The 144,179-nt window shown below is 44.1% G+C and overlaps 1 protein-coding gene across 1 annotated transcript; it reads right to left on the bottom strand.

Annotated features, from left to right (window-relative positions):
* Positions 1-940: 940 nt before the first annotated feature.
* On the bottom strand, positions 941-75,033 carry TWIST2 (twist family bHLH transcription factor 2). Its single transcript, XM_084643812.1, has 2 exons — positions 74,310-75,033; positions 941-1,656 (listed from the first exon to the last, which is right to left on the bottom strand). The coding sequence occupies exon 1, from the start codon at positions 74,828-74,830 to the stop codon at positions 74,348-74,350; it is 483 nt and encodes a 160-aa protein (XP_084499938.1). The 5' UTR covers positions 74,831-75,033; the 3' UTR covers positions 941-1,656; positions 74,310-74,347.
* Positions 75,034-144,179: the final 69,146 nt, after the last annotated feature.

Consider the following 144,179-nt stretch of genomic DNA (forward strand, 5'->3'; position numbering starts at 1 on the left):
CTGTACAATAATTTAACGTCACAATATTGCTTTTGCAAAAACCACTAACAACTGTGAGCTGATACTGAATTGGAAAATTTGTGACCGACTTGATGAACTAAGCCTCCCTGTAAGCAGCTTAGCTTTGGAGTCAACCTGCTACTTACAGAGATGATTACGACATTCACTGGCAAAACACCACTACTGCCTTAGCCTTCCCAAACACACATAGTTCATGAAGACTTCCAAGGTCTGGGAGATAATCCACTGCTCTGGCAGTTAACAGACCTAGTTTATCTACTGATATGCTTTGTGACCCAGGGCAATTCACTTATCTGTATGTGTTCTGTGTAAGCTCTTTGGGGCAGGGACTTTCACCCACTAAGTACAGCCCCTAGCTGACAGAATCCTCTAGGTACTACCATCATATAGATAGTACACAATAAAAAAAGAAGTGCTCATTTTTAGCGAAAGTAATTCAGAAATAGATACACTGTTAAGTGGCATTATATTTTATTTAAGAAAGAATTTGACTTTAATAAAAGTTGCATCAAAGGTATGATTTAAAATCAGTTTAGTTAAACTAGTGCAAACCCCTGGGAGGACACTCTAAAACTGGTTTAAATTTGGCTTATATCCATTTAGCTTAAGTCAGTTAGTAACCAAATATAAGACAGGCTGAAATCAATTAAACATAGAGGTTTGTGCTGGTTTAATTGATTCCAAGGTCAGACAGCACCATTAGATAATCTAATCTGACCTACATAACACAAGACATAGAATTTCACTGTATTACCACTGTAGTAAGCCCTATAACCTGTGAAACTGATTTTAGTGACTGGTGTGGCAGTTTAAATGTAGACAAGGTGAAAGTAACAAATAAAGAACTTAGTGTCCTTTTTGCTTAAGTGTTGGACGGTGAAATCACAAAGTAAATCAAATACCTCCGGTAGCTGCAGGACATCTTTATTTTTAGTGGCAAGAGAAGCAGTATACACAGCCACATTGCAGTCTCTTAGCTTGTTAAAAAATATCTCAATAAATAAAACAAATAAGCAACATATACACTGGAACAGAAAATGAAACATTAACAAAGGGTTGAGCTGTAACAAATCATGGAGCAATTGGAAGAGGTGATGGGTGTATGGAGAGCAGAATCTGTAATCCAGACTTTACTTGAAACAAATCATGCAGGATTTGGGGAGGCCATGATGGTTTTTTTCTGAGCGCCTTGGTCCAGTTTTGATGTTATTGTACAAGAAATCATTTTGAGTTAAAAATATACATTTTTAAAAAAAGAATACAGCAAAGGGAAGATAAAATCCAACCCGAAAGATTTCTCATAAATGTATTCCTGAATTAAGATGTTCAGAAAAAAATAAAATAAAACCAAACACACCCACAAACAAAAACCCAACGACACTACACAATCAACATGGTTTTCTTTTCCTTTCTTTTCTTTCATTCTGGGGCAGTCTCTTGGGGAGAAATGTTGCAAAATTTCAGCCCATTCGCTTCGGTGCTGTTTTTCCACTCAGTCTAAGTGCTCTGCAAGAGTTCAGAGCTAGGGAGGTCTAGAGGGTTCTTTTGGACCAGTTTACTTGAGGTTATTAAGGTTTCAGAGGCTACAAACTTGGATATGTCCCAATTCCACTTCAGTCTCAGACACTGGACAGTCTAGAATAAAAGAGAGAAAAAACAAACATATCATACTGGACATCTTCCTATGCCTGTTCTCTGATAAGCCCTTTTCTCTTACAAATCAAGGCAATGATTCAGGAAAACAAGGCCTAAATCTATTCTTTTTCAGGATTATACTTAAACCTAAACTGACACACCCTTAATGTTTACTCCCCACCCCACCAGCAGTCTTTTAGGCCTCCATCCATTTTAAAAACAAGTCCATTGATTTCTACATAGGCTTAAAGTGAAGCATGTATTACAGTGCTATCCTGAACAGAGCTGCTTTCATGAATCCAGATTCAAACCACCACAAGCACCCACAGAGGTATGGAAAGCCTTCCAGGTGAGATAGACTTCCTGACATTCAGGGACGGGAACTTTAGGATTAGTTCAGAATTATTTAGCTTAGTGAGGACACAAACAAGAGCTAACATGGTAGAAATAGATGCAGTGATGAATGGTGTAGAGAATGTCATTCAGATGCTCCTGTTTACCTTCTCTCATAACACAACACCCGGAGCCACCTAGAGACATGAAATGATAATACATCTTAAAACTACTGAGAGGAAAAATGTTGGCAGTGGAACTCCATCACAGGAGATTTTAAAGGCCAAGAGTTTAGCAGGAGTCAAAAAGAAGGTTAGATGTTTCCATGAATGATGATAATATGATGCGATACTCAGGTGTGCTAATTAGGGTGCATTTTATGCTGGATATAAACTTGCCATAGAGTCATAGAAGATTAGGGTTGGAAGGGACCTCAGGAGGTCATCTAGTCCAACCCCCTGCTCAAAGCAGGACCAATCCCAACTAAACCATCCCAGCCAGGGCTTTGTCAAGCTGGGCCTTAAAAACCTCTAAGGATGGCGTTTCCACCACCTCTCTAGGGAACCCATTCCAGTGCTTCACCACCCTCCCAGTGAAATAGTGTTTCCTAATATCGAACCTAGACCTCCCCCACTGCAACTTGAGACCATTACTCCTTGTTCTGTCATCTGCCACCACTGAGAACAGCCGAGCTCCATCCTCTTTGGAACCCCCCTTCAGGTAGTTGAAGGCTGCTATCAAATTCCCTCAGTTCCCTCAGCCTCTCCGCATCATTTTTGTGCTCCGACCCCCTAATCATTTTGTTGCCTTCCACTGGACTCTCTCCAATTTGTCGACATCCTTTCTGCAGTGGGGGGCCCAAAACTGGACGCAATACTCCAGATGTGGCCTCACAAGTGCCAAATAGAGGGGAATAATCACTTCCCTTGATCTGCTGGCAATGCTCCTACTAATGCAGCCCAATATGCTGCTAGCCTTCTTGGCAACAAGGGCACACTGCTGATTCATATCCAGCTTCTCATCCACTGTAACCCCCAGGTCCTTTTCTGCAGAACTGCTGCTTAGCCAGTCAGTCCCCAGCCTGTAGTAGTGCATGGGATTCTTCTGTCCTAAGTGCAGGACTCTGCACTTGTCCTTGTTGAACCTCATCAGATTTCTTTTAGCCCAATCCTCCAATTTGTCTAGGTCACTCTGGACCCTATCCCTACTTCCCAGCGTATCTACCTTTCCCTCCAGCTTAGTGTCATCCATGAACTTGCTGAGGGTGCAATCCATTAATGAAGATGTTGAACAAAACCGGTCCCAGGACCAACATCTGGGACCGACCCCCGGGGCTTGATACCAGCTGCCAACTAGACATTGAGCCTGTTGATCAGTACCCATTGAACCCGACAATCTAGCCAGCTTTCTATCCACCTTATAGTCCATTCATCCAATCCATACTTTTTAAACTTTCTGGCAAGAATACCGTAGGAGACCGTATCAAAAGCTTTGCTAAAGTCAAGATATATCACATCCACCGTTTTCCCCATAGCTGAGGATCTGAGCATGGCAATGCAGTTACTTACAAGCAGGGCTAGTGTTATGCTCATAGAACACTGGGCCATTTTATCAACTCCCTAAGAAAAGCGCTATGGAATTTTATCATCTGCTAAGAGAAGGACAGAGGGGATCTCAGGTTAATGCCCTTGATAATTGCAGCCCCTTTGTAAGTACCGTGCTGTGCAGCAGAACCAGCACTAGATACGAGCTAGGGCTGTGTGAAAGTTTTACACCAAAATTTGAAAACCTCCATGGCTGGGGGTGTTGATGTGAATCTGAAGCTCCAAGCCACTGTCTGGAGTTTATGAACCCATGACAACCAAGCCATCTGATCTGGGTTAACTAAAAACCCTGTGAACCCTAATGGACGAGTTCCTCTCAGCTGTCACGTGACCCCAAGTTGTGGCGCAGAACTTGAACCACAGCCTTCTGGCCCAGAAGCAAGATTTCTGCTACATGAATGTCCGTGACACCAACATGCACCTGTCAGGATTTATTCCCAGCACATTTAACTCAACCCAAACCCAAACCCTAACCCTTTAATTCCTTAGAAACCTTTTCCAAACAAAGAACTACCCAGGATAGTTTTGCCTGAGAAAGAGACTCAGTGACCCATACCTATTTGAATTACATGTTTAAAGTGAGTGTCACATTATATATTGCATTATGAAATCAAGCCAATGGTGCCTGTGTGTCAGTGTTACACATATAGTACCTGGCACATCATCATTTTTTTTTCTTTTGCTATGCGGGCTAGTCAAGGTATAGTTATTTTACTGTACAGAGGCAAAATGCCCTCACTTTATCTTGTGCTGATGGTTGCATATTTGGAATGTTAAAGTACAGATGGAATTTTCCCTGTCCCCATTCCCTCACCAGCCTGGAGAATTCAAAGTACCAGAAACCCTGCATGGGACCTGTTAATCAAACAACATGTGAAGATATGATGCTCTGCTCAGGAGAACTTGCCTATTTTATGTTACATTTTAAAGCAAAATAATGTAAAACTGCCTTTGACTTTCACGGGAGTGGGGGTAGGCCAATGCCAAGCACCCACTCACAGTGACTACCTGTTCTCCCTGTACAATGAAGCTGCCCCTGTTGCAAATACACACAGTTACTCCCCACCCTTTGGGGGCAGTAGTCTGGGTGCGAGCCTCAGGCTTCCATGCACTTAGAAAAACAAGGCCACTGATTTCTACGCCACAGCAGGCTGCACAGCTTAAATCTAGTCTGCAGCTCTACAGCCTCTCCAGAGTGTCTTGCGGGATGGCAGCGAAAGGCTTAAATCCAGAGATGGAAGCAGCCCTCTCATCATGCAGCCTGTGCAGACCTGGGTCTGGGTCCATGCGTCATGTTCCTGGGGAAGCTGTAGGGCCGATCAGTAATGCGCTGACTGTGTTGTTTAACCTTCACCATTCCAGCCTGTCAGCAAATTTCAGCTAGATGTCCCTGGGCAAATCCAAAGAGCCAGGGCTCTAGGGCCTTTTAAAACACACAGTTAAGCTCATCATTTCAATCCATCTGTGGCCCTTCAGCCTAGCTCCATGGGTCCATCCAACCCACGCCCCGCACAATGTCTCCTAAACACCCTTTCGGCTCAGGTGGTTAAATCTCACCAAGGAGTATTGAGCTCATCTCGCTTCAGCACGACTGGACAACAGGGGCTCTTGTGCCAACAGACTCCTTCCTGCGCAGGAAGAATAATGAACATGCTGCTGTTCATTTGCCCAGCCACGGCTTCTCAGACTAGTGAGGCAAGCACTGTAAGCCACGACTGCCCAGGGGACACCCCGCTTAATTTTTTGGCTTTTCATGGAAGACACTGTATCTCCCCTGCGAGGGCTGACTCAGCTCACATATCAAAAATGATATATAATTATTTCCTCTCTCTAAGGAAAGCTTCCATTTAGCCTTTTTAAAAAAGTTATTAATTATCTAATTACACCCACATTCTGTAGAAGAGTTCAGGACTTGACTGACTGCCCAGGGCCACTTAGAAAAGCTTACATGTTGGGTGTGCCCTGACAGAAGTGGCTTGCGTGTGTGAATGTGTGCCAACAGAAGACAGACAAGGCTTTCTTTTGCACTTGTGTTGCTACAGCCCCATTGGTTGGAGAGGGTGGGGGGAATAACAAAGCAGAGGAAGGAGAAAGACACCATGGGATAGTCCTTTGCTTGGGGTGGAGCAAATGTTAAACACTGCACTTCCTTAAATCCCTGTGTCACGTGTCCAGGGAAAATGCTATGGTACTATGTCTAGATGTCATGCAGCACTTAGCATCAGTAGGTCTCAAAGGGCTTTACAAAGGAGGTCTGTATCTTTAATCTCGTTTTACACATAGGGAAACTGAGGCATGGGGAGGGGAAGGTGTCAGGGAGCCCAAGATTAGCCATATACTGGGTGTAGAGATGAAAGGGGTTCAGGCTGATAATGGGAAGGTATAGGCAGCCATACTCTGCTTTCCTGCACAGCATTTGGTGTAGGGGTGGCTGGGGGTGTGGCCAGAATGCTCTCCATTCCAGTTAGTTTGGGCAGTTCAATTTAGCAAGATAGAGGCCATGGGGCTGCTCTAAATTACACCAGGGATTTAAGTCCCCAGCAAGCCCAATATTAGGTGGGTGTAGAGCCACCACTGACCCTGGGTGCCTGTGCTGTGCCTCCTGTATGGTGTAGCACAGAATCTGGCCTGAGGCTGGATAAATCTTGGGAATGGAAGTGAACTGGATCCTGGGGAGTCCTGGGATCTCAGCTGGCTGTCCAGAATTACAGCACGTTGCATCAGTGGATCTCACAGCACTTTAATTGAACATTAATGAACTAAGCCTCTCAACACACCTCTCAGGTAGGTAAGCATTAGACCTGTCTCCCATATGGGGAAACTGAGGCACAAAGGGTGGTGGGGGAAAATGGGCATGTGACAAGCTACCTTGAAGGTCGATTTTGGGGGGCATTGTGCCTCACTTGCTGGCCCTTCACAGACTGGGAATGGAGTGTAGGGCCTGCCGTTCCCTTCTCTCAACAATAATAGAGGAGAGTGTGCACAGGGCTACCAGGCCTCCCCCTTCAGGAGGTGGCTGGAGTGCATTGGGAGAACGGAATTGTGGCAAGGAGGTTGAGGAAAAGGGGTTAGGACCAAGGGTATAGAGCAAGGGACTGGGACTCAAGGTACATGGGTTTAATTCCAGGCTGGGCCACTGGCCTGCTGGGTCACCTGAGACAAGTCACTTCCCTGACCCGTGCCTCAGTTTCCCCATCTGTAAAATGGGGATCATGATGCTGACCTCCTTTGTAAAACCCTTTGAGAGCGCTATGGAAGAAAAGTGCTCTGTAAGAGCTAGGATATCTTATCACGCATCAGGCTGGATGATACAACTATACAGTCTGTCGGAAAGCAGATCCCCCAAGACACAGTTTTGTTTGAATCTGAGTACTGGGGTGCCACCCCTGCCGTAACCCTGGTATCGGCTTTAATTTACAAGATCTTTCCCTTGACAGAGTGACTTCTAATTGGAAAAGGTGAAGAGAAGGGTTACTGGGATGATCCGAGGAATGGAGAACCTACCTTACGAGAGGAGACTCAAAGAGCTTGGCTTGTTTAGTCTAACCAAACAAAGGCTGAGGGGAGATATGCTTGCTCTCTATAAATAAATCAGGGGGATAAATACCGGGGAGGAAGAGGAGTTATTTAAGTTAAGGGTCAGTGAGGACGCAAGAACAAATTGATATAAACTGGCCATCAACAAGTTTAGGTTTGAAATCAGATGAAGGTTTCTAACCATCAGAGGCGTAAAGTTCTGGAACAGCCACCCAAGGTGAGCAGTGGGGCCAAAAAAACAACAGCCCCTAACTGGCTTCAAGACTGAGCTTGATAAGTTTATGGAGGGGAAGGTATGATGAGATTGCCTACAATATATGTGGCCCATCTATGACTGCTATTTGCAAATATCTCCATTGGCCAGTGATGGGACACTAGATGGGGAGGGCTCCGAGTTACTGCAGAGAATTCTTTCCAGGTGTGTGGCTGGTGGGTCTCGCCCACATGCTCAGGCTCTAACTGATTGCCATATTTGGGGTTGGGAAGGAATTTTCCCCCAGGTCAGATTGGCAGAAATGCTGTGGATTTTTGCCTTCCTCTTCAGCATGGGACACGGGTTCCTTGCTGGTTTGAACTAGAATAAATGGTGGAACTCTACACTATGATTTGAGGACTTCAGTAACTCAGCCAGAGGTGAGGGGCCTATCACAGGAGTGGCTGGGTGAGGTTCTGTGGCCTGCAATATGCAGGAGGTCAGACTAGATGATCATGATTGTCCCTTCTTGCCTTACAGTGTGCAAGACTGTGTAGGCAGACTGGCCTACCTGGCAAACAGCGGCTAGGGTGGGCTCTAGGTATAGGATTTGGTTTCACAGGGCACGGAGTACTTTGGAAAGGGATGAGAGAGAAACTGGACTGATAACGCAGTGACTGTGTGGGCAGATGTGGCAGTTGCTATGCACTTAGCCGTGGCTCACGCACAGGCTATGATAAGAACCATCTTTGTATGGATCACAGGAATAGCCCCTGCTCTTTTCAATACGTGCTGTGAGACCCAGACTTTCACCTGGGGTCAAGTGAAAGGCAACTCTGAGAGATTGCATCTCCCCTCAGCTCTGCATTGGAGTGGCTGCCTTTTTGAATATGCCAGTGGGGAACTTGACCACACAGTCTTCTGGCCCATGGCTACTTATAGAGTGACTGTGGCCCAGATCCTCAAAGGTATTTAGGTGCCTAACTCCCATGGGAGTTAAAGTGCTATACAAACAGGATTCCTCTGGGCCCTATCCCCATGGGAGTTAGGCACCTAAATACCTTTGAGGCTCTGGGCCTGTGACACTGCAGATTATATGGTATGGGTGAGAGGACTTTAAAGCAAAGCCAGGCAGTGCTGGGCCTCGCCATAAGGACAGGATTCACTGCTGGCATAAGTAAGAGCGGCTCAACTGAGGAAGCGGAGCTGTACCCTTACACCAGGGTGGACTATGGCTGTAAAGCAGACAGCTGTGTGGAACCACTAGCTTTCACTCTGGCTCCAGTTAGCTCTCCTCACTGTGGTGTCTGAGCAACTCCCAATGAACTTCACTCTCATCTCAGTGAGGTAGTGAATATTGTTCCCCATTTACAGATGCGGGGCATGGAAGTACAGGGTAGATTAAGTGACTTGCCCAACGTCCCACAAAAAGTCTGTGAGGGAACCAGGAATTGAATATGTAGCTTTTGAATCCCATTCCAGTGCCTTTATATTCATGAACCCATCCCTTGCTTATATAGCTCCATGAGTCCTTGGGACTCTGAGCCATGGTGGAAAGGAGGGAATTCAGCCCTCTGAGTAAAATTACAAAGTTGCTACTGATAGAACGATGGCTACTTCCACCGTGAACCTGCCTTTTAAATTGAAACGATACCTGCTCCCCCCATGGAATCTGATTTGCATTTTCATTAGCATTTCAACAGGAAAATGTTTTAAAAATGTGATTTCCGACCCCCATCCTTCCCACAGCCCCTTGTTTGTTGTTGGGGCGGAAATGTTTTCCACAAGGAGCACCTGGTCAGCATTAGCTACCTATTAATGCTTGCCTTGAAACTTTCCTGGGGGTCTAATTTCAAAGGAATAGGGCAAAACCAGTGTGTCGTTCAGAAGAGTGTGCATTTTCGCATGCCTCCAGTGTTATTTATTTATTTGAGACATAAAAGTAACAAAATAGCCCTACTCTCAGGTGCCTGTATCTTCTCTTATATCCTAGACTAAAATGTCATTTTATCTGATGGGTTGGTGATGCTTCCAGAAATAATGATCAATACCACAAGGGAGCAGGTCTGGCTGGCAGCAATAGACCCATATATTCACTGCAATTGTTGTCTCTTTATTCAGAAGTACCTGCAATGTTTTGGTACTGTGTGATATTTTGTTTGTTTGCATGGGTACAAACTCTAGGCAGTATCTAAATGTAAGAAAATAAATCAGTCAGAAGAGGGGAGAGAGATTTACTAGGGATATTCTCAGCTTCCAAACAAAGTGCACCACAACTGACAAAAAGCATTTGTCTGTGATACAGTATATGATGCAGCTACACATTCAAGATATATTTAGTAAGGCCATGGGACTTATATTTAGTAAGGCCGAGGTAACTCCCATGGGGGGTAGGGCCCAGAGGAATCCTGTTTATGTAGCGCTTTAACTTCCAAAAATATTACAGTACCAAAGACACTGGAGGAAGAGGCAGTGATAAACCTTTGTGATAATGCTGTACTTTTCTGTTGTACTGTTACATGCTAAACTCTTTTGAGAAGCTGCTCATCAATATCAAAATGGGAACTCCTGAGTGCTGAGCTATTTTGAAAATCTGGTGCATGGAGACTGGGCTGAGGGGTAGGGAGGGAGACAGGACTAGGAGAAAGACAGGCTGGAGGGAATGGGTAGAAGAAGTCAGGCTTAGGGGAAAGAGGAACAGAAGAACCTGTAGCTACTAGAGCACACTGCCCTCAAGACCTGGAATGGAACCACGATTTCTGAGTCTCACCATTCCTCCACCGTCAATAACACTGTCTGAAACCCACTGGCAAAGTGTGTGTGTCATGGCCCTACAGTGGCTGGTCCCTATAACAATAATAATAATACCTAGTTTTTATATAGTGCTTTTCATTCACAGACCTCACACTGCTTTATGAAGGAGTTTTGTTATTCAGAAGATGACAACCTATTACTGCTGTCAGTTACTTAATTGGTTCAAGGGGCAGAGGCCTGTGCTGGAATCTAAAGAGTCCAACCCTGCTGATGACCCATGTGGGTGTTAATGTGATTCCACATGAGGGAATTTCTGTATTTTCAGTTTGCTTTTTAAATTACCTAGGAAATTATATACAAAAAATACATTAAAGGAACATTAGGGAGGTTGAAAAATTAAGCACTCAAAAGTTAGGAAATACCAGAATTTTTGCTTGTGAAACCTTAATTGAGCCCTTTGTGGGTACGCAGTATGATACAATCTTTCGTTACATGATCACATGCTATTTTTTTCTCCACTGGAGTCCTGTCTCATTCAGTGCACGGGATGGACCTGCTCAGGAGGTGAATCCGAGTTTTGTCTGTCAGCCCCCAACCTCATGTGCTGCTGTAGTTGGAAGGTGTACAGTGAGTGAGGAAGGGGATTACAGGAAAAGGAAGCATGGTTTTGTGGTTAAGGCGGTTGAAAGCTGCCCTGGAGAACTGGATTCTACCTCTGCCACTGAGTTGCTGGGTGTGGCTGGATAAGTTGCTTAAACCAAATTTTTAACAGGTGGCCACTAACTGTGTTTCTCATTTTCTGGGTATCCAACTTCAGACTCTGTGGGGCTTATTTGCAGATGTGCTGAGCACTCACAGCTACAAGTTAAGTCAATGGGAGCTGTGAATTGGACACACAAATTGCTATGTAATGCTAAGTGTTCTGAAAAAACAGGTCCTAAATGTCTCAAATCGGCATCCAAAATTAGTGGATACTTTTGACCTTCGTCTCTCTGGGTCTGTCTACAATGCAATTAAAAAGTCATGGCTGGCCTGTGCCAGCTGACTCGGGCTCATGGGACTTGGGCTTGCGGGGCTCTTTCATTGCACTGTAGACTGCTGGGCTTGGGCTGGAGCCTGCTGGGCTCTAGGACCCTGTGAAGTGGGAAAGTCCCAGACATAGGCATTGACTCTGAGGTGCTCTCAGGCTGGAGCACCCTTGGAAAAAAATAGCACCCACCAGCCACCCACCAATCAGCTGTTTGTCAGTGGGCAGGGGCTGCTGGGGGGAGGAGGCAGAGCGGGGCTGGGCCAGGAAGAGGTGGATTGAGGGGAGGGTCTGGGGGGAGGGGGAAGAACGGAACAGGAAGAGGCTGAGTGAGGGAGGGGCCTTGCAGGAAGGGGAGGAGTGGGGGCAGGGTCTCAGGGTGGAGCAGGGGTGGCGCACCCAACAGGAAAAATGAAAGGCAGTGGCTGTGGTCCCAGAGCTCAGAGTGCAGCCTGAGACCAGAAATCTACACTGCAATGAAACAGCCCTGCAGCCCAAGTCCCATGAGCCTGAGTCAGCTGGCATGGGCCAGCAGCAGATTTTTAATTGCAGTGTAGACATACCCTCGGTGTCTCAGTTCCCCATCTGTAAAATGGGGATAATGTTAACTGGTCATCTCCCCAGGGTGTTGTAATATAAATTCATTCATGCTTGTGAACCACTCAGATACTACAGTGAGGAGCATAGAAAAGCACATAGGGAAAGTAATAATTCTGTCTTCAGAGCAGGGTTTGAATAGTATGCAGTAAATAAGGCCTAGGGCGGAACACTGAACAATGAGGATAAAACACAATATTGAATGGGTGCTCATTCTGAGCACTGTCCACCATGGGCACTGAAAGAGGCAGGGGTGTTGTGGGAAAACAGTATGTGATCATGTAATTAAAGACTGCCTTATACTGCAAATACACTCGGGGGCTGAATTAAGGATGGGCAAGCCCCCTTAATCCTGGTATTTCCTACCCTTTTTGCCCTCAACACTTTTTAACAGTTTTTGTGTGTAGCAGAACTATAGGCTGGTATAATCTGTGAAACGCTATAGGGCCAAATTGTCAACTGGTGTAAATCGGCATAGTCAAGATTCAGAGTCTTGAGTATTTTCAGCATTTTCTATAGGACTTTGTTTAATTCCTATAGACTCTTACTGGTGTCATCGAGTTACACCAACTTTTCTGTGTTTTCTCCCACACCTTTCACCTACCTCTACAAGGCACTGCTACACATTTATTATCCTTTTATCCTGAGAAAGGCACTCTTCAAAGCCTGTCAAGGGATTCAGCTGGTGGCTGCTTTTGAGGTACTCATCTGCTCCCTTCCTGAGTGCATCGCTTACACAGCTTCCCTAACTCCTACTAGCCCAGGGAAAACCAGCAGACACTGATCTTATGTGTGGCAAATGCAGAGTAACAAGAACTGGTATCAGCTGACTACTGTTTCAGCATAGCCTCTCTGAAATAGCAGTACAAGTGTGTATTGCCTTCAGAAACTCCGAACAGTTTGCTGCTTCATGGTGCTTACCAAGTTCATTGTAAACCGATCCATCCAGCTATTTAACTTAGGGTTTTATGCTGCTGCTTATCACCGTGTTATCTAAGCATCTTCCATGTCAAATCAATAGCAATAGAGAAGTCCTAGTGGATGGCTTGGAATCACTGGCAAATCTTCCTTTTCAGGGTCAAAACTTTGCTTGTGCAGGGTCTGAATGAGCTCTCCCCTGACATCTAGTAATGAGTGGGGGAAGAGGACTTCAGGAGCCAACCTTGTTTGCATGGACATACCCACCTTGCCTAGGTGCTCAGCATGATGGGAATGCTTTGCCCAAATGATCGTTTTTGGCTGGTGTTGGATCACAAGTCACTTTGTTATTAGGGGCAGAGGTAATAAAGGGTTGTTATCCTTGTTGTGTGAATCAGTGGCAGCACAACTGTGCTGGGCAGGCCTGCACTTAGGGGCTCACCCTCACTTAAATTGCACTTGCTAGGCAGGGGCTGGGGTGCCAAAGCCCAGTGACGTTGAGAGAGAGGTATTTGTGTTTGGGATGCCATGAAAGGTTGCAGATGTGATTTGTTGTTTACTGTCTCTGTCATATAATAGTAGAGCTGATTAAGACTCAACTGAGAGTTTTCTGTTGCAGGTTAGTAGGGCTGATATTACTGAGAACCAGGTTTAAGCCTTAGACCTGCTTTGGGGCAGTGTCTCTGATAGTAAAGACTGTCTAGTGTGCCCTAGGAGTGGGGCTCCCCCACTAAGGGCTGAAATTGCTGAGAGCTGTGTTCAGGGGTGGGGTCTCAAGACATCCTAGAGGAGGTGGAGAAGCTGATGGCGAAGTGAGTGCCTGTACAGCAGAGTGAGGAAGGTGCCTTTCCTGCCCCAGCCAGGGTGGGAGATGAACTCATGGAGATGCACCTGTGAACTCTGGGTCTTCACTGACTAAGGGCAACAACTGTGAATGAGGTGTGGTGGAGGGAGAAGAGGGGGGCTTGTTAAAGGAACTTTTGGTTGTTGGTTTGTGGCAAAAGGACACTGTCTAATGTACTCTGGGGTGAGTGTTTTTATGTGATTTTATGCTTATGAATCCTGCTTGTGATGTTTTCCCAAGTTAATGCCGGGTTCCTTTCTCCCTTTGTATTAAATGGTTCTTTTCTACACTCAGACTCTGTGCTTGCGAGAAGGGAAGTATTGCTTCTCAGAGGTGCCCAGGAGGTGGTGTGTAATTCTCCCAGGTTACTGAGTGGAGGCTTGAGCTGGTTCTGTGTTGCATTGTTGATATTAAACCCAGCCCTTGCTGTCGACTCCAACTGATGGAAGGGTTACACTAAGATGTTTTAATAGAAGGATGAATGGTTAAAATGCAGGGTGAGGTTAAAGTGCAGAGTGGGCAGTTTGCAGATCTCAGTACTCTTTGATTTCCTTTCTTGATCTTGGGCAAATTGCTTAGGCCCAGACCCTCAGAGGTACTTAGGAGCTTTATTCCCATTTCGGTAATGGGAGTCAGGTGCCTAAATAGCTTTTGAGAATTTGGGCCTTAGCATCTCTGGACCTCCGTTATAATACTTCTCTGGCTCTCTCAGCAATTTGAAAGGCTTAATGATCAGAAGGTATTTTGTGATCTGCTGCTGGGAGACACTATAAAAGGACACTGTATGGGCACTGAAAGGCTCTATTATATTTTCTAAGGTGAGAAGGGACCACTAGATCATGCAATCTAACCTTCTGGCCACCAGTATCACCCAGCACCCACCCACTGAACCCAGTCAACATACAGGATACAATTATGGTAAATCTACAGCCTGCAATGCTTCATTTAAAGCGCTACCAAAAACAGCTTCTCGTCACTGCTAGTAGGTTGTAGCTTGTGCCACACAAGACTATTCTGAAGTTCCCCTTTCACTTGGTGCCTCTTAATACTTTGTAGTACATCAGTGGAACCTGACTTACAATGTGGCCGCAACAGCAGACACTTGGTAAAAGGAAATTTGCCCAAAGCCCCATGGTGCTTGCTGTACAGGGTGAAGTTGGCATTGGTTGAAATCAAACTGTGAAGACCTGGAATTAATACGAATAGTTTAACACTGTGCTTTTTATTTCTTTAGGCATTTCAGAAAATGCTTCGTTACTTGTGGGGCCAGGTCTCTAGCTGGCGTAATCAGCCTCAGTAGTGTTATAATGATTTCTACAAGCTGAAGCTCGAAGCCCAGATCTGCAAAGGTAGTTAGGCCCTTCAATGGTGCCTAGTTTATTGAGATAATTTCCCATCAAGGCTCACACTTTGCGTCTCTGAATGAAGGCGAGAGGAGATCACCTTCCGTCAGAGAATCAGTCAGACAGGAAGGGAAAGTAAGTGATAGCATGGCACTATTACAACAGCCTTGCTTCTTCCACTCCTCCTCCCTGCTAACACCTTACCCGCTGAAATCAGAGGGGCTGCTGGGGCAGGGAGGTACTACTGTGCAAATTAATGCAGCAGGATCAGGCCTTTACTGAGATGTAACTTGGTTGCATGGGACTAGATTTGTGGCAAAGCCCTGAGCGCAGGGCAGCGCATAGCTTTGCCAGGAGAGAATTGTACCTCCTTGCTCCAGGCAGAAGGGGTGGTAATTTACTGGTCTCTATCAGCAGTAAATTACTGTGTGCAGTGTTGTAGTAGCCTTGTCAGTCCTGGGATATTAGAGAGACAAGGTGGGTGAGGTAATATCTTGTATTGGACCAACGTCTGTTGGTGCGAGAGACAAGCTTTCAAGCCACACAGAGGTCTTCAGGTCTGGGGAAGATCTGTGATGCTCAGAGTACCTTTCCCAGACCTGACAACCCCTCCACACCTCTGTAGCCTGAGCTAAACAGGCAGGCTCTGGACTATGCGCTGTAATAGCCTCATCTCCCCTGTGGAAGGAGGCCTCAGAACACCAGGAGCCATGGGTTACAGTGACACCACAGACTCCCTTTGTTTCCCTTCTACCCCTTCAGTTTGAGAGGATAGCAGATATGCAGCTCCCACTTACCCCTGTGTTCCTGGATCTGAGCTCTGGGTAGCCCCTGAGGGATCTTATTCCCCCTTACTTACACTCGTATGGCATTGTGCAGTCCAGGGAAAACACTAACTTTTGACTTGCATACAGCCTCCCTAAGGCCTGGATCCTGCAAAGAGACAGCACCCGTAGGTCCGTGGTTGTGAGCTAGCCTTCTCCCCCTTCGTCAGTCAGCGCTATAGCTTTTGTTTTCCGAGTGGGAGCGGCTCTCAGGCCTCATGCTGCCTAAGTGACAGCCCCTGGGAGAGGAGGAGCAACAGGCAACAAACTGGGGCACCTCTGCTTTGTATTTCTCTGAACCAGCTGCTCACAACTGCAGCAGGTGTTATTGATTTTTGCAGCCACCGAGAAGTTTATCGTCTGTTTCCTCCCCCTGCCCTTAATCTTGGGGAAGTAAAATACTATGCAGGTTAGAGGAAGAAACCCCCTGTGCTTCACCATTGGTGAGAGAAGCCAGAGAGGAGTTCCCATTCTGTCTAGCGGCAGCCCTGTGACTGGGAGCAATGGAAATCAGAGCATTTACCTTTGAGGCTACTCTGAAGGGATGTGGTTTCTGACCAAACATCCTTCATTGCCAGATTGTATTTGACTTAAAACAATAACAGAGTTCCCATTACATACATTGCAGAGCATATTTTGAACCGAACTGCATCTGCTGCTGTCTATATGGGAGCGGTCACAGAAATCCACAGGTGCAGAAAGTCTATGCTTCCTTTAAGGGTTAAACAGAGAGGTGGCAAAGTTTGCAGATGATACTAAACTGCTCAAGATAGTTAAGACCAAAGCAGACTGTGAAGAACTTCAAAAAGATCTCACAAAACTAAGTGATTGGGCAACAAAATGGCAAATGAAATTTAATGTGGATAAATGTAAAGTAATGCACTTTGGAAAAAATAACTCCAAATTATATATGCAGTATGTTGGGGGCTAATTGAGTTACAACTAATCAGGAGAAAGATGTTGGAGTCATCGTGGACAGTTCTCTGAAGACGTCCACGCAGTGTGCAGCGGCAGTCAAAAAAGCAAACAGGATGTTAGGAATCATTTAAAAAGGGATAGAGAATAAGACAGAGAATATCTTATTGCCCTTATATAAATCCATGGTATGCCCACATCTTGAATACTGCGTACAGATGTGGTCCCCTCATCTCAAAAAAGATATGTTGGCATTGGAAAAGGTTCAGAAAAGGGCAACTAAAATGATTAGGGGTTTGGAACGGGTCCCATATGAGGAGAGATTAAAGAGGCTAGGACTTTTCAGCTTGGAAAAGAGGAGACTAAGGGGGGAGATGATAGAGGTATATAAAATCATGAGTGGTGTGGAGAAAGTGAATAAGGAAAAGTTACTTACTTGTTCCCATAATATAAGAACTAGGGGCCACCAAATGAAATTAATGGGTAGCAGATTTAAAACAAATAAAAGGAAGTTCTTCTTCACTCAGCGCACAGTCAACCTGTGGAACTCCTTGCCTGAGGAGGTTGTGAAGGCTAGGACTATAACAGGGTTTCAAAGAGAACTGGATAAATTCATGGAGGTTAAGTCCATGAATGGCTATTAGCCAGGATGGGTAAGGAATGGTGTCCCTAGCCTCTGTTTGTCAGAGGGTGGAGATGGATGGCACGAGAGAGATCACTAGATCATTACCTGTTAGGTTCACTCCCTCTGGGGCACCTGGCATTGGCACTGTCGGTAGACAGGATACTGGGCTGGATGGACCTTTGGTCTGACCCAGTATGGCCTTTCTTATGTTCTTAAGGTGTTGCTGCAGATTTTGCTGCATCCTGCAGAATCTAAGCTGTTGTTTTGTGTTTCCCTCCTTTGTACGTTTCCCTTCTCAGACCGCCTCTGCTCTTGAAGTCTCCTGATGCTATTCATTTTAGTGGTATCTTTACTTCAAAGCTAATTTTTGACTAACTCTGGGGCTTGGAACAGAGAGCTATATTTTCAGCCGCTAGTCTAACTTTTGAGTGACAGAGCTGCCTGTTGATTAGATTCATAGAATCATAGAATATCAGGGTTGGAAGGGACCCCAGAAGGTCATCTAGTCCAACCCCCTGCTCAAAGCAGGACCAATTCCCAGTTAAATCATCCCAGCCAGGGCTTTGTCAAGCCTGACCTTAAAAACCTCTAAGGAAGGAGATTCTGCATCCCACAAAAGCACCACCCAAAAAAATAAATAAAAAAAAATCAATACTATTCATATGAATGTTTTCCGTTTGCCCTAAAACCATCTTCCTCCCCCTGAAACAAAACACATGTGGAAGAAATTAATATTAAAAAAAATAAATGGCAAGGGGGAAAAAAAGAGAGAGAGCCACAATCAGTCAGAATCAAATCTCCCCAGCCCACAGTGAAAACCCATAAATAAAAGGGAAACAAAAATCCCAAAGGGAAAAAAGCAGGAGAAACCCAAGACAACAAGGTGGTCAGATTATCTTTGTAATTATCATCATAGTCCCTAGAGGGTCCCATTGTGCCAGGTGCTATAGAAACAGGATTTCCCAGGGCCCCACCCCCATGCTATCTCCCTGGTATGGGATTTGCTGAGAGCTACTTGCTCAGGCAGTAGCATGAGGTCCATTTTGCCACCCTGGAAAAGCAGCAAGGCCACTTCCACTCATGAGCAGCAAGGGGCCACTCCTCTGCTAGACACACTCCAGAGCAGTGGGTCCTGGAGGTAACATCTTGGTGAAATGAATGAGGAAGTTCAGTTGTGTCTCAGGCTCTCAGCAGACTCAGGCAGGCAGCACTGCAGCAGCTATGCTCAGGTAACATTTTTGGGCATTAACTATGAGAGCTAGAGACTTAGGCCCAGATTCTCAAAGGTATTTAGGTGCCTAGCTGTGAATAGAGAAGTGTTATTGACCCTTTTCCACAATGCTAAAATGAAATTAACAGGCAGCAGGTTTAATACAAACAAGAGGCAATACTTTTTTCACACAACGCACAATTAACCTTGGGCCTTAGGCACAGGCCGATAGAGCCTATCCCTTAAGCTATTCCTGCTCCCAGGTGCTGCTGTCTCCCCCAAAGCACCATGTAGGGGCATGAGAAGGGCCAGTGGCTCTCCCCATCCTGCAATAGCATGAAGAAGAGCATTGCTGCCAGAAGAGAGGGGCAGTTCAGGGCACAAGAGAGCACCAGGTCCAGGAACCATTAGGAATATAAGAGCGAAGTCCCACAGCACTAACCACAGACCATTACAGAACTAATGTCCCACCTTCTAGGGACTGGACTGAGATGATGTGTGACTGGGGGATGCTCCCCAGCTTCACAGGGCACCCATGGCTGCTGTTCTATGCTGCACTGGCCAGACCCCAAGCTAGCATACTGCCCACCTCACAGCCACCCAGCAGAGACTCCATCTGCTCCCTCCTGCTGCCTGCATGGATACTGGACATGCAGCCCCGCTCTCCTCCCCACACCTGGACTCGCAGTACAGGTAATGATGCATGGCTATCTGGAGGCTGGGGCCATCTTATCTTCATGGCCTGACTGCCCAGGGCTCAGTCAGAATGGAGATCTAAGGGGTGAGGGCAAAATCCTCCCTTCAGATCTATGTGGAAATAACTCAGTTTTTGTTAACTGGTCCCCTCTGTCACCCTTGCCTGTATAACCCGTGTACATTACGTATGTCCGATCCACAGGGGATATACAGCTGTCACTGCTGGACTGAACCTCTTCAGCTCAAGCTGTAGCAACTCTAGCTTGATCTCTGGGGGTCTCCAGTTCCTTCCCTGCTGGTGGACAGCACATAAGTGTGTGTATGGGGGGTGATTCAAGTGATTGGGTGCCTCAGATATCCAGGATGAGCTTTCTGTGGCTAACCCAGAGGCTATTTGTCCCACAGCTCTCACATTGGCTTTTTAGTTGTAGCTGCATGTACTTGTACCTCTGGAAACCCCTGGGTCAGTCCTTGGCGTGGTGGCCAAAATGGCGGGCAGCAAACCTGGTGGCTGTGGCGATGGTTGCTTTAGCTAGGCATATTGTACAGTGCAGGGTTGCACAAGAGTTTCCATCCTAACTCTGTGCCTTCATCTGCTTATCATCGTTTGGTGAGACGTGCTATCTTTGGGCTGGAATGTTCCATGCCTGAAGGTGATTTGTTTTTGTTTTTAAAGTCTGAGCCAGCTGTTTTTGAGCACGAGGGGAGTGGAAAGCACACTTTATCCTCAAATGTTCCTTCCAACCATGTTTTGAACATCCTTAGGGCTGCCATGGCTGGGAACTGAAAGCTGCAACTGAGTAAGAAAATAGCCCATTCTGAGGCGCAGGGTATGACCTAGTATGGGAGGAAATTGATTTTGTTTTGACCTCCTTATGAACCTTCCACAGTCCTGCTTCTGAACGGGCCCAGTAGCTCTTTTTCATTAAGACTCTGAAGGGTGCACACAAAGAGGGCAGTATGTGGTGCTATTTTGTATCTGAGCTGGCACTGCCATAGCCAGTCAAACACTGCTGCTGTGACTTAGAAGGGCCATTGGAGGCTGGGGGAATGGGTTTCTCAACACCCGGTAAGGTGAGTTGGGAGCTGAGAAAGAGTTTCTGTCGGCAGCTGCTAAAATGAGCCAGAGTGGGACTCACTCCTATGCCCTTTAGAATGTGGTGGGTGAGGCTGGCTGTGGGTGCATGGTAGGTGTGCACTCATCTCTGTAACATGGGACTAGGCAAAGTGTGTACAGCCCCCGTGGTTTCTGGAAGCTGGGAAGAGATGAAGGAGGAAGTTTACAGGAGAAACACTTCATTAGAACAGGGCTATCCCTACACAGCAACTGGGAGGGCTCAAGATGGCATGCTATTGTTTGCAGGCTAGTGTGAGTCTCTCTACCGAGGCTTTGAGGCTCTTTTCCAGCTGCATTCTCTAAGAGCCCCACAACTGGGGATGCCCATCCTGCCTTCCTCAGCTGCAGAGCACCTCATGTTTTCAGAGAAGAGAATCTCCCCGGTGGAGCTTCTTAAGGTCCCAGGTCAGCGAAGGTCTTACACACATACCTAACATTCAGTATGTGCATAGTCCCACTGATGTGCTTAAAATTAAGCAGGTGCTTAGCTGCCTTGCTGAATCCAGCCTTAAATCTCCCGCAGAGGGTTCCCTCCTTCCAAAGGGTGCGTGAGTGGTGTTCTGGTGACGTTGAGGCAAACAGATCTGGACTGGAATCTCATGCTACTTGCTGGGTTTAGGGTACGTTCCAAGTTTCCTCACAGGATGGGAAAAGCATTTCCCACCTACCTCTATCCAAAATGTTTGCATAGCTCCTGATACACAAACACAATATATATGTGTGTGTGTGCGTGCTGGGATATGTACACAATGCTATCCACACAGGGCACACTCCGTTAGCTGTCTCAGCATTTACTAGCTGCCTGCCTCATGCTTTCAGAGTTCTTTGTGTTCAGGTTAGCCTCGAAGAGCAGTGTTTCTTAATTCTCATGAAAGAGTCAAGGTAGGTAGTATATAACAAATCCGCGTGTGCAGACAACAGACACACTTACTGTATAAATCACATGTGCATCTGAGATCTGGAAACATTTGTCCTGCTGCTCCCAAACCACTGGTCTCTACAGAAAACTCCCATATCTCATAGCAGTAGCAACTATTGAACCCCATTGCGGGCTAGCCACTAGAAGGCAATATCACACTGGCATGTGCATAGTAAAGGCAGTATGTTATAGTAGGAGAAAACGAATGAGGAACAAATTTAGGGTAGCCATATGCATTTAACCCCTGGAGCATTTCAGAAAGGGAATGTCTACTGTTTGTTGGTAGCTCTCTGGGTTACGCACAGCATGAAGGGGGAATGAGAGAATGATGAGGAGCAAAAAATTGATATCTCCCTTGTGTCCTTGCACATGTGTATTTTGCAGGCAAGCAGATAATTTTGTGTATAGGCAAACTTGTTATTCAGATTACAGTTATATCCAATGGCCCCATCACTCTAGGCACTGTGCAGACACATAGTGAGAGACAGTCACTGCCCCAAAAAGCTTATGGTCTCGACAGATAAAGGTGGAAGGGGAAACTGAGGCACAGAAGGATCACACAGGGGAGCCAGGAACAGAATCCAGGTCTTCTGATTTCTAGGTAGTTCCCTGTTCCCTGGACCAAGAAGAGGTAATTATATATAATACCTAGCTTCTATATAGCATTTTCATCAGTAGATCTCAAAGCACTTTACAAAGGAGGTCCATTTTACAGATGGGGAAACTGAGGCACTGGGAGATGAAGTGACCTGCCAATGGTCACCAAGCAAACCAGTAGCAGAGATGGGCATAGACCCCAGGTCTACTGAATGGTGGCCCAGTGCTCTTTCCACCAGATTACACTGCCTCCTGTGTGCATGCGTGTACACAATTATCCAGTTTTCATGCCCATTTTCCCTTACTCATTTGCCCACATGCGCATTATGTTGCAGGCGCAATTTGGGCACCTGCTTATTTAAAAATGTGGTCCTAGCTGGACAGAAAGTAGCTGAGCAGCAGCTCCAAAAGCAGAGCCACTTTTTCTACGCTTGCCTAAAGGCCCAGCGTTTGCCTGCGAGGCTGCAGGCGTGAGGAAGTAAGTGGAGAAAGGAATTCAGATAATCATAAAAATGAGGAAAAAAGAGACCAAATCAGATCCAATGCCATGAGTGAAGATAGACTGAAAACAGATACCCCTTGCTCATGTTTTTCTGCCTCCATTGGTATGAACCCTTATCAACCGTCCACTACTGAAGTCTTGCAGATGAAAAAAAGCAAGCCACAAGTATGTGCCTCTTACAGCTGGGAAACCATTAAAAACATATACCCTTCCAGCCTCTGATTCCCGCACAGTGATCCCTTTGCACTATCACCAGATTCTCCCCTGCTCCCTTGGTCTGCTCCAAACATTCTTTGCAGACAAGAATAAATCCTATAATCTTAATTTACCTCAGGCATTTCAGATCTTGGAGGATTTATCTGCCCCCGTTCAGGGGCAATGGAAAAATCTCCTCAGCGTGTGTCATCAGGCTCTCCTGCAGGCTGCGCTCTCATTAATGGGACCAGATAATGTACGACTCAGAGGCAGCTTACAGTCAGGGACAGAAGAGTCCACTCCCCCTGCGCTAGATGTAAGCCCCATGGTTCTCCCCCCACCCATACCTGCTTCCGCTCCTGTTCACTGTCAAGAAAAGCTGATTTCAGTTAAATGTTGCCCACTGGGGCGGGAGGTGGGCTCACCCAGGCCTAACTGGGGGGGAGGGATAGCTCAGTGGTTTGAGCATTGGCCTGCTAAACCCAGGATTGTGAGTTCAATCCTTGAGGGGGCCATTTAGGGATCTGGGGCAAACACTGGGGACTGGTCCTGCTTTGAGCAGGGGGTTGGACTAGATGACATTCTGAGGACCCTTCCAACTCTGATATTTTATGATTCTGTGAACTGCCCTGGAAAAACAGGAATGACAAATAGCCCTTTTAAAAACCCCAACTCCTTTGCCCATGGAAAAATCATGATTCTTCCTCAGCCCACCGCTCATCTTAGAGCAGTGACTTGTGGCAGCACTTCCTATGGGAAACACACCCCCAGCCAGAAAGGTCACCCTGAGCCAATTTTGTTTCTGCTGGGTCTTTTAGCAGTGAGCATTTCCCCTCTCCTTCATCCAGGGTCTGTCTCTTCTTGCTGTTCTTTTTCTGCCTTTCCCCGTTCCTTTGCTTCTTCCCCTCTTTGACTTGTTTGGTCTGGTTTACCTTTGCAGCCAGGCCCCTTTCGCACCCCTCTTGCAGTGTAAAGTGGGCACAGATGACATGGAGACTTGCTTTAAGGTTCCTTCATGGAGCAGAATAAATGGGATCTTAGTGTTAATAGAAATCAGGGCCTGTGAATCCTAAGTATTAGATATACACATATGCCCAGAGGTGAAAGTAAGCCGGTCCGGTACAGTGTACCAGCAAGAGCCAGTAAGTCATGACGGACCAGACCGGCTTCCCCAGGCTGGCGCTTTAAAGGGTCCGGGGCTCCAGCTGCTGCGGGGAGCCCCGGGCCCTTTAAAGCATCACCCGAGACCTGCTGCTGGAGCCCTGGGGTAGTGGCGGCAGGGCTCCGGTGGTGATTTAAAGGGCCTGGAGGGCCGCTGTGGTAGCGGCGGCCAGAGCCTGGGGCCCTTTAAATCACCCCTGAGCCCTGGGGCTCCCAGCTGCCTCTGCAGCTGGGAGCTCCGGTGGTGATTTAAAGGTCCCGGGGCTCCCAGCCGCAGCCAGAACCCTGGGGACTTTAAATCTTGATTTAAAGGGCCCGGGTATTTAAAGGTCCCGCCTCTTCCGTTTGAGGCCACGCCCCCTGCTCAGGACTCCAGAGAACTGGTAAGTCCTTTAAGTTGCTTTCAACCCTGCATATGCCTCAGTCTATGGCACAAAAGCCCAACTTAGCGGTGGCCGCATTACCGGCATGGCTTTGCTGTTAGTGTGGGGCAGGTTGGCCCTAACAAATGCTGAAAGGAGAGGTGGTGAAACCCTGCTTAAGGCTGTCTGAAGTACCATGGGGCCAGGTAAGTTCACACCACCCCTTACCAATGGATGTGTCTTTGTGATGGCCCCTATCTTGGCTGACACACCAGGGGCCACCACAGCTGACAAAGCACAAGCTGCTACTGCTTGAGTTAAAGCACAGTAACACACTCACAACTGCAGAGTGGGCATAGAGGGTAGCAAACGCTCACCGGTGGGTTACCCCTTAATGATACAAGTGAAACCTCCAGCTTTCGCTGAAGGTAATGGAAGGCTCTCTGGGCTCCAGCCCTGTTGTTTTCTGGTGTGGGGTGGGTGGGGAATTTCCCATGCCACTCTGTAGCAGTACAAGCTCTTAATTGAGAGCAGGGAGCGGCTATCATCATAGTTGGAGGCCATTGTAACCCACACACCTCCTGGGTGTGGTGTTGTGTCCCAGTTAGTGGCACCGAGACCTCTTAGAGAGAGAGAGAGAAAATGAGTCTGCTCTACAGCCTTAGCTAAGACCCAGGTGGCTTTTAGCTCATGTGGGAGAGGCTCATGAGCTAAGCTCCAAAGGTCCCCAGTTCGATCCCGCCTGACCGAGATCTGTCGGTGTTACACCATGACAGCAAAGAACACAAGCTAAGCTTTAGGGTGTTTGTAGGTTTTCCCGTACACCTATATGAATTTCCAAACACTGCCCGATCAAATGAGATTCTTTATCACCTCTGCACACAGAGTAGTTTTTGTTTTGCAATCTGAAGGCTCACACCCCCTTCTCCTGCAAATCCCAGGCTGTGCATTTACATACACATTTTAGGCCCTGCTCCTGCAAATACTTACACACATGGTCAGCTCCATGCATGTCAGGAATCCCACTCAAGTTAGTGGTCTGCTGACAGTGCAAAAGTCAAGCACATGTTTAAGTGACTGAATGATCAGGGCTCTAAAAATTGCAAAATGCATGGAAGCCAAAAGAGCAAATCTCCCCTGTGTTAAAAGCTGATATCAAATAGAGGGACAGCTCCCTACCTGATGCTTGGTCAGTATGGCTGGGGAGAGCTCTGCTGATTTCCACTGAGGATGAGGTAATTTCTGTGAGCCTGATGGAGGTCTCTGGATATTCTTGAGAGATGGGATTTACCCTTGTGGCTCATAAACTTCTGAAAACCTTTTATTTAGCCTTTAGTTTGGACCACATATGAACCAAATATCCACAATTCCCGGGGCAGAAGCCCACAGATTTCCGTTCCCACAATCCTTTACCCCACTCTATTTCAAATTAAACAAGCTGAACGCTGTCCTTCACTAGCTACATACGCAGACTACTTTTCAACCATCCCCAGGGAAGGGCCCTTAATATGTTTACCCCAAGGAACTGCCTGGCCTCATAGGTATAGGTGCGAGAAAGCCTTTTGCTTTAAATAGAAAAAGAAATGAACAGAGGATTCTTCAGCCCCCTACCTTCTCTGCTTGCACGGGAAAGGGGGTCTGTTGCACGCAAAGGGAAAACGTTTTAGTGGGAGCCCCTTGTTAAAATATTGGCAGCACATCACTGAAAGCAAGGCTAGAAATTGCCAAAAGGCGGAAACTGCTAATCAGAAGTTGGAGCAGGAAAAAGCAGGGCCGTTTCCGAACTCTAGAGGACCATCTGAATTTGCTCCCCAGCTGTACCCACCCACCTTGTTCTTGAGCAGCATTCCTAAGAATCAAAACTCAAAGAACAACACCCAAGTCTTCTGGCAACAGAAACTGCTTACAATGCTAGAGGCCATGGACAGTAAGTATGCAGTGACTCCCTGATGCACACAAGATTGGAATAAGAGCAACGCAGAGTTGAGAAAGGGATGGACATTGCTGTTTAACGTAATTTGCAGCAAATCATACTATATATGCAGCTGCAGCTCATCCATGCAATTGGATTTCTTTCTTTTTTTCTTTTTTTTTTTGTGTGGATTCTCTTTTTTATGGACGTGTTTCTTTAAAAACAAACAGACAAAACTAACAACAACATGGCCATGGCTTTGTGACGCTTTATGCAGAAGGGTGAATAAGGGTATGTACTAGTGGGAAGGTGGGGGGGGGTGGGGAAAATGGAAAGTAAGATTGCAATTTTGAGTAGCTACAGGAAAATTTGTAAATCAGAGCAGTAAGACTGATAGGGAAAGGTGGGTGAGCAAGAAAGAGGGTGGAATATACATATACACCTCCATGCACACACAGAGTTATATCCATGCACACACAGAGTCATATTCATGCATCGTTAAGGAATGACACTGACATTAACAAAGTATGTGCCAAACATGAGCTCAGTCATTTCGCTTATAGGTTGCATCCATGCCTCCCTCCCTGTCCTTTTCTTTATCTAATTTTCTTTATTTTTCACATGGCTCCTGCTTCATTGTAGGATCAGGGCAATAGACCAAAAGCAATCTGGGGCAGGCACCTGCCTTCTTTTCTGCCTGAGTTGCACCCAGCACATTTTGTGGACTTAAAATCATAATAAATAATTGTAATTCAGGGCAATGTGACATCTAAAATTAGATGAGGAGAGCTAGCTTGTCACATGTGGATCAACAATGGATTGAGCCGTGGTATGTGAAATGCTCACCATGAAATCTATGTGCAACACATCTAGTTCGGTTATAGAGTCAAAACTCAGACTAAGTTGTCTCAAAAGACCATAAGAATGGCCACACTGAGTCAGACCAATTAACAAATCCTGTCTCAGTGGCCAGTGCCAGATGCTTTAGAGGGAATGAACAGAACAGGGCAGTTATCGAGTGATCCGTCCCCTGTCATCTGCTGGCAGTCAGAGGTTTAGGGACACCCAGAGCATGGGGTTGTGTCCATGACCATCTCGGCTAATAGCCATTGATGGACCTATCCTCCATCAACTTATCTCATTCTTCTTTTATCCCAGTTATACATATCCTCTGGCAACGAGTTCCAAAGATTGACTGTGGTGTTGTGTAAAGTGCTTCCTTTTGTTTGTTTCAAACCTGCTGCTTATTAATTTCATTGGGTGACCCCTGGTTCTTGTATTATGTGGTGGGGTAAATAATACTCCCTTATGCACTTTCTCAACACCATTCATGACTTTATAGATCTCTATCATATCTCCCCCTTAGTGTCTGTTTTCTAAGATGAAGAGCCCCAGTCTTTTTAATCTCTCCTCATATGGAAGCTGTTCCATACCCCTAATCATTTTTGCTGCCCTCCTCTGAATTTTTTTCAGTTCTAATATATCTTTTTTGAGATGGGGCAACTAGAACTACACACAGTATTCAAGGTGTGGGTGAACCACAGATTTATGCAGTGACATCATGACATTTTCTGACATCTATCCCTTTCCTAATGGTGCTTAACATTCTGTTTGCTTTTTTGACTGGCACTGCACACTGTGTGGATGTTTTCAGAGAACTATCCATGATGATATCAGTCTCTTTCTTGAGTAGTAACAGCTAATTTAGACCCCATCATTTTGTATGTACAGTTGGGATTGTGTTTTCCAGTGTGCATTATCTTCCACCTATCAACTCCGAATTTCATTTGTCATTTTGTTGCCCAGTCACCCAGTTTAGTGAGATCCCTTTGTAACTCTTCACACTCATCTTTGGACTTCACTATCTTGAGTAATTTTCCATTGTTGTAGCTGTGTTGGTCCCAAACTTCACAATCACTGAGATCCAGTGGATATAGTATACTTGGACTTTCAGAAAGCCTTTGACAAAGTTCCACACCAAATGCTCTTAAGCAAAGTAAGCTGTCATGGGATGAGAGGGATGTTTCTGTCATGGCTCAGTAACTGGTTAAAAGACAGGAAACAGAGGGTAGTAATAAAAGGTCCTTTTTCACAACGGAGAGAGGTAAATAGTAGGATCCTCCAAGGATCTGTACTGGGACTAGTATTGTCCAACTTATTCATAAAAGATCTAAAAAAGTGGGTAAACACCGAGGTGGCAAAATTTGCAGATGATATAAAATTACTCGAGAGACAATGTGGGTGAGCTAACATCTTTTATTGGACCAACTTCTGTTGGTGAGAGAGGAGGTGAAAAACACACTTTGGCACAAAGATTGCTGATAGGGGCTCTAATAAAGAGCTGAAGGCCACCTGTCATGCCCCACGAACTCTGCACACTTTCACAGATTTGAAGGCCAGAAGGAACCACTGTGATAATCTAGTCTGCCCTCCTGTATAACACAGGCCAGAGAGCTTGCGCCAAATATTTCCTAGAGCAGAGCTTTTAGAAACTACACTACAATGGTGAAATCTTAATATACAGAACCAGGGGATTAGCCATGGGCCAGAATAGACACATTGGACCAGAACTTTGTGTCTTATAAGGGGCAGAACCAAACCCTTACAATAGGAAACTCTCAAAGCTGGGAATTTACAATCCAGATCCAACTCCAGATCCAGGCTTTTCCAAATGTCTGGCTATTCACATTTGGCCATTTATTGAGGTAGGCTGAGATTTGGAATGTGGTTTTGGTCTGGGGCCATCTCTAGGGAAGAACGCAGCCCAGCTTTGTGAAATTAACAGGTACTCTGGTGCCAGTGACTGCAATACAAATGGTTTGTGTGTCTATACCATTTCTGAGTCACACAGAGTATATGGTAAGTTTGAGCCATCTCTTATTTGCCCAGTAAGGGCGAAGACTTTGCAGGGAAATATCCTGCTGCGGTAGATTGTTTCTCTGAGAAAAGGACTATTTTTCAGGAAGATCTCATATTGTTTGAACATCTTGACCAAAAATTACCGTTCCTGTCTGCGTTTCCCACTCTTCAGCATTTTTTCAGCCTGTATCTGTGGCTTTGCAGACAGGGGGTTGAAACTGCAGACAGTGTTGGCTGGTGGGTTGGGCAGGAGTCAGGAGACTTGGGTTCTACACTGATCTTGGGCAAATCATTTCTCAGCTCTTCTTCCCCATCCTGCTCTCTGTTTAGATTGTAAGCTCTTCTGGGCAGGGACTGGTTCTCACCCTGTGTATGTCCAGTGCTTAGCACAATGGGGCACCAGTCTTGGTATTACCAAAATACAAGTAATTAATCACCTTAATTTAGTTTACAGATTAACCTAAAAACTCACCATGTCATATGCCTCAGTGGATGTCACCAATACAAGAGGTGATGACTAGCATAGCTACATTTAACGCCGAAGGCATGTCTATACACGCAGCACATCTGGTGAAGATGCTCTAGGCCCCGATGGGAGAGAGCTCCCCCATTGGCATAAGAAACCCACCTCTGTGAGTGGCAGAAGCTATGTCGGTGGGAGAAACTAAACTTAAATCTAGCTCCTGGTTTACAGAAGGGGACACCCGTTAAAAAGCAGTGACAGTAGGCGGGGAATTTGTGGCGTTTCATGCCTTCCCATCACTTTTCCATAGGTACATTTTCCTATGAACTATGGGTACCATCTTACAGATGATATTATTGCCGACCAAATAGCAGCCAAAACACCTATATGCCAGATGTGCACAGCTCTATATATGCTGCTGATCAATCTTCAGACTACACCACAATCCATCTGATTGATTTAAGAATGGGGGGAGGACCCATCAGAGTGAGACACAGCATCATAATCATTTTGTTCTTTTCTATTCATCTCCTCTCCACGCATCATGGCAGTTTTTATCTCCTTCAGTCTGTGCGATGGTAAGGGTGGGGCCTGCTGTTGAAGAAAAGGGAATGCCACCTGTGCTTAGGCATTTTTTGGGCTAACTTATTTGAGACACCAAACACATAACTCCCTCTTCATTTCTTTTAGGTCCCAGGCAGATTAGGCTAGTAGATTATTCAGATATTTTAGTGGTACCCAAGTAGGTCCAGTATTTAAGCCATTTCTAATAAGAACTAAACTGCATCTCATCCCACACAGAAAGTGGGGCCTTCATGCCAAAACTGAATATCTGAGAAAATAAGAGACAGATCACAATTCCTTTTACATCCATGTGATGGAGTGATGCTGTTGTAGAGGGAAAGAGTGCTGATTGGCCAGATGGGCTGTCAATCACCGTGAAATTCCCTGCCTTCTAGCCTGGAAAGGGAGTTGCAGGAAGAAGTTTCAGCTGGTGGAAACTGGGCCTGTCGGCGTTGTGATAGGTAAAGTGTTTCTTTTAAAAATTATTATTATTTATTAACATCTTGGTATTTTTTAAACCCCTGTGAACTGAGTCTTGCTGCTGTATTAGATAGCCTTGCTGCTGCAGTCTGGCCCCAGTGGCATATGTATTTATTTGGGTTAATTAGGGTAGTGCATAACCAACAAATCATATCGTTGTCATCCTCTTCCCTCAAACCCCCAGCCACTGCTGCATGGTTTTGACCTTAAATTGTTGTCAGGTCAGGTTTCGCCTTATGCTATTGGAGGCAAAGGCCATTTCTACCACTTGGCTTTTGGAAGGTGCCCAGCACATATTATTTAGCTCTCAGAAAGATGTGATTATATCAAGACTAATCCGTGAAAACCCACTTGAGCTGCAAATCAGCCTTGAGATCACGATTTCTCACATTTATTTATTTGTGAGTCAGCAGCTTCCAAAAATCCCATGAAGAATCCCACTGAAGCCAGTAGTAGCAGAAATAATAAAACTCTCCAGCTCTTATACAGGGCTTTTCATTAATAGATCTTAAAGCACTTTACAAAGCAGCTCAATATCCTATCCCCATTGTCCAGATGGGGAAATTGAGGCACATAAAAGCGAAAGGACTTGTCTAAATTAGCAGGTCCAGATAACTTGCATCTGAGAGTGTAAAAAGAGCTGGCTATGTAGATTGCTCAACCATTAATGTTGACTTTCAATAAGTCTTAGAGCAAAGACTGGAAGAAAAGTTAATATTATACCAGTTTTTTAAAAGGGTGAACGGGTGACCTGACTAATTATAGACCTGTGAGTCTGACATCAGTCCCAAGCAAGATGATGGAGTGGCTCAGATGGGACTTGATTAATAAAAAACTAAAGGTGGGTAATATAATTAATGCAAATAAACATGGATTTATGGAAAATAGTTTGACAGGCTCTATCGTGATATTTTTTGATTAGATTACATGTTTGGTTGATAAAGGTAATAGTGTTGATGAAATAGATGTAGACTACTCTGAGTGTTTGCCTTGATACCACACAACACTTTGATTACTAAATGAGAATGATATCAAATGAGCATGGCACACCTTAAATGGACTGAAAACTGTCTAACTGATCGGTCTCAAAATGTAACTGTAAACGGAGAATCATCATCAAGCAGGTTTGTTTCCAAAAAGGTCCCGTAGGTATCTGTTCTTGATCCTACTCTATTTAAGATCTTTATCAATAACCAGGAAGAAAACATAAAATCATCAGTGATAAAGATTGTAGACGATACAAAAATTGGGGAGTGGTAAATAATGAAGAGGACGGGTCACTGATTCACAGCGATCTAGATCATTTGGTAAGCTGGGCACAAGCAAACAATATTAATAATTGGTAATATGGCTAAATGTAAATGTATATATGTGGGAACAAAGAATGTAGGCTGTACTTAGAGGATGGGGGATTCTATCCTGGGAAGCAGTGACACTGAGAGAGATTTTGTGGGGAAGGTGATTAATCAGCCAAACATGAGCTTCCTGTGTGATGCTGTGGCCAAAAGAACTAGTGAGATCCCGGGATGCAGAAACAAGGGAATCTTGAATAAGAGAAGAGAGGTTAATTTACCTCTGTATTTGGCATTGGTGCGACCACGGTTGGAGTATTGTGTCCAGTTCTGGTGCCCACAATTCAAGACAGATGTTAAGAAATTGGAGAGGTGCATCAGAGTGATTAAAGGATTAGAAAACGTGCCTTACAGTGATAGAGTCAAGGAGCTCAATCTATTTGGCTTAACAAAGAGAAGGTTAAGGGGTGACTTGTTTTGTCTATAAGTACCTACATGGTAAACAAATATTTAATAATGGGCTCTTCCGTCAAGCAGAGAAAGGGCTAACCCAGAACCATGGCTGGAGGTTGAAGCTAGCCAAATTCAGACTGGAAATAAGGTATACATTTTTAATGGTGAAAGTAATTAGCCACTGGAACAGCTTATCAAGGGTCGTCGTGGATTCTTCATTGAAAATTTTTCCATCAAGATTGGATGTTTTTCTCAAACATCTACTCTAGGAACTATTTTGGGAAAGGTCTCTGGCCTGTACTTTACAGTAGATCAGACTAGATGATCACAGTGATCCTTTCCTGCCTTAATATTTATGGATAAGGTCACCCAGCAGGCCAATGGCACAGTCAAGAATAGAACTCACAACTTCTGACTCCTAGTGCTGTGTGCTATCCACTAGGCCAGAGGTGGGCAAACTACGGCCCGTGGGCCACATCTGGCCCGCGGGACTGTCCTGCCCGGCCCCTGAGCTCCTGTCCCTGAAGGCTAGCTCCCGGCTCCTCCCCTGCTGTCCCCCCTCCCCCACAGCCTCAGCGCATTGTGCTGCGGGCGCTCTGGCCTGCCGCTTCGGCCGGGCAGTGCAGCGGTGTGGCCTTGAGCTCCTGCCGCTCTGCGCGGCGTGGTAAGGGGGCGGGGAGGGCTTGGATAAGGGGCAAGGGGATCTGGGGGGCAGTCAGTGGACAGGGAGCAGGGGGCGGTTGGATGGGGTGGAGGTTCAAGGGGGACGGTCAAGGGAGCAGTTGGGGCGAGGGTGTGGATAGGGGTCGGGGCAGTCAGGGGACTGGGAGCAGGGGGTTGAATAAGGGGTGGCGTCCCAGGGGGGCGGTTAGGGGCAGGGGTCCCGGGAGGGGGCGGTCAGGGGACAAGGAGCGGGGGGGGTGTTGGATGGTTCAGGGGTTCTGAGGGGGCAGTCAGGCGGAGGGAAGTGAGAGGGGGTGGATAGGTGGCAGGGTCCACGCTGTTTGAGGAGGCACAGCCTTCTCTACCCGGCCCTCCTTAAAGTTTCGCAACCCCAATGTGGCCCTCGGGCCAAAAAGTTTGCCCAACCCGCACTAGGCCATACTGCCTCCCATTAGGTGCAATAGTTCATGCTAATGGAGCTTGAGGCAGGATTTGGGCCTAATTTAATAACGAGTAACAGTGTGAAAGAACTTATTTAAGTCAGATGCTACAGATAATGTTATTCATGAGCCCATCTGATTACTCATACAAAGGTGGCTTTTCCATCATACAGTTCAACTGCTACAATTAATATAGGCAAGTGGAGAGGAAGGATAAATGAAAGACAGCAATTGTCTCTCTCTAATGAGTAAGTTATACATGGTTTTGCTTAACATAAAGGTCCAGATTGTCAGCTGAGGTAAATTAGCATAGTTCCAGTGACTTCATAGAATCAGAATATCAGGGTTGGAAGGGACCTCAGGAGGTCATCTCGTCCAACACCCTGCTCAAAGCAGGACCAATCCCCAACTAAATCATCCCAGCCAGGGCTTTGTCAAGTCTGACCTTAAAAACTTCTAAGGAAGGAGATTCCACCACCTCCCTAGGTAACCCATTCCTCCTAGTGAAAAAGTTTTTCCTAATATCCAACCTAAACCTCCCCCACTGCAACTTGAGACCATTACTTAAATGGAGCTCCTCCTTTTTGCACAACTGGGAATTTTATATCAAATTGTTCTTAAAAATACATAACTCTATTTTAACCCTATAAATACCTAAACCTATAAATACCTAAATCCTATAAAAACCTAATACCTAAACCCTATAAAACCCTAAATACCTAATACCTAAAATAAATAAAATAAATACCTAATACCTAAATAAATACTTAATACCTAAACCCTATAAAAACCTAAATATATAACCCTATTTTATTTCCTTATCAGTGTTACTAGTAATAACTCAGATGATAGAAAAGAAAAGAATCTTTACAATCTAATTTGTTCCTTGTTCTTTTGGCCCTTCTCTCTGCAGGGGCCATGAGAATTAAACTAGCTAGCTTTCACTCTTGTTTGTAGTCCATTTCTAGCACACTTCACTTTCAGGTTCTTATGTACTAATACAGTCCTGCAATGTTTGTGTTGAAGTCAAGGCGGGGAATGCTTAATTATTGGAAACATTACTGTTCATCTTGTATGTTTCAGGCCAAATTTAATGCCTTCCACATCTTGCCCATCAACTTGTATCACAAAGGATAATATTAAGGCATCCATTCTGACTAACAGCCCAAATTTTGATCTGGACACACATGAAAAGGCCATTTGGCCTAACAGATTTCTTCCCTTTTAAGATCTCTCATTGCCCTTTTCCTTCAGTGTTAGTGTATCTTCCATCTCTGTCTCCCCACACCTGCTTTAAAAAGGGCTAGCTGTCTCTGAAACTCATGAGGGGGAGGGATAGCTTTCTCTGTTGTGTTCTAACGTTCTTGTTGGCAACAGGATGAGAAGCAACATACATTGTGAAGACTCTCTGTTTGCTCATCAACTCTTGTGAGTTTCATAGTAGTTGGTGTTTTTCTTAAAGCCTCAGCTGCTGGAGTCAAGTGAATCACACCCTTGAATTTTTAAGAAAGTAAGTTTCTCATGGTTGAAGAGAATAGCATGGAAGTGTGACCCGCCTCTCCCCCTCCGGATCCTACAAGCACAAAAACCAGAAAGCAAATGAAAAGGACCCAACATTTTTTTGCTTAGTTTTTAAATTTCATGATTTTTAAGACAACCAAGATTTAAAAAAAATTGGGGCTGGCAATCCTGGATCTCTGCAGCTCTAAAAGTCTCTGCCCTAGTACTCCACTAACCAGAGGGGCTATTGGTGTGTGCACAGTGAATTAGAAAGGGACAGCATTGTCCTTATATGCACAGCACAACTGAAAGTCTAAAAGAATTTCCATGTGTAATGAGCTCTATGTTTTCAAATTTGTAACTTTGTTTTAAAATCTTTTTCTTTTTTTCAAACTCAGCAGAGCGTGTGTTGCTTATATAGTACGTGTCAAGTTTGAAGTTGCAAAGCTTGATTGGTGTGGAGACAGTAAATAAGGAAGTGTTATTTCCTCCTTCTCATAACACCACAAGTGGGGTTACCAAATAAAATGAATAGGCAGCAGGTTTAAAACAAATAAAAGGACGTATTTTTCACACAACGTTCAGTCAACCTGTGGAACTCTTTGCCAGAGGATGTTCTGAAGGCCAAGACTATAACAAGGTTCAAAAAAGAACTAGATAAGTTAATGGAGGCTAGGTCCATCAATGGCTATTAGCCAGGATAGGCAGGGATGGTGTCCCTAGCCTCTGTTTGTCAGAAGCTTGGAATGGGTGACAGGGGATGGATCACTTGATGATTACCTGTTCTGTTCATTCCCTCTGGGGCACCTGGCACTGGCCACTGTCGGAAGACAGGATACTGGGCTAGATGGACCTTTGGTCTGACCCAGTAAGGCCGTTCTTTTGTTTTTATTGCAGTTGTCTATTTGATTTTGTATTCACTCTGCATTTCATGCTTCCACGCTGAGGTTACCACAATCAGCCCTCATAAATCATAGAATCATAGACTATCAGGGTTGGAAGGGACCACAGGAGGTCATCTAGTCCAACCCCCTGCTCAAAGCAGGACCAATCCCCGATTTTTGCCCCTGATCCCTGAATGGCCCCCTCAAGGATTGAACTCACAACCCTGGATTTAGCAGGCCAAGACTCAAAGCACTGAGCTATCCCTCCCCCCAATAAAGGGTGGATTTGGCCCTCATTTTCTTCTGCCCTAACTGTTGGGTAATCATATACACCTTGGCAAAGTGGGTGGGTAGAAAATGATTCCCTATCAGCCTGGTAGCTACATTCCAATCACTTTTCACAAGGACCTGGCTGTGGAGGACCAAGATGTTCTTTAGTGCCTAGTTCACATCACCATGTTCCCCTGTGAGCTACCAGCAGGTACAAATGAAAATGCTGGGTCTCTTGCACCTGTGTTCTCCTTCCCTCCTGGTACAATGTACACAGTTTGCGACGTTGTTCTCCTCAATAAAGACGTGGCTTTGTTTTAATTAGCATCCACCCACCACATCTACTGCTGTAATGCAAAAAGACTTAAAAAGAAGGTGACTTACGTTGTCCCTGTATCCTCTCAATGACCCTCTGAACGATTCCCAGAGGGGCGCTCTCAGCTTTTCCGACAGCACTTGCTATTTCCTTCCCTCTCCAAGTTATCTATGTGATGACCCGCAAGTTCAGAAGCTTCAAAGTGTGCTGGGTCTGTGTGGCAATCTCCTCTCTCAACCAATTAGGAAAGTATGACTCACTGACTACTGCAGCTTATAAACGTGGGGCCATCTAGGGATATGTCACATTCTCTCTGGGGCGCCATGGATGGTGCTATGTATTTGTTGTTTCATCGATGCTGAATTCGTGTCTACAACCTCTTTATGAGCCTCATTCTCATATACACTAAAGCCCCTTTAAGGGGCCCTGAAGTGGGTATTTATCCCTATTCTTAGACCCTTTTGCACTGCCAGAGAGTGGTGTGAAGGGGCCTTAATGCAAATGAGAATCAAGTCTTTTAATTTCCAATGGCATCGGTTCACAGTAGATGGGGCTGCACCTTTTTTATACATAAAATGGGAGGATGTAGCTTTGTATGATTTTGAAGAGCCATTCTGATCCATTGCAGAAAACAGGGGAGGGATGGGGGAAGCAATTTTTACAGGAAGAAAACAGTTATGAAAAGCTGTTCTCCCCAGGAAATGCTGAAATCTTACCAGGGTGAAGTCCCTAAAAGACCTGAGGTCTAATTCTCATTGCACTAAGGTCCCTTTAAACTGCAAGAGCAGACTAAAGGGGACTTCATGTAAACGAGAATTGGACCCCTGACTTTTTGCTCAGAGGGCTACATGTCTCCATACCTCTGTTTTCTGGCAGAGACAGGAACCTTCCCCCTTCGTCAAATCTGTGAGTAATAGCACAGAGAGAAGTTGTAGTTTGGCCCAGCTCCTCTTTACATGAGGCAATGTTTTAAGAATGTGGCCCTTCTTGACCACACCCTGCTTTCTTATATCAGAAATTTGACTTGTTAGCCCTAAACCAATGTATTTGTTACACACCAGCAGGTGTGGCCTTTTTGATAACCACAGACCCTCTGAGTAACTCTAGTGATTCATTTCAGAGGAGCAGCCGTGTTAGTCTGTATCCTCAAAAAGAACAGGAGGACTTGTGGCTCCTTAGAGACTAACCAATTTATTAGAGCAGAAGCTTTCGTAGCCCACGAAAGCGTATGCTCTAATAAATTTGTTAGTCTCTAAGGTGCCACAAGTATTCCTGTTCTTTTTTCTGATGATTCAGTGGCTATGTTACTCATCTGTTGGAACTTCAGAACCTCCTACCCGGCGTCTTGCTGGTGTTAATTGCCACAGCTCCGGTGGAGTCAATGGACCAGATCCCAAGGGGTGTAAATCTGCATAGCTCCAATGGCACTAGTACAAGGTACGCCCGTTTAGAATCTGGCCTGCTGTTTTTCTATCAATAACGTCCAATTCAGCATCACTACAGTAGGATCCACAGGGCTGTATTGTGTTACCCTTGGGCACAATGAAAATACCTTACACGCCGAGTCATCCCATCAACAGGATGAGCTGTGGAGAAAGTTACTACTCAGTGTAAGGATAAGACAATCTGGCTCATGGGTAGCTGCCCGATTCCCGTGAATTACCTCCAAATCTTCAAATATTGTACTGTTTGTCCTATGTGGCTCTCTTTAAAATTCATATTGTGCGAGCAAAGCAGTTTTAATACACTATGCAAATGGTGGTAGTGACTGCCTGGTTAAAGAATACTTTACAGACAGTTATAGTCAAACGACCTGAGACTAGAAAACCAATGAGGACTTTTTACAGAGTATTTAGAATTTGGATTCATAGATCTTAAGGGCTGGTCTTCACTACAGGGAGATTGATGCTGCTACAATCGATGCAGCAGGGGTCGATTTAGGTCTAGTGAAGACCCGCTAAATCGACGGCAGAGCGCTCTCCGGTCAAGCCTGTTACTCCACCTCTCCGAGAAGAGTAAGGGAAGTCGACTGGAGAGCGTCTCCCATTGACGCAATGCAGTGAAGACACCGGGGTAAGTCGACCTAAGCTACGTCAACTCCAGCTACGTTATTCCTGTAGCTGGAGTAGCGTAACTCAGGTCGACTTACCCCGGTAGTGAAGACAAGCCCTAAGGCCAGAAAGGACCGTTATGATCGAGTCTAACATCCTGCATAATGCAGACCAAAGATCCTGTTACATATATTCCATATGTGTATATCTGTTACATATCTTAGCAACAGAGTTCAAATGACCCAAGATAAAACATTGTCTCTGGATGTGACTAAGATTATATTACTCATTATGTGTAAAACACAAATACATAGACTGAGATCAGGGCCCTGTTTTACTAGGCACTGTGCACATATATATATAATAGGAGGCAGTCCCTGCCCCCCAAGAGCTTACAGTCTAAATAGATAAGATATACTAAAGATGGAAGGGGATACAGGGGTGAAAGAACTTGCAAAAAGTCACGCAGCAGGTCAATGACTGAGCCAGTAATTATGTCCAGAGATCATGAGTCTCAGGCCAGTGTCCTGGCATTATACTACACGGTCACCCAATTTATTTTGATAATTCAGCCTTTTCTAATTTTGGCTGTGATTCTACCAAAAGTTATGCATGCAATTAAATTCATGTCCTCACTACCCTTATTTACATATTGTATTAAAATTCATTCATGTGAACTGATCTGTTGACTGTGTGGATCTATATATATAACAAGGGAACAAATAGATTGCATTGTATAACAAAGGAGTAAAATCCATCTTGGGGTCCTAGTCACTTATAAAACATTTGATCTTTGTTCTTATGGCTTATGATGTCACCATTGTGCCTCAATAGAATTATTTCCTGATCATTAACAATAGCTATCAATTACTGTCCACGTGCTAGATAAATAGGAAACATACTTTCCCCAAGGAGTCGTAAGCAATGATTCCAATCTTTTCTTAAGTTTCATATTGTGATTGGCTGGCCATCCGACCGATTTTTTTTCCTGGAGCTGTGAACAGGGAGGGCTAGAATAGGCAGATGGTGGGAGAGCAGGAAGACTAACCATATTGCCCGATATATTTTGAAACATAAGCTTCTAACTTCAGTTTCTCATGATAACACTCAGCCATAGTCTCTTTTTATTCTGCAGGTGCCACTCCCATTAACTTCAAAGGGGTTTTTTTTTTTTTGTAATAGAAAGACAGCATGTAAATGATAGGCTAGGATTTGCGACAAAAAACAAAGATGCTATAAACAGTTATTCTTGGGTACTGAGGGTAGGACAAAAAATAAGTGGTTTAGTTAGTTGGAAGCGACATTTAGGTTAGGCATTAGGAAAAACTAATAACTATAAGGGTTGTGAAGTACTGGAGTAGGTTACTGAAGGATGTTATGGAATCACTGTCACTGAAGGTTTTTAAGAACAGGCTAGACAACAGCTGTCAAGATGGCGTAGGGATACTTAATACATCCTCAGTGCAGCGGGCTAGATTAGATGACCTATTGAGTTCACTGCCAGCCCTACATTTCTGTGACAAACCAATCCGATTCTCATGACAATACTAAGGGATTTACTTTGCCCTAGAAAGGTACACTTAATTTTCATCAACTTTAATGAATTACATATGAGCACCAAAGTCTGGCTGTAACATCCTTACACTATACTCTGATTGCTGTCTAGGGGCCCTCCGTGAATGCCAGGCTTTAAAAGGCTCCTTTTGTGGGTTTATTTTCTGAGAATAAGCTCAACTGATGACTTCTAGATTTCTTCGTATTTCAGTTTGCACCACCTCTCTGGAATGTCAGACGACATGAGAAGTAAAATGCTGAGGAGATATTTTCTCTTAAAATCAAGAAATAAATGGATACGTATAGACTAAGCAGGGAGAGAGCATTGGCCTGGTTTGAGCATTGGCCTGCTAAACCCAGGGTTGTGAGTTCAATCCTTGAGGGGGCCATTTAGGGATCTGGGGCAAAAATTGGGGATTGGTCCTGCTTTGAGCAGGGGGTTGGAGTAGATGACCTCCTGAGGTCCCTTCCAACCCTGATATTGTAGGATACTATGATAAGGTAAATTCCACATGAAGAGTTCAGTCATTTGGGTAAAAGAAAACTCATGGGCCAGCAAAGAACTTAAGCACATGCTTGACTCATCCCTATCCAGTTAAGCACTTAAACACGTGATTAATAAATAATATGCCTCAAAGCATGTGCTTTGCTGAATAAGGAGGGACTGCTGAAAGGGAGCTTAGAAGTCCAGCTTCATGTAACATATGTGCAATACATTTGTGAAAGCTCTGGAAAATTGGTTTCCATGGTCTTTTCCAGGATGTCACACTGTAAAAGCCAGACATAGATTTTCTTGCTTCTGGTCTTTAGATTTTTTTGTACTGAATGAGTTAAATCGACACTTTGAACCAAATTACTATTGGGATGACTAAATTCAACACCAGCTGGTTTGTCTTGTTTAGGATTGCCATCTGCAAGCTAGACATGTTTGAACCTTTGAGTCTGAACCCTGCTATGCTCCCGCTGAGCTATTTGTCCATATTGCTGTCAACTCTACAGTATCCCATACCTCTTCTACCCCCCCCCCCTTTTTTTTTTGTGCTCCTTCTGTCTGAATCTCCATTCTGGTCCATGCAATTATTCAGCTGACTTACAAGTACTTTCAAATGTTCTCAGACCATGTTCTTGGTTATCATCTTTCTAAACTCGTGCTCTTGCTGATCCGGGACTCCACTCAAGTTACCACTTGTGTGGTTCCCAGTCCTGTCTGCCTTTCTGAGAGATGCTGAACAGCCTCTATTCTGGACACAGACTGCTCATCTTACATGCAGTTTACACATGTAAAATATAAATGTAAGCCACTTATATATACATTGCCATTCCCCCAAGTTAAAGTCAAAACATTTAAATGTTTGGGTGTATACATTACATATATGCTTGTGTGACGTATGGATATAATGTGTACACAATTACATATGTTTGTCTACGGCTATGGACATATGGACATTTTTTTGCCTCTGTTTTCACTAACAAGGTCAGCTCCCAGACTGCTGCGCTGGGCATCACAAAATGGGGAAGAGATGGCCAGCCCTCTATGGAGATAGAGGTGGTTAGGGACTATTTAGAAAAGCTGGACGTGCACAAGTCCATGGGGCCGGACGAGTTGCATCCGAGAGTGCTGAAGGAATTGGCGGCTGTGATTGCAGAGCCATTGGCCATTATCTTTGAAAACTCGTGGCGAACCGGGGAAGTCCCGGACGACTGGAAAAAGGCTAATGTAGTGCCAATCTTTAAAAAAGGGAAGAAGGAGGATCCTGGGAACTACAGGCCAGTCAGCCTCACCTCAGTCCCTGGAAAAATCATGGAGCAGGTCCTCAAAGAATCAATCCTGAAGCACTTGCATGAGAGGAAAGTGATCAGGAACAGCCAGCATGGATTCACCAAGGGAAGGTCATGCCTGACTAATCTAATCGCCTTTTATGATGAGATTACTGGTTCTGTGGATGAAGGGAAAGCAGTGGATGTATTGTTTCTTGACTTTAGCAAAGCTTTTGACACGGTCTCCCACAGTATTCTTGTCAGCAAGTTAAGGAAGTATGGGCTGGATGAATGCACTATAAGGTGGGTAGAAAGCTGGCTAGATTGTCGGGCTCAACGGGTAGTGATCAATGGCTCCGTGTCTAGTTGGCAGCCGGTATCAAGTGGAGTGCCCCAAGGGTCGGTCCTGGGGCCGGTTTTGTTCAATATCTTCATAAATGATCTGGAGGATGGTGTGGATTGCACTCTCAGCAAATTTGCGGATGATACTAAACTGGGAGGAGTGGTAGATACACTGGAGGGCAGGGATAGGATACAGAAGGACCTAGACAAATTGGAGGATTGGGCCAAAAGAAATCTGATGAGGTTCAATAAGGATAAGTGCAGGGTCCTGCACTTAGGACGGAAGAACCCAATGCACAGCTACAGACTAGGGACCGAATGGCTAGGCAGCAGTTCTGCGGAAAAGGACCTAGGGGTGACAGTGGACGAGAAGCTGGATATGAGTCAGCAGTGTGCCCTTGTTGCCAAGAAGGCCAATGGCATTTTGGGATGTATAAGTAGGGGCATAGCGAGCAGATCGAGGGACGTGATCGTTCCCCTCTATTCGACATTGGTGAGGCCTCATCTGGAGTACTGTGTCCAGTTTTGGGCCCCACACTACAAGAAGGATGTGGATAAATTGGAGAGAGTCCAGCGAAGGGCAACAAAAATGATTAGGGGTCTAGAACACATGACTTATGAGGAGAGGCTGAGGGAGCTGGGATTGTTTAGCCTGCAGAAGAGAAGAATGAGGGGGGATTTGATAGCTGCTTTCAACTACCTGAAAGGGGGTTCCAAAGAGGGTGGCTCTAGACTGTTCTCAATGGTAGCAGATGACAGAACGAGGAGTAATGGTCTCAAGTTGCAGTGGGGGAGGTTTAGATTGGATATTCGGAAAAACTTTTTCACTAAGAGGGTGGTGAAACACTGGAATGCGTTACCTAGGGAGGTGGTAGAATCTCCTTCCTTAGAGGTTTTTAAGGTCAGGCTTGACAAAGCCCTGGCTGGGATGATTTAACTGGGAATTGGTCCTGCTTCGAGCAGGGGGTTGGACTAGATGACCTTCAGGGGTCCCTTCCAACCCTGATATTCTATGATTCTATATGCTTAGCCATGTGTAGCATATAAAATACACATTGTGGATGTAATTAAAAAGTTTTCCTTTATTCTTCTACATTTGTACCAGTAAATAAAACCAGTACCAGATCTGAACAGGTATTCCAGTTCTAGCTGTCAGAACTGGCAATATCTTACGTAGCACTAAAAAGATAAAAGGAAATTTTCCAGTTGCCCCTCTGTGAGTGTGCATGTAGGCAAAATGTCTGTACAGATGTACATGCATACACGTAAGTATATGTATATGTTTGAGAGAGTACATACACACATATCACCATACATGTAATACAGCTAGGGTGACCAGATAGCAAGTGTGAAAAACTGGGGCAGAGGGTGGGGGGTAATAGGAGCCTTATAAGAAAAAGCCCCAAATATTGGGACTGTCCCTATAAAATTGGGACATCTGGTAACCCTAAATATAGCATGTGTCTGTATACATGTACCTATCTGTTCAGCTGCAGGTGAACAGACTGTAATGATAACAGGCAGGTCTAGTGAGGTGAGCTAGGTGTAAGCAGTAAAAAGTTTATTATGCTGCTTCTTCACACCCGGATGGAAGCGATTTACTCACTGCCCATTATCACCTTAAAGAGAGAGTTTCCACTTAGTAGAGATGAGAACTCCTCTAACGTCCTTTAACATGGCACACCCCTTAGATTCCGTTAATGCTCAGATGACACCCACGTGTTAAGCTCTCCACCAGCCTGTGCTCTCCGGGGTGTCCACAGCTCAGCTGAAATGGGAATAAGCCAGTGGTTTTACCAAGTGCTGAGGCTAGTTCTCGTGACTCAGGTATGTAAAAATTCCAAGAAAAATAGAAACCCTCCTGTCTCATACATTGAGCTGCAGGTGGAGAAGTGCAAAGGTGTCTGTAAGTCACATTTATTTCCCTCTCCCCTGCTCCTGGGGCTGTCCTACTGCCAGTCTAGACCCTGGCTCAATGGTGGAGCCAGGACTAGGGGTCCTGAATCAGAGCCCACAGCTCCATCTTTGATCACTGTATGAGACAATGAATTCTCTGCTGGGTGGATGTGCTGGTGCTCTGGCAGCTTTGCAGAGGGGGCAGATGCAAAACTGCCCCCTGTGCACTAGAAGTTCGGGGCTCTATGGATTATAGTGGGTAACCTTTGCTGCACACACAGTGGCACGGCTAGAGTTGCCACGTTAGGTCTGTGTGTAAATCCACAGTATCTAACCTGTGGACCCTCGATCATGTTCCTTCAGGGTAGCCATGACAAGAAGAAAATGCGTGTTTGGTTATGGATTGAAAATGTCCTCCCCAGGTTGCCGTGTGATGCTTAAACCAAAGTGTTTAATCAGCCTCATCGCTAAGCGGCCGTGAGTGCTGCCTTCTCAGCTGCCTCCCACTGCTACCCCTGTGGCTCTAGCTCTGGAGGGAGCCAGGAGTCCGGCGCAGAACGGCTGCTGTTCCTTTCCTGCTGCGGCTGCTCAGTAGCTAGCCTACTGGTCACCTGCTGCATTGCAGGGGCGGGAGGGAGAGTACTTCTGGAGCCTGCGTGGCTGCCAGGCTGCGGGAGCCATGGGAGATCTTGACCGATGAGGCACTTAGCAAAGAACAGCTCCTCCCTCCCATACAGCCACCCCTGGCAGCACAGGAGATTGGAAGAAGCAGAGAAGCTGAAAACCGAAAACCAGGCAGGGCTCCCTTGTTCTTTGCCCAGCCCATCCTTTTTGATGCAGGTTACAGCAGCCTGGAGATTGCTCTAGCCTGCTTCCGCTGGCTCTGGTCCTCCTGGGGAGAGAAGCACAGCACACTGCAGTCTTCTGTCTCCCTGTCCTCCCAGGTCCCCTGCTCTACACCCAGCACCACCCTTTTGCTCCCTTTGCACCACCTGACTGTAGTTTACAGTGTTGATTGTGGCTTCCTGACCAGAGCTACCCTTTAGACAGAGAAGTTCTGAGACCACTGCTCTAGTTCAAGTCTCGCTCTCGATAACAGTGGGAGTAAGGGTGGCAGTTTTGGGCTCTAAAGCTCTGGCTTCAGTAAGGCATTCCTTATGTGTTATGTTTATTCTAAGTGGGACTTAGAATAAACTTAGTCAGTAGATTGAGTTGAAAACTTTCTATTAATGTTATTCCAACAGAAAATGACTCTTTCAATGACAATTTATGCAAAAAATTTTCATTTTTGTCAAAACTTGAATTTCTTATGTATTTGACAAATGAAAACCAACATTATCCTGTTTTAAACCTGAAATCTTTGGTGGGAAAGAAATCATTTCCTGAACAGCTCATTCAGGTATTTGCACAGGTGGTTAGCTGCATTTATCACTTCCACACTCAAAAAGCTCCAGTAAGGGCTTATCTACATGGGAACCTTCAGGAAAATGAATCCCAATTAACTGAAGGTGTGAATTTAAAGTGGATTAGTTAAAATGTATTATATCTCTTTGTGTACTCTTATTCACAATTAAAGTGGTCTTAATTTTGTTTAGTTTAAATCACTTTCAAAATGAATTAAAGTAAACTGAACTGAGGCCACCTTAATTCTGAATAAGAGAATCCACTGGGGATTTAATGGGATTTAACTAATCCACTTTAAAAGTTTGCTGAGTGGGTCACTTAGACAAGCTGTGCTTCCAGGGATTGTTGTTCCACATAACAGCTCTCCATGATAACAAATTATACTGACCCTTTTAGGAACCTTCATTTCAAACAGCCTCAAAGTACAAGTGAGTCTTTAGTGCAGCCTGACTAACAGGAAAATGGGGTCAGGCCCAGGGGCTGATTCTTGAAGAAAAGGCTCTTACTTCAACGGTGGAGAAATCAGCAGAGAAAGTGTAGGCAAGTTAGCTAGCAGGTGACAAAGATGCCAGACATTCAGATAGGAATGATAAACACCCTCAACCAAAGCACAATGATTGGCTGAAGCTTTAGCCTCTGAAATATATTTGGAGTTTCAATCTACTTGAACTGCAGAAGAGCCCCCCTTTTGCCCGTAGGAACTCACAGAAAGTTCATGGAACTCAGCTCCCGCCACACACATGACAATGATCGTGCATTCTCCCATGCCATGCTCAGCGTCAAGACAGGTGATCTGCAAGAGCTGGTGAAGATTTCAGATCACACTCTTCCCCCATTTATGCATGTGTGTGTGTGAGCATGCACAAACCCAGTCTACAGCCATTTAATCCCTATATAGCCCGCAGAACAAAGCAGGTTGTGTCTTTTCTGGTGGGGGGGGGGAGGTTTCAGTGGACAGCACAAAGTGGGCCTTCAGAAAGTCCCCTCAGGAGGTCACACAGCTGAAATAATAACCAATGAATTTTTTAAAAATGGAAATTTTGATTATTAAATGGTCTTTTTCCCTGTTTGGTTTGCTGAGAGGAGGGGGGAAAGCTCAGATGGGACACTGAGGGGTGTTTCCAAAAACTAGAGCAGCTGCCCTTCTTCTTTCTATAAGGAACAGTCCTGCTCTTAAGCTAAAGTCCAGGGAGGGCAGCCTCAGAACTCAGCGGTAGTGGGAACTGTTGCAGAATAGGGAAATTAGTTGAGGGACTCTCTTGGCACTTCGCTGCATAACTGGCAGCAATCTTTCTTCTCTTGGACTCAAAGCTGTCTCTCCGCTTGGCTCCCACCACTTTATCTTACTCTTTTATCCTACTGGATGCTCTTATATGCAGGCACTGCAGTTTAAGCAGGAGGGACATAACTATGGGCCAGATCCTCAGCTTCTGTAAATCGGCACAGCTCCACTGATGCTAGTTTACATCATGTGGGACTTTGCTCATTGACTCCAGGGGCACTGTGCCGATCTACTGGGGGTCCAGCTACATATGTTTATTGATCATATCGCCATATGGGCAAATCCAGTCTCCTCCTCAATGGGTGTGAAGGCTCCCTGGGCAGCCTGGTTAAAGATCTGTCTCTGAAGCTGCACCAGAATAAGAGACTTGCAGAGCAGTGTCTTCAACAGTACATCAGGTGGGAGCTCTGTTCCTTTTCAGGGAAGCCTCAGGAAAGTTCATACAGCCATTCTTGCAGAGCTGCTTTGACATTGGCTGGGGGAGGGGAAGGGGAGTTGCAGAGGAAGTGGCTGTCTGTGCAGCCATGCTCCCAGGGAGCTGGAGAGGGCAGAAGGCCACAGGGTGGGTGCAGAAGCAAAGAGATTGGCTCATTCCACAAAGGGAGCCCGCTACCTAGATGACTGAGCAAGCCGAGCAGAACTCCTGTGGGTCCCGCTGAACATGGGGGTGATCCGGTGTGTGGATAAAAATCTCATCTGCTTGTTGCAATAAAAGCGATAGGGTAGGGGTTACAGTCTGAAATAAACTCACGTGCAGAGGTTTGCAGCAGAGTAAAGTTTCAAAGCTCCATGGTGGAGATGCCCAGGAAAGACACCTGCCATTTGTCCATGGACTTCCCACGCTCAGCTGGCAATATGGCCTGGCTCTTCAGGTCTGTGCTGTGAGATGGGGCATTATGGCCTCAATAGGAATTGGCCAGGACAGCTAAAATTGTCATCTCTCCCATGAGCTGTCATAAAACCCACTAGTAAATCTGCTGACTAGCCTGGGAGCTGAAAAAAGGCTGCTTAATATACCTTAGCGCTTGTGAGAAAAGGAAGAAGCCTAACCTGGGACTTGAGAGACCCAGGTTCAAGTCCTCCACCTGCTTCTTGTGACTTTGGTTTGCCTTTGCCTCATTTCCCTCTCTGTAAAATGGGGGTTAATAGCCCAGTTCTACCATAAAGGGGTGCTGTGAAAACAAATGCATCAAAGATGGTGGGGCGTACAGATCTCACAGTTATGGGAGTTATTTGTCTTCTCTTGTGGGCAAATAACATCTGAGTCCAGAATGCATGCACTAAGCTGGCATTTGTCTTGTTGAGTCCACAGAGAGACCCAGCCAGAAAAACTCAAGATTGTCAAAAAACCTCAATTGCGAGTCTGTGGGGGGGAATTAATAAGGTGTTCAAAAAACCTCAGCCACCGGATGGGATTTAGCCAGAAAAGCTTAACAACTGCTAGGAAACAATTGGGTACATATGAGCCAGTTCAAAACAAAGTCTGATCTTCTCCCAACAGTCAAATTCAACCTTGTTTAAAGGGAACAGTTTGGTTAAGCCTTTTTTATTTTTGGTGAATGTCCTGCTTTTCTGGGTTACAGTCAAATATTAGAAGTTGAAATGGTGAAATATGGTGATTAAAGTTGGTGTTGAATACCTTCAGTCAGATCAGAAGTAGTAAGTGTCTGAAATGTTGGGAGAGCATCTTTGAGCCCTATTGTGTCTGAAGGAGCCTCGGAAATGCATCTGGGCTGGTATTTTTTCTAAGGGTACAGGAGTTAGGAAACCAAGGGAGTTCCTTCACAAATTCTTGCCCTGGACTTCAGTGGTCCCTCTTTGAACTGGACCTCCAAACTTCATACAAATCAGAACAGAAAAAAATATATGTTCCATTGAGCATGGGTGGAACTGTTTCTTCAGGAAGCTAGTGGCATGTATGTGAGGCTGCTCAGAAGGAGATCAGGTACACAGTGCTAAATGGAAATAGTTTTATCTTGGTTCCAATCACTCACTTGTTTTTTCCTTCTGTGGACTTTTTCTTTCATCCGTTCTCATAAGCAACTTTTTTGCCCCATGGATGTGTGAGGTACGTCCTCCCCAAGGATGCCCATTCAAAGAAATATTCACAGTGCAGTATGAACCTTCCCAAAACTCCCTGGGTGCCAGATTTTGTAACAAACTTAAAACGCGGACTAACTTTACTAAAGGCTGCAAAGCTAGTGAGGCTGGACTGAGCTAGCTGGGTTGATACGGGGATTCTGAGAGAAAAGCAGGTGAAACTTGGTTTCAACAAAGCTTTGTTTTGAGTTTGGAGGTGTTTGTGTCCTTACGTTTGCTCCTAGTCTGCAGTGATTTTTCTGGAACACTCTGTATGTCCCTCTTCTTCTCTCTCACTCTACTCGTGTGTATCTCCTGGTGCACATCCATGTTGGTTTTTGGAAACCTCTCATTTCCAGTTGTATTGCAGGGCTAGATGGGCAGGATTTCTGGACTTAGTCTCTGTTGCATTCGATGGCTGCCCAGCTTTCTTCTCCTCGGCCTGCTTGGAGGCTGCCCAGAGTGCTCACTGACATTTACAATTTGTTTGCACATACTTGACCAAAGCTTTTTTTTTATTGAACTCTGTCTCTAGAGGGCAGGGAAAGCTACATAGTTTGGTTTCCTTAGCAATATCAGTCTACAGTCTTACTGTGATAAACCCACCAAGAACTCCCCTTGGGAACCCACCCTATCTGTGAGGCTTTGCACTGCAGACACTCCAGTACTTTCAGCCAGAGGTGCTGGAACTGGGAGTGCTGGGGGTGCTGCAGCACCCGCTGGCTTGAAGTGGTTTCCATTATATCCAGGGTTTACAATTTGGTTCAATGGCTCTCAGCACCCCCCACGATACAAATTGGTTCAGCACCACTGCTTTCAGCTGAGCAGGACTGGGTGAGACTCTGCTCAGAGACTGTCAAAGCTCCCCCTTAACTGGTCAGCAGGTTCACTGTGAAGCAACACAAACCATTCTCCCAAGGGCAGGAGAGAACAGGATCACAAACTGAAGCTGGGTCTCTCCTGGCAGTATAGACAGAGCTATGCCCATGACCTTGTAGCAAGGCTCTATCATTTTGGGTTTTAAACTACACTTCCAAGTCACACCATATACTCTCATGTTTGCCTATATCTGCTTATGTTGATGTACCCTGTGTGCCATATAAAGAATTGGAATTAAAATGTGCAAATATACTTTGGGTCTCTGTGAGCGTATTATAACTGCAGCATTGGTGATCATTCTCTTTGAGGTTGTCTAAAAAAATCTCCATTCCGGCTCCTTATTTTCAGTTCCTTATAACTTTCCAGAACTTGCACCACTCAAGATGAAATTTTCCATGCCTGATCTCTGCCCAAGGTGATATATTTTTGGAAAGATTGAATGAAAATAGCTCAGCCACTTTAGGATCTGGGGCAGGGGGAATAAATAACCTAATACATAACCCATTAAAAATAATCTTGCCAGCAAAAAAGCTCAACGGCCAGAGGAGCTGGGAGCAGAAGGTTGAAACGCTGATAGGCAGATAGTCCTCACTGAGGAGAAATGCCATTGATGGTTCTTGTTCCAATTGGCTTTGATTTGGCTGATGTAGGAGACTTTGAAAAATCATACTGAACGCACAGGAGTGTGAGCCAGATCTCAGCTGGTGAAAGTGGGTGTTGCTCCACTGAAGTCAAAGGAGTAATGCAGATTTACACCAGTTGAGGATCTGGCTCTATATTTAGTCATAAATATATAACTTGTTTTGTCAAACAAAAATTCCCCAAATTTTTGGTTTTCAAAACTGATTTTCAGTACAATTTTTCAAACACCAACATTTTTTTACCAAAGCCTGACATTTTTAACCAAAAAATCCCGACCTTTTTCACTTTCCATTTTTTGATTTATCATGGCAAAAATAGAACATTTGAACCCCAGTGAAGATTTTGTCAGGAATATTTTTGCTTTGGTTGAAAAACCATTTTTCGTTGGAAACAAATTGGTGAAAATATTATAGCCAGCTCCACTTTGTAAGCTGAGGGTCCCCATCTAGGAGAGGTAGATGAAGACAGATCATATGCACTTTTGGTCCTTACATCCTCCTCCTCTGATTTTAATTGCCTGTCTCTTGCTCACATTATGCCTTGACTCAGCTCTGGTCCATATGAACAAGGATTTTGCGGGTGTGTGTGTCAGTGAAACATTTATAGTATCAGTAATTGCTTTTTTCAAAAGCGCGAGGGTCTGCTGGAGAAATTTACCACACTTTACCCCAAAGTAGTCAATATAGACGGGGATTTTTAAAGGTGTCTATGGGAGCAAGGTGCCCAAATCCAATTGGCTTCCAATGATTTTCAGTGGGAGTCAGGTGTCTAATGCCCCTAAGCATCCTTGCAAATCCCAGCCATGATATCTGGTTTGGATACTGCAGAAAGGCACATCTTTCCTAAGAGCCATCATACATTAGGATGGTCCTCACCATAGTTAGGATGAATGCAGTGTCCCACTTCTGTTATGTGTATTCTATCTCCTGCAAATACCAGGTGGGAAGTAATAGTTTAGTATGTGATCTATAGCAAGGGACAAAACATAACATAACCTAAGGTGTGACATACAAACATACAGACAGAGATCTGAAAAATACTACCAGTCTGGAGGACCAATGCCAATAGACACTTTTAATACTAGACCTCCACATCATTCTCCCTTGTCTTCCCCTCACATTGTCTCAGTAAAGAATGATCTGCTGTGTCATTATTTAGTCAGTGTTATCAGTGCTCTCCATTTTATCACAAGCCTCACATTTAGTGTTTTTCTTCAAGCCCCAGGTCCTGGAATCAGGTGATAATGTGAGAATTTGAGCTTTCTTTTTAAAGAAATTTCTGCCCCTTATGATTGTTCAGAAAAGCATGAAGATATGAACTCTAAAGGTTTCAACAGCAGAAGGCAAAATAAAAAGAACCTCAAATGTATGATTTAAAAAAAAATCTCATGAGACTCTAGAGCCTGACTCATGAGTTTTCAATGCTTCGGGTTGACAATAGCACACATGTAACTGGCAGAGCTTATGGCAGGGGTATTAAAAGTTTAAGAAACCAGACAAGACTGAGACTGTTGTAAGCCACAATATTAAAAAAAAAAAAAAATCCATGAGCAGGCTGTGAAATGGGCATTCAAAGATAAAATAACGTGTACCTCAGAAGTACTTGTAAATTTTGCATTTATTTGGGGACAAAACCTTACAGTTGTCTCTTTTTGCATGTTCAAGTGCTTGTTTGCCAGCACAAATGGAGGGGCTAATAGCCATAATTTTGCCAGCCAGTTTAGAAAATGTGGCCGAAGATGCATTTTGCTAGAAGCTAGAATGATTATTTAAACTTATTGGTTAGGGTACTATTGCAGTGACTGTTCAGCCTCCGATGTCAGCTGCATATTTGTGTTTCACTCATAACACTGAATTATTACTCGTACTTTGAGCCCCGATTCAGCAAGGTAGTTAAGCACTTGTGTAACTGCAAGCATGTGAATAGTCCCGTTCATTTGAATAGGCTTGTAGCATGGTAAGTGGAACTGGAGAAAGAGTATCAGGTTTCATGGGGGACCTAGATTGATGTGACACCGTGTGGGTGGGGGGGGTCCAAATGTAAACTGGGGCGAAGGTTTTTTGGATGAACACAGGCCTCTTACCATGTAACACTAGCTGCTATGCATGGTGAATAAAGATCTCTTTCCTACAACTCTACCTGTTTGCTCCATCACATATTGTCAATGAAACGGGTCTCATCTTTAACTGTAACCTAAAGTAAATATTTGATCTATACCTAAATATTCTCACAGAATATACATATTGTGTTCTGAAATCTGGTCAGTTTCACTGGTTTAAATAGATATGCAACTGCATATTTTATGCAATGTAATGGTGGAATGTATTTGGCCAATTTTAAGGGAACTAGACATTTTCTTAACACACTGATCTGAATGCCAATGCACAGTAAAATCATCAGAAATTTTAAGCTCATCTAACTCTTTGGGACACTTTACACAGGCTTTTTAGCGAAATTCTGTTTCAGTGTGAGACCTCAGATGGCTCTGGTTGTGCCCTGAGATCTGCAGATGCTGACCTTCTTATAAACTCCCACTCCTTGACTCAAATCCCAGTGAAGCCAGTCCTTCTGTTGCTACACCCCGTGCACTTTGAAGAGAGACAGATTGCACAACATCTCTCTTGAAAACAAGGTTGGTATATTTCAAATGTCTTCATAATTTGAAGTGGTTTTAATAGCAAAGATGAGTGACAAAGAGAATACCCAGGCTTGTGTATATCTTTAATGTAGAGACATATATACACCCCACATGCGTGTGGATCCTAGTTCATGTGCATGTTGCAAAGTTAGTACAGTGACACTGTAGATCTATGTCGTGCATGTTAGCAATGACACGGACGCTATTCCTGAGTTACGCCATTTATCCAGGATTCGCTTTCCGTCTTGTGCTTCCAGTGTGTAAAACATGTAACTGAAGTGAATTAGTAAATTACTTGGGGCTAGATGTACCATTTGCTTATAGTTCATAATGGAGGGAGCTGGTGTGGAATTGAAGATCCTAGGTGCAGTGAGTCACTCCTCCATTTTGTAGTGGGTGTGTAAAAAGGGCAGAGCTGTAGCCCGGTTCCAAACCCTTTGGATATGCTATGCACTCCCATGATAGTAAGGGCAGAGGATTCTCTGTGCTCTGCCATGCACAGGGGCCGCAATGATGCCTGGTTCTTACATAGTCTTCTTATGCAACGCCCTTGTACACATGCACAAGGGCCGCTTTGCTAAAGTTTACTGGTTTGAGATGCAAAGTACTATGTGTAATTGTTGTTGCCAAGGCTGGGCCTATGCACCAGCATAGCAAGCAGCAGCTGGGTCCCCACTTGATGGAGACTCTGATCTGGTTTGTGTCTGATACAGTGGTTAATGAAACAGACTCTATCAGCCCATCGAGGAATTCCCCCCTCAGTGTGTAACTCTGCAATGTGACCAAGGGTTTGTTAAATGGAAACCACATCTCCAGAGCCGGACCCCTTGCCGGTGAGACTTTTGCTATCGACTCCAGTGGGAGCAGGCCCAGGACCATCTTTACTTTTGTCATTACACTGTAAATGACAAACACTTTGCCCCATGCAATCCATCTTCCCGTTTGTTTGGAAAGCCATTGCTCATGCTGTTTGTTGTACTGAGCTCGTTGGATCGGTTCCCAGAGATCAGCACAGCCTACAATCCTCATTTTCTTCGCTATCTGCTTTGTTAATTTGTGTGTCTGTCTTTTGCCTTTCATGTTTGCTTGTTTTTTTCCTCTCTAGGTCACCCCTTTTGGGTCTTTTTTTACTAGCTGCTCGGCAGTGCTTTCAGATTCTTGCTTTTCGGATTCAAACCTTTGTTTTAGGAACTAGAATACAAAAAGTAAATGACTGTAAAACCTTCATTCAGCATTCGCTGCCCAAGTAAGTTTCTAAACCAACAATAACTCTTATTAGAGTGACTCACATTGAGCTGTTTAACCTCCTCGTTCACTTTTGTCTCTCTCCAAATTTGAAATGCACATCTGTAATTTAGATTTATGAAATGAAAAGCTGTTAAATGCATCTAAACAGATGCAGCTATATTAGTTGGAGACTAAAATACATAAAGAGAGCAATTGTTTATTTGGAGCCAGAGGGTCAAATCCCGACCAGCTTTAAAAAGCAACTTAAAACATTAGACAAATGTAAGTTTGGCATCCAAAAAGCATAGCTAGTAGAGGGGAAGGATGGTTTTCTGGGTCAGACCTAGGCGAGCTGGGTTCAGCTCTGTAGAGATGCTTTGTGTGAACTTGTCACTTAATCTCTCTGTGTTTGTCCTGCCCCAAAGATCTTACAAACTGGAAAGACAAAAGATGGGACAAAGGAAGTGTTATCCTTCCTCTTTTACAGATAGGGAAACTGAGGCCTAGAGGTTAAGAGTCTTGACCAATGTCTTGTTTGACATCCAAGCCAGGAGACTTTTCAGAGCAATGCCTTACACACAATATTAGCCTTCTTCAGATAACTGTACCAACTACAGAGCTAGGTGGAAGCTGGTCCTGACCAGAAAGCAGCAGTGGGGAGTGTGCAGCACTGCAGCAGGAAGTAACCACCAGGTCACCAGGATGGGAAAAGCAGACAATGGATGATATGTACAAAGCAGAAGAACATTGGACACAAACCTGCATGCTACAGCTGATAACAGCTGGATGGCAAGAGTAAAGCCAGCAAAAAATCCCTGAGTGGCCCTCAGGGGATTCAAACAAACACACAGCAGACGCAGCACTGCCTAGCAGCCTGAAGCATCATAGCCGAGACATGACCGTAGGCACCATAGCTATTTTTCTGACTGCCATTTTCCAAGATGCTCCCTCATTTTTCAAGCCATGTAGTGCTCTGGGTCTAGTGGCCTGTGCCAAAGTGATGTGAGCGAATTGCCTCCCCTGGTAGTTTGGCCAGCTAGCCACGTTCGTTCATTTGAGCCAGTGATACGCATGGCAATTTATGCCTGTCACCTTACCCCACTTTTCCATCCCAGGGGTCTGTTTTGAAAAGCTGCCTTCTGAAGCGCAGTTCTATTCTGAACAGTGCCTCTATTGTGCGGTTCCAAGCACCTTTCCGTGATCTCACAAGAACCTTGCCTGGACGGTCAAAACATTTTAAAGCGGGTTTTCAACTAAACACCATTTTTTCATTTTCTTCCAAATCGTGTGAGTTTTTTCAAATGAAAAATGAAGTACATTTCTGAAATGTTCATTTTGTATTGGAAGAAGAAATGATTCCATAATTTTTCAATAAAAAGAAAAAAAAGTAATTTCTTTTAAAAGATTGCCCAGAAAATACTTCCCATTTCTCCAACAGCTGTACTTAGTTTACAGTTGTGAGGGTAATATCTCTGTTTGCCAGCCCTGCACACTTTATATGGACTCAGATTCAAGCTGGGTTCTTCCCGCCTCACTCATCACCAGTAATCAAGACTCTGCAGACCATCAAGATGCCCATGGCTGGAGATGGGGCATTGGATGGGGAGGGCTGGGTCTCTGAGGTGGCAATGAGCATTTTACCTCTTTGGTGCTTGACTGTCTAGTTCTTGCTCATATGTGCGGGATGTAACTGATCGCCATATGTGGGGTTGAGAAGGAATTTTCCCAGGTCAGATTGGCAGTGACCTTGGGGATTTTTCACCTTCATCTGCAGTGTGGGGATGTGGGTCACTTGCTAGGTTTATCTCACTTAATCATTTTTCTGCCGTTGTGGGGCCTCGAGCACTGGTGCACCTTGATCCCGCCCCCCCACATTCGCCATCTGTGGCACATCATAGTCTAGACTCCTGAGGGGAGGGCTGTAATACTTTGGCCTCATTATGGTTGCTGGGTTCATGGGCAGGTGCTGGGTGGCCTGTGCTATACAGGAGGTCAGATTAGATGATCTAGTGGTCTCTTCTGGCCTGAAACTCTATGAAATGCTCAGTCTAGATTTCACAGCCACTCTCATACAGATAGAAGTGAAGGCAATAAGGGCTGCATAGATTTACCCAGAGGAGAATTTGGCTTTTCGATTGTTACAACAGGTGATGAGATATGAGAGGAAAAGAACCCAGCTTGACTCTCAGCCCAGATTGAATTTGCTGGGCTGACAGTGTGGTTGGACAAAGCATTTTTTTCTCTGTGGAAAATGATGACAAAATTAAAATTAATTTTGGCAGGAAATTAAAGATGGAAAAATTCCAGAAGGAAATCAGACATTTTGATTCTGAAATGTCACTGCAGTGTCTTATGGGAGTTGTATTTTGGGTGCCTCGTGGCCCCGTTCTCCTCTATGGGCGGGGCTGCCTGGCCAGAATACATCTCTAGTGATGCACCATAATGTCCCCTCTTGGTGAGCTGCCCCACTGCATCATGGGAGTGATGTGGCTGCAGCATTTCCAAATTGAAACCTCCTGTTTTCCAGCCAAAATTCAGTTTTCAGGTGCTCAGTGTTTGAAAGAAAAGTCAGTTTTCCGAGGACAGTGGAACATTTTAATTTAGTCAAAAACCCAATTTTCTACTTCAACCCAGTTTTGGCAAAAAAAAATTGACTCATCCTGCTGACAGGTTGTGGATACCCTGAGAGCCCTGCAGCCCTTGAGAGTTGGGAGCTCACTATTGACACCTGTTGGTGAACAGAGAAAAGCAACCCAGAGCTGCTTGAGAACGCTATATGGACAGGGGATTTAGTGGGCAGGGAGCTCTCTGCTGCCATCTGTTGGTGAGCCAGAGTAAATGACTGAATAGGCCAAGCCTTGATTGCATTTCAGTTACTTGACAGTTTGGGGTGTTTTGATTACAATATGGCGAAGTTTTGAGTTTGGGGGCACAAAGATGCAGTTGACCCTGTTGAGAAATGAGGGGATAAGAGATCTACAAAAATGCGTCTTTGGTCACCTGACTGAGACTGCTTTTGGGCACAGTTGGGTCAGAGAGCTAGTATCTTTGAGGATCCTAAATATCACTGACCTCTCTCTGCAGAGCTGAGCCTGCTACAAAACAGTGGGTAGTGCAGAGTTGAGGTAGCTTCAAAGTGACAAATGGTGCCAAGCTGAGGTGACTTAGACTTCAGCTGCAGAGAGGACTACCCTGGAATTAAAGCTAAAATCACCTCAGCTGGGTCTTGTGGTGGAATCCCAGGACCAGCCAGCATCCTTTGACCCCACAAACTCTGGGCAACAAACTGTGAGTGGAGGGGAGTGAAGGAGCTAGAATACATCAGCCACTTATAACTACCAGAGGATAAGTGAGGCTGGGACTCCTGGGGTGGGGGAAAAGTCTTATCTAGTATTATTAGTTTATTAATTGCTGGCTTTCCCAAGTTTATTCTGTTGCCCCTCTCCCAAATCAAGTTCAGTGTTAACCCCCTGAGCTCACTGCCTGTGAGTAGGGAAGCACTGCCTTTCAAGGACTTGCGAGGAGCATACGCAGTTTCCCAGGTTTCTGGGTGGGGTCTCAAGCGGTGATGTTTAAGTCTTTAGAAGGAACTCCTAGAAAATTGATGACACTAGACAGGAGGGTTACTTGCAACTGAGCGTGTTAAGACAGACAAAATATGGCACACCCAAAGGGGGTTGTATTTCCAGAGCAGAAGCACATTTCAGCATCTGTCATTCACACGCACAAGTCTCAGGGTTGCGATAGGAATGGATACCGTGAGAGGATGCACTGCACTGCGTTGTATGCACCATTACTACTTTACGTGTCAGGGGCACAGAAAGGAGCATTTTCCTTCTTTTTTGCTTAAAAATTTAAAAGGAATGAGGATCTGTTGTCTAGGGTGGAAGAAAATGTGACTAATCTCAGGAACAAACTACAGAGCTAAAATTCTTTCACCAGGCTCCAGGCTATCAGTATCCAGCTATACTGTAAAGGAGCTTGAGACCTGTCTTTTGAGGTGTTCACTATGAGAGTATAGCTTATTTCTTGTGGTCATCTGATCTGCTTAATTACTACAGCACATCACAAGTGCAGATGTTCACAAACAAGATATGTTTGCTTCTGTATAATCTGCATCTCTGCTTTTATTTGTAATTTGTATTTCATTTTTTAATACCTGACCTTTTAGATAATTTTACCTTAGTCATGTGACATGGCTTGAAACCATTTTTATAACCCTCTGTTAGTGTACTGGCATGCTTCAAAATTAGGGCACACTTTTGTTATTAGATTCTTGTTAGTCCCATAGGGCCCAGTTCTCATCTTACTTCTGCCAGGCTTACACTGGTTTGGCGTTTGGTGGAATTACTTCTGTTGTACACTGGTGAAACTTACACCAGGAGGGCAGGCTGTAAGAATTTGTCTCAATTAAGCACCGGCACTGATTGTGTTCAGAGGAAATTGTTGGGAAGGTTGACTTCTGGTTGCTATCCAAGCACAGAGGAGGAGAGTCTGTTATTTTCCATTGTAGGCAGAACCCCATGTCATCTATGATTTTGTGGCTGTGGCATTTGCAATAGAATTCTCGTCTTGCCATAGACTTGTGCTACTAAATCTATGTTTTAATCTAAAAAGCAAACAAACAGAAGTTCTTTCTAGCCCTTCTGGCTTGCAAATAAAACTTTTCAGACTTGAATTGTTGTAGTGCTGCCTTCCTGAGTTTACAGGTAGCTTCCAATCATATCTCTGAGAAGTATAAACTTCCCCCCACTCATCTCAATTCCACCACCCCAAAATAAAGAACATAGGAGGCTACTGGACTGATTGCCTTTGCTGCAGGATGTAGGCACCTGGCTGCAGAATTTAGGTTCAGCTTGCTCTGCAGTAAAGGAGGTCTTGATCACAGAGCTAAGCAACGTATTTCTGGTGGGGACAGTGCACTTTGCCCTCTAGTGGTAGGTGTGGCACAAAAACTGAGACAGCATATAGTGTGGAGCCGCAAAGACAGACCGTGTGTACTCTCTGCTGTTGTTTTCTGTATTCTCTTTAAGGACGTGGTGGTGTTGGGATATTTGGCCACCTTTAAATGGTGAGCATGTGAGGCTGTAGAATATTAACCTGCTGGAAAATGAGGGAATATTGTTTAATTATATTTGTGCATCAGTGGGAGGATAGTCAAGAAAACCCCTTTCAGACTCTCAGAGAGGAGATCAAGTTACCACCTATCCCATAAACAGACCTGGCCTGTTCCCACTGGCATTTGGAACAGGCATCCTTGACAGAGCTGGACAACAAATTTACATTGATAGGTTTATTTTGAGGAAAATTGTTTTTTCAACAATTGGTTGAAATTTTTTTTTCTTTTCAGTGAAACACTAATCTGGACAATATTCCAGTGCAAGGAAAGGGAGAGAGAAACGAAATGAAAATGGATGTTTTTTCCTGAAAAATGTTTCAATTTTCAGTTTTTGTTTTGTCTAAAAAATGAGAAAATTTGAACAAAACAAAATGTTTCCTTTTGTTCAAAATTGTTTGCAGAAAATAAATAGCATTTGCCAACCAGCTCTACTAACTATTGTCTGGAACCGACACTAATGTTTCAAGAGACAAGCCTGTGAGCTATCCAGAGCTTTTCAGTCTTGAAAGCTTGAGAGCTTGTCTCTTTCACCAACAGAAGTTCATTCAATAAAAGCTATGATCTCACCCACCTTGTCTCTCTAGGATCCTGGCACCAACATGGCTAGAACAACACTGCAGACAACTAATGTTTCAGGAGTTCTCTCTTGCTCTGCTCCTTCACTGAACCCAATCCAGCTGAACTTCCTTCTGCTTGATAGGTCTTTCTCCTTAGCTATGCATTTTGAATTTTGATTTCTTCCCTAATAGTTTTAACATTTTTATAAGCCACCAAAAATGGTTCAGTAGATACAGTGAAATAAAGGGCCAGAATCTCTTCTGTTATAAATTGACAAAGCATTACTGAAGTCAGTGGAACGCATCCTTTTTCCATCGGGGGGAATTTGGGCCTAGAAGGTATGCTGTAGACTCTTTGCCTGTGGGCTGTTGTAAGAGTGCAGGAACTCCAGGTAGAGCATGTTCTAACAATTGGGAGACCTTGTTATTTATGTATGTTAGTAGGATGCTAAAAAAGGCACCTCGATGCAGCGCAGTGTAAATTACTTCCCCCTCCCACCCCCCCGCCGGATTAGAAACCAGACCTAAAATGTTTGAGATTGGCGGGGGGGAAGAGAGGGGGGAAATGTCTAAGAGGTCACCCATCATTTTCTTCTGAGCTCATTGTATAAAGTATTAATGCTCACATAGCTGTTAGGGTGTGACTGTTTCTTTAAGGTCACTCCCAGAGGGAGGACTAGTACAAGCAATGTGGCAGTTATGGCACCTTCGACTTGCTTTTAACATGCATCTCAATGGTCACACGACTTGTTAGTGAAGAAGGAACAGCTGTCCAGGCCTTGGCAGTGAGATTTTTACACTTTTCTTGTTGTCAACTAGGTATCCCCCCCCTTTTTTTCCCCCCAATGTAAGCGTTTTCTGTTTGGGATTCAGGGGATGTCCCCTCTTTCCCGTCTGATTCAGCTTCCATTGGGAGCCAGGCAGGCTAATTTGCTTTGCATGGTGGGAGCTTCAGCACAAAGTCGGCAAAGTGCCTAACAGTGAATTCCAGTCATTACACAGCCCCTTTTCCTAGGTCAGCGCAAGCAGTGTTGAGATTAGATGGAGCTTTTGTTCTCATATTAAGATTGAGAGTTTAAATGCTGCCTATAGTTTTTGGTGCCCAATTCCCATACCAATGAAAAATGGGTGTGCAAATCCCTTAGGTACCTTTCAAGGTCTAAATAATTTAGGACCCTAAGAGTGATAGGATTACACTTGTTTCCCATTCGTTAGATGGGTTCCCTCTGTGGTGTGCTGTAGATACAGGTGGTTAGTGCAGCCTATGCAAGAGGTGAACTAGCTAGAAAAGGAGAGCATCCTTTGGGGCACCCCCTCTCTCACCTCTGCTGGCCAGCAGATTGATTGAATTAACTCTCTCATTGTGCTAAGTGGTTTAAAGCACCAACAGGCTGTGGATGTGGCAGGTGCTCTATTAGCAGCTGGATGTCAGGATGCTACAGGGGAATAAAAATTCTCTCTACAGTGTTTTATGACACTCTCAGACCAACCCCAGATAGGGAGTGCACAGCAGAGACAAGGTAAATGACTTGCCCAAAGACAAACAGCAAGTGAGTGGCAAACCTGGGACTAGACCCTAGCGGTTTTGACTGCTGTTCCCCATTACACACCACCACTTCTCACTTCACTATAACTAGGCTTGGCAGAATTTTGACAGGTAATATCAATTTTTCTTTTTAAGAGTAATTAACCATTGGAACAGTTTACCAAGGGTCATGGTGGATTCTTCATTACTGACAATTTCTAAATCAAGATTGGATGTTTTTCTAAAAGATATGCTCTAGGAATTATTGTGGGCAAATCTCTGGCCTGTGCTATACAGGAGGGAAGACTAGATCATCACAATGTTCCTTCTGGCCTTGGAATCTATGAGCTATCACCTATAAACCAAGCTGGTGTGGGCTTGAGAGGGGGAGAATGATCCTTACATTCCCTCCCTCCCCCATTCTCACTAAGGAAGCCATGAAGTTTAATCAGGAGAGTGGAAAATCCAAGCAACGGGACCTTAGTTGTGATCTCCTTTTGCTACTGACTGACATTGGACTTCTTGGATCTCAATAAGCCCAGCTAGAAAATTCAGCTGAAGAACAATACTTCATTAAAAAAGCACATCTGAGGTTAGGGACCTTGGGCTTACAAATTGCAAGTTGTTATTAATAACAATAATAGATGAAAACAACGAGGAGTCCGGTGGCACCTTAAAGACTAATGGATTTATTTGGGCATAGTCCAAATATGTTAGTTTTTAAGGTGCCACCGGGCTCCTTGTTGTTTTTGTGGATACAGACTAACACGGCTACCCCTCTGATAATAGATATTTTCACAGTGCTGCAGACAGAGAAAAGCAGACTTTTGAGGGCATGTGAATAAGAAATGCTAGATTTGGGGATATTAGATTGCAGTTATTTACACTAGAGCAGCTCCCAGAGGGCCCCAGAGTGCTAGCTGCTGTACAAACATATGTGAAGATAGAATCTCTCCCCTGAAGATCTTACAAGCTTATGTTTGGTGGCTGTCAAACAGAATGTATTGGAATGGCATATCGGAAATAACTGCAAAGACAATGGTTCTGAAATCTTTCAGTGGTGTATGCCATTGATCAACATGCCTGAAATAACAGGTAAAAGGGGAGACTGATCAGTCGAGTGGTGGTGTAAAGAAATAGGTCTCCTCTCTAAAAATGGAGGTTTTAATCTGATTTAATTAAAACTATATCTCATAAAGCATTTTTCTGTGTAGTAGAGGATAAAATGGAAGAATTTGAAAAGATATGGAATCCATTTGGGTAGATACAACTGTATGACAGCTGAGTTGTGCTGTGGGTTAGTTTAAAATATTGGGAAATAGGCACACACTGGACAATAGCACGCACAAAGGGAGGGAGCCAGCATGGACAGGGAATTACTAATTACTTGGTAAATATACCATCTGTTATACTTAATTTAAAACATGGAGAAAATGAGTCATGACGTTTTAAACTATAATAAACACTGTTCAGTACTGATATTTGAAAATAATCAACCGATGTCAATAAAAGAAAAATAAATTAAAGCCATGTATTTTTAAAAATTCAGGCAATATTTCAGTTCTTACATAGTTTACAGTGAAGTGTTAAACAGGTAAAATTTTCAAAAATGCCTCCGTCCCATTGTCAAAAGGAATTTAAGAAGCTAAGGGTTATATTTCAACCCTAAGGGACTTAGGCACTGTTGAAAATTTTATTCTGTCTCATTGAAAGTCAGTGGGTCTTAGGCACATAAGTACCTAAGCCACTTTTGCAAATGGAACTTACACACCTAATTCAATTTTGAAAATTCTACCCCATGTCATTTATCCTCTGTGCACAGTTCAGGGAAATACTTAAACCTAAGAGAGCGGGCATCTATTTGCATTTATCCTATGGGACAAAATGATTGTTTTGCGACATTCTCTGCCATGATGTTTGCATTCTATTGCATCAGTGCAGGATGGTGTATGGGTGCCACAGCATCCAGGTGCCCTCCTAGTTCATCAGGCTGTTGCATCGCTCAGAACCAATCTGTGTCCCTTTCAAAATACAGCCTTGTGCATTGAGTTTTCTAATAAGGGTGACTGATCATGAGGAAAATATCCCTTGAACTCACTTTCACTTGTGACCTAAACTGGAGCTTGAGCCAGGTCGCTACAGTTCAAAGACCAGTGTTTTGAACTACAGCACCACCTAGCCCTCCCTCATTCAAAGCATAAGTGTAATCTGATTTCTCCTCTGCTTGAAATGCGCTCAGAAAGTGCAGCCGCACACAGGTCCTCCAGTTCCTTTGAACAATAAAACATTCTGGATATGTGAAAGTTCCATGCATGGTAGAAGTCCTGGTATTATTTAGTGTCAGTAGTAATAATAAAAGAATCTTAGATTTAAATAGCCCTTTTCATTGCACATGATGTGAAAACTGCAAAATATTCATAAAACCCCACTGAGAAAGTTGGAAGCTCTGGGTGCAGGCAGACTGCAGTATTGAACCTAAAATATGTTACTCTAAAAAGTAGAGGGATTAAGATGGACTGACGGTATTAGATGTTTCCTTACCTCATCAGACAAAACAATATAAATGGTCATCTTAAAGGATGACAACTCAAATCTACAGTAACAGTATTTAATGTGATGTATGGTGTCTTGATTTTGATCTATTTTTATACAACGTTTTTGTGTTATGTACTGGAAGCTTTTTGAGATTTTTTTTTCATAGTGGTATACGCTGGCATCATAAATACCACGGCTGCTGCTACAGCATATGACCAAAATTTCAATTGGGTAGAAATATTATATCATTGGTCTGATCTTCATCAGTTGTTTGCATGTGTGTTTGGCATGCTGACAAATTGTTAGGTTAATGCTGTACTGGAAGAAGTTCGGCTCTGCAGTGTGTTTGGTCGGGAGAGGATGAGAGGTTTGCAAGAACTTGCAAGCCCAATGAAATGAACAGAAATACCTGCAATGACTTCCGTAGGTTTCAGGCTAGGTCCATAATGAATGTGTCATGGTAGGGGTGTGTATGTGCATGTGCGTGTGTAAGAGTGAGAGGGGGTTAACACTATTTTAACATGCTGAAGCCTGGTGTACCCACAGTTTTTGTACAGATATGACACTATCGTCTAGGAGTCTAATTTTCTTTTTTGCCCACCACAATAGTTATACCGATACGTTCCCATTGTGGTCACAGTCATCATACCATTATCAGCGTGAATTGTATGGGTATGTCTTATATACAGGGATAAGCTATACTGGTATAAGGCACATTTATACTATATAACTGTGTCCCCTCTGGGGTGGTTTGTACAGCTTTAACTGTACTGTTACAGTGGTACAATGTTTGAGTGTAGAAAAGACTTGAGTGTGTACCTCCTATGCTGCCACTAAGTATGCCTTGATGATCGTTATTATTTCTATTGTGTCAGCACCTAGGGGGCGCCAGTCACAGACCACGTCCCCACTGTGCTACGCACCATACAAACATGAGTCTGATCTCCCAACCCTGATCTTGTCATGCCCTATCAAATCAGAGTCTCTCGTCAAGTGGCAGCGTTTAGTCTAGAAAGTCGTTGCACCTCCAGAAACAAACAGGCTGTCCTGTGGCATGACCATTCGGAGTGGGACTGTCTGACCTGAGACTGACTGGGGCCTGCAGCCATGGCTGCTGCAGTATAAATATTAGGTAATAATAACGGCCCCGATTCGGGAAAGCACTTAAGCATGTGCTCCAAGTTAAGCATGTACGTGAGCGACCTCACTGAATAGGGATGCTTTTCTTTATCTGGCCAATGTTTCATTGGGATCTCAAAGGGGTATACCGTGCAATGCAGCAGCACAGAGAACCAGCAGTGAAATGCTTAAAGGACAGATATTAGAAGATATTTAGACACCTACTGGAATTTTTAAAAATGCATAGGCAAGTTAGGCACCTAATTGCCGTAGATTTCAATAGGAGTTAGTTGCCTAATAAATTTAGGCACTATTGACATTCCCACCAGCTGCCTCTCTTCATCTTTAGACAGCTAAACACTTTTAAAAATCTGACCCTAAATTATTAGTAGATAGGCAGCAGCTTCTGAATTGAAACTTTTCTTTTGGGTTCATGCCTGCGTTCAGGATTCGTTATCAAAACTGCCGCTTGCTTTGCTGATAGTTTTACATCCAGTCAGGTACAATGGATCCTAAAGAATGCCACAATCCCTGGAGAAATAATTTGCTGCTGAGATTCAATCCTGATGTAATTATTGCACAGTCTGAATTAGTGCATTGGATTTAAAACAGAATGAATGTTCCAGAAGAAGAGCTGGGATCCGGTAACAATGTTCCAGATGCTAGTCTTTATATCGTCATAAATTTGGTGCATTGTTTGGAGCCTGATTCTGCCTCTCTTACTCAGGTTACGTAGTGCCTTGTACCTTGAGTAACTGTAACCCCGCTGCTTTTAATGAGGCTTCTTGAGGATGAAGGTTTGAGGAAGAATGGCAGAATGTGGCCCTTAATGTCTAGAGAGCTTAAAGACTAGTTGATGCCTGACGGTGAACATTGGGTTTAGAGAGAAGTCTGCTTAGCTGTCATTCTATTATAGTTCTTTCCCCCTTTTTTATTGCCAAAAGAGGTTTTTTGTTTTAAGAGCTTATTTTGCTCTTTAAACTCAGTATATGACATCACAATTGGTTGCTGTAGAAAAGGTTATGATGTCACAAACCAAAGCACATGACCAATAGGTAAGGAGAAGGCAGCAGGAGTTGATTCATTGTTAAGTGACAAAGATTTGTAATATCATTAGTATCACAAATGAGAGGCAGAAAAATGTGTCCTTGAGGCAGGATATTAAAAAAATGCAAACATTTGTGTTTCAAGGGGCAAGTCACAGATCTGCTTACTAGCATATCTATTGTAAGGTTTTCTACAGCACTGATAGCCAAAGGATCTAAACAATTCCTGCACTGTACACGCCACAATGCAGTTATTATCCAAGTTGTTATATAGCTTCAATTGCAGAGTTGTTCCATGTCAGCTGGCACACAAACAGCAGGCATACTGGGAACAGGGACATTTATTGACTTAGTACACAATTGTTAAGAGTTGATGCAAAGAATAGCGATGTTATGTGATATCTACATGCCCCTAGGAAGGCTTGCGTTTGTAGTGCTGTATATACAGCTGCATAGTTGAATACGTTTTTCTTAAGTCTGTCTCATGAGTCTGCTAAGACCATTCTTTCTTTTTTAATTGATCATGATATTTTCTAACCTGATCTGTGAATTTTTTTTTAATTAATCCACAGTTCTCCTCTTTTACTTATGCATATCTTTGGTGTAGAAATTTGTTTTGTGGTCTGTAATAGAGTGATATATTCCCTCACTGCCATTTATACCTTGACTTAAGGTCACTCTTGGGAGGTATGTGGGGTGTACGTGAAGGGGATGGGAGTGAAAGGGAGAGACGACTGCCTCCCAGAAGGTGGTACTACAGAATGTGTTTTTAGTCAACAGGCTGTTGGAGTCACTTGTGAGCTGTGATATAGCAGTGGTTAGAGTGTTGGGCTTTGAAGCCAGACACAGGAAAAGTTGTGTTCATATGTGTGCGTGCGTGTGCTGAATGATTGGCCTGCTGTCCAACACAGTTTGGGAGTGTTTGAGTACAGTTCAGTCCCAATCCTGCCAGCTAGTGCATGTGGCCAGAGCATTGGAGCAGTGATCCAGCCCCAGGGATTAGCTTGCCAGACTCGGATCTTGGTGATGTCTGGTGTGTAAAAAGCAACATGCAATAACTTTCCGTTGGCACCCTCTGTGTTATGGCAGGGAGATGGTGGGATGTGTATCTGGATGAGGAGCACCCTTTGGCAGTGTGAAATGTCTCCTTTCCATTTCTCTCCATTAAATTCCCTCACTCTCCAGAATTTTCCATGATGGGTCAGCTGACTTGTAACAGGGGTACTGTTAAAGAGTTGATCCCTCTGTCTGTCCTGGCTATGCAATTAGGTTTGTTTGTATTTTAAACACAAACATGATTTTTAAAGTATATCCAAATAGCTTAAAGCAAAAGATCACATAAATTATGGCATACAGAATTTTGGTGGTCAGATTGATCAGAAATTTAATTTCACATTTTAGAGCATATGTTTGGCAGGTCTTGTATCTCTTAAGGAAATGCTAAACTTGTTTGGGGGGGTGGTGGTTATCAAGACAAAATTATCTTATTAAGAATTCAATTAAAGCTTGCACAGGCTGACTGGAACTAGTCCAGTAAATATAAATCAAACTGAACTAGTAGACATCTGCCCGCTTTTTATTTTCCAAGCTGTAGTTTAAAGGCAGAGAAGAAGAGGACATGGAGGTGGGGCTGTCGCTCATTTCTAGCTGTACGTATGCAGAAGTAGCCAATGGGCAATTTTCTTTTTGTTTTCTGATCACTTCTGCATACCCTGCCGAACCAGATCTGCATGGCCGCTCTCTTTACATAACTTATTGAGTTAAACACATTGGATATCAGGGTGCTGCTGGCATTTAAACTTACCAAATTAAAACAGAACATGCAAAAAGACCCCTGTAGAAGCAGAAATGCAATTCTAAATTGTAGTCTTATGTTTTCATGTTTACAAAATAACTCCCCAAAAGGAAGAACTCCAGTAACTTTTTCTTTTGAGAGCAACAGAACTGCAGTCAAACTACCTGCTGCCTTTTCCTTTCCACAGACTCTCAGTTAGACTATATAACAGGGTCATTGCACACTGCAAGTTATTTTGATCTAGCATCTTTTCTAGAAATAACACAGACATTTTCTATCGAGAACGCTTTACCGAGCAAGGTACAAATGCTCTGCTTCCTCTAGGCTGTGTGACGTTGTTGTGTTGAAAAACATGCGTTGTCCTTTGGGGAGTTGATTTGCAACAGCATTACAACAGATACAGTCTGGCCGCTTGACTGGACTAGATGAAAATTATTAAACAAAAAAGTCCTTGCTCTCAGAAGCATATCTCCAAAGTTTCAAAATATAGGCTCTGACTTCTAAAGGAAAGTCAACATTAGTTGGGCCTATAGTTCCCTTAAGCTCCTTTGAAAATCCCAGGTATATATCGGTAAGTAATACTTACCAGCAATATGATTATTATGATTGTTTCATATTTGCACTGCAGTATTGCCAAGAAGCCTTAATCAGGGATTAGAGCCGCATTTTGGTAGGCATGGTACATGTATCTGAATCCATTGCCGCACAGGATATAACACTTCTTTTGGGCTCTAACCACTCTTACATGGATGCAAATCCACATTTCAAAGGATTGATCTGACTTTTCCTAGTGTCAGTGTGATCAGGAATAGGCTCTATTTACAAGGCAAAATTTTGGAGTCAGCAGACTCTAAGCTGGTGATTTGCATGGAAGTTCAAGGGGCTTGTGCTATTTTCCAAAAGAAAGCCCTGATCTAATATAAAGGAGGGGAGATGTACGTTGAAGAGCGATTTTATCCTGCAATTGTAACTGCTCAAGCAGTTCCTTGTGGAACCTAATTGAAGCCTGATTGCAGGATTGGGGCAATCATCAGAATAAAGTGAGAAGCAGAGCATATGTCACCATGAAAACGAAAAAAGCCCATTAGAATCTAATGCAGTGAAGAGTCACAAAATTTGGGTGCCTAAGGTTGGCTCCCTGATTTGTTCGTTAGAGCTTTCAAAAACCTGACTGACCGGTCTGTTATGATCATTTTATCCAATTTGTTTGACAGGGTTTTGGGGGGAAAGTTGAGGGTACATGTGTGGGGGTGTGGGAATCTTAGGGATTGTTGTGCCAGTGTGATTTACTGGCTACCTGAGTTAATTCATAATTTGTAGATATTAGTTTTCACTGCTGAGTGGTCATCACCTTCAGCTGTAAATCCAATTCATTGTTGGGGCGTCTAGAATTGTTTTGGGTGGACTATTTTACTATTTGAATCTAGTATGATAATAATTAGTTACTATGATGATGTTCGTCAGCTGGAGAACATCCCATTATTCCTCACTTCTAAATTTCCTTAAGAAGTAAATCATAAGCGCTGGCATATAGTACTCTCCAGTCACTTAGCGTAATCCGTTGAGATGTTCAGCTCGGTTCTCAGCTGGTGTTTACCGATTATGTCGATTTACACCAGCTAAGAATCTGGCCTGCTGTTCTGGGGTTTTCTTTCTAACAGCCCAGCTGTTTTTTTATGATTAAATTGTGTTTTGCTCTTACTTGGTGCCTATTCAGAAAGTTACAAAAGAATCTATGCTTTCACCAAAAGGCAACTTAATTCCCTGCTTGCTCTAAATGTACTCTGGAGTTCTGTAGTGTTTTCCGACCTCTTCCCCGACTCATCAAAATAGTCCCGCTCGAACTGAGACATACAAACTTTAGATTTGGAGATTTCAAAGCCACACAGAAATGCGTTGCAGAACTACAGCGATAAATGTAACTTTATTGCTGAAAGAAAAGTGACACAATATGTCACCAAAAGAGCTGCAGTTATAGAATCCATCCTTGCCCTGTTGCACAGAAGATGGTGCACCGATGAGCAAGCATGTTTTACTATTTCAGCTATTTCTATATATGTATGAAATAAGCCTAACAAAAGCTAAAGGAAGGAAGATATAGAAAAAGAATATGAGGATGATCTGCAATTCCTTGTTGCAATCTGCACATTTATATTTTTAACAAATAGAAGTCTGTATTCTCTAAATTTGAAGCTATTCAGTGCAGATGACCACCAAATTAGGTCTACTTAGCTAAAGTGTATACATTTATATTTTTCCTCAATGATCCTCCCTTGTGTCTCCTTCATGACAGGACTTTCAAAGCAGAATTGACTTCAATAGGTTGAATAACAAAATGTTTGTCATTGTTCTAAACTGTCCTTCAGTTTCAGGCCAAAATGTCTTTCTAATGTGCTCAGACTTGATATTTTCTACCTTCATATGATCAAGAAATGTACATCAGGAATTCTGAAGCATGAATCATGGGCAATAGAAAATGGTCTTCATGCATGTGCGAATGCATGTGTGAATGTGTGTATGAATATGTATATGTGGGTGTGAATGTATGTATAATACATAGTACATTGGCTTCTTACACCATTTCATGCTTTCTTCAGTATTTTTTCTTGTGTCCTTTATTAGGGTGGTTTGTCTCACATTAGCTTTGGCTGGTTGACTATGTATTTGGTTGATACTGTGTAGCAGATTTATTCTTTCCCAAGAAAAGACACAAACGTAAACAGACCATCTAGAATGCATTTTGCAGGGCTTTAAAATATACCAGCATGTAAAAACTAAACCTATTAATGTAAATACCAACTTTAAAAACTTGCCTGTCAAATAAGTATGTTTACATTTTTAGTGATGCATTTAAAAAAATTGGGCTTTTGAAAAAAGAGCTTTAGTTATACTATCATGATACAATCAGCTAACAACAGTTAACCAGCTCTACACTTTGAGTGGTTTCTGGAAGAAATTGTTTTGTTTCTATAAGGACAAAACAACATAGAGATGCTAACCAATCTACTCACTTTTTCCACTGAAGAAACTCCTAAGTCATAGTCAAATCTTAAGGAACAATCACAAGGATGTTATAAAATACACCCATTTACTAAAATCTTCTTCCAACATGAACAAGGTTGGCAAATACTTTCATAATATAAGCATCAATTCATATAACCTATACAGCCTTTTATAAAACTATAATCCCGCCAAAGTCCTTACTGGTAACTCAAATGTAAAAAGTAATGCTGACCAACAGATCTTACTAACCTTATGATGTGGAACTATATCATCATTAGTACTTGGCTGGTGCTTGCAAGGTTACACTGCTTTAGTTCTGGCTTTTTTTTTTTTTTGTCCTACCGACACCTCTGATCAGGTACTATATTTTCACGCTTCTTACCAAAAGAAATAATGGAAAAGAATCTTTTTTTCTGAAACTGTCTACTGTTTGGAACGTCTCAGACATTCGAGCTTCCAAAAAAATAATTAAGTGGGGTGAGGTGAGGTATGCAGGTGCTAGGTAGTAAACAGCTGGAGTGGTGGTGCGTGTGTCTGTGTTGCCTGAATTCGTATGTTTGTTTAAACATCCTATAGCTTGATATGCTAATTGAAGTGAAAAGTTGTGGCTGTTTCACTTGAAATTACAGGAGTATGTTTTCTTAATTACATGGAACAGAACAGGAAAATCTCTGATTGCTGGATACGTCAGCAAAGGTTATCTCCCTACTGGCATTCTCAAACGCCAGGTGGCATTTCCCCAGTTCCCAGGGCTCTGATTTTCGAATAAAAAAGAGCCTCTGATTTTTCTGTGGGACAGGTTCTATAGCTTCTTCCAAGAGAAATCATTTCTTGCATCCGATGAAGTGAGCTATAGCTCTTGAAAGCTTATGCTCAAATAAATTGGTTAGTCTCTAAGGGTCCACAAGTACTCCTTTTCTTTTTGCAAATACAGACTAACACGGCTGCTACTCTGAAACATTTCTTGCCTGTTTCTTTTCAAACCCCAGGCTAAAGCAAAGAAATTTGGGTAGTATAATTAGTCCCAAGGGCCTGATCCTTCATTCTGTCGCATAGTGACAATCCTCAGAGTTGCAGAATTCCTACAAAATACAGGATCAGGTCCCAAATTTGTTTAGCCATTTCCTATGTTTTTTCTTCCAGCCAAACAACGTAGCTAATTTCTTTTTGTGCATCAAAGTTTCCTCGGAGGAACACATGCACATAGGATTCCATGCTAAAAGGATAAGCCACACTTGAAAATTTCACCAAGTTTCTTGAGGCGCTTGTAGCGTTGGATGGCAGAAACAATTGTTTCTGCCCATAAATGATAGAACCGGACACTTGCCACACTGCTCTTTGGCAATAACATTTTCAACAGTGCCACCACAAAAACACACTTGTTTTTGAACGGAAGGTTTTGGTTTTTTTAATATGAAAGGAAAGAATTGTTAAGTCATGAAAGGAAAAATAAGAAACAAATAGACCACTTCCAACATTTGCTGGGAGGCCAAGTTATGGAAAAGATACCGTATACCAGTTCAGCATGAGCCAGATGAATATGTACTGTATACGCTTAAACATGTTCTTCAAAGCTCTGTTTGGATACAAATAATTTTCAACTCTAGATTTAGCTATTTCATTGCTATTAATGAAATCCTGAACTTCACTGTCTGATTCCTCCATATAGGGACTATCTCCTAGTGCTCACATTCAGTATCTTTCTCATCAGACCAATCTGAACTCTAATTCTGTTGACACTGCACTTGAAACGTTGTTTTTTAAGAAAAAAGTTGAAATACCATTATCTGCCCCTAATGTACTGTAGAATGCAGAGGGAAGGATATACAGTAGATAACAGATGAAAACGAATTGACTAATGACAGTACATAATTTAGGAAACAACAGAATAAATGCATTGTTCCATTGTAGAGGTTTAGTATTCAGCCAATCTAAACTCCTGAAGAAATATGTGTTTGAGACATTTTACATCTGTTTTTGACAAAGACAACAGAAGATTCCCATAAAGGAGGTTTTTCCCCCCCTGTTCTTATTGCCTTAGCCTTTTTAAAACCATATTAATAGAGGGAAAGGCAATGCATTTTATAAACTGAAGTTTAGAGTTTGTTTGAAAAAGCTACTTTGTTCTGTTGTTTGCAGCTGAAGCTACAGCAAAGCCACATAATGTATCAGGGCAGACCTGTCTTTTTTTCTGGCCATGATAACAAAAGTAGTTAACTTTAAAGATTTAAATTGCCTTAGTGTGGGATGGATAGACTTTTTAGAATAATGAAACTAACTTATTTCTAGGTCTTCATGAAGGGGTGATAGAAACTCTACTGAAGATATTAAAATACAGAGTATTTCAAACACAAATGAATCATGAAGTTGTTAAAATGCATGTTGCCAATTGCATCAAGTTTCTTGTCTGTGTCCTAGTTATTGGTAAAACAAATAGGGATTTGTATTAAAAAAATTCTGGCTAATGGACCAGCCTGAGCTCTCTTTAGTCTTTTAAGGAGTTGATGTCATCTGGATAATTAACCAATTTCATTCACACTGCTGCGTGTTGTACTACAAAATATGAGTGTCCCCTTACTTTCATTTCCTTGTTTACTAATACATATTTTTCATTGTATGATTATCTTATCTGACTTTTGTTCTGTATTTTATCTTTGGATGTTCTGTACAAGGCATGCAAACAATAGGAATATAAGTAAACTCTGAAATACTGCATGATTTATAGATGACTCTAAGGTGTATCTTAATTAACATAAAGTTATTACATCATTTAGAATAATTTAGGGGGGTTGCCTAAACACACCTCCTCTTCCCCTTCTGCCCTCTGGACTCCCTCACCGCTCAAAAACTCCAATACAATTATAAAGGAAAGATAAGAGGAAGCTGTTTTCTGGTAGTGGAAACTGATGAGAACGAGTTCAGTGCTCAGAGCAAATAAGAAACTATGTTCAAGTCCATAGGAGTTTGATACCAGCCTTAACTTTACTGGCACGCTAAGGAAGGGAAACGGAATATGAAATTGACAATGGGTTTGTTCTATCTTTGTTTGACTTTTATTTGTAAGGGGGGAAGGGAAGTGGACACAGCACAGACAAACAAGTACAGAACATCTGCTGATCATACAAAAATGTTACTAAGATTAGAGCTGAAATTATTCTTCACAGGATCAGCTGCCCCTCCTCCCCCTTCCCAAAATGGCAAAATTGTAAAAACACTTAAAGCCTATTTTGTAGGTGCTGGTTCTTTTAGAGCACAGACATCCACCAAATCCAACAAGCAGCTGTTTCAGGTCTTGTCAGTGTGTTTTACTGGCTGTCTTTTCCCTCTCTTTTTAAATTCGTCTCTAAGAAAAGTACTCTTGCAAATTTCACACCATTCGCCATTCAACATTACAGCTCCCCTCTTGGCAGCAAACTGTTTAAAAGACAGCAGCAGTGTATAAACACGTTGATTTTAAATCTGAACATATCAAATGTTTTACTTACTAGAAGTTTCTCTTCTTTTTGGATTGGGGTGAGTGGAAGGGGGAACAAATGTAATCTTGATTTTTAATCTAGTTGTTTGTGGACTACACAAGAGAATCGTTGAGACATTGTGATGGAGAGAAATGTTTTCTCCCCTGTCTAGATTATCATCTGAATCCTTTCTGCCTTACTTCTGGATGGCTGCTGGATTTTCAAGGGGCTATAACATTTTGTGTTCCCCATTTAAAACAAGCTTAATATTTACGTTATAGCACAGACGATGTGAAGCTTCATCACTAAAACAAGGAGACCTGTGGCAGAATTCAATAAGATGCAGTTAGAAGTAAAAAGAAAGAACCAGGTACCTACCCTTTCAGCAGTTGTATTTGCTTTTGCCCAGGTGCTGGCTAGTGGGAGGCAGACATGGACCAAGCGCCTTCCATCCTCCATACTGAAAAGGCATAACTAAGCCGCTCATGGGCCACATAGCTGCAGCTTGTCATCTTATTGTCCATCTCGTCGCTCTGTAGGACCTGGTAGAGGAAGTCTATGTACCTGGCTGCGAGTTTGAGAGTCTGGATTTTACTGAGTTTGTCAGAGGGCAACGTGGGGATGATTTTCCTCAGGGCTGCGAAGGCTTCATTGAGGGACTGAGTCCTCTGCCTCTCTCTGACATTGGCCAAGATCCTCTGGCTTTGGAGTTCTTCGTAAGATTGGGAGCTGGGACTGGACTTTTTCCCCCTCTTGCCTGGGTTGGGGCTGCCATCTTCGCTGGATTTCTTACTGTATCTCCTCTTCCTGCCAAATCTCTTTGGCTGCCTTTCCAGCTCCTCTTCACTGGTCCCCAAGCTATCCACAGGGGAAACAGGAGAACTGGAACTTTCTTCCATTCTTTCTGCGAGAAGGGGAGGGGAAGGGACTTTTCCCCCCTCCTGATGTGGTGTGAGTGTGTCTTAAATGTGTTTTAAATTCCTGAGACAGATCCTTTGGAAAAAACAGGAGTTTTTTGCTGACCAGACGTTTTCCAGGTTGCTTGAAGGGCTCTTATTTCAAGGACGGGGTTGTGCAAAAACTGAGGTCTTGGAGAGAGGAAGTTATTCTAACTTTTTTGGAAACTTTAGCTGGGCTCGGTTGCTAAATAGTTGTCAGAAGTGAGGGAGGTGCAGGGCTCTTTTCTGATTGGACAGCCAAGCCAGTGGGAGGAAAGCTTTTCTCCTGCTAAACTTTCACAGTTTTATGTTACACTTAACTAAAATCTTGGGAATGCACCTCCAATAAAAGACAGTTTGCAACCACCGCTCCCCTCTCCCCCTTTCGATATATATTTGCAGCTGTGGGAAGACCTCACGTGCTAACTCAGTGGTGGTTATTTTGTTTGTAAACGTTGCAGAGTGCCTAGGTTCTGAACAGGCATGCAACGCTGTGTCATTAAAGTATCCAGTGCAGCCCCCACTGATAATGCATTAGGACAATGTCACTGCTTATTTTCAACCTGAAAGACAAAACTTCAGGCTGCATCACCAGGCTATAGGTTCTGCAAGGGATTATGACACAAGCATTTTATTGGTACCTGGAATGATCTTGCAAAAGGGCTCTGCTTTAAATACTCATGTCAACCCTCTGATCTAAAATGTAATGAGGGAGGAATGACAGCCAGACACCCCCTTACACCTCCCTCCCTAGCTGTTTGAGTGCACAAAGTAATGACAATCTTGCTAGTAAGGTTTACACCACTTTGCTCAGTTTAACAGCTTCTCTGTCTCCTTATAATACACAAAAGACCTCATTTTTTCAGCCTTTAGGACGTTCATTCTGCCACTTCTTTTGCAGTGGCTTAGGGAAGTAGCTTAGACCTTTGTGCCGGGCTGATGGGAAGAAATCATTGCCTGAGTCCCAACTGTGATCAAAGTGATGAAAGTCAATGATTTTATTTTAAAGCAAAATGAGAGCAACTCCTGCAATTTACAACACAGTGATCTAAAATGATCAGGATTTGTAGTAGTAGGGTTTGTTATGTATATGGTACCCAAAGGAGCAAAATATATCATTGCTAGCTGTAATATATAGCACAGAGCCGTGCTGAGGCAGCTCAGGGGCAGCCTCCCTGCCCCTCCCCTGCACAGCCAGCAAGAAGGGGCATCTTGAGAGGACTATTTTGGGACCAGGAGGAGACAGGGAATGTGGGGGTTGAGTCTCAGTTGGAGGTGCCAGAGGGTGAGGGGTCACAGGGTGGAGTCAAGTTCAGGGGACACAGCTACAGGGGAGACAAAGGAGGAGCAGGGGACAGAGAGAGGTACCGGGAGAAGCAGAGACCGGTGGGGCTGAGTGGTGAGCCGGAGAGGCAGGGGGTGTGGAGAAGACCTCAGGAACTGGAGCACTCTCTTGGCTAGATATGAGAGACGGAGGTGACAGACACACCCAGACAAACCCATCGCAGTCTGAACCATGGCTCACTGAAAGAGCAGGCGCTGCCTTGTGGAAAACCCTGCAGAGTGCTCCCTGGAGAGACAGCGCTGGTTAGTTATCACATCAGGTTGGCATTTCGCCCTGTGTCCCGCTTCTGTTGTTAATATCCATGGCGCTGCCATGAAAACAGGAGCCTTGATATCTGCTCCTCCAGTTCTCTCCTCCTTTGAAACCACAATGTTTGGTTCGTGACTTAAAAAGGACAGTAGTTGGCACAATGATTCTGATGCATCAAACCGATGAGAAAGGGCCCAGTCCTGCTCTCAGTTACAGTAGCATAAATCTGTAGTATCCCTATAAATCCCGAGTAAAATGAGAACAGGATTTGGCCCCGTGACTTCAGCTGGAGAATAAATAGCAGGAACAGATGAATTCCTGAGCAGCAAAGATCATGTTTTCAGTTATAATAATTTAAAAGAAAAGGAAAGGAAAAAAACCAGGAAAAAATTATATCAGAAGAATTGTTTCTGAACAAATTTCTTTGCAGAGTTTTCCAGTGAGCATCAACACTTATTAATGGAAAAATAATGTCTGGTTTGATTGGAAAGCGCTCTTTGCTGGGCGAAGGAATGCCTGGAACTCACTTGACTAGTGGTAGGTAATGTTTATAGTGGAAAGACTTCCCCAGGGAAAGCCGGAGTTTGTTTTCCAAAGGAAAGGTTTTCAGGTGCAGCACAGAAGTCCAAGAGCCAAGGCAGTTTTGAAAATAGACTTTTAATCCAGTTGAAAACCCTGTGGTGTCAAATGTGAGGGATGCCTCCTACTGCAAGTTGAATTCTAAGGCCAGGTTTGCAAACGAGTTCAGGGCCTGGCTGTAAAGGCTCAGCATCTGCAGCTGAGGCCACATTTTCACAAGGACTCGGCACCCAATATACCCCACTCTGCTGAGCTCTTTTGAAAATCTGGCTTCACTTGCTAAATTCCATGGGAAAGCCAGAGCAGATGGTGACTCTTAACACCGTGCAGACCTGGAGAAGAATTTTGCCCTTGGTTAAGGACAAATGGAACATACAGTGAGAACTTAATAGTGATGAATTTTGTTGTGATAGTTTATAGTTACTGTGCCATTCTGGTGCCATTGGAAGTAACTCCATTGATGCCTTTGTAACCTCTAAGAGCAAGATTAGATCAGAGTGAGCAGGTTAGCAATGAAGGGACCTGGTTCTTCTCTTGCTTACACTGGATTTGCAGTGGTATAACCCTGTTAACCTCAGTGGAGCTATTCCTAATGTGCAGCGTTGGTCACTAAAACCAGTTAAATTGTAACAGTGGTGTGGTTAGATTGGTGTGGACCAAATGTGTTGTCTGAATATGTAGACACATCACTGAAAGTCCTTCAAGGACTGCTGGGAGAGGAAAACCTGATTGTGATTTGGAATAATTGCACAGGCATGAGAGGAGGATGTGGCCAACCTGGACTATGGTTGGAGTCTACAAGAATAAGAGGGCACGCGATCCTGCCTGCTGCACTCCCAGAGCAGGTGAGTGAGGAGGCGTGGCGAGTGGGCAGATATTTATAACCCACTTTCTTCTGTCTTCTTGCAGCAACTGCTGATAGATGGCTGTGTTTTGAGACTTTTCCTCATGCTGAGTAGTATCTTACTTCCCTGATTGAAATGGGACTACCTGGAGCAAGGTACTGCTCGTTGTCATGAATAAGGATGGTAGAAGCTGGCTGCAAACTATAGTGTTTCCATACCAGCTGCCAAATCTCCGAGGCAGCATTGTCTAATGGGTAGGGCGCTGGACTGGGAGTCAGGAGATCAATTTCTATTCCCGGGTCAGCCACTTTCCTGCTGTGTGAGGTCTTTGGAGCAGGGACTTTCTCGCTATGTGAATGCACAATACCTCCCTAGCACAATGGGGCCATGATCTCACTTGGAGCCCCGAGACACTAATGTAATATAAATAACCAATAACAAATCTTGCTTGCCTTACTCATGCAAGGGACTGTTTGCCTGAAAAACACAGGCAGGATCTAGCCCTAAATGGATGTTATTTTAAAAAACGTGGACCAGCATAGTGAATATCCTCTAAGTTATCAATCTAATTTCCTTTTGAAGCTCTTAATTTTCATGGCAGCCTTCATTAGAAGAGATTTATGGTATAAGAAGGCTGTATTGTAACTACCAACAGTGTAAACACACCCAGGTCTGACCAGAAGGTATCCCTTAGAACAGACTGAGTGTTCAGTCAGCTGGTCCCCTGGTACTGGTGAAATGTAATCTGGTCCCTCAATAATAGGAATAGGTATATATAAGGTATGCAATATTCTTCTTCTGTATGGCTTACAAACAGCAGGATTAGATGTCCCAGTCTAGGTTGGTGAGCCACTTGATGGCATCTAGTGACATGGAGTGGATGGCAGAGATATCACTGAGATATGATCGTATGGGACATTGCGGAATGTTCATTTCTGCAGTTACAAAGATCACTGGGTTTGGTGAAGGAGATGGTGCATCTGCCATGTGAGATGCAGATGTGGTTGAGAGTGGCCCATATTTTCCGTGGCAGTTAAAAGCCACTGGCAGGGTATGTAATCGGATCACTTGATACAGATATACCCTTGTGGCCTTGCTATTGAAAACTCCTTGTAAAGCATCAGGGTAAAGTATTATTAGTATTTAAGACATGATGAGAGCAAGCTATGAAATATCAACAGTGATATAAAATTAGACAGTTTTGGTGAAAGTTTAATATCCCTGCTTAAGCAATAACTATGATGTCGGTACCACTCCACCATAATTAACAGGATTTTTTAAAACATTTGATGCAAACAATTAGCATCATCTTTGTATCGAACAGGTTGCAGCGTCAGTGATTATTCACTGCAGTAACTCACTGCAGTGGATACAGACTAACATGGCTACCCCCTGATACTATTCACTGCAGTGTTTCTAAAGTCCGCAACCTATAGTCGCATACTCCCCATACTAAGGTGTTTTCCATTGTCTTCCACTTCCAGTTCTCCTTCCTTTTGTCTCAGCTAGAGACTAAGGCCTCAATCCTGCCAACAACGCAGGTGCTTAACATTACTACCGTAAACCCTATAAACCAAAACCCTGCCTCACTTTGGAAAAGTATGGAATTGTGATGACACTAGACATGGGCATTTCAAAGCACGGTAACGTGCTGGAGGTGCTCATTTGCATGCCAGCTCCTGTGTATTTTATAGAGGTGCTGGGGACAGCACTTTGAGAACAAACCAAAACTGTCACAGGCGCTCAGTTGCTCTGTAATGGTCAGGTCCAAAGTTGGATTCATTCTCTTGTGCTCAGGGAGAGCTGGAGAGTGATGTGAAGAATGAGGGGGGATTTGACAGCTACTTTCAACTACCTGAGAGGTGGTTCCAGAGAGGATGGTTCTAGACTATTCTCAGTGGTGGAAGAGGACAGGACAAGGAGTAATGGTCTCAAGTTGCAGTGCGGGAGGTTTAGGTTGGATATTAGGAAAAACTTTTTCACTAGGAGAGTGGTGAAACACTGGAATGCGTTACCTAGGGAGGTGGTGGAACCTCCTTCCTTAGAAGTTTTTAAGGTCAGGCTTGACAAAGCCCTGGCTGGGATGACTTAGTTGGGGATTGGTCCTGCTTTGAGCAGGGGGTTGGACTAGATGACCTCCTGAGGTCCCTTCCAACCCTGATATTCTATGATTCTGTGATTCTATGTGAGAGCTCTCTATTGCTTGCTTAAGAACCACTAACCTGTTGCTGTACCTTTTTGTGAATTTTTTCACACTTTTACTTTACAAGACCGGCATGCTCCATAATCTTGGTTTATTGATTTGGTTTGATTCTTATTTGTATTTTGATTGCACCCAAAGGTTTCCCTCAGACTAGGCATTGTACAAACACCTAGCAAAGCATGGTTCCTGCCCTGAACAGTTTACAGTCCAAAACAAGACACAGTGTGTGTAATGCACAATAGCAGGCAATGGGTAGGGAGGACAGGACTACAGTAATAAGATAATTCTCACAGGTGAGCATTTGAAAGTAAACATCAGAGTTTTCTACAGGAGTGTCTGTTTCTGACATGTTATCAACTGAGGCACCTGCTCTTCCTTTCTACTCTAGCAACATAAACCCTCAGAGCAGAAAACTAGTGCAGCCAAATAAATGTTTTGTAGAGGCTGAAGCAGAAAGAGACTATCATGAGTTACTCTGGTTGCACTGATAATAATGCAGTCAAGTTCAAGATGGCAAAATGAGGGTCCAGAGGGAAGACAGGTGTTTTCCCTGGTAGTTCTCTGCTGCTGCTGCCTCTGTAGAGAGTCTGTGTTTGGCTTGATTGCTGCTCTCGGTTCTCCCAGTCTTGGGTGTAAAGATTCTGGAAGGTAAAATGGAGAAATCATCATTACAAGAGAAGCATAGAAATTAAACATGGAAACAAAGCATTAGATCATCCAATCCATCTCCCTGCTAGTGCAGAATTGTTCCTTGTAAATACAAATTCTAGTGCCGTGGTTTTCAACCTTTCTTTATTTGCAGACCCCTAAAAAATTTCGAATGGAGGTGCGTACCCCTTTGGAAATTCAGACTGCGGTCCGCAGGCCATAGAAGTCTTAGACTGAAAACTGACTGAATTCAACTATCAGTGTTGCAGAGTGAGAAAGGGTGCTAAACTGTAGACTTCTATGGTAATGCCAACACCTCCGGGTTTTGACCTGCAGGTGGGGGTATTCATATAGTGTTGACTGAGTAGAAAAACAGATTGCCTTGTCTGGGATCGGAAACTTTATTTTCATCGTCACCTTTCGCGGAGCCCTTAGATGTAGTCTGTGGACCCCCAGGGGTCTGCAGACCCCAGGTTGAAAACCACCGTGCTAGTACAATGCCCAGTCTAGTTTAAGTCCTACGTGAAGGGGTATCTATCTCATTCCTAAGGAGAATATTCTACAGCTTAATTATATGTCTCGTTATCAAGAAGATTTGTCTGATAGCCTAAATGCTCCCTTTCTTGGTTTCATCCCATTACTCCTGTTCTTAGCCCCATAACTCCTGATTATACCTGTCTCCTAGTTATAACTCTGTATATTGCTTGATGAATTCTCTGCCCTCTCTTTGTTTGGCTCATTCCCGTATGAGATTGTGAGACGTATCTTCCCACCTTGCAGATAATTATAGGAGCTCTGCCAGAATACAAACCCTTTACTTGCAGAACTTCACAGGAATGGCTACCAATTCTCCCACCTGATATTAGGAACTGGTGACTTTAAAAACAGACCCTTTGTTTTCGTTCAGACAGATTTATTCTTCATGATCCAGCTTTACCCAAAATCTTGAGAGAGCAAGTAATCTGCTGCGGATATTTTCCCCTAGAATACATTATTGTTAAAAGGAAAGATTTAATGAACCGTAAATCTGACTTCAAAACTGTCCTAAAGAAACTATGATACCCACAAGACGTGACCCAAACCAAATGTTAGCAAATGGATACATTCTTCCAAGGCACTCTTCCTCTTGATTGCTAAGATACACCTTCTCTATTTCTCTCTTTTTGATTATAAAATCTTTGGGGCAGTGACTGCCTTCACTTATTTATCTTGTACGATGGATGCTGAACACAACGTTGCCAATGTAAATAGTGATAAATATAAATTGCAAATAACATTCTCAAAAGAGTACAATCAAATTAAATGGGTAACATGTTGTACGTATAATGGCTCCACTAAATCAGGCCCCGATTCAGTAAAGCACATATGCATGTGCTTAAAGTGAAATATGTCTCATTGACTTCAATAGGATTTAAGCAGGTGTTTGAAGTTAAGCACGTGCTCAAGTGCTGTACTAAATCAGGGTCCAAATATATGATCCAAAGCTCACTGAAGTTGGTGGAAAGACCCAGGTTGATTTTAATGGGCTTTGGATCAGGCCTTAGCATATCAATCTACCCGACAAAGGCCAGATTGTCAGTTGGTATGAATTATCATAGCTCAGTTGTTAATGGAGCTATTACAATTTACTCCAGCTGCAGATTTGCCTCTAGATCTTTACGGCCATAGTTCAAGCCTCGCTGTCTGAAATCCATATAATTCCCTATCCCAATAACATTGGGAAGACTGTTTCTCTCAGCCATGTGGGGATGCAGTATGTCACTTTGACTCCGGAATCACGCTTTTTAATGGTTGTGCAAAACAAAAAATATAATCAGTATGTGGGGGACAAAAAGTAGAAATGATCACAATTCCAAAAATAACAGTTCTATTACAGATCATTTACCTTAGCCTACAACGAGCTGCAGCTCAAAACTGAATGCCTCTCTGAAAATCCACAGGGAAGACAACTTTTTTTCTCTTTTTCTGGCATGTAGAATATTAATTATGGCTACAACATAGTGAGTACAGTAGCTAAAAACTTGGCTGGAAAAAATGAAAATATTATTTCATGAGCTGAAAAAGCAAAGTATGCAAAGTATTTAGTTTTTCTCGATTTTTTTTCTCATTAAAATGAGGAGGGAATACTGTGGGGTGAAAGGCTGGCTTACATCAATTTTTGGATTGAAACAATAAGTAAACCTCATTATTTACTGCAAGTATATATAAATAGGAGCACTGGGGAGCACTGAGCCATCAAATTGAGTATCCTGCTCCTGGCTGTGGACAATACTTGCTACTTCATAAGAAGGAGAAAATCCCTCCACAATAGGATGACCACCTTTTCAAAAGGCAAAAGCAGGACACATGCAGAAGCCCTGCCTCCTCTGTGGCCTCATCTCCTGGTCCTCTTCCCCCGATGCTCCGCTCCCTGGCCAGGATGGAAGCTGGAGCTGGGCAGAGGTAAGAGCTGCCCAAGGAGCTTGGGGCACTGTGGGGAGCCCCTGACCCTGTCCTGGGTGGAGGGCAAGGGTGCATGAGAGCAGCCTCCAGCCCCCCAGGTGTGCTGTTCAGGGCAGGTGGAGGATCTAGGGCTCCCCACAGCAGCCCAGGCTCCCTGGGCGACTCTTACTACTGCCCGGCTTCTGGTTCTGGCCTGTCCAGAGGGTGGAGCCTCGGGGGGAAGAGGATCCGGGGGCTGGACCTCATGGAGACAGGGTGGGACTAAGGCCTACCTCAATCCCCACGGCCACTGGGAAGAGGCTGGCACCACCCCGAGCCTCTGGCAGGTGCAGAGTAGCGCTGCAGGGAATCCGGGACAAATGCTGTCCCAGAGTCATTCATCCCGGGACTGGGACTTGAACTCTGCGTTTCGGGACTGTTCCGCCCAATTCGGGTTGGGTATCACCCTACTCCACAATGAACTTAGAACTTGCTCTTGAGACTAAACTTCTGTTGACTTTAATGGTACAAGAACATGTAATCACCTAGATTTGGATTCAGTCAGTCTTTTGATCACACATTATAGTCAGGGTTCTGTGCTTACAGTGTAGTTACAGTGCAATTACATGAGTAGCTCCTTTGGATACCTGTCATCACCACTAAGTCATGTAACTACAAAGTTCACTGGGAATAATTAGTGTGAATACAATTTAGTTCATTCGGTTAGTATTAAGGATTAAGTAAAACAACAAAAGGATAGTAAGTAAATGAGTTTTGTAGTCAGCCTTCTGGTTATGCGAATTAGTAGCAATTACATACTGAAAAGTAAAGCCCTGTTGCCAGGCATCTTCTTGAAGCAGTGTTGAAACTGGTTATTGATAGTGTAGGCAAAACTACATTGACATTGCAGTAGCCATAAAAGTGTGACCAGGCTTTCTTAGGTGGTGTCAAAACCAGTCGTGCCAACACTAGCAATTAAACCAGTGTCAAGACCACTTCAGGAAAATGCATGTCATCAACAACAGGTCAGTTTCCTACTGTTTGTGGTGACTTGAGATTGTGACTGAGGGAAATGACCTGAAATATTAATGTGTGATGTAAATAAAGGCAGGGTCAGAAGTGGCTTAATTTGATTCCTTTTAGTTTTTATACTACAGTGGTTTTTGGAGTAGATGAAAGAACCTCAGAGTAGAATCTGGTACACCGTGTCAGTATGTGTTGTAAATAACTCTAGCAAAAAGAGCTCAACAATAATTTCACTAATGCTAGTTTCAATTTTTTTGCATTTAAAAATGTCAGAATTCAGATTATAAATGGGACAATTTTGGACAAAAATGTTCCCCGTTTTTCAGTCAACTAGATCTGTAATGACACCAGCAGCACCTTTCTCTCCTTTTCCCATAGAACTTAATTCTCTAACCAGTTTTCTCACGGTTTAATCCACACTTGAGGCCGCATATCACATTCCATTATTCTTCTAGCTTACAGAGCCTGCACAGCTCATTAGGGTTACTCATTCATTGATTGGTCAGATGGGTCCTGACCAAGTGACAAGTCATTTATCCCATTTCCCTGGGGTCAACAGTGCTTCCTCCAGAGTATGCCCAAGTCCCATTGGCCTGGGCAGTAAGAGACCATGAACGGAATCTTAGTTTCCTGCACAGAATTGAAGAGCACTGCCTACCTGATAGATCACTGCACTAACTCAAGAGATTGGCTTACATCCCCGAGTGATTTGCCTCACTATTCAGAGACACGTAACATAGACCTATACAGAAAAAAACCTCAAGGCCATGGAGAACCAAGTTACAGCTGTTACTCTGTACTTTGGCAGGGCTTCATAGCTCAGTGGAAAAAAATACATTATCATTTGTCTTCTCATACCTAGGTGCATTACAGTGAAGGAAACACTATCTTCAAAAGCTTGCATTTGGGGAGATTCTCATGCTCACCCTTCCTTCCCCATTCATCTCTTTAATGTATTTTCTTTATTTAAAATATATTTTCCATTCTATTTTCATCTTCTTTCCTGCATTTCTCTGTGCTCGCTGCACAGCTTTAAATATTAGTGCCATAACCAGCTCATGTGGAATAAAACAGTATCCTGGACTCAAGCCTTGTTAGTTAAGTGGGGGCGAAAGTGCTGATTTTTAAATACAGTATTTTTGTTTTAAGGTGCAATCATTTGGTGTATGTAAGGTTTTGTGTTTGTTTTTTTAAGTCTATATACTTTGGGACTGATAGAAGTCCCACTGAAATCAGTGGAAAGATTCCCGTTTATTCCATGGATACTGGTTCAAGCCTTTATTGATTTAGCATCTCAATGGAATTTTAAAACCAAGTAATCTGGGGTTTACCTTTTCAAATAGTATAATCTGATGATGAATCCGTGGCCCTCCACTGCAAAGGAAAATCAGTGAGTAGGTACCCTTCTTTTGCTTCTTCGTGATGTATAAGGGGGCCTGACTGGGATTCTGCTCCTGAAAGAACTATGGATGACTGGAAAACTTATGACTAGAGCTGGTCAAAAAATTTCCATCACTACTGTTTTTGATGAGAAATTGGATTTTCAACTGAACAGTTTTTGTCATGAAAATTGTCCACTTTCCATGGAAAATTTTTACTTTTTGTCCAAAACCTGAGTAAGTGAAAACCATCAAGTTTTGATTTATACTCAGTTCATGGGCATTGTAGTTCAGCTGCCTCATCTCTCCATTCTCTCCTACAGGCTTCTACAGACTCCCATGATGCACCACAGCATCTCAGCAAGTGGAGAGACTGTGGTGCATTATGGTAGATGGAGTCCAACAGGGAGTCCAGCACAGTGAGGATAATGGGGGGGGGGGCATGAGGCACCCGGCACCCAAACACAACTCCCATAAAGCATTTCCAAATTGAAATGTTCAGCTTTTGGCAAAAAAGGACTGAAGGTTTTTGATACTTGATTTTTTGCTGAGAAGTCAAATTTTCCAAGGGGTGAAAAACAGGAAGTGTCATGACTAGCTCTATGTGTGACATTAGAGAGACCATACAACTAAACCTAATTCTAAGCAGGGAAATTACTGTTATTCAGACTGAGTAAAACATTTGTCTTTTGTTTGTCTCTTTTAACTTCTGGAACAAGGCTGGGAGCAAGCAGGGGCTAACACAGCCATGGGCAAATGCTTTGAGTAGCTGATGAACTGCTGCTGGGCTCCTAAGTCTTCCACCCAATCACCCGGTGTAACCAATTAGGCAGCCCACTACAGGCCAGGCCCAACTGTATGCATTAGGTGGCCTGGAGATTGGCTCTGCTACAGGCCCTGATTCCTGACAAGTTTGCCTTTATAGAATTGATATAAAATTCTTCTGTTAGGTGGGAAAAGGGCAGGGGGCTCAGCCCTGAAAGTCCCTGGATCCCATAAGATCTTCCTGAGCCAGGGTGTTCTGCACAGGGTACTCTGTACTCCATGCCGGTTTCTGTTCCAGACTTCCAGCTGCTGCTGATGCTCCTCCGTTAACTGCTGCCCTCCCTTCAGATGTATGCAGGGTTCCAACCCTTGAAGGGATAAAGCTTTCAGACTTGCTCAACAGTTATCTTGTCCCAGGTGGCTGTTGGGAGGAGGGAGATGCTGCAGCAGCTTTACCTCATTGACCCACCTACTCCTGGCTCCGCAAAGCTTGAGTACTTTGGAGCACCACAGAGTGGCTTCCCCAGGGCAGAGGATGGAGAAGCTGCAGAGTCAGCACTCTCCCCTTCTGCGTATCCCGGGGCTGGACTGGCAAGCTCCAACTCCCCTTTGCTTAAAGGGATGAGCATGTTGGCCAACCTTTACAATCGCAAATGGGTAAGACTGGTACAGTGGGCTGTTGTTTTCCTTAGAGACCAGGCCGCAAAGAAGCTTTCTCTGCCAACTTGCATGAAAGACAAGTCCCTATCCCTTCCGTTCACATGCTGCCACCAGCAGCCCAAGCTAGAAGAGGGAACATACATTGTTTCTTTCTGAAGCTTCCATTAAGTGCATTCCAGCACCTGCTCTCCTGGCCTACCCTGCCTCACCCAAGCATGATGGCACAGGGACTACCCAGACCCTTCTTCTTGACTACCCCCGTTGCATGGCTCTGGAGAGTAAACAGAGGACTATGCCCAAAGAGATGGATGTAATAATATTGTTAGATATGTATAACAAATCATGGTCCCGATTCGGCAAACACATGCTTGAGTGCTTTGTTGAATTGGGGCTGGTGTGCCCTGTTCTTCTAGCTCTTCTGTTTAATTGTTCAAACAGAAGGGCTGTCCGCAGCTGGGCCACATATTTTTCATATTGATTGAATGTAGTGATTTTTTTGTGGGGGGCTTTTCTGCTGCTGTTTCATTTCCTTAACTTTATCTTAGATAAAAGGGAAAGAGAACTATCACTTTACTGTCAGTTTCCCTGGGTTGATAAGTTTATGAATGGCTTTATATGACAGGGTTGCCTGCGATAGCAGGGAAATGGCCTTGATAGCCCAGTCCTATGCCTCATGCTGCTACATTCCTCTGTCAGGTGACTGAGTCTGATCGAAAGCCTAGTGAAGTCCATAGGAGTCTTTCAATTGATCTCCATGAACTTTGGATCAGGACTTTAATCTTGCTTTGCAAGGGGACACAAGGAAGGCTCTAATAGGTCTTTTTCATGTCTACGCACCGTGGTCCTAAAGGACCAATTGGTTTTTGCAATTTGCTTTTAGACCTCTGATCCCCCACATTAGTTTAATCATCTCCTTGAAGACTTAAGAGTGTATCATATTTAGGCTTAGAAGGATTAAATTTGTACTGGTATATATCAGTGAACATTGATTTTACCATACCCACACAAACTGACCAAAAATATACCTATCGATGACAACTGAAATGTACAGATAGTCAAAGAAAGGAAACTGCTGCTTGAGAACTTATTGGAGTTTGATTTGAGGATTTTTACTTTGCATATTTTGATGTGATTTTGACAGTTTGTGTTTTAATGGTTATAGAGCTTTAGCTTTTTGAATGTCAACATCGACTCTAATTCAATAATTGTCTGAACCTCCCATAATTTTCACAACTTTGAACATTTAAATCGATACAAACTGGGGAAAATGCTTAAAAACAAGCATAGATATTATCCATTAAAATTGTTTAAAAAGTGGAATTCTGCCAAACCTAATCATATCCCACTTGTATTAAATTTATTTTTTCCAGTTGCATTTCACTGGAAACAATACCCGTAGGAAATATAAATGGGAGATGCTTCATAGGAACTGGCTTAAATTTTGTATATGGACAAGAAATTGAGCGTATTTGTGACAAAACCATATGTTTGATTTTGATACAGTAGAGAATATCTGAAAAAGTAATAAAAGATAGTGGGAGTTACGTGCTGGCATCCAAGGGACAAAACAGAGTCTTCAACGTTCAGTATTCCATTTAGAAAGAATTAGCATTAGGAGGATATAGGCACAGAAATTGCCATTGGCTCAGGTCAGATATGTTCCTTGTGGAATTTAGCATAGCTCCTCTCCAGTTCTATACTCACTGGAATGTCATTATTCCAGGATCAGGGGAAAAGAAAATGGAGGTACCCAAGATTCCACAGCTGAATGAAAGGGAAAGATAGAACCATTTGTTCTACCATTTTCTTAACGGGGGCAGGTACAGATCAGAGTGGAAGACACTTAGCAAATTTCACAAGCGGTCGCTAAAGTTAAACTCTTAACTCACAGGTTTATGACTGTCACTCTGAAAACCTTTGGGGAAGAGAACATGGGAAGAAATCAGAATTCCATCAGAAAAAACAAGTGTTTTCATAGACTGACTTTTTGTGAGAGACAAACATTGGCCAAGATATTCAAAAGTGACAAATGGTTTTGGGTCCCTTAATTTTGGGGTGCCCAGCCTGCCACGCCTTAAAGGGGCTGGAGTCTCAGAGGGTCAGTGCTCTGTACATCCTGAAAACCAGGTTGCTTTAAGGTATCTTACACTGGACACCTGCAGACAAAATCACTAGTTCCTACTACGTACATGGACTTTTAAATTATTTTGTTTACTTAACTATTTATTGGAGATTTTCTCTTCAAACCTATCAGTTTGTTTAAAATATATTTTAAAATAGTTAATCCAGCTGCCCTCCCTTACCCTCCACTTCCCCAGATTTTAGTAGTTTCTTCCCATTTTCACTCAATTTTAAAGAAAGCACAAAGACCCAAATATTCAGCTATGAAATCACAGAAACACATCCAGGCAACCATGATACGTTGATGGGCTCAAGCCAAGAAGCAGATTAATGTTTGATAACCCTTCCTGCTTTCCATGTGATGCCAACACTGATTGTTGAAGGTAGTCAAAGGGCAAATATTTCCTTACTGAAACTAGCCTATTAATATTAAAATCATTACCTCACATTTTGGGCTAAATCCTTTGATGGACCTACTCATGAGAGAAAGGGGATGAGGATTGGTCACTGGCTTGTAATGCCACATACAGGAGTGAGAGAAACAAGTGGAGAAAATCTATTTGTGCAGCCCTGCCTGCGAACAACAAATTGTGCACATGAAAGTAAATGAGTCATCAGTTTACTATATTCTAATTCAAGTAAAGTACTGCTCTACATAAAAACTTGCCTGTGCCAAGACATTAACTCAGCAGAAAAGGAAAACCAAACAGAATAGAGAGGAAGAAATAATGTTCTACAAAACCCTGATTGAACAAAAAAACATACTAATCGATGCCCATTGAAGTTGAGAGACTCCCATTGACTTCAATATGCATTGTATTAGTCCCAAGGTTACCAAAACCAGGTTCAGAAGCATAGAAAGGATCAAGTCCCAAAGACTGGGCCTGACCTGACACTGACTTTGAAAAGCAGAATATCCAGTACTGATAACTGAGATAGCCCCAGAGCTTCTCAGCTGTTTTGACAGCACATTAGGCAGGAAGTGATTTCTGAATCTCTGTGTGTACATAATAGTGTACAACTGAAAATCTAGGTTTAAAGGTAAAGTTCTAATGGAATTCAGTGTAGTGGAGTTAGTGTCACATGACACACTGCATCTAAAGCCAGTCAACAGGTTTCCATCAAAATGTTTATTCAATGCAAAATGGCGTTTTTAAAATTAAAACAGACATTTTCTTGAAAAACGTGGGTTTTGTACAAATGGATTTTCATCAAAAACCAAATATTTTTCAGTTTTCAGCAAAACAAACGACCAAAAATTTGCATGGGGAAAGAAAATCTGTTTTAATTGAAAACCAGGGAAAAAAGGACAGAAAGTTTAAACAAAAATGAAAAAATTTCCTGAATTTTTCATGGGGGCGGGGGAAGAAATATTATTTCCCAACTGTGTCAATTTACACTATAAGACAACATGATTGGGGAGCTGACGCATTTCACCACCATTCTGTAGTCTGACCTGGTGGATTAAATTAATTGTTGTATGCAGTGTTGCCATACACAATGGTGTTCTAGCAATGTTGGTCCCAGGATGTTAGCGAGATAAGCTCTAAAGCTCGTCTCACTCACCAATAGAAGCTGGGTCTATAAAAGTTATTAATCCCCCTCCCCCTTGTCTCTCTGGCAGATTCAGGTAATTTGCAGACCCCAAATTGAGCGTTAGTGTGGCACAAGACTGGTTGTATGTAGGTTTTTGTCTTGTGTGGAAGGGGGTGAAGGGAGAATTTACTTATAAACTTCATGTCAGGGGGCATTGCCTGTCAAATCTGCATGGAAGGTAGTCCATGGTTAAGGATTTCCCAAACTGAATGGATCCCAGCCCAGATACGTTTTGTACTTGTCCTTTCTTGTGACAGTCAGATTTCCACCATCCAGGGAGAATGGATTGTTCCATTGTCACACAACAATGGAAATACTCATTTGCTGAGAGAAGAGATCTCAGAGCATGCCTGCTGGGTTATTGTTGGCAGTGTCTTTTGTGTCTATGTGTAATGGGAGAGGGTCCGTGTCAGGTAAAGGCTGGTTCTTCACTCTTCTCCCCGCCCATCCCTCGCATTTAATTTGTCTTTCTAAAAATGTGCTCTAGCTCAAACCACCAGCTATGAACGTGATGCAGAAAAGACTGGCTGAAATTATATGGCCTGCGTTACACAGGAGGTCAGACTAGATGGCTAGAATGGTCCTTTCTGGCCTGAAAATGTATCAATCTGTGCATACTCTGGTGCATTTATTTTGCTGAGTAGCAGGAGGCAGCTGCAGAGTGGTAGGAATTATACTGTGAAGCCTTTTCCCACTTCATGCCCTCCAGTTTTTCCCCACTTCAGCAAAGCCCATCTACTTAGTTACTATGGACAAGAGAGGGAAGCAGACGGGCTGAGAGTGGAATTTTCAAAAGCACAAGGCACTGGCCTAACTCCACTCCCAGTATAGTTAAAACTCCCATTGAATTCAGTGGGAGCAGGTAGGCCAATTCTCAGTGCTTTTAAAAATCCCCTCCTAAGACTGTCAAGCACCCACAGGGTTGCCAACCCTCCAGGATTTCATAGAGTCTCCAGGAATTAAAGATTAATCTTTAAAGATTATGTCATGGGATGAAACCTCCAGGAATACGTCCAACCAAAATTGGCAACCCTAAGCACCCAGCATAGATTAATGAAAACTACAGCACAGATGTATGGTAAAATCCTCTCCTATAGAAGGGAAAATCCAACATGTACTATATTTTCATTATAATGCCATAGATGTATCAGTAACACACACAACAATATGTACACTATATTGTTATGCCATATGTTTTAAATATCATGAAAATTGGCCTGCTTTGCAGTGTATTTGATATTCTAGCTATTGTCACGAGGGATGGGCAAACCAATTCAGCTGGAATATGAATTGGCTTTAACTTCAGCCCAGTCTCTGATCCATATAGAACTTTTAAAAAAATTTTAAGTGCAGCTCTAATTTGAAAAGCGAGTATGTAAACATGCATTGTGGTGGATCCACATTCATCATCTCACAATTGATCCATATACAACTTCTCAGTTTACAAAAACCTTTTGGGGGGGGAGGGGCTAGGGCTGCTCAACAAAAATTGGATGACATATTTTAATAAAAAATAGTGTTTAGTTGAAAACATTTTTGCAAAAAAAAATTTTAAAAATGTTTCACTTTTTTAAAAAATGGAAAAATACTGAAATGTTGATATTTTTGATGTTTTGTTTAGAATTTTTTTTACAATTCTCACTTTCTCTCAGGTTTCCTCTTCCTTTTTGTTTCCACTGGAAAAATGGGGAAAAGAAGAAAAACTGAAAGGAACTGGGGGAAAAACACTTTTTAAAATACATTTTCTACTTGAAAAGTTTTTTAAAAAGTTTAAAAAATGAGAGAAATTTTTAAAATTTACAACAAATCCTCCCCGTGCACACATTTCCAGTGGGGAAAAATAGGGGAAAACACTTTCTGTCATTAATTTACTCCCCTCCCACACTCCTTCCACTGCAAGAGGAACAAAAGTAGAAAAGGCAGAGAAAAGTGGGATCTATTTTCCATTTTCTCCTCAATTTTTCTTCCTTTTTCACTTTCCCCCCTTTACAGGTAGGGGAAAAGGAGGGGAATAAATAAGTGGGAAAGATGGTAGGAAAACACCCTGATTTTTTTAAAAATCTTTTTGGCAATGGAATCACAATAAAAATTTGAAATAACTGAATAGTTTCAAATCAACTTTTTGTGGGGAAAATGTTTGATATTTTTCAATCAGCTCTATTTTTTTTTTCCTAAATGCAAGCTGAAATCTGAACATCAGACTGGTTTCTTCTATTCCATCCTGCCTCTTTGCCAGTAATCAGACTCTGGAAGCAGGGCTGTGGGTTAGTCCAGTGGTTCTCAACCAGGGATACACATAGAGGTCTTCTACGGGGTACAGCAACTCATCTAGAGATTTGCCTAATTTTACAACAGGCTACATAAAAAGCACTAGCAAAGTCAGTACAAACTAACATTTCATACAGACACTGACTTATTTCACTGCTCTATATATTATACATTGAAATGTAAGAACAATATTTATAGTCCAGTGGATTTATTTTATAATTATATGGTAAAAATGAGGAAGTCGGCAATTTGTCAGTAATAGTGTACTGTGGCTCTTTTGTATTTTTATGTCTGATTTTGTAAGCAAGTAGTTTTTAAGTGAGGTGAAACTTGGGATATGCAAGACAAATCAGACACCTGAAAGGGCTGCAGTGGTTGGGAAAGATTGAGAACCACTGGGCTAGTCTAACTTGAAACACTACAGCAGCACAGTTCGCCCGTAGTCAATCCCCCTCTCAGAGAGGTGGTAGAGAGGTCGAAGGAATAATTCTTCCATTGCCCTAACACTGTCTTGGCTTAATTACGTCGCTCAGGGGTGTGGATTTTTCACACCCCAGAGCAGCAGCTGAGTTGACTTAACTACTGAGTGTAGACGTGGCCTTAACAATTCTTTGGATGACACTCGAGCCAGAAGACAATGTAGCTTACTCTCTGCACTGTCCTGACTGCGCAGTTCCGACAGGAGTACAAAGCAGTAAACCCTACTTTTGTTGCAATAGTTGGCGGATATGACTGTGGATGTGTGTAAATTGGTGTCATCTTGATTTGTTCTCTGCTTGTGTTCACTGTTGTATCAGCGTACTTTCATTTTAACTCTTCTTTATTCCTGGTAGAACTGCTGCGTCAACAAAATGAATGCTGGGATTTTCAAAGGAGCTAAGGGAGTTAGGGGCCCAAAACGTATTAAAATTCAGTTGGTGTTCAGTGCCCAATTCCCTTGGGCCCCTTGAAAAATTTCATCCTGGCTGCTAGCTGGATTCAATTTTTTTTTATTAAGCTCCATTCAGATAACCCCGAGCAAATGGACTGGCAGTCATGGGCTAGCGCAGTAACAAAGAGACCACATTTTGGGCAGCAGAATGTTTAGCGCTGGTGGTGATTCAGAAGACGGGAAGGAAAGAAACCACCTTGATGTTCAGATCGCGGGTTGCATGTTTAGGGCTAGCTGTTAGAAAAACCAGCAGTTAGTTGGTTGGTTGGTGTTTTCAGTATCTGTGAAGTTATCACCCCTGCTCCAGGGATCAGGGATGGGCAAAATGATTTTGGTTTAGGGGAAACGGAGAAACTTAGGCTGTTCTTTTGAGGGATGACCAATGTTGCCCACTGATTTATTCGTAGATTCAGAGAATTTTAAGGCTAGAAGGGACCATTAGATCATCTACTCTGAATGCCTGCATAGCACAGGTCAGAGAATTTCATCCTGTCCCTGTGTTTAACTACAGAATATTCCAGAAAGGTCTCCAGTCTTGATCTGAAGACTCCAAGAGACAGAGAATCCAGGAGTTCCCTTGGTAGCTGGTTCCAGTAGTTGATCACCCTCACTATTAAAATTTTTCATATTTCTAATTTGAATTTGTCTGGCTTTTGCATTGGTTCTTGTTCTACCTTTCTCTGCCAGATGAAAGAGCTCTTTAATACCTGGTGTTTTCTCACCATTCTCACTGTAATCAAGTTATTTCTTGATCTTTGTTTTGCTGGCGGGGTCCTCTGAGAATGACACAACTTCATCTCTTCACTCTGCAAATCCAACCCACCCCCCTGGTGAATGTGCATTGGCCCTCAGGGGCAATCGATGGAGTGTTCTCTATATCATAACTCTGCTTACAGAGAGAACAACAGCTAGGTGTGATGCTTTCTCAGAGCATCCAGAACTGTAAGTCACCCATATTACCCGCTTGCTTTAGGATTTGCTGGTGCTAAACTGTGTGACAGCTCCCACCCAGCCCATTCTGTTAGCCACCGCAGACAAATTACTCAGGACTCTGCCAACCTTTACTATGCCTTGCAAGTTAGAACTTGGTGTACCCCAGCTCCCAAACTTTCCAGAAGCATCCTTCTGTAGTGGCCAGCCTCTCTCACTCGAATGATCACAGAAATTACCAAGTTCTCTGTCTCCTGCCTGTTTGATTCAACTAAGGAGTCATACTTTGCTTACTATTCTAGCTCAGAGATGTACTTAGGATAAAACCAAGAAAAGCTTATTAACAAAGACAGAGATGTAAGTGATACTGAGGAAGGATAGCAGAAACACAATTGGTTACAAATAAAACCATCTTCTAGGGGACTAAACATCACTTTAGCACGTTACAATCCTTGGGCTGGAGAAGTTTTCTCACTTTCAACATCTGTATGCAGAGCTTGTTGGTTTTCAGTCACAACCATGATCCATAATGGTCAGGAATCACTCCCCTGTGCTAAGAGTGTTCCTCAGTGAAACGTGTAACAAAATGTCTTCTCCCCCATCCCCCTGTGATCCCTGGTGTCTTCCCATGCTGATTTCACATCGCTCTTCAGCCTGGCTTTTCCTGTTGACTCGCATGCAAATGTAGCTCCTGTTGTGTTTTGGTTTTTGCAACACTCGATTTACGTGTGAGGGCTAGGCAGGCAGGTAAATCAAGATTCCTTTGGCTAGGACAAACTTGTTTATCAACCTTGCCTTACATGGCTTAAGCATACTTTCAGAATATACATACATCTTCTTGATTATTCCCTGTGCATGCCTCATGCAATGCCTATAGGAGCCAGTATAATATGAGCTTTCATTTGATACCTCACACAACTTTCTTTACAGACCAATACTATGACAGCAATGTGTTAGGTGTGGTGAGTTTGTCCGACCTGATAAAATTGTTGACACAAAATATTGATCCATCAACAGGCTTCTGTGTCAAACCTGACCCCTGACATTGATTAGACAAGGGCTACTCTGAAGGTGTCTGTTCAAAGTCCTCTGATTCCATAGAATCAGGGGCACCTTTCCCCATTCTTAGCATCCATACTTTCCCCAGCGCTAGCCTCACACCCCTCAGGGTCACACAGACCAGTAAAAGCTTCGGTCACCCCAGAGGTGTGAAATCAGACACTTTACAAGCCAGAGTCTTCCCTGCTCCCAGTGAAGTTTTGGCCTACAGCTATGCTTAGCTGTGTCAGTGTCTCACCCGATCCAGCAGTTTGTCCCAGTTCCCAGTCCTGGCCGTAGCATTTCCTAGTGTACCAGTGACTCCCAGCAGATCCTGGGCCACAGAATCGTCTAGCTGCGCCTCAGTTTCCCTGTGCTCAGTGGATTCTGGCCTCCCGCATCCCCTAGCTGTGCCAGAGTCTTACCATTCCAATAGGTTCTGTTCTTGTAGGGTTAGTATCAGTATTATAAATTAATTACTCTGTCAGTCCAAACTGCTGGCGTGAGTCCATGGAGGCCTCTTGTGTTTCATAAAGGAAGTTTGGGTTGATGATCTTTTCTGTCGCCAGTGGAGATTCAGTTGTATTTGTTTAATTATCCCAGTTCGGTCTCTTGCAGATGACAGTGCTTTAGCAGCAGTATCGATGTTTCATTCCACCCCATTTTGAGTCATTGCATTGGCCATGGTTTGCTGGCCATGGCTACATTTCAGTTCTCTTACCAAATGTGACAAAGGCAATGCTGGCTTTGTTGCTACAGTGACTCATAGGAGGCTAAGTTATTATTAAGATATTAAGTCCCAGGGCCAATGCCAAGAAAATACAGACACTGACTGCATCACAGTTGCTAAGCCTCTGTTGTGTTCTATGGAATATTACATGTCAACTGGAAATTTGCTAAATAAGTCGATTGCAACCATCTACAAATGTATCTCTGATAATGCACATTTCATGGTAGTTTCCAGTTTTCTGCCTACAGGAGGATATATTAGTGTTCAATAACATCTCTTGTTATAATATAGACTCCTGATTGGTTTCTTGGCAGCTTGTAGCTTACTGGGAAAGATCGTAAATTCTTGGAGAAGCAAACAGTGCTGGCTATTTTTCACATTTCAGAGTGTGTGAGTGAATAGCTGTAGCGGAAAAAAACCCCACTCCTTTAAAATTAATCAAGAATCAAATTAGAGTGAATATCAAAAAGTGCACATTAGGGGTGTGAAAAGAGAGCCTCTCAGCACATTCGGTGGGCTTTTATAGGAATCATCAGCCTTGCCAACCATTTAATACTAACAAATTTATTTGAGCATAAGCTTTCGTGAGCTACAGCTCACTTCATCGGATGCACTGAATGCATCCGATGAAGTGAGCTGTAGCTCACGAAAGCTTATGCTCAAATAAATTTGTTAGTCTCTAAGGTGCCACCAGTACTCCTTTTCTTTTTGCGGATACAGACTAACACGGCTGCTACTCTGAAACCAACCATTTAATGTGCGTCTGTCTCACATTTCTTTTTAGAATTCAACACAAACTGTTGAAATTCAAGGGAGTAAAAGCTTCAATGCGCATTTCTCAAACCACTTTCATTAGTTCATCAAAGTCACTGTAGAGAAGATGGATTTGGTGCCCAAACATAGGCACCTTTAAGGGGAAATACAGAGTGGTATAAAGCATATAGGATGTAGCCCATCAGATCTTCAGCAAGCCATTAGCTGCTTCTGTGGCGTGGTGTGAGACAGCACACTTGCTGTGTTCCTCCTCCTCGCTCTGACAGGCAGGATGATGACTAATCATCATCCAGGATTTTCTTGTTCACTAGGGCTTTGCTCAGAGCAAGGCACAGAGAGGTGACCTCAGCAGGTGTGCAAGAGTCACTCGCCTTCCTCTCAACCAGAGACCAGGCACAGTAATAAGTGACTCTGCAGGGTGTGAGGGAGTGGCAAACCAGGCTGTGCGTTCTTTGATCATTTTATCCTAAATCTCTTATGGGCAATTACCACAAGTAGATGTGATAAGCTTGTTGGACCAGAACTTTGTGCTTTCAAGGATAAAATCTATTGAATATAGGATGCATGGCTGAAGATTAGCAGTGGCTGAAAATATTCCTTTTAAATGTTTCTTTCCAACCCAGGTTTTTGGCTAAATGATTTTTTTCATGAAAAGCATCTGTGAGGTTTTTGTCAAAAAACTGAAAACCAACAAGATTTTGGCCAAAAAACTTTTTGGGTTGTAGTTTTTTTATTAGAAGTCAAGGGATTTTTTGTGGAAAATTTCAACAAAGTTTTTTGTTTTGTTTGGTCAAACAAACCATTATTAAGAGATGGAGGACTGAGGAAATATGGGAAATAAATTTCCTGCCTGTTTTTCTACAGACTGGTTGGAATTTTTCAAATTTCAATGAAAAAAAGTGTGGAGGGAGAATTTTCAAAAAAACAATGTAAAGAATTTTTCTTTTCCTGCTTTTCAGTGTGCTCTGGTTAGAAGCGGCACCTCTCCAGGTCACGGTTGAGGTCTGTCGGTGGTGACAGATGGAGAGGCTGAGTTCTTGTAACTGTTCAGTGGGCAAAAGGACAGAAATGCCATTTTTGACACCTCTTCCCAGCACCGTCCATTTAGAAGTTTGAAACTATTATTTTCAGTCTGTTACACTCAGCCTTTACCTGCAGCTTGTGAGAGATTTAGAAATAAAGGCAAGGACAGATCCCCGCCATCTCCCTGTGGTACAGGCCATTGATTTCTGTGTATGTTTGTTATTGATAAGGAAGGTTGCCATTTTAATACAGATTGTCAGCAAATGGTGAGTCTATGTTGCCTTCCCTGGGGGGTGGGGAGAGGAATAAAAGACTCTATATGCTATCTTCACTCTGAACAGGAAGTCACCTTTTATAAGGGAGAAATGCCATTGATAGATGAAGAAATGGGGCTGTGTGTTTGAGACCCTAATGGAATAAATCAGAGGACATCAGCGAGATTCAGGGCTAGATTAAGAAAACGTGGGGTATACCTACACTGCAATAAAAATCTTGTGGCACTGAGTCTCAGGGTCCGGGTCAGCTGACTCAGGCTCACAGGATGTGGGCTGTGGGGCTATAAAATTGCAGTGTAGATGCTTGGCCTTGGGCTGGAGCCTGAGCTCTGAGACCCTCCCCCCTCATGGGGTCTGAGAGCCCAGGCTCCCACCCAAGTCCAAACATCTAAACTGCAGTTTTATATCCCCACAGCCTATGAGCCCGAGTGAGCTGACTCGAGCCAGCTGCGGCCGTGCTGTGGGTCTTTTATTACAGTGTAGACATGCCTGGGGAGGCACATGCCAAATGAAGCCACGTGTCCTCACCCCCAATTCCTGTAGTGTGGCCATGCCCTGTGCCATGGCCAGCTGGGAGAAGGGCAGCAATACTGAGCAGCAGCTTGGAGCTGCTTAAACAGGTAGAAGAAGCAGCATCCAGAGATACATAGATTTTGAGGACAGAAGGGACCACAAAGATAGTCGAGTCTTCATAACACCGGCCACAGAACTTCCCCCAGAGAAGGAGTGTAGATGCAGTGAGTAGGAGCCACTTGATTTTAATGTACTGGTGGGAGCAGAGGTCACTTTGAGTTGGAACCCCTTAGCTTAATTCCTCCTGCTCCTACCTGTATGCTGATGGCAACATCATATCAGCGTCTAGCCGATGGAGGCAATCGAATTTTTATCCAGAGCTGGTGAAATTTCAAACATTTTCAATGAAAAATAATCCAAAACATTTTTTTTCCAGTTTAGAAACTGAATATTTTTTGGTTTATCATTTTCCCCTCCATGTCTCTCCTCACTACCCCCGCCCCTTTCTTTTTCATTTTAACCCTGAAAGGGGGAGCTAGCAACAAGCATTAGAAAACTAAAAGCCAGTTTCAAAAAGAATTGTGAAGGGTTCTGAGGGGGTCAACATATCAGAAAAAATGCTCAGAAAATATTTGTTTTTTTTTCAATAACAGACCATTTTTCAGCCAAAAAAAAAATTGGAAAGAAAAATGTCAACCAGATCAGCTGATGGAAAAATTAAATTAGAACTGGTTGATTGTATTAATGATCCATTACACCCATAAACCAGTGTAGTGGGGGATAAGATCCATCTAGTGACCTGATCCAAAGCCCACTGGAGTTCTGGAATGACTCCCATGCAATTCAGTGGGCTTTGGATGTGGCTCTCAATTAATTTTAAAAGAGACATTTTGATTTATTTGCTCAATTTCTTTAACTGACTTTATTTTATATTAATTTATTTTTAATTATGTGCTATGGCATAATGGGTTGGCTCGCAAAGACGCTTTATAGACCCAACGGGTGTACTTTTTGGAAGATAATTACGTGAGTTCAAAGTCTCTTTGGCCAATCATATTGCAGTAGTCATGCAAGCTGTTTCATAATACTGTTTTGAACCCTGTTGGTGGCATAACTAAGATTTAATTAAATACAGGAATAGAAACATGTTTGTTCATTTGACCATCTGTGAGTCAATGACTACAGTGGTTTTCTTAGTTTCTATGCTCCATGCTGTTACTGAATGTTTCATATTATTTTCCATCTCCCCAACCACACTCACACGGTTTAAGAGCCAGTGAAGAGCAAAGACAGATATCCTAGTCTTGCTGGGATGAGGATCTCCCTATGTTGTTCTCTGATATTGATGTTAGAGAGGAAAATAAAACTTTGAGTATGAACTGCTAGAACAAGGGAAAACAGAAACCCCAGAAATAAAGGAATGGATGGTTTAATGTAGTGGACAGAGGAATCAGGGAAGAAAATTTGGCTTTCTACAATTTTTGGTGGGTAATTAGATATCTTTGCACAAGCCAGGAGCTCCTGTATTCTAATAATAGTGATACTATATTTAACTCTCACTATGTGTAAAGCACAATGGGGCCCTGTTCGTGGTTGGTCCTCTAGGCAGTACCATAATAAAAGGAATTATTATTATAGTTATTATTATTGTTATGACTGTTGTTTAGTGGTATTGTGGGAGTGCTCAAGGGCCCAGTCCTTCTATGAAGGGGTGGATGGGCCAAATTTAAGTAATGCTGGGTCCTGCTTTAGCCACTTGAAATGTTGGGTGGTACAGTCACCCCATAATAGGCTTTAATACAGCAAAACACATTCGCAGTTTCAACCACGTTCTTAAGTCCCAGTGGGAGTTAAGCACATGCTTCCGTGCTTGTGCGAATCAGCTGGTAAACTCTCCCAAGATGGTGTAGTGGGACAAAGCACGAAATGAATACAGATGAGGTTACCCCCCCCCTTGAGAGCTGATATTCTTTGTGAAGCTATAACAGGTCTAGCTGGAGCTCTATTACTTGATCCTCTTCATTGTCTGAACCCCTTCCTTGTTCCCCTGCATGAGATACATACTGCAGAGGGGGTGTATCTCATGTATCTCGTCCTGGAGAGCAAGGAAGGGATGTGGATATTGCAGAGGTTTCAGATAAACGGGAGCATACTGTATTTCACAGCTGTACCATTGCCTCAGACTGTTTAAGACTCAAGGTCAGATCCTCAGTAAGTATGAAGTAAGGTAGTCCCATTGACTTCAATGGAGCTATGCTGCTATACACTAGCTGAGTATCTGGCCCTGAGAGTCCTGTATTATGATATGTGTTGTTCTGTTCTGAAATAGGCCATAAGGACTAAGACAATATGTCAGCTGTTCTTCTGGGCCCCTCATGAATATGAGGTGTGGATCTTATAAGGCTGTTCCAGCAAGAAACCTTTGAAATACAATAATAAATAATTTAGTACAAAAACAAACTGTGTTTCAGACAAAGAGTGAACTGTCACGAGTAACCAGATCACCAAAAACCTACACAGAACATGGAAAAAGTCCACAAGTCCCATAGTAATTTTCAAAGGGCAGGAACTGAAACTAGTCCTTTAGTGTTGCCGTATATTTTTTAATGAATTTGATTTGATTAGCCTCTAATATAAAAACTTTCCTCCTTTTTAATTAAACAATATAGTGTAGGCATTTCACGTTCAAAGTGGATTTTAGTTACAGTTGAGTTGTTGTCAGATTTTTCATTGTTGTCCCTAGCTGTAAGAATTTACATTCAAAAGGCATGCAACATGTAAATCTGTGACCGTGGAAAAGAGTTTCTTCTGCTGGAATCTGTTTCTGGGCAGATGTTATAAAGATACATTTATGCTAAGTACAATAGACATTCCTCTGCATTCCTTGACTTCAATGGGAGTTTGGCTTGTTTAAGAAATGCAGAAATGGGCCCTATGCTGTAGCTCATTAATTTCTCTATATAGTTGAATCTTATGTAGAGTTGGTAACATTTTTATAGAAACTTTTTTTGGCAAAAATGTATTTGTCCAGGGAAAATTTCATTTTGCTCAAAAATTTCCTTTGTGGTTGAAATTTTTCATATTTTTCCCCAAAAACCAGAAATTGAAAACTAAACAACAAAAAAGTAAAAATTCCATTTTTAAGTAAACATTTTTGGTTTTCAGTAAAAATGTTAATTTTTGGTTTTTGGAAACTGAAATAATCTACCAAGAAACCAGAATTTTTGGAATTTTCACTATATATTTGAGAAAAAAAAATTTGACAGGAAAAAAATCCATTATTTCAAGCCACTTTGGTCTCTTGTTCATTCATTGACTCATCATGACTCCAGTTGAGGACAGCACTTAAGCACATGGTGAACTTCAAGCTTGTGCTTAAGTCATTGACTTCTGACTTATTGAGCATGGCCTCTAACCTGCAGAGCCTTACGCTGGCAAATAACTCACAGTGCATGTTACATAAATTAAGCATGTACATAAGTCTTTGCAGGATCAGGGCCTGTGTGCTAAAGTACCGTCCTAAGAGTGACACTTTTCAGAATCATGATCTCAGTTAATTGCCATTATTCACCCAGCTTCTTTTTAACCTGTGCTGACATCTGTCATACTGATAAGGTTCTCTCTCAAACATTATCAAGTGAAAGCAGTGTTTCTGGTCTCCTCGAAGTTATCTTCAGCATCTTCCCTCCACCCCACCCTTTGCTCTCTCTCTGGATTAGATTGTAAAAGACATATGTTTATTTGCAAAGCAGTGAAGAATACCATGATATTTTACGTTTTTCAAGATGTTTTTGGCACAGCTCTGAAGTAATTTTTTAAAAAAGTTGCAGATGCTTAAAATTCTGTTGGTATTCTAGTCCCCAGAGGGACCCCTCCAATTCGCAGCCCCCCTGTGCTGTTACCATGGCAATCTTCCTCTTTCGCTTAAACTCTAGCATGCCACATTCCATGAAATTTGCACAAAAAGTATCTTTATTATAAGCAAAGGCTTGTCAGTCATGTATTTAACATTCTGTCTCAATAAACACATTGGTAGAGTTGACTTTCTCCTCTCAGTAAGAGATGGAGTTTTTTAAAAACATATCTATGAGAAATTCCCAAGATTTCCTTTACAATAGAACTAAGGGGGGAGGGGGGGGTCTGAGTGTGCGTAGTGATAAGTAGAAAATGAATGAGGTATTTATACTGATACTTTTACTATATATCAGTATAAATATAGTAACATATACATAAGTTGTCTATATAAAATATTATATATATATAATATATCACACTGTATATATAATATTTTATATGTGCAACTTTGTAAGCGATGTAGCTAATCCTAATTTGGATGGATGGATGTAGAGAGGGTGACACTGAACAGAACACTTGGGAGGGAGGGGACTCTGTGCTCAGACACCATTAGATGGGATAAATGCAAAGAAGAAGAAGGAGGAAAAGAGAGAGGTAGATACATTAGAATGGCTATGTTCATTGCAAGGTTGCCCTTATAAAAATGGTGAGTTACAACTAAGCTTCAGCTTTAAATAAAGAAAAAAAAATCCCTCTGGGGTGGAGAATGGTGTGTGAAGTGATAGGGTTCAGTTGCAAAATTCAGATTCTGAGATATATCTGAATTGGCTGAAAATTCAGAGGTGTTTGGATTCAGATTTTTGTTTCGACCCATTGTAGATACTACAAAGCTCTCCTGCATAGAAACAATTTGCGGGAGCTTGGTTCTGGTATTGTAATTCATGCTCATCTCTAATTTACAGTTTGGAAGAATAAGTAAAAATCAGATGTGTTCTTTGAACACTTTCATTTGACATGTGAAATAATTTTGTAAAGGGCTTGGAGATCTTCAGTTGAAAGGTGCTATAACCAGGTAAAACATTATTACTATGCACTGTATAAAGACAACATTTAGGAAAAATAAATTGAATAGCTTTGAGGTACTGCTTAAAGGCAGAGGGAGAAAGGGCATATTTAGAGGTTGCTGATCAGATCTAGTCAACTAAAGCAGGGGAATAAATGCAAGAAAAATGTGACTGAGACTTACTTCAAAACAAATATATTTGTATAAAAAATTATTCATAATGCAAAAGGGAACAGATGCCAGGTAGCAGTTTAATTAAATGAAATTCTTTTGCATTGAATAGAAATAGTGCATGTTTCCCAGTAGAAAATATATATTTTTATATATATATATATATATATATATATATAAATTTAAAAGACTTAAACTTTGTTTATTTACCTTCTTGATTATATTAAACAGTGAGGTAATGATTAAAGGCAGGAGTGTCAACCATACTAATTATATTTTAAACCCCTCAATCAGTTTCTTTTTGGCTGAGATGATTACAGTAAACACACCTGCAGTATTTTACAAGGAGGCATGATCTTGGATTGAGGTGCCATTCTATTGGAAACAAGCCCAGAGTCTTAACCCTACTAATGAATCCAGACAAGTTCATAAACTCACTTTCCCTCAAAATACAGTAGCAGCTTTGCAGACGTTGCAAATGGCATACTAAGCAACTACATAAAGTACTTAAGAAATTGGGTGGGTTTTTCTAAAGATCCCAAGTGATATAGGAGCACAAGTGTGAGTGAAAGCCAATGAGACTTGTACTCCTAAATCATTTTGGCTATTTGGAAAATCCAACTATCAGTTTAGATACACAAGGGAGGATAAATGTATAATCTTAAATTAGAGTGAATAAATGAAGACTCGGCACACCACTTCTGAAAGGTGGCCGACCCCTGACATAGAGCATAATAATATATAATGGGGTAGCTTCTCCACTCCATAGAGAGAACCCTGCTATGGTAAGTGTAGCAGAATGTAAGCCCTGAGTTATTTCAATGTGCTGCAACGTATGCAAAGTGGCAGTGTTCACAGTGAGCTTCTGCTTATAGAATCTGATCCGAAGCCCATTTGAAGTCGAGGGGATTCTTTGTATGAACCTCACTGGACTTTGGATCAGTGAAGTTGTTCTGTGGAATAACAGACTGCCCCATAAACAGGGCTCTGCTGTGCCAGTGATAAAACAATTGCAGAATGAAAAGAATGAAAACTATTACTAGAATAATAAATTTTTAGAAATGTATTAAATGCTGCAGTAACAGTAATAAAGTACTGCATGTTTCTGAGGGTATGTAATAAAGGCAAAATGTGGATGAGAACTGCTTGCTCATGAAAGTTTGTGTGAACAATTTCCCTTATGAACACAGACATGGTGCAACAGACACCGATATGTACTGAACATAAAGAGGCCAGATCCTCACCAGCTTAGGATTTGGCCCTCTGTGTGCCTTTGTGTGGATAAATACATTAATATAAAAGTGTACTGAAGTCTCTCTGTATAACCATATAAGTATGTATTTTATTTAAACTGATATTCACCACATTCCAAAAATACAATGAAAAATAAATTCTTCACCACAGAGTAGCTTGAAAAGATAATGCCCTATTTTTCCTGCTGTTTATTAAAACCAGGTTTTTATTTTCTATACCTTTTCCTTAAAGAGGAACTAGATCTTCGCCCATCAAAAGCATCTGGATGAGTTTATGAACTTGGCAGAAGCTTTTTTCATTCAAGATTCAAATGCACTGATCAGCTCCGGTACTATTTTTATCGAAGGACATTGGACGTAGTAGACTTTCTCATCTGTTGAGGCAGAGAGATTCGGCTCAGAACTATGAAATTCCCCACAAAGATCTGCACTGCGAAGAGCTGCCCGCAAAGCAGGAAAAAAGCCGTAGCTAAGACGTGTGCTAGTGATCGGTGGCAAAATAACAGAAATTGCCAAATGAAATTAAGCCAAAAATCACTTTTCTCCCTGTTTATTCAGGGTCTTTAATTTATTCGAGCAGTGACAGAGAGTGGCTTAAAAGATACTTATACAAAATTGCTATGATAGCAAAGAATGTTTTGGATTCAGGTGAGCTCACTGAATAGCCTTCTATGCAGTTTTTTAACTGAATTCTTAAATAGCTTTGAAAAACTCAATATTTATATAAGTTATGAACTCTCTCCCATTCTTTGAAAAATATTTTATTAAGTGTTCTCAGAAGTAGAACAGTAGACCCTCCACGTGGTAAACATTTTTACAATTTACAATGTATATAAATCAAAAGATAATGAAAACAAATTCTGTTCGCTACAAAATTGTTCATATTCTGAAATCAGTAAATTACAGGACTGAGAGAGAGAGTTTTTAATAAGAAATAATTTTGATAGTGTGCCGGTTATCAAAGAACAGCCCATTTTGTATGTGCACATTTAAATATGTCTAAAACTGGTAACATCTAACCTAGTCGTTCTATTACTAATGTTTTTAAAAATGTTGCCAAGCTTCATTCACTGATTTAATTTACCAGTTTGATAGGATTGTTGGGTTACTTTTCATTTTAACTTTATTGAATCGGTTCCTTGGTAAGATACCAAGTGTGCATTACTTTCATTTTGTGAAGGAATTCAACTTCAATGTGAGGCCTGAGTTGCATGTTGTAAGGATTTACCCCAAATATTACTGTTTTGCCTTGACATTCTCTGCACAATCTGCTAACCTTGCCAGGCCATGAAGACTTAGGAGTCAGTAAAAGCAGATAATATGGGAAGGAAAAAATAGTTTACTAAACGACCTGTTCTGTTTCTTTTTCTGAAACAGATTTAATTTCCAGACTGTCTTTCTGCTGGACCTCTGCAATGTTTCTAAGTTGTGTTTTCATACCGTTGCTTCTAGGCATAAATCACAGTCAATAACCACCAAAAAAGGCATGTATAGACAGTATTAGAAACAGAGTATCTGGGATTGACTTGCTGACAGGGATCATTTAAAAGTGTGAAATATATTTAAATAATGAGATTTTAAAATAAAATATCAATAATGAATAAGCCACTGTACTTGGGGCAGCAGTGCTTTTCCTATAGAAGCCCCAGTTCTGGAAAGCACTTAAGCATATTCTTATTCTTTAACTATAAGTAGATGCTTAAGTCCCAATGAAGTCGATGAGACATAAGTTAAATGCTTTCCTGAATCAGAGCCCGCAAGTGTTTTAGGGCCTGATCCAAAGGTGATTGAAATCAATGGGTGTCTTCTCATTGACTTCGGTGGGATATGGGTCAGGCATTTTAAAAGTAAGGATGATCTATGCAATGAAAAGCAATGTGATTTAAAATAGCAGAAACCCGGTTGTGGCATCGCGAGCCAGCCAGTGAGTTTGAAAATATGAATGCAGAGAACTGGAGTGAAAGACATATTGGGGAAAGTCGGCTCCGGGCTCACTTCGCTAGCCATTGCAAACTCAGGAGCAGGTGTTACTGCATCCACTGAGACTCCTGAATGGGGTAAAGGAGACTGGATTTCTTTTCCAGAGGGAAAAAAGGAGGGGAGAGCAGCACACATTATTGATCATTATCAACCCCTCCAGAGTATCTCCTGCACACTGGATAAAGCAGTCAGTGTGAGGAACGGTAAACTTAAGGAAGACACAGGTCAAAAACCTTATTAGAAAGGGGGAAACAGGGTCAAAATGGAATGAGTACAAATAAAGGGAAAATTTAATATTTATTGACAACCAAGTCTCAGGTTAGCTCATAGCTGGGTCTAGTGCTCTAATGCATAATAACGATTGCTCCAGTTCGTTTAGTTTTGTTTTCCTCCAGAGATTTGGGTAAAGGTTAGCTTGGAAAAATGTCTCTTCTGCAGCCAAAAATGATATATTTTATTTTATTGTGGTCTGATTCCATGGTAAGGAGCCTTGTTAAAATAAAAAAATGTTTAATTAGGAATCAGAACTGAAATCTTTCACTCCAAAGGAGACTGGAAAGGATCCTTTGCTGAAAGCCTGAGTCTGGCCTCCTGATGATACAGGTCATTAGAGCTCCAGGCAAGAAAGAAAATAATTAGAAAGTGGCACTGAAACATTTGAAGAGTAAGAGGTTATAGTTGCTCATGAAAACCTTGACAGAATCCTCACCCCTTCTCCAAGTCCAATAATAACAAATATCTAGCTCATATATATAGGTATCACCTAAAATACAGTCCCTCCCCCTTTTTCCCACCCCTTATCCCTTATAAATGGAATCTGTATGTAATTAGAGATTGATGCACATGCATACACACACATAATCGATGGAGCTGGTAAGATTGCCTGACAGTTTCCATTATAAATTCCAGTTTTTAGTTGTTTATAACTTTGCCAAATTGTAACAGTTTTGGCTGAAATTTCCGTGCTGGTTGTCTGCCTCTGGCTAAATATTTTCAGAAAGTTTCAGCAAAATGGTTAAACTATTTGTGAGAATGAGATGAGGGACATGTACATTGCTCTAGGATACACTTCTCTGGGAATGAATCAGGGTTGTGTAGTGAATAAGACTGCTGTCTGAAGGACACTCAAGCTTAATGGATGCTTGTGGCCATCTTTGTGCCTCAGTTTCCCATGTGCCTCAGTTTCCCAGGGGGGTCCTGTGAAAATAAGTTCATTAATATTTGTGAAGTACAGAGATGCCAAAGCATCAGAGAAAAGCCCAGGAGGCAATTAATAATTTTGTATTCAGAGCAAGATTTGAAAAGTGTGCAGTAAATAAGGCCCAGGGCCATGCATTGAACAACAAGAAGAAAATACAATACTAAACAGGTACTCACTAAGTGAGCAACCATTCTTTGCACTCAGTGAGGCAGCGGTCCTGTGGAAAAAATAGCATGTGATCAATGTGCCCTTGTTGCCAAGAAGGCCAATGGCATTTTGGGGTGTATAAGTAGGGGCATTGCCAGCAGATCGAGGGACGTGATCGTTCCCCTCTATTCGACATCGGTGAGGCCTCATCTGGAGTACTGTGTCCAGTTTTGGGCCCCACACTACAAGAAGGATGTGGAAAAATTGGAAAGAGTCCAGCGGAGGGCAACAAAAATGATTAGGGGACTGGAACACATGACTTATGAGGAGAGGCTGAGGGAACTGGGATTGTTTAGTCTGCGGAAGAGAAGACTGAGGGGGGATTTGATAGCTGCTTTCAACTACCTGAAAGGGGGTTCCAAAGAGGATGGATCTAGACTGTTCTCAGTGGTAGCTGATGACAGAACAAGGACTAATGGTCTCAAGTTGCAGTGGGGGAGGTTTAGGTTGGATATTAGGAAAAACATTTTCACTAGGTGGGTGGTGAAACACTGGAATGCGTTACTTAGGGAGGTGGTGGAATCCCCTTCCTTAGAAGTTTTTAAGGTCGGGCTTGACAAAGCCCTGGCTGGGATGATTTAGTTGGGGATTGGTCCTGCTCTGGGCAGGGGGTTGGACTAGATGACCTCCAGAGGTCCCTTCCAACTCTGATATTCTATGAAGTAATTAAAGACTGTTTGATAATACATATACACAAGGGGGCTGAATTATGCTTGCACAGGAACCTTCATTCTGTCATTTCCTAACTTTTGAGTGCTTTGACTTTGTAACCTCAATTGTCTTTTAAATGTGTGTGTGTGTGTGTGTAAAATAATATGGGATATGTGGAATAGGAAAGGAGGAAGAGATTATATAAAAAGTGTCCTGCATCAGAAAGGCAAAGCATACAAACTCATGGTTATCTCTTTGCAATTAGATATATGTACATGTGCGGGGACACAGACAAATAAACATATGTTTATTATATGTTATATGTGCTTCTTTGTTTCTCTGTCTAATATTTGCAAGTCTCTGGCTGAGGAATTTTGATCCTATTTCGTGAATCGCTTTCTATTTCTCATCAACATTAGAGCACTTTCTCCTTTTACCACAAGAGGGCAGTGCTTGCAACTAGATTTGAATCAACACTGCAATTCATAACATGCCAGCCTAACCTTTGAGTAGTTTTCTTTCCTTTTGCAAAAACAGTCTGGTTTTTTTTCTTCAAAGATTCTCTCACTGACTTTGATCGTCTTTGTTGTTGCTCTTTTAAGCATACACTGAGACCCAAGCAAGCTAATTGGGTGTTAAGTGTGGTTATCTTTAAATCAGACACAATTAATTTAATTGTAAAATGATCTAATGGAAGAAGTCGCTGTGGTTTGGGAATATACATCCAGAAAGCCACCTCTGATTTCCAGGCATGAAATTATTGAGGGGAGCTGTTTGAGAAGGAGGGTTTCTTGGATCATCGGCTCCATCCTGTTGCATCAAGCATGAAGTATCCCGTAATGATCCTTCCAGGAACAATGCATTTAATGTTCTCCTGAAAGCTCTGAGTAGCTGTGCCCTAATTTCCTACTTGCACCAGCTGCATCGCTGTTGGACTGACCTTCCCATCCACAAGAATTTCCTAATATCAAAGCCCAGCTTGTCCAACTTTCATCTCTGACTCTTTAGCAAAGGAGAATAGGATGTCTGCACACAGCACTGTAGGGCTTGGTAGTGGAAGCTCTTGTAGGGTCATGCAAGGCAAGCAGCTTTCTCACCAGCCCCCCTTCACTCCTTGCCTCTGCCCCGTAGGCTTTATAGTTTAAAACCAATAATTGCAATAGCTCACAGAAATAAACTGGCAGCCATTGCAGATCACAGAGCATTGGTGTAATGCCAGCCGTACAAGAAATATCTCTCAGCACACAGGCTACTGTGTTCTGCCCCAGCTGGGCTTTCTGAGTGGTCTTCCAGAGCCGTGTCCCCTGGAGAGTGCCTCATAGTGCTCCAGCCTAGAAGTGACAAGGATGCGGACTGCAGCAGAGTGATCTGCATCCGAAAGGAAGGGCTGTTGCCTCCTGGCCCAGCGTAAATGACAAACATCCACCTTGATCACTGCAACTGCCTGGTCATCCAGGAGCAGCCATGGAGCCAACAGGAGCATGGGTCGGAAATGTGGATAACAAACAGCAGGCAAACTGCTCCAGTGGGTGGAGATGATATTCCTTCCCCCAGGCTGCTCCACCCAGTCTGCCAGCTTAACCTCAATCACACCTGGAGTGAGGCTCATTGGGGTCCAATGCGCTAGAGAGACAGAGCAAGCTGTTATCCGTGTATTGGAGATACCACAGCCCATCTCGTCTCACTGCCTCCACCAACCATGCCACAGATGAATGGATGGGCCAGAGGGCAACCTTGTGGTAACTGGCAAGAGAGGGCCTTTGCCAGAGGGGAGCCACCATGGGGAGGAACAGTCGCCATGCCAGAAATTCTCCAGGCTGACCCGTAGCAACGACAGCTGGCAGGTCTACTGAGACAGCGCGGATGTGTGTTTTTTATCCTGGGCCAACAGGAGCCCATCCACCCGTGAAACCAGGCCATGGCTGTGCCACACTGAGGCCTACAGGTTGATGGACCAATGTTGATGAAATCAGTGAAATTCAAAGATGTCCAGAATGGCTTCACCACCTCCTCTTCCCCACCAGAGGAAATCAGAGACGGGGTGATGATGAGTGAGACAGGCAGAGTCTGGGGATGGTTTCTTGGGTGGAGATCTAACCCCTGCTTCCTGGACAAAGGTGGCATCCTCCAATAGCAGATCTGCTGACTTGCCAGTGGACTTTACCAACCAGGAAAGACGGGTTCAGCTTCCAGGCAGTCACCCAAAGCTCCCCTGCACTTCACTGAGGGACGCTGGCCGCAACCCCAGCGGAGAACCCCCTGCATTTGTCCCCTTCTGTTCAAACCCAAGCAATTGTTTCTGCAAAGCACCTTGAAAACTCCTCACTGCTGCGAAACCCTTTACGGTGTATGTATTTGGAAGCTGTGAGGGTTCGACGAGTTCAATGAAGTCCACTCATCAGCACATTGTGGATGCCAAACTGGAAGCAAACAAGCCCCTTATCTTCCTGCACAGCTGCAGCACGTGAGACCAAAACCTCTGTGTCATGACTGACCAGGCTTTCCAGCACCAGCCTTTCTCCTTCCTGCTCTATCCTTCTCAGGCTACTTGTGTAGCAAGGTGACCTGGGAGGCTGAGGAAAAGGGCATGGAGGAGACACCTGCTGGATAACCAGACACCAGATTGTTATACCTTCCCAACAGAGCACTGATTGAATGGAACAGATCTGGTTCCATGTACCACTGAGGTCAGTCGTTGAGAAAGGGCCAGATGTGCCCGGATACCGTACCTGGTGTAGTGGTTGGGTCACAGAAAAGGCGGCACCCCCACTGCACACAACCCTGTCCCATCCTCTAAACCAGATCCAGTGTGTGTCTAGCCATGCCACCTCCCCGCTCACTTCAGCGCTGGTGCCCCACCAGAGACATCTGGGCAAATAAAGAGCCTGCTTTTGAAAACGGACCGTGCCATGCACCAGAAACACTCTCTAGTTACACTAATGAAGGCTGGCAATGTGCTGCTTTGTACAACTACAAAACAAACAGAGCGGGGGAAAGCATCCCCCTCGCTAAACCAGACCTAACGGAGGGGTGGAGCATGTTCCAACCCATAGTATGCCGAGTAACCCAGAAAACCCCTTGATGACCACTTTACCAGACCCGCAGGGTTCCCCAGTCAGGGCCCTCCCTGGGATGAAATGGTGATTGATCGCATTGTTCATGTGGTGGGTACAGCTGTGTATGTAAGTCATCCTACTGTGTGCTTGTGCTGTTTCCTTTGAGAGCTTTCCACTGTTTAGCACTGACGCTCACTGCTTCCCTCTCCACATCACCTTGCTGTTGGGTTCTGTCCTCCTCCGTATTTTGCTGCCTCTCAGATTTCGTGTCACCAAAAGGTTTGATCACAGTGGAGTACATGCCCAAGAAACACCCAGCAAAAGAACTGACAGATGTCAATACCTGTGCAGCAGCTCATATGGGTGTGAGCTGAGTAGAGAACTCTCCTTGAAGATAGACTTCTGTGCAACTGAAGCTGTCTGGAAGAGCAGGGCCGTCCCTTGGTTCAATTGTGCAGGCTTCGGCGTGGTGATTGAAGCAGCTCTGCAGGCCACCTGGGAGGGCTGTGTGGCCCACCATGCTATGGGCCACAATTTGAGAGCTATTGATTTGGATGTCACCTTTACTCTTGAGGGCATTCTGCGCCAAAAAATCAAAAATTTTGCAAAATTCTGCAAATTTTATTTGTCAAAATAGCATTAAATAATCAAGCCAGTTTCAATTATTTTGGTAATTTATTTCAAAACATCTGTCAGCAAGTATGTCTGTAACACTGCAGACACACAAAATAATCCCCCCAGGAGTAAAGAGTTAAAGAATCCCCCATGACAACCCAGTTCCTGTTTCTCCTCCCCCTCTCCCCCCAGAGCCCGGCCATGCCCCCCCCCCCGCCCAGATACCTGCACCCCGACTCTCCCACAGAGCCCAGGCATGGGGCTCCCCTTATCCAGATACCTGCCCCCTCCACCCCGAAGCCCAGGAATCTAGAGGTAGAAACAGCCTGATGCTCGGTCCCAGGCTTGCACGAAGTTTTCTGTGTGCTGCTCTCTTCTTCCCTCAGGGCATGCTGGGAACTGCAGCTGCCAGGAACCCTCTAGCTCCCTCCCCCTCTCCCCGACAGTGTCTTCTATGTGCGAGCTGGGCTCTGCCGGGTCCAGCGGGCCCCTAGTGGCGGCTAGCAGCACTGCAGCCCATTTCTGTGGGGGAAAGGAAATTCTGCGGACACAACATTAATTTCTGCAAAATTCTGCATTGTGCAGTGGTGCAGAATTCCCCCAAGAGTAATGAAGCCTCTGTGACACCCTGGCTGGGTGCTTTTCTAGAAGTGCTAGAAATGCAGTGTGCTGCTTTGGATATATAACAAAGGAAGAAATATCCTTCCATTCCCAAACCTATCAAACCACCAACACATTATCCAATGGTAGGAACTCCCCATGACTATGAAAGGGGATGCGATTTGTGTTTCTAGGATTCAGGTTTAATGAATAAGCACCATGTATACTGTTTCAAAAAAGAGCAGCATTGTAACTCTCGGGGAAGGTGTAACAAATCTTTCTCATTTATCTTGGCAGGGGACAAGAAGAGCTGGCAATATGGACTATGTTTCAAATGGACCATTGTTGTGCTGTCAGGAGGTACCCAAGCAGGTCCCAGAAAGAATCATAGAATCATAGAATATCAGAGTTGGAAGGGACCTCTGGAGGTCATCTAGTCCAACCCCCTGCCCAGAGCAGGACGAATCCCCAACTAAATCATCCCAGCCAGGGCTTTGTCAAGCCCGACCTTAAAAACTTCTAAGGAAGGGGATTCCACCACCTCCCTAAGTAACCTCCCTAAGTAACAGTGTTTCACCACCCACCTAGTGAAAATGTTTTTCCTAATATCCAACCTAAATCTCCCCCACTGCAACTTGAGACCATTACTCCTTGTCCTGTCATCTGCTATCACTGAGAATAGTCTAGATCCATCCTCTTTGGATCCACCTTTCAGGTAGTTAAAAGCAGCTATCAAATCCCCCCTCATTCTTCACTTCCGTAGACTAAACAATCCCAGGTCCCTCAGCCTCTCCTCATAAGTCATGTGTTCCAGACCCCTAATCATTTTGTTGCCCTTCGCTGGGCTCTCTCCAATTTATCCACATCCTTCTTGTAGTGTGGGGCCCAAAACTGGACACAGTACTCCAGATGAGGCCTCACCAATGTCGAATAGAGGGGAACGATCACGTCCCTCGATCTGCTGGCAATGCCCCTACTTATACATCCCAAAATGCCATTGGCCTTCTTGGCAACAAGGGCACACTGTTCATTCATATCCAGCTTCTCGTCCACTGTCACCCCTAGGTCCTTCTCTGCAGAACTGCTGCCTAGCTATTCGGTCCCTAGTCTGTAGCGGTGCATGGGATTCTTCCGTCCTAAGTGCAGGACTCTGCACTTGTCCTTGTTGAACCTCATCAGATTTCTTTTGGCCCAATCCTCCAATTTGTCTAGGTCCCTCTGTATCCTATCCATACCCTCCAGCGTATCTACCACTCCTCCCAGTTTAGTGTCATCCGCAAACTTGCTGAGGATGCAAGCCACACCATCCTCCAGATCATTAATGAAAAAAAGATGGGAGGTTTTTTTCCCTGCACTTCCTGGGATCCCACTGTAGGAAGGTACCCATCTGCCCTGCTGTGAGAGGAGCCAGCTCTTTTAAAGAGAGCAAGAGAAGGCCTTTTTTGGTAGAGCCACTGTGCACAGCGAGAGGAATTATTCCAGAGGAAACTGGTTGGGAAAATCAGGCAGTGGAGCCCAAGCCAAACCCCAATGAGTTTCTGTTCTCCCCACCTGGAGGGAGTTAGACCATTTTCATTTGTTGAGAGGTTTAGAAAGGTATCCTCAAAAGAGCCATCTTTGGTTCAATGCTTTGCCTAGGGTGGCAGCCAGAACGAGGAAGTCAGCATCCCTTGTTCTGGTTAACTCATAGAGGACAAAAAGAAAAGGAGTACTAGTGGCACCTTAGAGACTAACAAATTTATTTGAGCATAAGCTTTCGTGAGCTACAGCTCACTTCATCGGATGCATTCAGTGGAAAATACAGTGAGGAGATTTATAAACACAGAGAACATGAAAAAATGGGTGTTATCATACACACTGTAAGGAGAGTGATCACTTAAGATGAGCTATAACCAGCAGGAGAGCGGGGGCTGGGGGGAGAAGAAAACCTTTTGTAGTGATAATCAAGGTGAGCCATTTCCAGCAGTTAACAGGAACGTCTGAGGAACAGTGGGGGGGGGGAGGGAATAAACATGGAGAAATAGTTTTACACTTTGTGTAATGACCCATCCGTTCCCAGTCTCTATTCAAGCCTAAGTTAATTGTATCCAGTTTGCAAATTAATTCCAATTCAGCTGTCTTTCGTTGGAGTCTGTTTTTGAAGTCTTTTTGTTGTAATATTGCAACCTTTAGGTCTGTAATTGAGTGGCCAGAGAGATGGAAGTGTTCTCCGACTTGTTTATGAATGTTATAATTCTTGACGTCTGATTTGTGTCCATTTATTCTTTTACGTAGAGACTGTCCAGTTTGACCAATGTACATGGCAGAGGGGCATTGCTGGCACATGATGGCATATATCACATTGGTAGATGTGCAGGTGAACGAGCCTCTGATAGTGTGGCTGATGTGATTAGGCCCTATGATGGTGTCCCCTGAATAGATATGTGGACACAGTTGGCAACGGGCTTTGTTGCAAGGGTAGGTTTGTGGGCTAGTGGTTCTGTTGTGTGGTGTGTGGTTGCTGGTGAGTATTTGCTTCAGGTTGGGGGGCTGTCTGTAGGCAAGGACTGGCCTGTCCCCCAAGATTTGTGAGAGTGATGGGTCGTCTTTCAGTATAGGTTGTAGATCCTTGATGATGCGTTGGAGAGGTTTTAGTTGCGGGCTGAAGGTGATGGCTCATGGCGTTCTGTTATTATCTTTGTTGGGCCTGTCCTGTAGTAGATGACTTCTGGGTACTCTTCTGGCTCTGTCAATTTGTTTCTTCACTTCAGCAGGTGGGTATTGTAGTTGTAAGAATGTTTGATAGAGATCTTGTAGGTGTTTGTCTCTGTCTGAGGGCTTGGAGCAAATGCGGTTGTATTGTAGAGCAAATGCGTTTGTATCCATTGGCTGTAGACAATGGATCGTGTGGTGTGGTCTGGGTGAAAGCTGGAGGCATGTAGGTAGGAATAGCGGTCAGTAGGTTTCCGGTATAGGGTGGTGTTTATGTGACCATCACTTATTAGCACCGTAGTGTCCAGGAAGTGGATCTCTTGTGTGGACTGGTCCAGGCTGAGGTTGATGGTGGGATGGAGAGGACAGAAGCCAGTACAGAGGCAGAGAGATGGATTCTCCTCTGTAAATCAGGAGTAGCTCCACTAAAATCCAGGGAATGATACTGGTGGAAAACCAGAGTGTGTGAGAGGAGAATCAGTTTCATACTTTTTAATGGTGCTTACTGGCACAGGAGCCCAGGATTAGAGTTTTAGCTCCCAAAAGGAACGTTTTTATTTCTGGTTTTGACTGTCCCCAAATGAAATCCCTACATATCCTGCTGTAGGATTTATAGGTTGCAACGTTCCCAAGCTAGAGTCATCAACAAATTCAGACAGCAAGTTCCCCAAAGCCCTGCTTTTTGCAAGCGTTCCTTAACATCAAAGATGATGCCTGGAGTCTTTTAGGCAGAGAGTTTCTGAGAGCTGACTCAGCACAGGGGCCTCTGGCCAGCTTTGAGTGAGCACCCATGATGCCTCCTAGGAAGCTGAGGGTGGAGAAGGACCACAGGGTGGTGGTCTATGGGGAAAGATCAGCAGGTATTTCCCTGGCCTTACGCTGAGCACTGGAGAGGATGAAATTAAGGTGGGAGTTTGGGGCATGTGAGCCTTGTGCAGGTTGTCAGTTTTGTGCTCCTTTGAGCTGACACAGACAGCTAGCTCTGGGGTTCCCCACTGGGGACACAGCTTTTAGGAAAATCCTTGGATTCCAGGCAACTTCCTCTGACTTTTGTCCTCAGGACCTTCCTTGTGCTGATGTAACGTCCGGATTAGTAATCCGTTCTGACCAGGTTTGGTCATGAGAGTGAGCTGCTGTCTGAGAGTAAACTCCAATGGAAGTCCTTTTAAGACCCTTTACCACAAGTCCCATAGTCAACTCGCTCTCTGGAGAGCCAAGGGTACAGCCAGTCAGCTTTAGCATGGAATCTCTCAGCCTAGGATTTCTGGTGTTGGGCTTGATTCAGAGTTCTCCTCCACTCACACAGCCTGATACAAACACACCTTTACTTGTATTCACCAAGCACTTCTAGTTGCCCCTGTAAAAGGAAAGGCAATGACAAGAGAGAGAAGAGTTTAGACTTGAAATCGCAGCTGGATGTTGTTCTAAAAGGTGTGCTTGACTCAGCCACAAGATATGGGATTAATACAGGGATCACTGAGGGAGGTTCTTTGGCCTGTGTACATAGGAGGTCAGACTAGATCATCACTGTGGTCCCTTCTGGCTTAGGAATCTATGAACTTGCATAGTACCTTTGGGCGACAGATCCCTCTCCAAATGAGGACTATGATCCGTGGCATCTAATTTAACTCTTACGAGGTTTAAAATGGGAGAAGCTTTTACCAAGTTCAAAATGGCTAAACTGTGTAGACTCCTGACTCTACACCAGCCCTGTTTTCCTCAGAGTGTATGTCACCTGGCAGTTAGACACCCCTGATTGGCCTGTGCCCACTGACTTGGGCTCAAGTGAAGGGGCTGTTTAATTGCAGTGTAGATGTTTGGGACTGGGCTGCAGCCTGAGCTCTGGGACCCTCCCACTTTACATGGTCCTAGAGCCCGGGTGCCAGCCTGAGTCTGAACATATTCACGGCAATTAAACAGCCCCTTAGCCCAAGCCCCACAAGCCTGAGTCAGCTGGCATGAGCCAGCCCTGGGCTTTTTAATTGTAGTGTAGACATACCCGGAGAGACCTGCAGAGAGAGAGAGAGAGATGGATCACTGATCTCAGGACAAAGGCCCTTGGGCAATATGCAGGCTCAATAACATTATCCTCCATTGATTGAATACCTATGCCCAGAGAAACTTTAAGAACTTCGTGTTCAGTCTGTTTTTGCCAGGAAACCCACTTTGTAAATAGCAGATTTGATTCACTCCCACAGGCACCGAGAGTGCGATTTGCACAGACCCATGGGTACCGCTGTTTCAGTGAGACTTTTGGCTCCTCGGGGAGGGCAGGCAAGATTTTGCAGGTCCACCGGACAGAGTGTGCAGGGCTGACAACCCAAGTTAGAGGGGCAGATTGCTGGATGGACGAGCCCTGACAAGGAATCTTCATACGTCTGGGTAGAGGCGACTGGAGGCCACAATGAGGGCTCTGGGGTCAAGGCTGGAGCTAGTGAACCATCTTCCTAAGGCCAGGTGGCTCTGGATGAGAGGGTGGAATATTCATTGATGCCTAGCTTCCAAGGCCAGAAAGGATGACTGTGATCGTCCGGCCTGACCTCCTGTATAGCACAGGCCAGAGACCTGCCCCACAATAATTCCCAGAGTAGCTCTCTCAGAAAGACAGACAATTTTGAGATATTGCTCGGACTGCAATCTGCTGTCATGGTGCCCCTCGACAGGAAGCTGGCACGTCAGCGTAGGGAGTCCTGCTTCAGAAAATGAGATGTGGCCATCTGAGCATATACACGCAGCAGTGAAAACTTGGGTCAGTGATGCCCTGCTACCACTGAGCTCACACGTGATGCATTTTACAAGGGTGCATCCTCCCTCCAGATCCCTTGCTGGGGGCCTGGCATTCCTAGGTCATGCTCCATAGACGTGAGGTGAAGACCCCATTTAGCTCTAACCAGTGGTGCAGCCATGCAGTGTGCAGTTCCAGTGTACACTCACACCCTGCAGAGGTGGGTCTAGGTCACCCTGGGCTGTGATTAGTAGTTTGCTCTGGTTGAGGAGTATCTTGTCCACAAATGCTATGTGTGGTAGCAGCTCTAGGCATCAGTGCCGTTCTGGTACTGACATGAGACTAAGCACAAGAACAAAGAGACTGCTACCACCACAGTGGTCCTCGTTAATTACTTGACCACAGGTGAAAAAGAAGCTAGCCCTATGTTGCCCATCTCCCACCCATGTGCCCAGGATTTACTGCAGACTGACCTGTATCCTTAAGAATATGTTTGCTGAAGAAGGTCATGTTAACCAGGGCAGATGCATGGATCCCGGTGGCCACACTGCCTGGAGAAGGAGCACGGGCATAGCAGGAGGAAAGGAGGCAGCAATTGATCGAGATCAGGGGTGGGAAAACACTTTGGCCCAAGAGCCACACGTGGTATGGAAATTGTAGGGCGGGCCATGAATGCTCCCAGACTGCTGCGCTGGGCATCACAAAATGCGGAAGAGATGGCCAGCCCTCTGTGGAGATAGAGGCGGTTAGGGACTATTTAGAAAAGCTGGACGTGCACAAGTCCATGGGGCCGGACGAGTTGCATCCGAGAGTGCTGAAGGAATTGGCGGCTGTGATTGCAGAGCCACTGGCCATTATCTTTGAAAACTCGTGGCGAACCGGGGAAGTCCCGGATGACTGGAAAAAGGCTAATGTAGTGCCAATCTTTAAAAAAGGGAAGAAGGAAGATCCTGGGAACTACAGGCCAGTCAGCCTCACCTCAGTCCCTGGAAAAATCATGGAGCAGGTCCTCAAAGAATCAATCCTGAAGCACTTGCATGAGAGGAAAGTGATCAGGAACAGCCAGCATGGATTCACCAAGGGAAGGTCATGCCTGACTAATCTAATCGCCTTTTATGATGAGATTACTGGTTCTGTGGATGAAGGGAAACAAGTGGATGTATTGTTTCTTGACTTTAGCAAAGCTTTTGACACGGTCTCCCATAGTATTCTTGTCAGCAAGTTAAGGAAGTATGGGCTGGATGAATGCACTATAAGGTGGGTAGAAAGCTGGCTAAATTGTCGGGCTCAACGGGTAGTGATCAATGGCTCCATGTCTAGTTGGCAGCCGGTATCAAGTGGAGTGCCCCAAGGGTCGGTCCTGGGGCCGGTTTTATTCGATATCTTCATAAATGATCTGGAGGATGGTGTGGATTGCACTCTCAGCAAATTTGCGGATGATACTAAACTGGGAGGAGTGGTAGATACGCTGGAGGGGAGGGATAGGATACAGAAGGACCTAGACCAATTGGAAGATTGGGCCAAAAGGAATCTGATGAGGTTCAATAAGGATAAGTGCAGGGTCCTGCACTTAGGACGGAAGAACCCAATGCACAGCTACAGACTAGGGACCGAATGGCTAGGCAGCAGTTCTGCAGAAAAGGACCTAGGGGTGACAGTGGACGAGAAGCTGGATATGAGTCAGCAGTGTGCTCTTGTTGCCAAGAAGGCCAATGGCATTTTGGGATGTATAAGTAGGGGCATAGCGAGCAGATCGAGGGACGTGATCGTTCCCCTCTATTCGACATTGGTGAGGCCTCATCTGGAGTACTGTGTCCAGTTTTGGGCCCCACACTTCAAGAAGGATGTGGATAAATTGGAGAGAGTCCAGCGAAGGGCAACAAAAATGATTAGGGGACTGGAACACATGAGTTATGAGGAGAGGCTGAGGGAGCTGGGATTGTTTAGCTTGCAGAAGAGAAGAATGAGGGGGGATTTGATAGCTGCTTTCAACTACCTGAAAGGGGGTTCCAAAGAGGATGGCTCTAGACTGTTCTCAATGGTAGCAGATGACAGAACGAGGAGTAATGGTCTCAAGTTGCAGTGGGGGAGGTTTAGATTGGATATTAGGAAAAACTTTTTCACTAAGAGGGTGGTGAAACACTGGAATGCGTTACCTAGGGAGGTGGTAGAATCTCCTTCCTTAGAGGTTTTTAAGGTCAGGCTTGACAAAGCCCTGGCTGGGATGATTTAACTGGGAATTGGTCCTGCTTTGAGCAGCGGGTTGGACTAGATGACCTTCTGGGGTCCCTTCCAACCCTGATATTCTATGATTCTATGATTCTATGATTCTATGCTCACTAAATTGGGGGTTGGGGTGCAGGAGGGGGTGAGGGCTCCAGCTGGGGTGCGGGCTCTGGAGTGGGGCTGGGGATGAGGGGTTGGGGGTGCAGGAGGGTGCTCCGGACTGGGACCGAGGGGTTCGCAGGGTGGTAAGGGGATCAGGGCTGGGGCCGGACGTTGGGGCATGGGAGGGGATTGGGGTGCAGGCTCCTGGCAGCACTTTCCTCAAGCAGCTCCCAGAAGCAGCAGCATGTCCCCTCTCTGGCTCCTATGCAGAGGCACAGCCAGGTGGCTCTGCATGCTGCCCTGTCCGCAGGTGCCGCCCCTGCAGCTCCCATTGGCCATGGTTCCTGGCCATAGGAGCTGTGGGGGCAGTGCTTGGGGTGGCGGCAGTGTGCGGACCCCCTGGCTGCCCCCACGTGTAGGAGCCAGAGGGGGGACATGCCGCTGCTTCCGGGAGCTACACGGAGCCACGGCACATGTGGAGCAGGGCAAGCCCCTGACCCTGCTCCCCGGCTGGAGCACCAGAATGGAGCAAGCCCAGAGGGATGGATTAAAACAGAGCAAGCCTGGCAAGAGCTCGAGGGATGGATTAAAATGTCTGAAGGTCCGGATGCAACCCCTGGGTCTTAGTTTGCCCATCCCTGATCTAGATGGTAACAGCAGCGGCACCGGGAGGGAGGGCATGTATTACAATGGGCTGTTAAAGACATGGTGCACACACGCATGGATTTCAGGCTAATCCAGAGATCGGGGTACAGCAAATAGCATCCTTAACTGCCCCCATCCTAAAGGCTGGAGTGTCCCTTTCCAGCTGTCTGGTGGTATCACGCAGCCGACACTGTTCTAGAAAAGGTGGCACTTGAAGAACTCCTGTGTCTAGGGCATAAAAGTTCCATCAGACCCGTAACGCCAGTGTCCTGGACTATCGAAGAAAGCTGCAGCTCTGGTGTCTTGCCCTCCTTGATGAGCTGTGAGATTGGCTGTGCCAAGGTGCAAGGGGTACAATGCTCAGCCTTAGCATGGAACACTTGCATGACAGGACTCGTCAGGGGAGCTAGTGCTGCTGGATTGACTTATTTTTCAGGGCATGTTCCTGGGAGCTGGGAGACCTGAGTTCTGTCTCTGCCACTGACCTGCTGTTTAATGCCGGGCAAGTCACTGCCTTGTGCCTCAGTTTCCCCATCTGTAACATGTGGGTAACAATGCTTTCCCACCTTTGGAAAGCACTTTGAATGCAGATTGAAATGTGGCTTTTATATATTTATTATGATTAATATTATTACAATGACCATGGGACAGAGCATAACAGAGAAGCAAAGGGCCGAAATGGTGCTGTTTACATTTCCCTGGTCAGCTGGGACGAAGTGCCAAGAGCAGTGGGCGAGGAAGCTGAAAATGTGGAAGGTAAGGCACCTGCCGGCATGCTCCTTCTGCAGGGATGCGGATGCAGCTGTCAGACTAGCTCCGTTCATCCTAAGCACTAGGCACTAGGCTCAGGTTGTGCAGTTGGTTTTGCTGCCCTATCATTGTGCCTTGAGAGAGAAGTTTGATTAAAGGGACGATTCAGCATTGTGTAGACAACTGCTTAGATATAGGCCTGTATCCAACACCTGGTATCTATCATGCTGGCCTCATGCATGGCTTTGGCATACAGGCGGCGCATCCTTCATGCCAGATTGTTTAATATAAAGGCTGGAGGCTCATAAAGTTTCTCCTACCCATGATTTAATAGCTGATGAAGCCCCAGGAACTGTCTGCTGCTGAATCCTGGCAGGTTGAGTGTGCTGGCCCTTTGCAGAAGGCCTGGGAAAGCTTGTTATTTTGCTTCTGATAGAGGAGGTTCCCTGCTCTAAAAATGAGTTAATCTGAGTTGTGTTTTGTTCATGGGTCAGTCCAATGAAGGGGCTCAATTAGGGATTGCAATACTTTGTGAAGCCCCTCCTGTGAGTGCTCAGAAACCCTGGGCAGCTGCCCCCTGGTGCCTCAGTAATGGGGAACGTGCTAGGAGGACACAGAGTGGCACCAGCAGTATGTGAGACAGTGCACCCTAGGATGCACTGTTGCACAGACAACTGATTTGCCAGACCGGTTGCAAAGACTTGGCTGGAAGGTGGCATGCCCACAGAGAATCATAGCGTACTGTACCTGTTTCAGAAAGGCCAAGGTAGGCCTCTGGCAAAGGCCAAGCACAATTAGCTGCCATGGTTACTGCCTGTGGTAGGTGCTGTACAAACATATATGGAGAGTCATTTGTGGCTCTGGAGAGATTACAGTCCACATGGGCAAAGGGCAAGCAGAGGCACAGAGAGGAGAAATGAGCTGCCCATGGTCTCCCAGCAGTAGAACCAGGAAGAGAATCTATATCTCCCGACTGCGAGGCCCGCACCATACCCACTGGATCATGCTTCCTCATGAGAAACTTAAGAGATCAGCCTGGCTTAATCAGCTTTTTAAAAAAGTTCCTATATGCCACCCTCACATGAGAAGGGGCCTTCATTTTGTTACTTATTAAGAAGTGCTGTAACAATGCATATAAAAACAAAAGGACAGTAACTTCATAGCTGGAAGTGTAATAGCAGGAAGTCTCATATGAGTGTGAAATGTTTACAGCTCTTGCCACAAACTACAAAGAAACTCAAAACCTTTGTAGATATATTGACAGCAAAACCACCTCCCAAAATGTGCACTTGCCATTTGATCATTGTTACATAAAACGGTCACACACAAAATGGTTGCCAAAACAATTACACTTTTATTCAAATAAACCTTTGTTCATAATGAGATGAATGTCCTAAGAGTAACGCCAGTTACATGACACGTACCATGTGGAAATTACTCTTCAGTAAACATTTATCAAGAACAAGTCTGAATACACAACATTGCTTCTCCATATTCTTTTAGACCAGGAATTTCAGAAGCACCCAGCATGTCCTAACTGCTGCCACTGAAATCAATGGTAAAAGTCTCATCAATTCCACTGGGAACAGAATTAATCCAACAAGCTCTGCTTTTGAAAATCTCACCTTTAAACATTAAGAAAAAAAATTGAATCAAAAAAGTCAACATTGGCTTGCTCCATTTGTAGAGAGACAAGGTGGGTGAAGGACTATCTTTTATGGGACCAACTTCTGTGGGTGAATGAGACAAGCTCTCAAGTTGCCATGGTTTTTGGGTGTTCCACTTGAGAATATTCAGGAAGTGCTGAACACCTGCCCTCTAAGAATCAGGATTCTCTAAGTGTGCCAAATAGACACCCAAAAGCCCCCTTTGAAACACTTGCCATGGTCCGAACAAACACATTTTGAAACAAGAAAGCAAGTCTGACAGACGATACTTATTATATGTATGACTGGCACACCTAAGAGCTCTTCTCATGGACCAGGATTCCGTCATGAAGAACAAAAAGATGGTCTATGCCCCAAAGAGCTTACAATTAGAAGACGAGACAACAGATGGATACAGATCAATGGGGGAATACAAAGAAGCAATGGGACACAATTAGTCAGTCAGATTGGCAGTGGGCTCAGCACGCCAGCCCCTTCATCATCAGTTTCTGTTCATTTTAATGGGAACTGGGCATTCCAATCAGCTTGGAAAATCTCAAGCTATGTTTTCAATTCTAGTCTGATTTTCATGTAGGAGGAGACCTTGTCCATGGGAGAGACTCCAGAAACCTGGAGAAATGCTTTATAAAGCAGAAGCCCTTAAACAGGGGTTAATATGTTAGAAACAATAAAAAGAAGATGGGCAACAGGGGACAGGAAGAGAATACAAGCCTGTCACGATAATAAAAGTTACAGGAGGCTATGTTTTTGCTTGCAGTAGTGAGAATGTAACAGCCGGTACGCCAGCAGTCAGGTCATCAGGTTTTGCAGCTGATTGTCTTTAAAGAACCCTCTTTTTGTTCTGAGTGCCTCTTAATTCCATTTGATCCAGGAGAGGCGGGTTGTCAGATCTACATTGAGCAGAAGGGGAACAAGAAAACCAAATACACTGATTTAAATACATTTCAGTAAGTGTTTAACAAGTCAACCATTCAGCCTCTCCAGGAAAGCAACTTCACTCATCCAACTCTTCCCACGCACAGCCATTCAGAAATATTAGTTAACTAAAAGCCTAACAAAGAGGAGATGCCAGTGAAACCCACTTGTGTTATTTTAACAACTGTTGGTTCACAAAAGCCAAAGGTAGAGGCGGCTGGGATCCAATGATAAGTGCTGTAGTGCGTACAAAAGAGAGAAGGGTGTTAAATGGCATATCATGATTTATTTTTCCAACCATTATCCTGCAGTTGGTGAAACTAATGGGGAAAGGTGAAAAGAGTTAATTAACATATAAGACTATTTTCCTTAAAGTAAGTGGCTGATTTCTCTCTGCAGTGTCTGTGCTTATGACATTTCTGCTCTCTAGGATGAAAAGGAAATATTTTGTTGCAATGATTTTTCCACAGCCACATTATGCTTTTCAAAAGCACCCCCATTTAAAAAAGTAATGTAGGCACTTAGGAAGCAAAATCCCACTGGCAGTCAATAGAACTTAGGCTCCATAGGGACAGATTTTTAAGAAGTGTTTGAGTGCCTAAAGATGCAGATAGGCACCTATGTGATTTTCAGCAGCACCTCGGTGCCTAACTCCCATTGGCTCTGCCTAGATGCATTTGAAAATCTCAACTCTCTGCACCTTTAGCCACCTAAATATCTTTAAAAATCTGGCCTTACATGCCTAGGCAATTTCTGATAATGGTATTAGGCTCCTCAGTTACTTGGGCACACTGGAAATTTTGACCCCTGCACTGATTTCAGTGGAGTGACTCCAGATCTACGATGATGTAACTGAGAGCACATCTGCTCCAACATCCTTTGTACTAATTAAAACAGCAACAGAAAAAATTAACTATCATCCTTTTTAAACTGTAAAGGGTTCTAGTTCATGTAAATTATAAGTTAGATACAAAAGCACTTGCACTTTAAACGATTCTTGTATTTGAATACACTTTGGGTTGTAAATGCTCGTTCTTGGTAGTGAACTTGTCCTCAGACCCTTCTGAGTGACCTGGATTCAGGGAAATACTTTAGCATGTGCCTAATTTCAAGTCATCTTGCTGATCTCAATGAGACTACTCGTGCTTAAAGATTGGTGCATGAATCAGGCCCAAAACAATATAATAAAAAAGATCACTAAATACCCCAAATAAATGTATACAGACAATTTTTTATCCATGCTAAAACACGAGTTTTGTACAAAATTTTGAAAAGGACCAGCAATTTAAAAGGCTAACCAAAATATCTAACGAAATTTTTGAAAGGAGCCCTTCCTGTGAAATCAGAATGAATGACTAGGTTTATGATTTCTCAATAATTAAGGGAACAGATCTAATTGCAAAAATTATTTAAACAAAGTGGAGGATTTTGCATTGAAACATGCAAATCTCTTAAAATGATTCGTATGTAAACTGAACAGTTTGTAAATAAGGTTGCAGAGCTTGACTGAATGTTTTAAAAGAGGATTTTTTACGGATTCATGCCATTGCAACCAAAAATGGGATTGTAAAGGTCTGAAATAAAGACATCTGCTAATCAGAGCTGCACACTTACCGCTCGTGTTCCAGATTGCATTTTTGTGACTTTTATATCCATTTTTCATACATTGTTCCACATAGGATTTGGGATGGCAGCCCGAGATTAGGATATCATTCAGCAGCGCAATGTATGCAATGGCCAGCCTAAGCGTGTCGATTTTGGAGAGGCGCTTTTCATAGGGGAAAGTTGGTACATGGCATCTGAGTTCATCAAAAGCAGAGTTGATACTGAGCATCCTCTTTCTTTCCCTAATATTAGCTGCATATCTTTGTACCTTGTAAGGGGGAGCAGGAATTAGCCTGTGATGTTTATGCAGTTTATTAGCCTTTGGTTGAACCAACAAGGAGCTGTCCAGTTCAGCACTTCCCTCCAGCTGCAGAGCTTGTCCATCCAAATCTGTGAGTGAAATCTGAGCATCATCAGGGAACATGGACTGGCAAGTAAAAGAGGACCAAGGGGAGAGTTGGCCTGTCAGAGAAGAACAGTCAGATAGGCCATTTTCTGGCTGAGGTTGGAGTTGGATATTAGAATCCATAGGGCTCCAGAATGGAAAATCCGATGTAGAATCTTGTTCAAAATCATAGAAAGGTTCCTCCATCATTTCCCCCCCAATAATATTTGCAACAATGGCATTGACGTAGTCAGGGATTAGTTTACACTCAGTGCTATAAGTAGAAGGAGTAGATAGTCTAATTCTAAAAGGTTCTAGTTAACAAATAAAAACCATGGTCAGAGTATACTGCATCCGTCTCCTACCTAATACAGACACTAGTAAAGGGTGACTTTGGATTGTGAGTCTGAGTGGATCTCATGATTTAAATACTTCTAGGCTTCTCAGCAGGCTAAACATCCCTATTCTTCTGAATTCAAAACTAATTAGAACACATGATTCTTGTTTTACTAGCTGTTGGCTACAAAGGGATATGAATGAATGTAACAAAAAGAACTGATCTCCTATTGACTTTCTCATTGAAAACCCATTGAAATAATTCTCAAGTTTTCCCCAAGTTCTGTCTCTCTCTCCACCTCATGTTTACAGAAGGGATTACGCAGTGCTGAGGAGGAGGTGCATAATGCAGCCCTTTATTTTCTTGGTAGACTGGGACTAGCCACATGTTCTGCTACAGACTGAAGGACACAATCCAATTATAATGCTGTCAGAAACATACGACTGTGCCCTCTTTGTTACAAGGAAACAGTTGGATCCCCTGTATTTTTAAGAGGGTAAAGACAGTTGGGTGAAGGCTTTGTGCAGAACGCCAGTGTTAAATGGGAACATGAACTTGCTTCATAATAAGTGTCTCAGCCGCTGCCACTTTATTTTGTTAAAGCGCTCTCTCTCTCTCGCTCTCTCTCTCTCTCTCTCATGCAACACATCCGAGATGTTATTCAGCTATTCACTGCTCGATCGCCAACCGTCTGACACTCAGAAAATAGAAACAAATGGAATAAACCATAATGGGCCCAATCCTAAAATGGGCTGAGCTGCTCTTTTACGTTAATGACCTCCCTCAACTCCCGCTGAGTCAATGGGCCACATCCTGAGAAGTTCTGGGGACAATGGGAGTTGCAGGTGCTCAGCACACCTCTGAGGAGTAGACCAACCGAAGCAGATGTGCTCAGCCCCTTTCAGGGTCAGGTTCTGTTGTTATTATTTTTCATTCATATTACTGTAACAGCTAGAGACCCGTGGTGGGGTATATACTCCACACTGGCACTGGAGGGGTTAACTGGAACTAGCGAGCTCAATTAAGGCACCTGGCTGCACCTGCGGGATGGGCCAGCCCCACATGAAGATGCAACCCAGATGGGGAGGAGCTGGGGGGTGAGCATAAAGGAGGGAAAGATGCTGCCGAGAGAGAGGGGAAGAGCTCTGCAGTTTCTCTCTGGTTGCTAGGGTGAAGGAAGGGCTTAGAGAGAGGCAGCTGTATCTTAAGACCAGGCAGGAGCTCTGGGAAAGCATTTTAAGGAAGGCCAAGGTAGGAGGAAGCCCCAGGAGACAGCAGTAAGGAGTTTGAGGGAGCAGACCTTAGCAGCTCACCACAGAGTTCCTGAACTGGAACCTAGAGCTGTGGGAAGTCCGGGGTTCCCCAGTGGCCATTTGGAACGGTGGTGCAGGAAGCCCCTTGACACAATGGGGAGAGGAACTATTGAATTTGGAGCCAGTCCTCCAGTCCTTGGAGGCCTCTCTCCGCACAAGAGCGGGAGGACAGCCCTGCAGAGCTGGAGAAGGGATGAAAAGGTTGCAGAAGAGTTAGGTAGGTGCAGAGAGTTACGTTGCTGGGAGTTTAATTCCTTGTTTACCCCAGAAGGGGTGGGGCTAATTGTGGCCTGAGTCATAAGACGAGGCGGATGACCATGAGGCCAGAGCAGATGTCGGCAGTGGCTACTCTACGAGGAAAGAGCTGCTACACCATGCCTAGCCACAGGGGGGCATGCTGGCAGTAAACTGACCCTTCGACCTGACCCCAGCTGAGATCAGGCTGCCATTGTGCTAGTCACTGTGCCCTCACATGGTCAAACCGTCCCTGCCCCAACCAGCTTCGGATCTATACAGACAAAGGTTGGGAGTGAACGGAAACACTGAGAGGGGAAGTGACTTGCTCAAGGTCACAGCAGGTCAACAACACAGTCTGCACTGTTAAAATCTGTGGCCTTTAAAGTATCTTAATAGCCTTGGTTTCAGCACCTGTCAACAATGAATCAGAAATGTTGATGCAAGATTAAGCTGGAATGTGACTGCATTGCAAAAGGCCGTGACCATTGTGCTGTGGGAGCAGGGGTGGGGGCTTGAGCAGTGTGAATGGTCTCTTATGATAAAGACCCGGCTCAGTCCCTCCATTTGAAAATGGTGCTTAAACCCCTAAATCCCCTAGGCAGGGTTGAAAATTTTACCCCCTGTACCTAAATATATACAGGATCTTCATTTTTAAATGAATGCTGTATTGTCATTATAACAAGATAAGATGGTTTAATTTGCTTTCTAGGGCTTTGATGGATCGCATTTAAATATATTTAGGTTAATTCACAGCACACACATTGGCTGGCTAGAGCACCAATTCAGCTCTTAAATACATGCTTAACTTTAGGTAGATAATTAAGTCTCTTTGATGGGAGTTAAACATATGCTTAAACTTATTCAGTAAATCACTTAAGCAATGGGACTTAAGCACGAGCTTTAAAGTTAAGCATTGGCTTAAATGCTTTCCTGAGTCAGTCTAGGAAAGGTATCTAGACCCCCAAAGCAGCACATGCTTATGTCCCATTGATGGATGAGGGCCATAGAGAGGGCTATTACAAGGCCTATCAAGAAGCAGAGCTTATGAATTATAGGTGTTAGGTGAGACTTAAATAATGCATAGACCCTTTGCATTTCACCCCGAGGGAGTTGGAAGGACCTGGCAGGATCAGGTCTGCTGTCTCTTAGTAACAAATTAGGACATAGTCACTTGTCTAAAACTTTCATCTGTAAAGAGGATTTAATTTTCAGCCTGCATATCCCCAGGACGCAGCTGGTTAATCACTCTTCATACTGGTGTTGGATTGGCAGCACTCTCAGTGGCTGCAGTCCTGCGTGGTCACTGCAGTGCACAGTGCTGAAGACCCTGCGGCAAGAGACGAAGAGGTGGGAACGTGGCATTGTGTGAGCTAGCGGTAGCATCTTTTCGTTTGCAAATGAAAGGAGGAACTCTTGAGTTACCGAGAATAAAGCAGAAAAGGTTTCATTTCTGAAACCTGGTGGATAAATAGAAACGTGGTGTTCCAATGAACTCATAGCATTCATTATGGGTGAAACTAACTCTGTGCCAAGGGCCAGTACGAGACCTTTGTGCAACTTAAGCCCACTTAAGAAATACACAAGCTTTATGCTGGTCTTATGCAAAGGAGTGAATTGCACCTCAACACAATTAAAGTGAAGGAAAGCCATGGGGATTATTAATGTTTGTATTATGGAAGCACCCAGACACCTCAAGATTGCCAAGCACTTTACACACACATAGTGGGAGACAGCCTCTGCCCCAAAGTGCCTACAATCTAAGGCACAATCTAATCTAATCAAGGCAGACCCAGGACGGGAGGGGAGTACAGAGTAGGGCCATGACTTGCCCACGGTCACCCAGATGGTCAGTGGCAAAGCTGGGACTAAAACCAGTGATCTTGACTAGTGCTGGGGGGAAATTTTCAGCCAAAACTTTTGTTTGGGCCAAAAATGCAGATTCAGGTACAATGAACCATTTTGGGAACTCATGTCAATATAGGTGTCTTGGTTCAGTCAAAAGAAATCCTTTAACAAAACAGAAAAATGGTGGGGGGGGTTTCAACTTTTCAATTTGCTAAAAATGTTTGAAAAATTTTGATCCCAAGTGACTTTTTTCCCCCTAATTTTTTGGAATGGCCAGTGAACTGAGAAGTCCACTATCCTGATTCCTCCACCAGTGCCCCAACTATTAGCCTCTGCTGCCATGAAGCAGCAACCTCTGAAATGCACATTCTCGGAGCACTGGGCTACTCCAGCTATTTCTAAGTCAGGGGTAATTTTTGACTTGGTATTTGATGTGTTTTATAGTAAATCCAGGCTCTGTAAATTCATTCTGTAGCAAGGTTATCTGAAACCGTGCCAGTATATTTCTGAGTGTGATGAACATTCAAAGCAACATTCTCCAAGGGAGCATCCTGTCAGGGTCACTGGGGTATGCACTTAGGGGTGCGCATTGGGGAGCGGAGAAATGGAATCCCCAGCCCCTGTTAAGCAGTAATTAGCATTGCCACGGCAGGCTATGGGCAGGGGGAGTGGCTGTGGGAAACTTCCTTCACACTTATCTGTGAGCTCATGCCTACTGCCTGGTCCCAGCATGGACTCTGCCATGTGGAGCTCACTTCTGCAGAATATAGGTGTCACAGGATGACTGGTCCCTTTAAGAGGACCTAGGGCCAGCCCCATTTGTACCCTTATTAACTAGCTGCTTCCCAGCCTGATGGGGTGGGGCTAAGCAGGTCAGCTGATACATTAGTGGACACCTGGGGCTTGCAAAAGGGCTGAGAGAGAGAGAAGTGTGGGGGTGGAAACGCAGGGAGTAGTCAGGTTTCTGAAGAAGGCCCTGAGCCAGGGGCTGGGGACTCCAGGTCTCTACCAGAATAGGGAAAGACTGAAAGGGGCTGAGAACATAGCCTGGAGGGTAGGCTGAAGAGAAGCCCACGAACGAGAGAAGAACATTTTTTGTTCATTGGGGCTTGTTAGTTGGAGTTTTGTTACACCTGGAGGGGTTAAATTTGTGATGGGGCCAGCAAGCCAAGCCCAAGCCACATCATCAGCACTGACCTGTGTGCATGGGCTTTAAGAAGCCCTGAAGAAGAGGGAAAAGAGCCACTCTTTGCCATGATGGGGTGCTTGGGAGCTGGGCTACCCTGTTACAATAGGGAGCAGCAAAGCCCACCTGCCCTATCACTCCACATCTCAGCCCTCCACCCCCAAACCCAGACCTGCAACACTTCTGTTGCATTATTAGCCTGCCATGTGCAGCTCCCAACACTTTACTGTTAACAACGCATATGTAACCCACTGGTCAGTATGTTTTGCGTGTCCCCCTCTGTGTCTGATCCACAGAGGATATAGGTCTATTGCAGCCTCCGGCTCTTCAGCTTAAGCTGCAGAGAGTCTGGCGCTTAGCTCTGTGAGTCCCCAGTTTAATCCTTGCTGCAGTGGCCAAGACTGCAGCCATCACATAAGTGGGAGCTCTGCCGGGATTCCAACCGCAGTGGGCCTCAGACGGTTGCAGGGAGCATCCTCTGTAGCCTGTGTTATCTGCCTGATCCACTGTCTGAATCCAGCTCTGAGAGAGGAACAGTATTATAGAGTCTCTGATGTAGCACTGAGTTGACTGCACAAGGCAAAGCCCCTGGGGAAAGTACCTTCATGTTCAATACCGAGAAGGAAGCAGTGACTGCCCTGAATGAGACCACGGAGGAGGTAATTCCTGCTCAATAAGAACAGACTAATGACAGGAGGTGGTTCAGCTGACAACGTATGTAGTTTTCACGGTGGTGTGGCAATCTACACTCAGATGCAGCCAGGGCATTTCATTTTAAAGACCTGCATAAAGACATACAAGGGTGTGAAGGGGCCTTTTACCAAGAATAGCCAGATAATTAGACTGAAACTGCCCTAGGAAAATAATCAAGGGCTCAGCAGCATCTTTGCAAACTTCAGTCTGTTCTGCTGCTATGCTAGCCTTATGTGAATATTTAGACCATATGGATCTCTCAGATCAGAAATACTTTTGGTCTTGAGTGAAGAAAAACTCTCTGGCTGCATCATTCTCAGCAGATGCTGCTTCAATGCATTAAAATTCTCTTCCAGATCCATTGCTCCTAACAGTGTTGCCTGGAGATATGTCTGCCTTCACACATGGCAAGCAGATGTTCCAGCAAACCAGCATTTAGCAGCAGCATAATTCAAGGGAAATTGGCTCTTTTTGAGAGACACAGCAACAGTGGACACGGCAACAGTGGTAGATAATCAAAGAGAAAGGGGAAAAAATCCCTCTCCTTGGCCAAGCCAATTCAGAAAGAATTCAAACCTCAAAACAGAAGCTTCTCTCAATTCTACATGAAAAAAATCAGACCTTTTGCACTCCAAATTCTGGGATATCTCCTTGATAGGAGAAGCAAAAATGATTCCGTAACCTTGTCCTTCAGAGCTAGACGTAACATATGGCTACCTAGAGGCCCTTTCCATGAGTATTGAATAAGTGGGTGAAAGACTCTCTGACTGTAGCAGTAACGGACCAATCCTACCTCAGAGCACAGTATTATAGCTATAGTTGGGTATGGCTACACACAGAATTTCAACAGATCTAGGCAACAGTTATCTCTCCCCAAATCTCCTTAGATCTGACATTGTCACAACAAACTCCATTGTGCTGTGGCTCATCTTCAACAGATAGGGCTACTTTCTGAGTGAGAGAAATCCTCAGGGGTATACTCCATTCTCTTCACTTGGGTCTGTGTGACAGGATGTCCACCCCACACCAGGCCTGAAGGGGTAAATTAGGCCAAATAACCTATAGGCTGCACCTGGAGGAAAGCCAGGGAGTGCTAAGGCCTAATGGCTGATGAAGTCCAGCTGGGGGAGGAGCCGGTTTGGGTTTATAAAGCCAAGAAGCTGGCAACAGAAGGGGGCTATAGGGAAGTAGGCTGTAGTCACTCCCTGGGAGAAGGGAGGTGTGGCTGGGGCTACAGAGGCAGGCTGGCTACAGTTACTCCCTGGGAGGAGAGAGTTTGGGCTGGCAAGCCCAGAGAAGGGGGGAGAGTCAGAAGGTATGGAGGCGACTCAGGGAAAGGCAGCCGGGTTCAGGAGGGAACTGAGCTTGGCTGCTGACTAGAGGGTCCCTGAGCTGGAACCCAGAGTAGAGGGCGGGCCCAGGTTCCCCTGCCAGCCACCCAGGTAGTGGCACCTGGGGCAGTGAATAGGAAGACTGCCTGAGACTGCTGGCAAGGAGAGACTTTGACTCACCCCAGAATGGGAAGCTACTTAGTGACCGGGCCAGAGGGTCGAGTCATGAAGAGGAGGCTGCAGTTCCTGGAATGAAAGATTTCAGAGTAGCAGCCGTGTTAATCTGTATCCGGAAAAAGAAAAGGAGTACTTGTGGCACCTTAGAGACTAATCAATTTATTTGAGCATAAGCTTTCGTGAGCTACAGCTCACTTCATCGGATGCATGTAGTGGAAAATACAGTGTGGAGATGTATATACATAGAGAACATGAAACAATGGGTGTTACCATACAGACTGTAACCAGAATGATCACTTAAGGTGAGCTATTACCAGCAGGAGAGCGGGGGGAAAACCTTTTGTAGTGATAATCAAGGTGGGCCATTTCCAGCAGTTGACAAGTAAAATAATAAATGGACACAAATCAGATGTCAAGAATTATAACATTCAAAAACCAGTTGGAGAACACTTCAATCTCTTTGGTCACTCGATTACAGACCTAAAAGTGACAATTCTTCAACAAAAAACTTCAAAAACAGACTCCAATGAGAGACTGCTAAATTGGAATTAATTTGCAAACTGGATACAATTAACTTAGGCTTGAATAAAGATGGAAGTGGATGGGTCATTACACAAAGTAAAGCTATTTCCCCATGTTTATTCCACCCCTCCCCTCACTGTTCCTCAGACGTTCTTGTCAACTGCTGGAAATGGCCCACCTTGATTATCACTACAAAAGGTTCCCCCCTCCGTCCCCCGCTTTCCTGCTGGTAATAGCTCACCTTAAGTGATCACTCTCATTACAGTGTGTATGGTAACACCCATTGTTTCATGTTCTCTGTGTATATAAAATCCCCCTACTGTATTTTCCACTGAATGCATCCGATGAAGTGAGCTGTAGCTCACGAAAGCTTATGCTCAAATAAATTTGTTAGTCTCTAAGGTGCCACAAGTCCTCCTTTTCTTTCTGTGGAATGAAAGAGAGGCTGCCGAGAAAGGAAGAGACAGACAGATGTGGTGGGACTCTGGGAAAGGGTGTTGGCCTGGCAGACCTAATCCCCAGAATGGCCAGGAGGAGGCGCCATCCTAGCAGTGAGTAGAGCCCCTGTCACAATCTGAAATATGTTAATAGATGTATTCTATAGCCTGCCTTCCTGAGGAGAGACATGTTCATCAATCCTATCAACTCTGTCTCTGTTAGGGAGATTTTCTTTCTTCTTCACTATGTTAGACATAGCCAAATGCTTAGCTAAGCGTGTTGATCATGTTGACCTATGCCTAAAAAATTCTGGTATTTTGCCTAAATCACCAATGTTTCCAATACCAGACCCTTTCTAGATAGCGTTCCCATTGCCACTGAGATATTCTCCAAAGTTCACCGAACTTTGACTGCAGTCTTGCCATGGAAAGCCATTACTCCATCCTCGTATCTATAACAGGAGGTCTCTGCAGGAGGCTGTGTTTCCAGGAAGCAAACAGCATCCTTCTCCTGACTCCTCATGTTAAAGAACTCAAATTTATCATTACCTGTGAGAATAGTGCCGAGACGTTATGGACTCAGTGCAGGAATCCCTGGGTGGAATGCTCTGTCGCTGCCATGGCAATTCTGCAGCTTCCACAAAAGCAAAGTTACTTTATCACTTCTCCGTCATTCTACTCTTAGCCCTGGTCTACACTAGGAGTTGAGGTCGAATTTAGCAGCATTAAATTGATTTAACCCTGCACCTGTCCACATGACGAAGCCCTTTTTTTCGACTTAAAGGGCTCTTAAAATCAATTTCCTTACTCCACCCCTGACAAGGGGATTAGCGCTTAAATTGGCCTTGCCGGGGCAAATTTGGTGTACTATGGACACAATTAGATGGTATTGGCCTCCGGGAGCTCTCCCAGAGTGCTCCATTGTGACTGCTTTGGACAGCACTCCCAACTCAGATGCACTGGCCAGGTAGACAGGAAAAGGCCCGCGAACTCTTGAATTTCAATTTCTTGTTTGCATGGTCACCTGCAGCTTGCCACACTGGCCAGAGCTCATCAGCAGAGGTGACCATGATGGAGTCCCAGAATCGCAAAAGAGCTCCAGCATGGACCGAATGGGAGGTACGGGATCTGATCGCTGAATGGGGAGAGGAATCCGTGCTATCAGAACTCCGTTCCAGTTTTCGAAATGCCAGAACATTTGTCAAAATCTCCCAGGGCATGAAGGACAGAGGCCATAACAGGGACCCGAAGCAGTGCCGCATGAAACTTAAGGAGCTGAGGCAAGCCTACCAGAAAACCAGAGAGGCAAACGGCTGCTCCGGGTCAGAGCCCCAAACATGCCACTTCTATGATGAGCTGCATGCCATTTTAGGGGGTTCAGCCACCACTACCCCAGCCGTGTTGTTTGACTCCTTCAATGGAGATGGAGGCAACACAGAAGCAGGTTTTTGGGACGAGGAAGATGATGATAATGAAGTTGTAGATAGCTCACAGCAAGCAAGCGGAGAAACCTGTTTTCCCAACAGCCAGGAACTGTTTCTCACCCTGGACCTGGAGCCAGTACCCCCCGAACCCACCCAAGGCTGCCTCCCGGACCCGCCAGGCGGAGAAGGGACCTCTGGTGAGTGTACCTTTTAAAATACTATACATGGTTTAAAAGCAAGCATGTTTAATGATTAATTTGCCCTGGCATTTGCGGCTCTCCTGGATATACTCCCAAAGCCTTTGCAAAAGGTTTCTGGGGAGAGCAGCCTTATTCTGTCCACCATGGTAGGGCACTTTACCACGCCAGGCCAGTAGCATGTACTCGGGAATCATTGTAGAACAAAGCATTGCAGTGTATGTTTGCTGGCGTTCAAACAAACCAGTATGCTCCAGCATATAGTTGAGCTGCAGGAAAGGCAGCAGGAGCACAGACCGCTGCTACAGCCCCTGTGTAACCAACTGCCCTCCTCCCCAAGTTCCATAGCCTCTTCACCCAGACACCCAAGAATGCGATGGGGGGCCTCCGGCCACCCAGCCACTCCACCCCAGAGGACTGCCCAAGCAACAGAAGGCTGGTATTCAATAAGTTTTAAAGTTTTAAACTTTTAAAGTGCTGTGCGGCCTTGTCCTTCCCTCCTCCACCACCCCTCCTGGTGCTTCTCTCCTCCACTACCCCTCCTGGGCTACCTTGGTAGTTATCCCCCTATTTGTGTGGTTTCAGAGTAACAGCCGTGTTAGTCTGTATTCGCAAAAAGAAAAGGAGTACTTGTGGCACCTTAGAGACTAACCAATTTATTTGAGCATAAGCTTTTGTGAGCTACAGCTCACTTCATCGGATGCATACTGTGGAAACTGATGAATGAATAAAGAATGCATGAATGTGAAGCAACAATGACTTTATTAAAAAAGCCAGCGCTCCGCAAACCAGCTGAGCGGCAGCGAACCAACTGAGCAGCGGGGAACAGCAGAGCAGCAAACAGCAGGAGTTTGCCTGGGATCTATGTTGGTGAGTATCTGGGTATCTGAGTGTGTGTTTGTTGAGAGGATCGGAGTGTTTGTAGTGAGGGCAGCTTGAAAGTTTGAGCGAGTGCTTGATTGGTTGGCTGAAAAGGGCGGGAGTTGGGAGTGTTTTGTTTCAGGTGAGCCTGGCTGTTTAAAAAAGCCAGCGCTCCGCGAACCAGCTGAGCAGCGGGGAAGAGCAGAGCAGCAAACAGCAGGAGTTTGCGTGGGAGTTCGCCTGGGGGAGCCCACTGAGGCTTACACCCTGACGTCTTCTCTGAGTAATTACTGCATCTCCTGAGGAAGCTCGTAGTAGGAAGGTAATATGGATGGGGAGTGTTCAGCTGTTGTGACCTGCACTGGATGTGCCATGTTTGTCTTTCTTCCACAGGACAGAAGCGCCTTTGTGTGTACAAAGTGCAAGCTGGTCTCCATATTGGACGAGAAGGTTCAAAGTCTGGAGCCATAGGTATCGACCCTGCATTGCATAAGAGAATCTGAAGATTTCCTGGACAGACGTCAGGATATGCTTCTACGGGCACAAGGTTCTGAAGATTCAGAGCAGGCTGCGCAGCAGGGACAGGAGGATGGTGAAGAAATTTGGCAATATGTGACCTCCAGAAGAAGAAGGGGGAACGTCCATGTACCAGCAACACAGATACAGGTAAGTAACCGTTTTCATGTTTTCTCCACAAGTACCATTGCGGGGAGAGGCCCAGATGATACGTCTGGGGGAAGGGAGCAGAAGGAGACTCCGCCAGTTGAAAGGCATGAGATGCACTGTCCTAAGGTTGGGGGTTCCACGACCACCACTCCCAAGAGAAGGAGGCGTGTGGTGGTGGTCGGGGACTCTCTCCTCAGGGGGACTGAGTCATCTATCTGCCGCCCTGACTGGGAAAACAGAGAAATCTGCTGCTTGCCAGGGGCTAAGATTCACGATGTGACAGAGAGACTGCCAAGACTCATCAAGCCCTTGGACCGCTACCTCTTTCTGCTTTTCCACGTGGGCACCAATGATACTGCCAAGAATGACCTTGAGCGGATCACTGTAGACTACATGGCTCTGGAAAGGAGGATAAAGGAGTATGAGACGCAAGTGGTGTTCTCGTCCATCCTCCCCGTGGAAGGAAAAGGCCGGGGTAGGGATCGTCGAATCATGGAAGTCAATGAATGGCTACGCAGGTGGTGTCGGAGAGAAGGCTTTGGATTCTTTGACCATGGGATGGTGTTCAAAGAAGGAGGAGTGCTAGGCAGAGACGGGCTCCACCTAACGAAGAGAGGGAAGAGCATCTTCGCGAGCAGCCTGGCTAACCTAGTAAGGAGGGCTTTAAACTAGGTTCACCGGGGAAAGGAGACCACAGCCCTGAGGTAGGTGGGGAAGCGGGATACCGGGAGGAAGCACGAGCAGGAGCGTGTGAGAGGGGAGGGTTCCTGCCTCATACTGAGAATGAGGGGCAATCAGAGGGTTATCTCAAGTGCCTATATAAAAATGCACAAAGCCTGGGAAACAAGCAGGGAGAACTGGAGGTCCTGGCAAAGTCAGGGAATTATGATGTGATTGGAATAACAGAGACTTGGTGGGATAACTCGCATGACTGGAGTACTATCATGGATGGGTATAAACTGTTCAGGAAGGACAGGGAGGCCAGAAAAGGTGGGGGAGTTGCACTGTATGTAAGGGAGCAGTATGACTGCTCAGAGCTCAAGTATGAAACTGCAGAAAAACCTGAGAGTCTCTGGATTAAGTTTAGAAGCATGAGCAACAAGAGTGATGTCGTGGTCGGAGTCTGCTATAGACCACCGGACCAGGGGGATGAAGTGGACAAGGCTTTCTTCCAGCAACTCGCAGAAGCTACTAGATCGCACGCCCTGGTTCTCATGGGCTACTTCAATCATCCTGATATCTGCTGGGAGAGCAATACAGCGGTGCACAGACAATCCCGGAAGTATTTGGAAAGGGTAAGAGACAATTTCCTGGTGCAAGTGCTGGAGGAACCAACTAGGGGCAGAGCTCTTCTTGACCTGCTGCTCACAAACCAGGAAGAATTATTAGGGGAAGCAAAAGTGGATGGGAACCTGGGAGGCAGTGACCATGAGATGGTCGAGTTCAGGATCCTGACACAAGGAAGAAAGGAAAGCAGCAGAATAAGGACCCTGGACTTCAGAAAAACAGACTTTGACTCCCTCCAGGAACTGATGGGGAGGATCCCCTGGGAAAATAACATGAGGGGGAAAGGAGTCCAGGAGAGCTGGCTGTATTTTAAAGAATCCTTATTGTGGTTACAGGGACAAATCATCCCGATGTGTCGAAAGAATAGTAAATATGGCAGGCAACCAGCTTGGCTTAACAGTGAAATCCTTGCTGATCTTAAACACAAAAAAGAGGCTTACAAGAAGTGGAAGATTGCACAAATGACCAGGGATGAGTATAAAAATATTGCTCGGGCATGTAGGAGTGAAATCAGGAAGTCTAAATCACACCTGGAGTTGCAGCTAGCAAGACATGTTAAGAGTAACAAGAAGGGTTTCTTCAGGTATGTTGGCAACAAGAAGAAAGCCAAGGAAAGCGTGGGCCCCTTACTGAATGAGGGAGGCAACCTAGTGATAGAGGATGTGGAAAAAACGAATGTACTCAATGCTTTTTTTGCCTCTGTCTTCATGAACAAGGTCAGCTCCCAGACTACTGCACTGGGCAGCACAGCATGGGGAGGAGGTGGCCAGCCCTCTGTGAAGAAAGAAGTGGTTCGGGACTATTTAGAAAAGCATTGCATCCAAGAGTGCTAAAGGAATTGGCGGATGTGATTGCAAAGCCATTGGCCATTATCTTTGAAAACTCATGGCGATCAGGGGAAGTCTCGGAAGACTGGAAAAAGGCTAATGTAGTGCCCATCTTTTAAAAAGGGAAGAAGGAGGATCCTGGGAACTACAGGCCAGTCAGCCTCACCTCAGTCCCCGGAAAAGTCATGGAGCAGGTCCTCAAGGAATCAATTCTGAAACACTTAGAGGAGAGGAAAGTGATCAGGAACAGTCAGCATGGATTCACCAAGGGCAAGTCATGCCTGACTAATCTAATTGCCTTCTATGATGAGATTACTGGTTCTGTGGATGAAGGGAAAGCAGTGGACGTGTTATTCCTTGACTTTAGCAAAGCTTTTGACACGGTCTCCCACAGTATTCTTGTCAGCAAGTTAAAGAAGCATGGGCTGGATGGATGCACTACAAGGTGGGTAGAAAATTGGCTAGATTGTTGGGCTCAACGGGTAGTGATCAATGGCTCCATGTCTAGTTGGCAGCCGGTATCTAGCAGAGTGCCCCAAGGGTCGGTCCTGCGGCTGGTTTTGTTCAATATCTTCATTAATGATCTGGAGGATGGTGTGGCTTGCACTGTCAGCAAGTTTGCGGATGACACTAAACTACGAGGAGTGGTAGATACGCTGAATGGTAGGGATAGGATACAGAGGGCCCTAGACAAATTGGAGGATTGGGCCAAAAGAAATCTGATGAGGTTCAACAAGAACAAGTGCAGAGTCCTGCACTTAGGACGGAAGAATCCAATGCTCCGCTACAGACTAGGGACCGAATGGCTAGGCAGCAGTTCTGCAGAGAAGGACCTAGGGGTGACAGTGGGACGAGAAGCTGGATATGAGTGAACAGTGTGCCCTTGTTGCCAAGAAGGCCAATGGCATTTTGGGGTGTATAAGTAGGGGCATTGCCAGCAGATTGAGGGACGTGATCGTTCCCCTCTATTCGACATTGGTGAGGCCTCATCTGGAGTACTGTGTCCAGTTTTGGGCCCCACACTTCAAGAAGGATGTGGAAAAATTGGAGAGAGTCCAGCGAAGGGCAACAAAAATGATTAGGGGACTGGAACACATGACTTATGAGGAGAGGCTGAGGGAACTGGGATTGTTTAGTCTACAGAAGACAAGAATGAAGGGGGATTTGATAGCTGCTTTCAATTACCTGAAAGGTGGATCCAAAGAGGATGGATCTAGACTATTCTCAGTGATAGCAGATGACAGAACAAGGAGTAATGGTCTCAAGTTGCAGTGGGGGAGGTTTAGGTTGGATATTAGGAAAAACTTTTTCACTAGGAGGGTGGTGAAAGACTGGAATGCGTTACCTAGGGAGGTGGTGGAATCCCCTTCCTTAGAAGTTTTTAAGGTCAGGCTTGACAAAGCCCTGGCTGGGATGATTTAGTTGGGGATTGGTCCTGCTCTGGGCAGGGGGTTGGACCAGATGACCTCCAGAGGTCCCTTCCAACTCTGATATTCTATGATTCTATGATTTTAAAATTCTATTGCCTCTGCAAGTGGTGATCAAAGGGAGGAGGGGAGGATGGTTAGCTTACAGGGAAGTAGAGTGAATCAAGGGGTGGGGGTTTTCATCAAGGAGAAACAAACAGAACTTTTACACCGTAGCCTGTCCAATCATGAAACTGGTTTTCAAAGCTTCTCTGATGCGCATCACACCCTCCTGTGCTCTTCTAACCGCCCTGGTGTCTGGCTGTGCGTAACCAGCAGCCAGGTGATTTGCCTCAACCTCCCACCCCGCCATAAATGTCTCCCCCTTGGCACTCTCACAGATATTGTGGAGTGCACAGCAAGCAGTAATAACAGTGGGAATATTGGTTTCGCTGAGGTCTAAGCGAGTCAGTAAACTGCGCCAGCACGCTTTTAAACGTCCAAATGCACATTCTACCACCATTCTGCACTTGCTCAGCCTGTAGTTGAACAGCTCCTGACTACTGTCCAGGCTGCCTGGGTACGGCTTCATGAGCCATGGCATTAAGGGGTAGGCTGGGTCCCCAAGGATAACTATAGGCATGTCAACATCCCCAACGGTTATTTTCAGGTCTGAGAATAAAGACCCTTCCTGCAGCTTTTGAAATAGACCAGAGTTCCTGAAGATGCGAGCATCATGTACCTTTCCCAGCCATCCCACGTTGATGTTGGTGAAATGTCCCTTGTGATCCACCAGTGCTTGTAGCACTATTGAAAAGTACCCCTTGCGGTTTATGTACTCGCCGGCTTGGTGCTCCGGTGCCAAGATAGGGATATGGGTTCCGTATATGGCCCCACCACAGTTAGGGAATCCCATTGCAGCAAAGCCATCCACTATGACCTGCACATTTCCCAGGGTCACTACCCTTGATATCAGCAGATCTGTGATTGCATTGGCTACTTGCATTACAGCAGCCCCCACAGTAGATTTGCCCACTCCAAATTGATTCCCAACTGACCGATAGCTGTCTGGCATTGCAAGCTTCCACAGGGCTATTGCCACTCGCTTCTCAATTGTAAGGGCTGCTCTCATCTTGGTATTCTTGCACCTCAGGGCAGGGGAAAGCAAGTCACAAAGTTCCATGAAAGTGCCCTTATGCATGCGAAAGTTTCGCAACCACTGGGAATCATCCCAAACCTGCAACACTATGCGGTCCCACCAGTCTGTGCTTGTTTCCCGAGCCCAGAATCGGCTTTCCACCACATGAACCTGCCCCATTAGCACCATGATGCCCACATTGCCAGGGCTCGTGCTTTCAGAGAAGTCTGTGTCCATGTCCTCATCACTCACGTCACCGCGCTGACGTCGCCTGCTCGCCCGGTATCTCTTTGCCAGGTTCTGGTGCTGCATATACTGCTGGATAATGTGTGTGGTGTTTAATGTGCTCCTAATTGCCAAAGTGATCTGAGCAGGCTCCATGCTTGCTGTGGTATGGCGTCTGCACAGAAAAAAGGTGCGGAACGATTGTCTGCCATTGCCCTGATGGAGGGAGGGGCGACTGATGACGTGGCTTACGGGGTTGGCTTACAGGGAATTAAAATCAACAAAGGGGGTGGCTTTGTGAGAAACTGAATGGCCCCCTCAAGGATAGAACTCAAAACCTCAAGGATAGAACTCAAAACTGGGTTTAGCAGGCTGCTGATTTCACAGAGAGAGGGAGGGAGGGAGGAGAAAATGAATACAAAACAAATCTGGTCTGTTTCTTGTTTTGAGCCACTTCATCTATCTTTATACATCTTGCTGGCAGCAGACTGTGCAGTACGACCGCTAGCCGTCGTCATCTCCTGGGTGCTTGGCAGAAGATGGTGCAGTATGACGACTAGCCATCATCTTCTGCTAGCT

The sequence above is a fragment of the Lepidochelys olivacea genome (genome assembly GCF_965140295.1).
Source record: "Lepidochelys olivacea isolate rLepOli2 genome assembly, chromosome: 11".
In the NCBI taxonomy this organism is placed as follows: Eukaryota; Metazoa; Chordata; order Testudines; family Cheloniidae; genus Lepidochelys; species Lepidochelys olivacea.

Excerpts from the sequence above, each read along its gene's own strand:
- TWIST2 (XM_084643812.1), bottom strand. The coding sequence starts at position 74,830 with ATGGAAGAAAGTTCCAGTTCTCCTGTTTCCCCTGTGGATAGCTTGGGG.